Genomic DNA, 125,000 nt, shown 5'->3' with positions numbered 1-125,000 from the left:
CAATTTTATAAATAGATTAATAAATAAATAAATTATAAATAAATGAATAAATGAATAAATAGATAAGTAAATAAATGAATAGATAAATAAAATAAGAAATAAACAAGTAAATTGGTTAATAAATAAATTGATATAAATAGATATAAATAGATATATTGGCAGATAATGAGATGATAAAGACGTAGATACGTTAGTAAATGGGTAGATAAATAAATGTGTAAATAAATGAGTGAATATGTAAGAAAATAAGTAATAAACTGATTAATTGATACATAGAAAGTGAATGAATAAATAAATAGATAAATAAATAGATACATATGTATATGAATAAATTTATAAATAATTATACGAGTAGATATATGTAAATAGATAAATAAGCAACTAGATAAACGAACAAATGAAGCAATAGACAGAAAATAAATAGACAAATAAAATAGATAAATAATAAAATAAATTACTAAACAAAAAGATAACTAAACAGGTAAATAGATGAATTGATCAGTAAATAAACGAATAAACAGATGAACAAATAAATAGACAGGTTACCCATTATTGAGTAAACAAACAAGAGTGAACAAATGAACAAATAAGATAAAATGAAAAGAAAAATAATGATCATATTGGCAGAGTTTCTTTGGGCTCACGACTGTTCCAACAATTTGCTCGAATTTCTCTCACTGTTTCGTTTCAATTCATCTTCTCACAAATTCGCGTACTTCCTCTTCCTGCATTTATCCCTATCACCGATTTCTTTGGTACGATTTCTCTGCATTTCGCCCTTTTAGTTCATCACCTCTGTCGCACAAAATTTCGTTCAAGATTCATTTCGTTTCCAACAGACACTTTTTTCTTACATTTTGATACGTATTTATCTTTTAATTCGATTTCTGGTCTCTTTTCACTTCTGTTTTCTTTCATTCATCTTTTCTAGGTTCCTGTACCTCTTTCATATTTTCTCCTTCCCCAAGATGTTCTCCACTTTCCTCTTTTCCTCGTTCTCCCTCTCTTCCCTTTCCTTCAGATCTACGTCTTACTTCTCCTCTTCTTCCTCTTCCTCCAGCTTCCACGACTGCCTCTCCGTTCCTTCCGCTTTGTGTCTCCCTTTTCCCCAAGTTCGTATTTTTTTTTTCTTCAACTCTCTGATATAAGCGTCCTTTTCGTTTCTTCCTAGGTCATTCCTCTTTTAATCCACGCGGACTCCTTGGCTGTTATTCTTCGTTTCTCCTCTCTCTCTCTCTCTCTCTCTCTCTCTCTCTCTCTCTCTCTCTCTCTCTCTCTCTCTCTCTCTCTCTCTCTCTCTCTCTCTCTCTCTCTCTCTCTCTCTCTCTCTCTCCTTCTTTTCCTCTTTCTTTTCCTCTTTCTTTTCCTCTCTCTCTCTCTCTCTCTCTCTCTCTCTCTCTCTCTCTCTCTCTCTCTCTCTCTCTCTCTCTCTCTCTCTCTCTCTCTCTCTCTCTCTCTCGTTTTAATCTAGTTTACTACTCTTCTGGTTATGACAACTACATTCATCGTTTCCAAACATTCTTACTTCGTTATAACATATCTTCCTCTTTTTCCACCATTCCTTTTTTCCGTTTCATTTTGTAATATCTTCAGCACAATTTTGCTTCCTTTCCAGTATTTTACCCAACCCCTTCCTACCAAATATGACCTCTGTCAATGAGCATTTCCATCTTCGCAGATTTGATTTAGCTCAACGACAGCTCCTATACGACTGAGTTTGTCGACAACTTGGACCTTCCACTTTTCTCCCGTGTCGTCTGATATTCGTTTTATCTTGTTTCTTCTTCCTCTTCTTCTTCTTCTTCTTCCTCTTCTCTTTCTTCTTCTTCTTCTCTTTCTTTTTCTTCTTCTTAATTTCTTCTTCTTCTTCTTCTTCTTCTTCTTCTTCTTCTTCTTCTCTTTCTTCTTTTTCTTCTTCGTCATTTTTTCTTTCTTCTTCTTCTTCTTCTTCTTCTGCCTCTTCTTCTTCTTCTCTTTCTTCTTCTTATTCATCTTCTTCTTCTGCTTCTGCTTCTTCTTCCTTCTTCTTCATCTTCTCTTCTCTCCTTCTTATTCTTCTCTTTTTCTTTTCCTTCTCTTCTTCTTCTTCTTCTTTCTTTCTTCTTCTTCTTCGCTTTCTTCTTCTTTTCTTTCTTCTGCTTCTTCTTCTTCTTCTCTTGTTCTTCTTCTTCTTCTTCTTCTTCTTCTTCTTCTTCTTCTCTTTCTTCTTCTTCTTCTTCTTCTTCTTCTCTTTCTTCTTCTTCTTCTTCTTCTTCTTCTTCTTCTTCTTCTTCTTCTCTTTCTTCTTCTTCTTCTCTTTCTTCTTCTTCTTCTTCTTCTTCTTCTTCTTCTTCTTCTTCTTCTTCTTCTTCTTCTTCTTCTTCTTCTCTTTCTTTTTCTTCTTCTTCTTAATTTCTTCTTCTTCTTCTTCTTTTTTTCCATCTTCTCCTTCCTCTCCTTCTTATTCTTCTTCTTTTTCTACATCTTCTTCGTCTTCTTCTTTCTCTTCTTCTTCGTCTTCTTCTTCTTTCTCTTCTTCTTCTTCTTCTTCTTCTTCTTCTTCTTCTTTTTCTTCTTCTTCTTCTTCTTCTTCTTCTTCTTATTATTCTTATTATTATTATTCTTCTTCTTATTATTATTATTATTATTATTATTATTATTAATTATTATTATTAATATTCTTATTTATATTATTATTATTATTCTTCTTCTTCTTCTTCTTCTTCTTTCTTTTCCATCCTTCTTCTTCTTTTCTTCCTCTTTTTCTTCTCTTCTTCTTCTTCTTCTTCTCTTCTTTTTTCTTTTTCTTTTTTTCTCTTTTTTTTTTTTTTTTTTTTTGTCTTTATTCTCTTGCCATAACACACAAGACAGCTTTATTTTTCGTATAGTCATCGAACACAAGTTATTCTCCGGTCACTGATCTGCATCTCTGACGTTCCCCGAGCAGTCGTTTTCTGTTCCTGTTTCATCTCGACATTATGCGCGTCTTGATCAACTGAGCTTCCTCATTAGTCGAACCGCGTCTTTCCAAGGTTTCGTCAATAGAATTCTGTCCCTTTCCATTTACAGTGTTTCAACTTCATGATGGCGTTTTTATTTTATTTTTTCCTTCTTCGTTTTTCTTTTCTAATTTCTTCCTTTCCCGATTTCTCCTCCATCTGTTCTTCCTCAGAGGATCTTGCATTTGATGTTCCTTCTTCTCTTTTTTTTTAATCCCTTCCGTTTTCTTTTATTTTCGTCCTGCATGCTTTCCAATTCCCTCACGTCGCAGTCTTCCCAATTTTTCTTTCACTTTGTAAACTCCTCTCTCTCCTCTTCCTTCTAGTCCTTCTCCTTTTCCTCCTTCTCCTCCTTCTCCTCTTCTTTCTCCTCCTCCTCCCCTTACATCACCCTCTCTGCCCTCGTCTCGTCCATGCACTCCTACCCAGTCATGTTGCTCAACCCGTCCAACAGACCCACCCAAACAACCTCACTACAAACCACAAACACAGGATCCCCCCCCCACCTCTCACATTCCTCACCCTCAAACCACTACATCCCTCCACTACAAATCCACATCTCCTTCCCCCAACCCACCCCATCAACCCCAATCCCTTTCTGTCGATCCAAGAAAATGCCCAAGTCGCAACCGGAAACAAGAGAACAAGTGGTTGAATACATCAAAGTCGTTTCACCATAAACTCTCAATTCCAGAAAAAAAAGTCACCAAAACAACTTCTAGAGCAAACCATCCCTACCTTCCATGTCCGTCGGAGCTTGAGCTACCTCAAACTTGAGGCCCAAGCCGAAGGACAAGCGAACTTCAGCATAAACCCTACGACCTAGAATTATTAGTAGCCCAAGTCTTTTAGATCTCCCTGTCTCAAGGAAGAAGGAGGGAAGGCGGGAGGGGGGATTTGAAAGAAGGACGACAAGAATGAGGAGGAGGTGGAAGGAGGTGGAAGGAGGAGGAGGAGTGAGGAAGGTGGAGGGGAGGAGGAAGGAGGAAGAGGGGGAGGAGGAGGGAAGAGGTGGAATATCGGAGAGAATATTTTTAAAAGTTTATGATGGGTTCTGCTCTACCGCTTAGATGGTGGTGTCTCCTAGTTGCATTGACGGGACATCTCTGCACTCTGCAGTAGCGTCGTCTCCAGAAGTGCGTGGAGACAGATTTCGAATTTTGAGTTCGAGAATCAAAATTCGTAGTCTTCGGTTCGTTGGTTTACTCATGTCGCTGTACATTGGCAAAGGTGACAAGCATGAGTGAGGTTGGTTGTTATACAGAACAGGAATATATCATCGACATATAGGCTAACGGTTACTTGGGGATACTGGATTCAACTGGAAGCTTGTTCAGTTACGTTGTTGGTTGTCGTCACTGTCCCATAAAATTCTCTCTCTCTCTCTCTCTCTCTCTCTCTCTCTCTCTCTCTCTCTCTCTCTCTCTCTCTCTCTCTCTCTCTCTCTCTCTCTCTTCCTCTATTGTGTCTTTCCTTACCCAAACATTCTTGAGTTTGTCTTTACCTGATTAATTCCATGTCTTATGAACTAATGTGTTTTAAAATCTAAACTTTATTTTGATTGGCCTTGTAATTACTTTTTAACCTCGACGTGTTTTCTGTTTCCTTTTGTACGCTGTCATCATCATCCATAATTACTTGCACAGTTTCCCTTGATTTTTGTCTCTCTTGAGTTTCTCTTTCTAGTCTTGCTGGAATATTTTCTTTTACCCACCCTACGATAACGATATCAGTGACGTGTTGTGCATATAGTGAACTGGAGTGCGTGTGTGCGTGAGCATGTACGTCTGCGTGTACGTACCCATGTGCGTGTGCGTGCACAGACTTGTATATGTACATTTGCACATGCGGGTATGTTGTGTATGTGTGTGCCCGTACATCTGTGTGCTCGTGTATCTGTGCACTTGTATGCTTATGCGAACGTACGTGCGTGCGTGCGTGCGTGTGTTTGCGTGCGTGCGTGTGTGTGTGTGTGTGTGTGTGTGTGTGTTTATATGAGTGTGTTCATATATGTACGTGTGTAAACACCATATCACAATATCATGCCATCTTGATTAATTTAAATTTTCTAATCTTCTTTCGTATAATTTCCGTAGTGCCAGGCGTCTCCTTCCCTTCTCTTTCTCGTCCTAGTATTCCTTGCTATGAGAATGTTCTCTTATTTTCCGTCCTTTTCTCTCCGCTCCTACCTTTCTCGTTCTTTTATTTTTCCGCAACCCCATCCTTCCCCCTCTGCATTCACCTTTTCATTCGTACCATCCCTTCTTCTCTTTCTCATCGAAAAATTTCTAAACGAAAGAAAAGGATGAGAAAGACGATGGGAAAATGCAGAAATGAGGGATAATTTGAAAAGACAAAGAGAAAGAAGGACAAGGTAAAACCTTTTGTTCAAAACCTTTTAAACGTAGATAGATGCCCCACTTTTCGAGGCAATAACGTAACGCCATTGGTTGGAAATGTTTCTTATTTATATTTGAAATGTAAACAAAAATAAGTGATGGTCACTGATTTCATAATAATACATTTTATGAAAAATTAAGACAAGTATAGGAAATCTAGGAAAGAATTTCTTGAGAAACGAGAAAGGGACAAACGTAAAATAGCCGAACAACGCGACAAGGCAGAGGAATCAGAAAATGGCGACCCACTGTACGGCAAGTGTTCATGCGAGAGAGACGCACTTTAATTAAGGATACATTCATACCTATACATAGAAGATATAACAAGTCTACACGAATTCACTTGTACATGAGACATGCAGATAAAGCAATCATAACAAGTGTAAAAAAAGGTAACACAAACTGGAAATACACTGAAAAGCGCTACAGTGACAGTATGCATATGAATAAAATGCTGTATAAATTTGATGTCAAACTCTCGGTCTGTATCATCTTCGACTATCTCCTCTTTCAACGTGAGGAGAGCTGATAACAGCGACTGCTCTATTCCTACTGCTTTCAGCCAGTGACAAAGAAACACAAACAATATTTCACATCTTATCCCTAAAGCAATATTTAGAGGAACCCAATGACCGTTGCGAGGCATTATGGGAGTTACGAGTTTCCAATCAGGGAAACTTGGGGTAACAATTATCATTATTGTTGTTGTAGTGTAATTCATGGCGTCAGTAGATTATGAGTCTATGAATAAGGGAGAAAACCGATCACCCGTTCGAGCCACTGCTAGAAGTCCTACACCTCAAACATTTTGTTCATGATTGTGTTACCAATATTGTAAAAATGTTTGTGACTGTATGACGCAGCCTTGCAGTGCGTCATCTGTTGTGTTGGCTAATTTATGTTGATATGTTACGAGTCTTGTGTACTGGCCACAATAGTCTGTTTTAATGCACTAAGCTCTGTCTTGGTTTCTCATTTGTGTAGTGGGGAATGCCCAGGGATTCTGACTTGACTTTTTGTATATTAGAGTTCTGTCTCTGAGAAGCGAGTAGTGAGTAGTGTGTGGGTGTGTATGTTTCTTAGTGTTGCCATTGGATAGGGTTATTAGGATGGTCTGCCCCTTCAGCTGCAAAAAATCATGTTTTCATTGAGAACAAAATTCATGAAAACATTACCTCGCACTCTCAAAATTATTTCCGTTGAGTTCTTCAATATAGCGGTATATTTGAAAAAATATGCATGTACTGTATATATTTAACGTTAAACTATTGCATTCAGCTGAGGTACCCAAACTAAAGGAGTTCTATATCTTGATTTGCCTCCTGTGATATATTGAAAAGACGATGTTCTAGCCGATGGCATCACCCAAAATAAGCGATCTTACAAAAAAAAAAAACTAACGCCTACCAAACTACATCACTGTCAATCATCAAGTTTACGACTATCTATCCTTCAGCCTACTGTTGTGACCTATTCAGGCGCACCCCTGTCACACTCTTCTTTACACCAGTATTCACTGCAATGACATCTGAACACGCACTATCCACTAACAATGATATTCCCTAATCAACAAATTATAGTAATGTTGCAGTAACTACGTATTACATCACGAGCTGTAATACTAATGTATTACTAATACATCACCTTCATTCACCAATATATTCCCTTGCAATTTTACACGGACATATCATTTTGATTTCATGAGACATTAAAATTTTTATTTAAAATATGACTCGTGAGTTTATGAAAAAGATATTTTCTGAAACGCATCTGCCACTGACGTTAAATTTGTTACATTTGATATAGATGTGATAATTATCTCGTTTCCACACCTTTTCCTCCTCCGTTTCTATCGAAGCAAGTTACTGGGTAAATTGAGAAATGTTCTCATGATGGTATATTGGGAGTAAAATGACTGCAGATACCACAACGCTGAATAAAACTGTCTGGTACCAGCATAAATAAAATCTACAGACCACGTCACTAGTGAAGGTCTAATGAGGATAATTCGAAAGCCCGTTTTCTATAGGATCATCATTTTTTAAATGCAAACGTGTGGTGTTCGATAGAATTATATCTAGAAGAACCGTGCGTCATATTAAGTTTGGATTCTCATCATGAATTCAGAAAACTAGGATCAACCGTTGTGATGTCTTTTAACAATTTTTGTACAATTACAACACAAAAACGACCGTTTTCACAAACACCCATCTTTAAATCAAGAACTGAAAGTAACATTTCTTGAGATCACAACTATCAAAGGGGATTTAAGAGGTATAGAAAAGGCATGAAATAAACTGTATATGAATATTAGTCGTCTTGTTTCCTTATTCATTTTCACGGCGTCAATTGAACATTGATCGGGGTTCTAATCCTTATAGTCTGTGTCAGATCCAACCCTACATCGAGCGGGAACGACCACAGTTAGGGAAGGGGCGGGTATTGGCTCAATAAGGACGACCAAAGAATTAGAGGAAGAAGCAGATAATAATGCTGATATCAATTATGTAATTGAGTCTTGTCAGCATGAGATGGAGAAATATTACTTTGCTGAAATTTTTGGATCAATAACTCTTTTGTAACTGAAGGAATCTGGATAAATCTAGTTATTGAACATACTAATTGTGTATGGAAAACCTCTCGAAAGAAATCAGGCAGTTGGCTATCAAAGTAAATATGTATTTCAAATAAATATAAGGAACTTGTTAAAACAAAATGTATGAGACCATTATCAGATGATACTTTCAAAAACTACGGACGGTTTGAAATTAAATTCAGCGTAATAAATTAGAAAATCAAGAATATTCTACCTGAATCTCAAGAAATAAAAAAATAATAATAGACAGAGAATCCCTACATTGAAAACTACGACATTGTATGTAAGTGTAAAATTTGTAAATTAATTTTTTTCATCTTGGCTTTTACCATTTCGTATTGCACTTCCTGGCGTCAAATCAAAACCGTCTCAATTTTTTTTATCTTCCTTTTATCTTCTATTGTTGTGGTAGTACTGTGATTTTTTGCCTTGAAATTCTGAATGTACATTAAAGCATTGATTAAATCCTCACACAAAATTATCTCACCACCTCTGTGCCAGCGTCCATTCGCACCGACTGAAGAAATTACTTGTTCTTCCAGAATTGTTATCTGCCCTCAATGGTCTCTCAGAAATTGTAAGGCAATAGTGAAATTGTAATACCAAGATCGCATATCGTCTGACCAATATCACCCTACAGATGCAGAATCATAGAAAAAAGGAGTGTAAGGAGAGAAAACTACGTTAACAGAATGTCATTTAATTGATATTTAAACCGTGGGCTACAGTAACCGTGCAGCAGTGAATACCAAGTCGCCTGACGTTGGTACGAGTAAATACGCGCTGTTCCCGACAGCCTCTTGAGAGCTCAACACACATCGACGCGTCGGATGAGTTATGATGTTGAGCTCTTCGTTCGTTCCTGTGATGAATGGTTTGTTCGCCAGCTCCTTACGCAACTCCATCGTCCATCACTCAAATTCCTCAATAGATTATCAACAAGCTTTGATCTCATAACTTACCGTTCCATAAATACCCAGTATCAACGTTTCGTATTTAATACAATTTAAATGTGCAACGTCACCGAATGGAATGAGGCACTGTACAGGAATAGCTTCAGAGTATTGTCAGTTGTTCTAAAAAATTCCGTGTTCAAGTGCGACTTTTTTTTTATCAAACGTCCGAAAACAAGCGAATCAGCAAATCGTGTCCCGGAGCGACGCTTTGGTGTAGGGAAGACGAAAAGATTTTCTGGAAGGAGGCGAGTCCAGACGCCTCAGGCATAAGGGGACGCTTATTATTATTATTGCCACGATACCGCGGCTGCCTGGTTCCCCCATTGGACAGCGCCTAATCGCCATGTCGACGACAGGTTTCGTTTCGGATCGAGTACCCGCTTAGGGGAATCCTAAGTTAAGCTTGCAGGAAACCCTTGCTGGGATCCACAAGCGTCCAGACGCTATAGTGGCACCAACAGTGAATATGTAATATAAACATGTGTATATCCCGATGTGTAGTTACACTTCTACGTATACATGGATCAGCATACACGTCCACAAGTATGCCATTTGTCTCTTCCCTTCTTTCTCGCTTTCTCTCTCTCTCTCTCTCTCTCTCTCTCTCTCTCTCTCTCTCTCTCTCTCTCTCTCTCTCTCTCTCTCTCTCTCTCTTTCTGAACAGACCAATTTGAGACGGCTTTATCATGTTACAAGGATGGATGGGAGTAGATATGATATACACAAAGGATGTAAGATTCGGCGGTGCCAGGAGGGAGAACAAGGAAAAGGTGGATGGGTAGATGGGGTGAGTGAACCCATAAGAGTTTGTAGTCTAGACGTTGGACAAGTGAAAATGTACTTGAGTGACAGTTAGAGAAGAATATGTAACTATCAGTATTTCGTCGACAATATTCAGCGTTTATATCCTTAGAATGCCTCGCTAAAGAGGTCAAGTTAGATGTGGTAACTGAGAGATTTAAGAGGAAGAAGAAAAGAGAGATAGTAATAATGATAATTATAATTGTTGCCTCAAGAGTCATTGACGAGAAATCCGTAACCCCATCATCCCTATATGACCGGCAACAATCCTCAGGCCCTCACACAGAGCTCTCTGGGAAGAAACATTGGATTGTTGTTTGTATTGTACAAGTGTATGATTCTGTGTCGCCAGCTTATGGCAATATTGGGAGGGGAGCAGTCACGAATTTTCATTTATCCTCAAGTGGAAAAAAGGGAGGAAATGCAAAGTAAATGAAGATTCTGCGCCTAGAACGGAAACCGAGTATCAGCCACTCAAGGTGCCACCTCCAGATGGAGGAAAGGGTGTTGAGGGATTTTGAAGTTGAGCAGCATGGAGATGGTTCTCTCTGACGTCAGCGTCACAGGACCACCACATACAAATCCCTGTCGTTGATCATCATCAATGAAGTAGGTAGAACCAACTTCGTCAGTCACGCGGTCAGTGAATGGCATAGGCTTCCAGCCGAGACGGTTGAATGTAATAAAGTTCAAAATTTTAAAATCCACTTGAATAAACACCTTAGCACACACACACACGGAAAGGTAGCTTCTCGGCGTGCTTTGGCAGTGTAACTCATTCTAGTCATTAAATGGTATCAGACTCCGGGGACCGTGTCACTTCATTCACGTACAGACACTTATCAACCGGAGTAAATCCTATACAGTAAAGGTGGGCTGTGATCGGCTCGATATACAGCTACCCCACCCTAAGATTGGCCACATTGCTGTAGTGTAGCTCTTGCTGCTGTCACCACTGCCCGGTTTCACCTCAGAGAGAGAGACATATCCACTCTAGACCCCCTGAACTCGCTTGATAAAAATGGGTGATCATCTTGGGAAGGAAAAAGAATGTTCCAGGCACTCACATGAACAGCCCGCCGAAGGTCCACCCCGGGCCTGGCTCAAACATACTTGTGCCTCGTTTGTGAGATTGGCGGACTCGACGGGGCAGGTTGAAAGCTCAAATCGACCAAAAGTGTCATGTTTGGATGTCATGTACATAAATATAAATATTCGCCTTCCCCATGCCTCCAGGCACCACAGAACCCAACGAGGGGAGACAAATTGATTAGTATTTACTATCAGCTCAGTAGTCTCAGGAGCCAATACGCACCCAACACCTTAGCACTAGGAGACAGCCGTGGCCCATGCGGTATCGACCTGACTTGGAGGTACAAGTCAGGCAGTTCTCAGATTCAAGAGGGATCAAATAAGCGTATTGTTGAATCCAGGAAGGCACAGCGCAGCAATAGCACTGGGAGATAGTTTAGCCTCAATGACTCCCGGTCTCCAGGCCCTGCAGGGACAATATACATAGTAAACACGTAGGCTAGTAATACATGACATGGTTGGATGGTCATTGCATTATTAGAAATCCTCATCAATTCAAATATCTCATCACTAATAAATACACCGTACACCTCTCAAAGCCACTTCTTTGGCCACTTCGAATGACGGATATATTTCGCTGTGGATTTAATGCGCTTCGTAGGTTTGTGTTTTACCATTATTCTTATTCAGTGGCGTTGCTTCTGCACAGGAAGTTTCAAGCTGGCTATTGATAAAAGTGTGTTGAGACATATTAAGGTAAGATCGATCAAATGGTACCGACGAATGTCGCCGGTACTTTGTTACTATATATATAGATATAGATATACATATATATATATATATATATATATATATATATATATATATATATATAGATATACATATATATATATATATATATATATATATATATATATATTATATATATATATATATTATGGGAAAGGTGGAGGGGGAAACACGGGTCTATATCTGATAATCGAGTTTATTCCTGACTGGTTTCGCTTACAAGAGCTTCTTCAGAAGCTATTGTAAGTGAAACCGGTCAGGAATAAACTGGATAATCAGATATGGCCCCGTGTTTCACCCTCCACCTTTCCCATAATTTGTCCCAATGTCTCTATATATATATATATATATATATATATATATATATATATATATATATATATATATATATATATATATATATATATATATATATATTTTTTTTTTTTTTTTTTTTTTTTTTTTTTTTTTTTTTAATGCAGAAACCACCGGGAAATTGAAAATAAAAACAGATACCGAACGTTTTCGTCTGTTTAGACATTTTCAAAGGTACAAAAAAGCAATACGGAAATAAATAAATAATTACATAAGAAGACAAGGATACTCGGAGAGGTCCCATGTTACATTTTATCACACACAATTTTGTCAATAATAAAATTGTCCAATTTAAATAAACCCAAACACAAGTTCATGCTATTTCCAAAATTTCTTTTTATAAAACAAAATTCAATCATATTTCTTTCTATAATATTATTACAAGAAGCAATTATTTTAGAATTTCCCCAGTCAATTTGAGTTTGAGTTTATTTAAATGGGATAATTTTATCATTGACAAAATTGTGTGTGATAAAATGTAACATGGGACCTCTCCGAGTATCCTTGTCTTCTTATGTATCTATTGTTTCTTTCTGTATTGCTTTTTTGTACCTTTTAAAATGTCTAAATAGACGAAAACGTTCGGTATCTGTTTTTTTAAATTTCCCGGTGGTTTCTGCAGAAATAATTTATCACGTGTGTTTTGTGATTTCTTTGTATATATATATACATATATATATATATATATATATATATATACACACACATATTATACATATATATACATATACTGTATATATATGCATATATGTACACATATATATACACATATATATACATATACATACATATATATATATATATATATATGTGTGTGTGTGTGTGTGTGTGTGTGTGTGTGTGTGTGTGTGTGTGTGTATTCACTTGGTCTTTTGGATCACGTGTTGGACTCGTGATCGACAGCTATTTCCCTCCTGGAAGAGAGCTCAGAGCTCGTAGGTCCGATCTACGGGTAATGCTATGACCTTGCACACACACACACACCCAACTCCCCGCCCACGAGAGTCAGAGTAACGACCCGAAGCGCAGCGGTACCGAAATAATTTCGGCCCTGGGCAGGATTCGAAACATGAGCTGCGGGCCACTCTTGTGGCAGCTCAGTGCTCTACCAACTACGCCACCGAGTGTGTACTATGCCACCGAGTATTTACCTAGTTGTATTTACCTAGTTGTATTTTACGGGAAGGGGAGCTATGCTCGTGGGGTCCCGTCTTCATATCTCATTTTATCTAAACTATTTTTAAATTCATGTATTGTTTTTGCACACACCACTTTCTCATCTAACTTGTTCCAACTGTCTATTACTCTGTGAGGAAAGCTGTTCTTTTTCAAATCTCTTCTATAGCTGTCTTTTTTTTTTTTTTTTTTTTCGTGTCCTCTTGTATTTCTGTCATCCCATTTTATCAGATTCTCTCTATCAGTAATTTCTATGCCTTTCATGATTCTGTAAATAGCTATCAAATCTCCTCTCTCTCTTCTTTGCTCTAGTGTCTGTAGTTCAAGTTTTTCTAGTCTCTCTTCATATGATAGTTTTGAGAGTGTTGATGCCAATTTTGTAATTGCTCTTTGTATTCTTTCAATTTTTTTTTATACATTTTTTTGTACTTGGTGACCATATCGTTGCTGCATATTCCAATCTTGGTCTTATCAGGGTGATTAGGATTTTCTTCACCATTTCTTCATCCAGGTATGTAAATGCAATTTTGATTGTTCTTATTAAATTATAAGTTTCTCCAAAAATCTTATTTATATGTTTCTCAGGTGACATATTATTCATAACAATGACTCCCAGGTCCTTCTCATTTTCTACTTTTTTTATTCCTTCTTCTCCCAATTTATATGATCCTGTTATTCTGTTTTTGCTTTTTCCAAATTCCATTATACTACACTTTTTTGTATTGAACTCCATCTCCCACTTCCTACTCCATTCCTGTACTTTATTTAGATCTCTCTGTAGTGATTCACAATCTTCTTCAGTTTTCACTCTTTTCAGTAGTTTTGCATCATCTGCAAAGAAGCTCATATAGCTTTCAATTCCTTCATCCATATCATTAATATATATAGCAAACATTATTGGGGCCAGAACTATTCCCTGCGGAACACCGCTTATTACTTCATCCCATTTTGAGTGCTGGTCTCTTATCACTACTCTCATTTTTCTTTCTTGCAAAAAGTCTTTCATCCAATTTTGTAGTCTGCCCTGTATTCCTCCTTCAGTTTCTAATTTCTTAAGCAACTTCTTGTGTGGTACTTTGTCAAAAGCTTTTTTTAGGTCTAGAAATGCACAATCAGCCCATCCATCTCTTTCTTGTGTTATATCTATTAGCCTTGAAGAGAAACATATTAAATTGGTAACGCATGATCGTCCTTGTCTGAATCCAAATTGCCTTGGATTTAACACTATTTTACCCATCTACTTTTGATAATTCTTTCACAAATTCTTGCTATTGTACTTGTTAGAGAGACTGGTCTATAGTTGGTAGGTTCTTCTTTATTTCCTCTTTTTATATATAGGTACTATATTTGCTTTTTTCCAATCTTCTGGAACTTTTCCTTCTTTCAAGGAACTGTTTGGTATGCTATGTATTTTGTCTGCCAGTTCATTCCTGCATTCTTTCAGTATCCAGTTTGCTATTTCATCTGGTCCATGCGATTTTCTGACATCAAGATTACTCAAGTGTGTTAATATTTCATTCTTTGTTACTTCTATTTCTTCCATAGGGGGGACTTTCTCTTTCCATTCGTTCTCTTCAGGTTGTATGTTCTCCCTTGTAAACTGATTTAAAATGTTTGTTCATAATTTCCGCCATTTCCATTTCCTCAGTTTATTCAACTCCCTCTTGTCTTAATTTCTCCAAGTCTTGTTTGTTTTTCAGTTTGTTGTTTACAAATCTGTAAAATAGTTTTGGTTTATCTTTACACTTTTCTATGACATCTTTTTCATATTTTCTCTTTTCCTCTCTGCACGTTTGTACATATTCATTTCTATAACCGGTATATATTTTCCATTTTTCAGGTCTTCTGTCTTTTTTCCATCTGGTCCAGGCTTTGTCTCTTTTGTCTTTTAACTCCCTACAACTTTTGTTGTACCAGCATTTTACATATTCTTTTCCTTGTTTTTGTCTTGGGACATACTTTTCCACTCCTTTTTTGTAAATGTTTGTCAAAATATTCCATTTCTCTTCTACTGTTGTTTCTTCTTTGTATATTTCTTCCCAGTTTTCCTTTTGAAAGAATTCTCTTATTTTATCAAAGTTTGTTTTTTCATACATCATTCTTCCTTTTCTATATTGTTCATTTCTTTTCATATATTTTTCTTCATTAAGTTCCAGTTCAATCAATATGTGTTCACTTTTACTTATTGGTGTTTTATATTCAATTTTGTCCACTATTCTAGGTTCAGATGTAATTATTAGGTCTAGTCTCGATGGCTCTTCTTCATTTCTATACCTAGTGTTCTCCTGTATCCATTGTGTCATTGTATGGTCAGTAACCATCTCAAGTAGAGCGTTTCCCCATGAGCCGTCTCCACCCCTTTACTGTCATTTCTTCCCAGCAGATTTCTTTGCAATTAAAGTCGCCCATCATAACTATTCTTCCTCCCTCTTCCATTATCTTGTTTAATGCTATCTTTGTGTCCTCTAACATAGTTTTATGTTCACTCTCTTCCCATGAGGCTGTTTTCGGGGGCACCTAATTTATCACAAACTTTCTGCTCTTCTTATCTCTGTCTTCTACTTCCATCATTATCATCTCTACTGTATTCTTTCCATATGTGACACACTTCACGTTTATATCCTTCTTAGTCAGGAACATAACTCCACCCCCTTCCTTTTTCACTCTGTTTCTAATCCAATAATTATATGCATCATGTCCTACACTGTTGGGTGGTAGTGGACCTTTTAATTTTGTTTCTACAATTCCCATTATGTCTGGTTCTTTTTCCTTCAAATAATCATTCAGCTCATTCAATCCTGTAATTAATCCATCTATATTTGTGTAAGACACTCTTAGTTTTCTGCCACTTCCATTGTGTTCTCTGTTTCCCTTTTGTTTTTCTCTTGTATGTCGACTTTCTTTAGTTTCATATTCACTACTCTCCAATAGAATCTCTCTTTTTCTGACTCCGTTCTTTTCTCGTTTTTTTTCCTTAGCTTCAAGTCTTTTCTGTTTTTCTTCCTCTCTTTCCTCTTTATTCATTTCCCTTTTTATCCATACCTTTTTATATTGTTCACTTGTTGCTAGTTTCCCTGTTTTGGATAAGATATTCTCTGCCGTCGTTTGTGACTTGAATTTAATCTTAATTGGTCTGGTCTTATCTGTGCTATACTTTCCGAGTCTAAATTTCTCTTCGATTTGCTTCATAATTTCTGGTTCATCTTCCTGAACTGATTCTAGTAATTGGCTTACTTTTTCATTTTCCTCTTTGATTCTTGTGGTTCTATCTGGGTTGTGTTTTTCTTCCATTCCTAATATAATTATACATTTCTTCTTGTCTGCTAAATCTCTTACTATATTCTCCTTTTGTCTCATCACTTTAATAACCGAGTCTTCAGTATGTTCTTTCAATTGCTGTTTGACTATGTCAGTGAATGAAACTTTATTGTCTTCTTGGGTTGCTTTCCAATTCTTAGCTTTAGTTATGGCCTCTCTGTTTTCTTTACTATTCCTCTTCAATTCCTCATTCTCCACCTTTACTTCTCTTAACTGTCTTTTTAGGTCTTCTATTTCATCAGTTAAGTTTTTGTTCGCCTTCTCTAGTTTTTTCCAATTTTTCAAACCTCTCGGCGATTTTTGTCATCTTGCCAAACCTAACTTCCCAGTTGTCAGACATTTGTTGAAGTTTTTCCTCCAGTTTTGTCAGTCGGGGGAGGTTGGTATCCGCCGCCCTTTCATTAAATCCTTTGAAATTATCATCCTCACCTTCCATTGTACTGCTCTTATCTATGTTTCTGATCTTTACATTTTTATTAGACATTTCGTCGTCACTCAGTTGGTCGGGGGCCGTTTTTTGATGTTTACATTTCGTCTGTCTGCCTGGGCCAAGTCTTCTCCTTCCTCATTTCCTTCCATTTCCCTCAGCAATCCCTCCCCTTCTCCTCTTTCCCTACTTTCCCACTACCCCACGAGCAATTTCCCCCCACCCTGCAAATACAATAGGTACTTCCTTTGCTTTGGAATCCTCTATTTTTCACTTTTTCTTCAGAACGTCCTCTACGCCGTCCGTTCACTGAAGTGTGTGTGTGTGTGTGTGTGTGTATTTACCTAGTTGTATTTACCTAGTTGTATTTTACGGGAAGGGGAGCTATGCTCGTGGGGTCCCGTCTTCATATCTCATTTTATCTAAACTATTTTTAAATTCATGTATTGTTTTTGCACACACCACTTTCTCATCTAACTTGTTCCAACTGTCTATTGCTCTGTGAGGAAAGCTGTTCTTTTTAAAATCTCTTCTATAGCTGTCTTTTTTTATTTTCTTTCCGTGTCCTCTTGTATTTCTGTCATCCCATTTTATCAGATTCTCTCTATCAGTAATTTCTATGCCTTTCATGATTCTGTAAATAGCTATCAAATCTCCTCTCTCTCTTCTTTGCTCTAGTGTCTGTAGTTTAAGTTTTTGTAGTCTCTCTTCATATGATAGTTTTGAGAGTGTTGGTGCCAGTTTTGTAATTGCTCTTTGTATTCTTTCAAGTTTTTTTATACATTTTTTTGTACTTGGTGACCATATCGTTGCTGCATATTCCAATCTTGGTCTTATCAGGGGGATTAGGATTTTCCTCACCATTTCTTCATCCAGGTATGTAAATGCCACTTTGATTGTTCTTATTAAATTATAAGTTTCTCCAAAAATCTTATTTATATGTTTCTCAGGTGACATATTATTCATAACAATGACTCCCAGGTCCTTCTCATTTTCTACTTTTTTTATTCCTTCTTCTCCCAAATTATATGATCCTGTTATTCTGTTTTTGCTTTTTCCAAATTCCATTATACTACACTTTTTTGTATTGAACTCCATCTCCCACTTCCTACTCCATTCCTGTACTTTATTTAGATCTCTCTGTAGTGATTCACAATCTTCTTCAGTTTTCACTCTTTTCAGTAATTTTGCATCATCTGCAAAGAAGCTCATATAGCTTTCAATTCCTTCATCCATATCATTAATATATATAGCAAACATTATTGGGGCCAGAACTGTTCCCTGCGGGACACCGCTTATTACTTCATTCCATTTTGAGTGCTGATCTCTTATCACTACTCTCATTTTTCTTTCTTGCAAAAAGTCTTCCATCCAATTTAGCAATTTACCTTGTATTCCTCCTTCATATTCTAATTTCTTAAGCAACTTCTTATGTGGTACTTTGTCAAAAGCTTTTTTTAGGTCTAGAAATGCACAATCAGCCCATCCATCTCTTTCTTGTATTATATCTATTAGCCTTGAATAGAAACATATTAAATTGGTGACGCATGATCGTCCTTGTCTGAATCCAAATTGCCTTGGATTTAGTACGTTGTTTTTTTTCCAAGTATTTTACCCATCTACTTTTGATAATTCTTTCACATATTTTTGCTATTGTACTTGTTAGAGAGACTGGTCTATAGTTGGTAGGTTCTTCTTTATTTCCTCCTTTATATATAGGTACTATATTTGCTTTTTTCCAATCTTCTGGAACTTTTCCTTCTTTTAAGGAACTGCTTATTATGCTATGTATTTTGTCTGCCAGTTCATTCCTGCATTCTTTCAGAATCCAGTTTGCTATTTCATCTGGCCCATGCGATTTTCTGACATCAAAATTACCCAAGTGTGTCAATATTTCATTCTTTGTTACTTCTATTTCTTCCATAGGGGGGACTTTTTCCTTCCACTCAATCTCTTCAGGTTGTATATTTTCCCTTGTAAACACTGATTTAAAATGTTTGTTCATAATTTCTGCCATTTCCATTTCCTCAGTGTATTCAACTCCTCCTTGTCTTAATTTCTCTAAGTCTTGTTTGTTTTTCAGTTTATTGTTTACAAATCTGTAGAATAGTTTTGGTTGATCTTTACACTTTTCTATAACATCTTTTTCATATTTTCTTTTTTCCTCTCTGCACTTTTGTACATATTCATTTCTATAACCAGTATATATTTTCCATTTTTCAGGTCTTCTGTCTTTTTTCCATCTGGTCCAGGCTTTGTCTCTTTTGTCTTTTAACTCCCTACAACTTTTGTTGTACCAGCATTTTACATATTCTTTTTCTTGTTTTTGTCTTGGGACATACTTTTCCACTCCTTTTTTGTAAATTTTTGTCAAAATATTCCATTTCTCTTCCACTGTTGTTTCTTCTTTGTATATTTCTTCCCAGTTTTCTTGTTGGAAGAATTCTCTTATTTTATCAAAGTTTGTTTTTTCATACATCATTCTTCCTTTTCTATATTGTTCATTTCTTTTCATATATTTTTCTTCATTAAGTTCCAGTTCAATCAATATGTGGTCACTTTTACCTATTGGTGTTTTATATTCAATCTTGTCCACTATTCTAGGTTCAGATGTAATTATTAAGTCTAGCCTCGATGGTTCTTCTTCATTTCTATACCTAGTGTTCTCTTGTATCCATTGTGTCATTGAATGGTCAGTAATCATCTCAAGTAGAGCATTTCCCCATGAGTCATCACCACTCTTTACTGTCATTTCTTCCCAGCAGATTTCTTTGCAATTAAAGTCGCCCATCATAACTATTCTTCCTCCGTCTTCCATTATTTTAGTTAATGCTATCTTTGTGTCCTCTAACATACTTTTATGTTCACTCTCCTCCCATGAGGCTGTTTTCGGAGGCACATAATTGATCACAAATTTTCTGCTCTTCTTATCTCGGTCTTCCACTTCTATCATAATCATCTCTACTGTATTCTTTCCATATATGACACCTTTCACGTTTATATCCTTCTTAGTCAGGAACATAACTCCACCCCCTTGTTTTTTCTCTCTGTTTCTAATCCAATAATTGTATGTATCATGTCCTACACTGTTGGGTGGTAGTGGGCCTTTTAATTTTGTTTCTACAATTCCCATTATGTCCGGTTCTTTTTCTTTCAAATAATCATTCAGTTCATTCAATCCTGTTATCAATCCATCTATATTTGTGTAAGACACTCTTAGTTTTCTGCCACTTCCATTGTATTCTCTGTTTCCCTTATGTTTTTCTTTAGTATGTCGAACTGCTTTATTTTCATGTTCACTACTCTCCAATAGAATCTCTCTTTCTCTGACTCCGTTCTTTCCTCGTTTTTTGCCTTAGCTTCAATTCTTTTCTGCTTTTCTGCCTCTCTTTCCTCCTTATTCATTTCTCTTTTTATCCATACCTTTTTATATTGATCATTTGTTGCTAGTTTCCCTGTCTTGGATAGAATTTTCTCTGCCGTTGTTTGTGACCTGAATTTAATCTTAATTGGTCTGGTCTTATCTCTACTATATTTTCCGAGTCTGAATTTTTCCTCAATTTCCTTTATAATTTCTGGTTCATCTTCCTGGACTAATTTTAATAAACTGCTTACTCTTTCATTTTCCTCCTTGATTCTTGCGGTTCTATCTGGGTTATGTTTCTCTTCCATTCCTAATATAATTATACATTTCTTTTTGTCAGCTAATTCTCTTACTATATTCTCCTTCTGTCTCATCACTTTAATAACTGAGTCTTCATTATGTTCTTTCAATTGCTGTTTGACTATGTCAGTGAATGAAACCTTATTCCCTTCTTGAGTTATTCTCCAATTTTTAGCTTCTGTAGCTATTTTCTCTCTGTTTTCATTACTATTCTTCTACAATTTCTCATTCTCCTCCTTTACATTTCCTAACTGTCTTTTTAGGTCCTCTATTTCTTCAGTTAAGTTTCTGTTAGCCTTCTCTAGTTGTTCCAACCTTTCAATTCTCTGGAAAATGGAGTCTACGTTACCTAACTTACGCTCCAAGTCCTCGATCACCTTATCAACTCTCTCCTCTAGTCTTATCAGTCGGGGGGGGGGTTGTGTCCCCCCCACCCTCTTTAAATCCCTGGAACATATTCTCGTCACTTTCTACTGTATTGCTCCTCTCTATACTTCTAATCTTTACATTTTTATTTGCCATTTCGTCATCACTGAGCTGGTCCGGTGGTCGTTTCATGTTGACCTTACGCCCGTCTGCCTGGGCCAAGTCCTCCACATCCTCATTTCCTTCCATTTCCCCAGCAATCCCTCCCCTTCTCCTCTTTTCCTACTTACCTACTGCCCCACGAGCAATTTCCCCCACCCTGCAAATACAAAAAGGTACTTCTCTTTGCGTTGGGATCCACAATCGGCACTTTTCTTCAGAACGTTCTTCAAGCCGTCCGTTCGTTGAAAGTGTGTGTGTGTGTGTGTGTGTGTGTAGAAGTGACCGTCTGAGGTAAGATTATAGCTTACTATACTTCATTCCAATAAGAAATTACACTCGATTTCTGCCGTGCAACTCGGTACAGTTGGTAGTCCTGCAGACTCTGCTCCACACAGGCACCAGTGACACGCAATTCCTCACCTCCTTCAGAAAATATTGTATTTCTCCCCTTTGTTCATAAGATAGGAAATTTCTATCATTAGAAAGAGCAGTCATTCTACAACTATGATAAAATATCAAAACACTATAGGGTAAGAAACTAATTATGTGGAGTTGAAATAAAGGAAAAAATTATCGGTTTGTACACATCTTTAATTATATACATACATACATACATATATACCAAGGCTTTTTCCCCCTTCCAAGGGAGGTAGCCAAAAAGGGAAAGGCATAAAAACACTCCCACCCATTTCATCCCTAAATACACTCCACACCCCTCCCACCCTCCCTCTCATCTGAGCACCTCCTGGATGACGGGTCATCCCTGCACCCTGCCCACCGCCCTGGGTCAGAAGCAGTGTCGCAAGACACAGCACATCCACAGCAAGGCCGCTTCATTTAATCGGCGACCCCCCCTCTCCGTCCCCCCTTGCATATAAGGAGAGGACGGGGAGAAATACCTTCGGGCTGCGTCAAAATTTACTCACACATACTACCCCACCCCCCCGCCCATTCCTCCTCATGCAATCACAACATCATCCATATACAACCATTCTCCACTCACCTCTGTCTTCCGTCCTCTCCCTTCCTTCCTCAACAGACATTCCCCTCTTCCCCAAAGCCCCCTTCACCCCATCCATCCACCTCATCCTAGGACGTCCCCTCATGTTCACTCCCTCCACATCTGCCTTCCATACCTCTTTTACTAGTCTTTCTTCACTCATTCTTTCCATCAACCCTATCTCCCAAATCCTTTTTCACCCCTGTTCTCCTCCTCACCTCCTCATTTCTCACTCTATCTAGCCTAGTAACCCCCACCATACTTCTCAGACACCTCATCTCAAACACATTCAAACTCCTTCTCTCTTCTTCTCTTATGTTCCACGTTTCTGCCCCATACAGTGCTGTTGGCACAATCACTCCTTCATACAGTCTCCTCTTCGCATCCATTCCCAAATGTCTATTCCTCATTACACTCTTTAATCCACCAAGGCATTTACTCGCTTCTCTCAATCTACATTCTACCTCCACCTTCACTCCACCTTTTCCTGCTACACTTGCACCCAAGTATCTAAAACTATCCACTTCCTGGAAGCTGGTGGCAGAGTTTGGGAGAGTATGTGATAGAAGAAAGCTAAAGATAAATGTGGGTAAAAGTAAGGTGATGAGATGTACAAGGGGTGAAAGTGGCAGTAGACTGGAAGTGAACATTAAGGGAGAGCGACTGGAGGAAGTGGATAGTTTTAGATACTTTAATTATATAATAGATGTTTACAGCAATTATGATATCAAGTGTAGAATAAGACATGTGTTCTTGTACATAAACAACTGAACACGATGGTGCATTCAGATTTCACATAGAAAGTAATAAGAAAGTGATATATTTTTTTTTTTTTTTTTTTTTTTTTTTTATAAATATTTTGTGTCATGACGCTCATGGCGCGGAGGGGGTGATGGCAGTTGCGGACTCCTTCTCTTCTTCTCTTCCTTCCAACTTATCATTGAATTTATGAAAAAGTATCCGTTTTCTATCATTCTCACCCCGAGACTATTTTTATGTAATGTGAATTATCAATAATCTGTGGAGACAGTAGGTAGATTACACAATGTAACACATGTTTTGTTTATTTGTATTTTTTCATGTTTATATATGTATTTCGTGTCACTGAATCCAAATATCACATTAGTTTTGACGTAACATCGATATTTCTTTATTTATTCTTGATTTTATATTTTATTGTTATATACGCAACCTTTCTCTACAGTAGTTAATTGATTCAATCTACTTTAGCATTCTAAGGATAATTATACAACATCTAGTATTTTTTTCATAATATGAAGTGTATTTAAGAGCTACAATATTAGTAAGAACAAAATAAACAACACAACTTTGCACTGCAAGTGTTTTGATGACTCTTCTCATGATTAGAAGTGCTTTGACGATCGAGATTTTCTAGAATGCATGCTTTCGTCTTTTCTGACTAGTGACCATATGTAATCTCCCATCATAGCAGTATTCCATCGTCCTTGATATCTTTCTATAGTTGCGATATCCTGATGAAATCTCTCGCCATGCTCCTCACTGACATCCCCCAAGTTTTTGGGGAAGAAATCTAGGTGAGAATGCAAGATATGTATCTTCAAGGACATACGACAACCAAGTTTCCTGAAGTTCTCAATAAGCTTTGCCACTATTTGTTTATAATTAGGGTCCTTGTGATTTCCTAGGAATCCACGAACTACATCACGAAATGAACACCAAGCTTCTCTTTCAACTTTCGTCATCGCTCTTTCCAGTTTCTCCGACTTCAACATTTTGTTTACCTGGGGTCCAACAAATATACCACCCTTGAGCTTAGCCTCAGATAGCTTGGGAAACATGAGACAAATTTCTTGGAAAGTTTCGCCTCCAAAATCCAAAGCCTTCACAAACTGTTTAATTAACCCTAGCTTGATATGAAGTGGGGGTAATAAAACTTTTTTCGAATCTACTAGAGGCTGTCTGAGAACATTTAACATTTCTGGCTGCAGTTCAACTCCTGGGGACCAATGAACTTTATTATAATGATCATCATCAGCCCTGCTGTCCCATAAACAAAGAAAACAGGAATACTTTGTGTATCCCCCTTGTAAGCCAAGCAAAAAGGCTAGCATCTTGAAATCACCACAAACATCCCATTTGAATTCAGCATAATTGATTTTTTCAAGAAGCTGTTTGACATTATAATAGTTTTCTTTCTTCTGTACTGAGTGTGCAAGAGGCAAAGATGGATTTTTTATTTCCATTGTGGAGCAATACTGCTTTGAGACTTCGTGTTGAGCTATCTATGAACAGTCGCCATTCTGCAGGATCATGTTCGAGTCCAAGGGCTGTAAACAAACCAGTAACATCCTTACAATAACACATATCATCACTAAAGTCATAGTAAATTTTAAATTCTTCATGTCGTTTCCGGTACACAGATGTCCTGCAGTCTTCTCCTAGTAGATTCCATTCTTTCATCCTTGATGTAAGAAGCTCAACTCCTGACTTAGTAAGACCTAAGTCTCTGATTAAGTCATCTAGCTCACTCTGACTTGGAAAGTGAGGCTCCGAAGTCGTTCTTGGTGCGAAATCTTCGTCTCCCATTTCATGGCTGCTGCTACCTGCTGATCCTTCAGATGAAATTTCCATTGCATTTTCCATCTGGAAAGAAAGAAATAACTAAATATAGCAACTTCAACAAAGACGAATAGCATTAGTATTCCATATATCTTTAGGAAAGTGAATGTATATTAAGTACTTAATATTGAAGTTAATTAAAAGTAAAGAGAGTATGATAAAAATAAACTTGCATTTTCTGGTGGTTGTGGTACTGGTAAGCTATCATCATGTGGGACAGGTGCTCTAGATGATGGTATGTCTGGATACTGCAGAGCTTGTCTTCCTTTCACTTTCCTGTACTTCGTCACAATAATCATACAAAAGTAGCAGTCGTCGTGATGGTTCTTCGGCTCTCTCCATAGTCTAGGAATGGCAAAAGGCATTGCCCTTCCTGTACCTCTCAGCCATCCTTCTAGAGTAGATCGGCAGCTTCCACATATCACATGAGGTGCCCATGGCTTGTCCTGGTCACCCATGGGCATTCCGAAATAGAGTCTGTACGATATCCACACTTTAGCACCTCTCACGATCTTATGTAGTACTTGTTTTTTCCCAATATAATAACCACACACATAGCAAAATGTATCAGGAGAATTTTCACATCCTCTAGTAGCCATCTTAACAGGTAAATAGTTCAGTCATTGATCTGAAAGAGAAAATTAGATAAACATTTAGTAGCAGACCACATAACAATTCCAAAATATACATGGTAACATTGAAATTATATGTATTTCTATAACGGTCGACGATACAGAAAAAATAATTGCATATTTGAAATCAGCAGGCAAACTGGATTAATAAACTCTAAAAAAAATACAATAAACAAAACTTTTGAAAAAAAATGTTACGTTGTGTTATTTGAGTATACTCGGTAAGAAAAATATACAAGTAGGTACATAGAATAAAACAGCATGATTTTAGATTGTACAATTTACACTATCAAGCTTAGAGCAAAAATACTCATTAAATCACCGAGTAAAAAATTTACTTATCAGCGGGTATATACCATCCTTCCCTCCCTCCCTTGCGCCACTATCATGACAAAATATATATAAAATCCATAATTTATCTTTTAGGGCTATGTGAAATCAGAATACACCATCGTGTTCACTTGTTTATGTAGAACACATGTTTTATTCTACACTTATCAAAATTCCTATAAACATCGATTATAGTAGTGTATAAACCGATTTCTTTTCCTTGAATTCAATTCCACATTATTACTTAGTTTCTTACCCTATCGAGTTTTGAAATTTTATATAAAGTTGTAGAATGACTACTCTTTCGAATAATTGAAGCCACTTTTTTTTTTTTTTAACAAAGTGGAGAAATATAATTTTCTGAAGGTGAAGAATTTGCGTGTCGCTGGTGTCTGTGTGGAGCAGGAGTCAACAAGGCTACCAACTGTGCCGAGCTGCACAGCAGAAATCGAGTGTAATTTCTAATCAGAATGGAGTATAGTAGGATTACACCCACCACCAACAGAAATGAAACATAATGTAATCTAATTGTTAGCCCAAATTGAATGGCATATTGAAATAGAAAAAAAGGAGTATTGGAATAATGTTTTTTGAGGTACAAGTACAGCCTAATTAGGGTACTGGCAAAATTAGGACAGTGTAAAATACATTGAAAATTTCATTTATATTCAATATATTAGGAACTTATTTTAATCACTGCCAAGACGTCATATTTTCTTCATTTTTAAAATTATATGAGTTGGATTAAGCAGTAAATAACATCAAATTTTGCCAACAGCACCTACAGACAAAATTAAAATCTCAACTTGTGAAATTACTCAAATCTCTCAGTCAATAAGTGAATAGGCTCCAATAGGTCTGTGTCAAAACAATATCCAAAGCAGTCCCACCATCACGTTTCTATACCTAGGGTCAATAATTTCAATAAAAAGACCACTGTTTGTTACATCTGTCTCATTGATTGTCATCACCTTCTTCCCTATTCTCATAAATGCCTTTACATTCACCATATGCAGTTCTGCAAGGTAGGCCTAGCATTTTGCATCGATTTTTTTTGTGGCACAGCCAGATTTGCAACTGCACCTGACAATGCTAAGTAATTCAGTTAGTGCAATGTCTTGGTCGGTTTGCAGTGGGACCATCTAGTTTTCCATCCCCATATTTTTGCATCCAGAGCCACATTCTGCCAGGTTTTAACTTGCTGATACACTCAGACATATTTCACAGCTGGTGAAGTATGTGGTAGATTTGGTTTAATTGACTTCTTAGTGGTCTTCAAATATTTTTGAAATCTATGCAGCCTTAGCTGCTTTAGATCTTTGGCACAGGCCTTTGCATTGTACAGACACATGATTGCCTTTTCTTCAGTGGCAATGATACAATTTCAGGATACAAATAGGGAACCTCATACTTTACAAACTATCAACAAAAAAACAAGAAGCAAAGTGTGTGTGCATTTGCACACCTAGGCCTAACTGTAGTGGAGCTGAGAATTTTAGGCCTAGTTTCCTGCATTATAGCTTGTCCAATGTCTCTACTTCAAATTCAGTCACCATGCATTTCTTCAGGTGATGTTTCTGCAAATATACCTCAATACAGCTAGGAGATACTACGCTCCCAGTGGTAAAACAGAATTTATTTCTGGGCCTATTTTATGACAACAGACTCACCTGGACTCCTCATCTGATCAATTAATTAATCTATTGCTGCTGGTCTCTTGTAGAAGACCCCAGCCTTCAGGAAACTGGCAACAGCCTCTGAGTGGGACTAGAAGTCACTTGGAGACGAGATATTCTGTTACCTGGGGATTGTTAGTGTGAGGCATTGAAGCATAAGGTGCTCCATGTCTTTTGTGTGGTGGTTGCAACTGGTACTTTGAATCTGTATTAGTACTGTTTTAATGCTAGATGGTATCCTGAGCACAGGCATGCCAGTGTTGGAGGGTTTTCTCCATGAGGCTTATACCTCCTCAAGGAGATGCAGCCCTGAGGGACTGGTAACTAGTCACTACTCATATTTCCCACCTGAAACTACTAACATCCTACCTATATATTTGTGATCTTGAAACTACTATCCTACACAAGATGGAAAGCATATGAACAATCAATATAGAACCTATGTCAGGCACTTGTACAATGCAAACTTGACCATGGATGTCAAGCCTACACTTCCAAGACAGACATGTAACGGGGATGAGCCAGCAACACTTCCAGCAAAAAATTGGATGCAATCTTCATATGGTTCAAGTGGGAAGGAGTGAAAGTAACATGTGATCAAATGCCTGATGACACTCTTGGTACATCTATCCTACATCAGCCTTTCCCCCTAACCAGTTGGGTAATATCCACAGGATAATTCAACAAAACATGTTCATATCAATTATTTTTATTTGATTTGGTTTAACAGATCTAAATATCATACTTGTGTTCTGTTTAATCAAGCTTCTGAAACAATACTGCTTAATAAACAGACTAAAGCTGCCTCATATGATGCATACATAAATGCAAATTTACTAGAATAAATGCATATACATACACACATATAACTTTTACACAATAATAAGTGTACGTGTGAGTGTGAGAGTGTATGTGTGTGAAAAGCAAGCATTTATATTCAATCGCACTTCAAGATCGCCTACTTCTACGATCATTAACAGCTGGTAACAAACCACTTGTACTATAAATGCACAATTAAATGCATAGTTCCATGAATGGAAGATCAGAAGTCTTATGTTTGTGTATATTTCTGTTTGCACTTCAACACAATTATGGACAAATCTAAATGAAGAAACCCTCTTTCATATACATAATTAATCATCCTCTTCAATGCATTTCAGGTAGCTTTATACCTCGTTTAGCATAGATAGGAACCAATAATAGATAACAGGTAGCAGTCCTGCAAGATGGATACTGAAAAGAAATCTGAAAGGAATCCATCTTCATGCCCATCAACATATTTTACTCAATCTACAGATACAGCCTCAAGGAGTTGGTATTTGGTCACTGGACTTGGCCTTGAATATATTTTAACTCAAGATTATTTTCTCCTAACTTTTTCACAGAATTGAGCCGACAATCAGCAACTGCTCCCCTCCTCCTCCTCCACCTATTGCTCTCCTCCTGCTAGCAAGTGACAGAAATAGAGACTAATGCAACACAGACAACAATGTAAAGATGTTTCCCATGACAGGTCTATAGGAGGATCCAAGGAGAATTGCTGGCTAATGTGGAATTATAGATTCATCATCATCAATTGGGGGCTTCACTTGTTGCTTCACTTACACCAGTCCCCAGTCTCTCTGAGCAAGCTCCCATGCAGACTCCCTTCCCACTCTAGACAAGTTTGATCAACTTGCCTAAGCCATAAATTCTGTGGCCTCCCCTTTGTCTCCTACATCATGGGTTCTCTTATTTTCTTTTTATCTATTTATCACAAATTATTATTAATCTGTTTGTTTATTATTTATTATTATCTTATAATTATTCATTTTCATATGTATATGATATTTTTCCTTCATCTAACCTAGTTATGTGACAAAAGGTCTCTTGTCAGCATGCTCTTCCTTTGTAATCCTTTGAGACAACCCTGTGAGTTGGATCAACATCAGGGAACTGTACCATATGCCCATATAGCCAGAGAAGACATTCATTAATTATGCTGGTATCTGGCCAAGACTGAGTTCCACAGCAGTCTCTGGTTTGATATGAGGTCCTTCCAACAATGCCCCGATTCTCCAAAGGCACTTAATACCAAAGACAATAAGACGCCTCTTCAAGTCAGTAGTACATGTCCACGTCTCACAGCCATACAGCAAGACAGGGCACACAAGTGACATGAAGATTCGAATCTTAGTCCTTCTGCATAAATAACAATGCCATATACTCTGGTAAAGCAAGTCCATAAAACCATTGGCAATAACAATCCTTCAAAGTACTTCTTAACATGACTCATCTCTGTTATCCACTACACTACAATTATAGGTTCCCAATCAGTAAAACTCTATTTCTCCTTCCTCAAGCACCACAAATGTTCTTACAAATCATAACTAAAATCATCACTTTCCAAAATTGCTTTAAAGTATGCAAAATGAAAAAACAATATAATAATAATAATAATAATAAAAATAAATAAATCTCACATTTTTGTGTGCACATGTGTACGTACGTGTGTACACGAGAGTGTGTGTGTGTGTGTATAAAAGAGAGAGACAGCAGTGTGAATGTGCATTTGTGTGGGAGCAGTGTGCATGCATGTATGGGTCTGCAGTTGAAATACCCGGTATATACCATACATACATACATACATAGTTATGATCACTCACAATTGTTCATATATTTTATGATGTGATTTATTTCAAAAAGAATTCTTTTCATAGTTCCAACACACATCCTAGGCGAACTGAATCATTATCATATAAGCTCATCTTTCAAGATAACATGTTCTTTATTTAGGCACAAATATCAAATTATTCGACTTTAAAGTACCCAGTAATATTACGTCTTTTTAAATTTACATAATGGCTACACTATATATATATATGTATATATTTTTAAATGCTTTGTCAGACCTACACAGGCCAATTAAGGAGCTACAAAAAATACCAAGCATAAAAATTTCTTAGGTATATTAAAGCAAGATATACTACTTGCCTCCTAAACCAAATTGACTATAAAGAGAGCAAGGTAATGAACTACATCATCCATCCAAAATATTTGTTTTCCACATAGCTACCACCCATGCAAGTAATTATGTTACAGATGCATACACTTCTACATCTCATGCACACATCTCATTACATACTATTGTCCACCTCTACAGTATATTATGAAAAGGAGATGTGAGGAGAATGTGGGAGGAGGAAGGGGAGGATGTGGATGAGATCATATTTATATTTCACCTTATCCATTTAATTCCTTTCACATTGAAGGACGCATCTTCTTTCATAACTACCACCACATTATTCTAATCATTTACACTACACCCTTCCATAATGGGCCATACTTCTTTTATTCTCGGTTCTGTCCAGCTATTTCATTCATCTTTGTGGCAAAGGAGTTAAGGAGGTTAAAGAAACCTGTCCCATACTCTTTCCTAAAGGGATGGCAGTGTTGGTATCTACCTTCAGAGGGAGACCTGCTATACCTTGCACAAACAAACAAAAACACATACATGCACACAAATGCATAAACACACACAATCATACAAGATTACCATTTGCACATACACATCAATGGTCCCATACTGTACCAAAGAATGAGGACACTGTACTAGGAACAATAATGAATATACATGTCATAATGTATATTTTCTCTAAGATTTGACACTTCCACAAATACTTCTCGAATACTGTTGATTCATGACAATTGCATTTTGTGATCACGACAGTAGTAATTGATGGTTTGATGAGGAATGAATAGCCCAATCTGGATCAAAGTTGTGAATCAGTTTGACTTACAACTCTAGATTGGAAGTAAAACCAAAATATGAAATGAGCTCACTGTGTGTGTGTGTGCGCGCGTGCATGTGCGTGTGTGTTTTTACCTACCTAGTTGTATCTTACGGGAAGGGAAGCTACACTCATGGTGTCCCATCTCTGTATCTCACCATGTTTAATTTGCTCTTAAATTTGTGTACGATTTTTGTACACACTATTGTTTCATCTAGTTTGTTCCATACATCCACCACTCTGTCGGGGAAGCTGTTCATTTCCAGGTCTCTTCTATAACTGTCCTTTTTGGGCTTCCTTCCTTGTTCCCTTGTATTTCTTTTATCCCAATTTAGTAAGTCTTCTCTATCAAGGACTTCCATACTTCTCATGATTATGTACATAGTCAACAAGTTACCTCTTTCTCTCCTTTGCTCCAGAGTTGGCAATTCCAGTTTTAACAATCTCTCTTCATATGACAGTTTTGAAAGTGTTGGAGCCATCTTTGTAGTTGCTCTCTGGATTCTCTCCATTTTCCTTATATTCTTTTTGGTACTGGGTGACCAGTGTCGCTGCATATTCCAATTTTGACCTATCAGCGTGGCTAGTATTTTCTTTACCATTTCTTCATACAAGTAAGTAAAAGCCACTTTTATTGATCTTAGCAATTTTGTTTATCTGTTTGTCAGGGGACATATCATTTGTGATGATTACTCCCAGGTCTTTTTCAGATCCCACTTTTTTTACTTCCTTTGCACCAGTTTTATATTGTCCTGATATCCTTTTTTTCCTTTTTCCAAATTCCATTATGCTACATTTCTTAATGTTGAAGTCCACTTCCCACTTCTGACTCCATTCCCAAACCCTTTTCAGAACTCTCTGTAGTGAATCACAGTCCATTTCAGTACTCACCTTCTTTTAACAGTTTTGAGTCATCTGCAAAGAAGCTCATGTAATATTCACTCTTGTCCATGTCATTCACATAAACAGCAAACATTATTGAAGCCAATACTGATCCTTGTGGAACTCCACTAATCACCTCTTCCCAAGTAGAACTTTTATCTCAGCACTACTATCATTTTTCTTCCATGTAAAAAGTCCTCCATCCATTTCAGTAGTTTACCTTGTATCCATTCTATGGTTTCCAGTTTTCTTGTGTGTGTGTGTGTGTGTATTTACCTAGCTTACCTAGTTGTATTTTGCAGGAGAAGAGTTATGTTTGTCGAGACCCACAGTTGTATCTTTCCGCATCCAGTTCTTTCTTAAAGTCATGTATAGTTTTAGCACTCACTGTTTTCTCTTTCAACTTATTCCACGTATCTATCACTCTGTATGGAAAGCTGTTCTTTTTCAGATCTCTTCTGTAACTGTCCTTCTTAAGTTTCTTCTCATGTCCCCTTGTATTTCTTCTGTCCCATTTAAGTAGATCATCCCTATCAAGGATTTCCATCCCTTTCATAATTCTATAGATGGTTACCAAATTGCCTCTTTCTCTTCTTTTCTCCAGAGTTAATAAGTTTAGTTTGTCCAATCTTTGTTTGTATGTCAACTTGCTAAGTGTTGGTGCCATCTTTGTTAATGCTCTTTGAATTCTTTCTAGTTTCTTTTATGTTTTTTATTGTACTGGGTGTCCATAATGATGCTGCATACTCTAATTTTGGTCTTATCAGTGTAACTAGTATTCTCTTCACCATTTCCTCATCCATGTGTGTGTAAAAGGAAAACCAGATAAATCCATACAGGCCTTAATTATGTATTTAATGTTTAAATAAATGATAAGAAAAATGGTCCCATTTTTTCTCTTGTAATTCTGTTTTGGGGGCTAAATATGCCTCCACTTGGAATGAGTGATGACCCTCATCTTGGAGTGAGGAAGTGGGGAAAAGGGAAGGGGAGTGGGGGCAGAGAAAGGGTGATATGGTAAAGAGAAATGGATGTGGAAAGACTGGAGGGGTCAAGAAAGAGAAGGGAGGAGGGAAAAGTGGGAAGGGAGGAGAGAGTGGGGAGAGTGGAAGACAGAGTAGGAAGAGAAAGAATAAGAGAAAGAAAGAGAAAGGTGAAGAGTCCATACAGACAACATACATACACCAACATCCACATTTGCAATCATAATATCCGTTGCCCTGATTCCCCCTTGCATGAGACCTATGGTCCCAAGAGAACCAGCCACATTATGTTCATATACACATCTAACTTTATACTCTAAAATGATGGTACTGGAATATTTCTAAATGCCACTGTCAGTGATTCGCACCGTTACAATGTTAACATATTTCATACTTGATTCTTTATCGTTTTCAATGTTGACTTGTTTATGCAACTAGGATTATCCTGATGTGACTCTGGAATACTAGTTTCTGGCCCATTTGGCTTTTTTATTCCACTATGTAGAACAAGTGTGACACTTCGGTCAAGGCTTACTGCAGGATACAAAATACCACTCTGCCCAGTCAAAGACATACAGCCCTGAAATGGAGCACAAAGAAAACAAATTTAATACCTATTTTTTTAATGTACTTTATCCACTTTGCAACATCAACATAACTACTATGTAGTACCTGTTGCTGATTATTGACAAAAAATGTCAATGTATGGTCAATAAAGTTGAGCCAAATCCCTACAGTGTGACCAGTAGACACTCCTCCTTGTGTACGTCCAAAATGCTCCCCTCCGTGCATCAACCACGAACGCTGTCCATCAATATACATACTCCAGCTGGCAGAGCTCTTGCCTGGAAACATTTAGAATTAATTAAAAACATCAAGAAATAATTGTCTTGTTGAATATTCAAGGTATTGTTGTATAGGGGTGACTAAATGAAACAAAACCAAAACCAATATGTATATATGATTTAGCACTACAGAACAAGCATGTGTACACTCTGTAAGCGGAATCAAGATGGACTCCGACGCCACCAAACTCAGAATTGGCGGGAAATATATGCATGGTTAATAGGAACACTTACTTCTCACAATAATACATTAATTATACAATAATAAATAAACAATATTACAAATATGTACGTACAACACACAAGGAATACTATATGTCACCTTTACATTGTGTCAATCATGATAAACAATGTCCTCACCTAATATTAGCTCCTTGTTGACATCAAATCTTGCAACACCAAATGCAATGTCTGCATACCCATCATAGCGTTTTATGCTAAACTCCCAGTAATGTGAGCCTCTAGAAAAACCCACACTACCCAAGGCGACACGATGCTCATACGAGTCGCATGTAACTACCATTCCTTCTTTGGATAGATCTAGGTCTGTGTGGCCAGGTTCCATCCTAAACCAGGCCACTGTACAAAAAAGAAAAAGTAGAAAGAGATATATTATATTATTTAGATTTATATTCATATATATATATGAAAAGCCTTTTCTCCCCTATACAGGGATTTCTCAATTTATAACAAGGGATACATTCCTGAAATTGCACAATGTAAAAATTGCATTAAGTAAACAGTTAAGTTGGAAGTTGTTGGTGGTAAGGGAGTTGGGAGATAGGGTTGATGAAAGAGTATTAGGATGGTATGGACAAATGGAAAGAATGAGTGGAGAAAAACTAGTAAAAAGATGGGGTGGAAAGTAGATGTGCAGGGAGTGAACATGAGGGGGCGTCCTAGGATGAGATGGATGGATGGGGTGAAAGGGGCATTACAAAAGAGAGGAATGTCTGTTGAAGAAGGGTGGGAGAGGACAGAAGACAGGGGTGAATGGAGAATGGCTGTATATAGATGATGTTGTGATGCATGAGGTGGAATGGGTGGGGTAATGGGGGGTGAGGTAGTATGTGTGAGCAAAATTTGATGCAGCCCAAAGGGATTTCTCCCTGTCTTCTCCTTTTCTGCATGGGGGGACGGAGAGGGGGGGGTTGCCGATTTAATTAAGCGGCCTTGCTGTGCATGTGCTGTGTCTTGCAACACTGCCTCTGACCCAGGGCAGTGGACAAGGTGCAGGGATGACCATCATCTAGGATGTGCCAAGATAAGAGGGAGGGTGGAGGGGAGTGGAGTGGAGTGTATTTAGGGATGGAATGGGTGGGAATGGTTTTTATGCCTTTTTCTTTTTGGTTACCTCCCTTGTAAGGGGGAAAAAGCCTTGGTATATATATGTATGTAAACATGTATGTAAACAGTATGTAAACAAGTTTTACTATTGCTTACTTGATTTTTTACATTGTGTTATTCTAAACAATCTGTGTAATATGAAAAAATTACTAGGTGTTATTCCAAAATCACATATTCTAAACACGCATAAATTGAGAAATTCCTGTAAGGTGATTGACTGAGTTGAAACCCACAAATACATGAAAATAAATAAATAAATATGTAAACAAATTATATAAATAACCATTTATTCACATCTCAGCATCTGCCAGCACAGTGTTTAATTCAAATGTGAGTTTCAGTTCTTCCTCAGCAAGGTCAAATAGTCAATTGGTTTACCACTACACACTAAAGATAGCCAACCTCAAAAAAATAAATAAACAAGATAAAAGATAAGATAAAAAAAAATCAATCAACCAATCAATAAATAAATAAACTAAAAAGCAAACTCACTGAACTCACAACTCACACAACTGCTAAAACTAAACAAACATCAGAAACAACAAACATGGAAAAGAAAAAGGAAAAATAGGAAAAACACACAAATGCAATACATGGGGAAAGCTAAGACAGAGGACTATAACAGCCACTAAACATTCATGAAGTATTTGGAGCAACTCAAGGAAAAATCCCATCACTACAATTGCAGTGTATCATTAGCAACATATACCAATGGATTTTTCCCTCTTATAAGGGAGGTAGCCAAAAAACAAAGGCATAAAAACCACTCCCACCCTTTCCATCCCTATCACACTCCACTCCCCTCCACCCTCTTCCCTCCCTCTTATCTTGGCACCTCCTGGATGACAGGTCATCCCAGCATCTTGTCCACTGCCCTGGGTCAGAAGCAAAACAAAAATTTCTCCAAAACAAGTTTCAAGCCCACAACTCCAGAGAATAGGAAGATAACTAAGGTGTGGTGATGAGAAGCCTACATCAGGAGACATGTAGCTGCAGCTGAAGCTGTCATTTTTGCCCAATACTCTTGGACTGTTGAGGCAAATAACACTCACTGCTGGGAATCAGAGAGAAGTGTGTGAAAACACATAAGAAATACAGCTGCTGCTGAAAGAGGGAGACCTTGGGCCCAATCTGGAGACTCAGGGCTGCACCTACTGAAGGAGGTGACAAGGTTGATGGGTTATGAAAATGGACAGCTTTGCTGTCATCTTGCAGGATCTCATGCAAGCAATCATCATTGGCCCCAGTACATACATACATACATACATATATATATATATATATATATATATATATATATATATATATATATATATATATATATATATATATATACACACACACATACATACATCATAAGGCTTTTTTCCCCTTTAAGGGTGGTGGCCAACTCAAAACACCCACACCCATCTTACAACCATTTGAAAACCATTCACTGCTCCTCCCATCTTAACACTTCATAGATGATGAATCCCGTCAAACAACTTGGGTCACAGGCACTGCAGCAAGACATAGCATCTTCACATCTGATTCCAATTGCTAAAGCTGATTTGCCCCAACTGCTTCATTATATAGTTAACCCACCCCTGAAACTTTGGATTCCCAAAAACTAAAAAGTGTGGCCTTTAAAGCCTCCCTCCCCTCCTCTCCACCCTTGCATGTATGGACCATAGCAACCCCCATTAAGTGTTAAAAGACATATCACTCAAGAATATAATATTCAAATACACATTTTCATACTGTACCTTCTGCTGTTTGAAGACAAAGTGGTTCAGAGTATAGAGAATTACCAGTTGAATTAAAGGCACGGACTCTAGCACGGTAAAGGGAATTGAAATGGAGTCCATCAATTGTGCATACAGTCTCAGCCCCCATGTACACTTCCTGTAAAAGATGAGAAACTTATATAAAAATATCTAAAAATAAATTGGGCACATGGAAATACTAAATGAGGAAAGATTAGCACTGAAAGAGTGAGATGCTAATTGGAAGAGTGATCTTGAGAGGAACACCGAGAATGAGATGGATGGATGGGGATGATGCGGGGCTTTGATGCACATGAAACATCTGTTGAGAAAGGAAGAAAGAGTACAAAAGATAGGGGTGGATTGGAGATTGAAAGAATGAAGGGATAATGCAGCTCAAAAGGCTGTTCATATCTGCTCCACAATTACTCTGAAAAGATGAGAATAGGAGAGGGAGGGGTTGACATATGATGAAGCAGTGGGGGGCAAACCAGCTCTGGCTGCCAGGTCCTGCTGTGAAGTAATGTACTTCACTGCAATGCCACTGGCCCCAAGCAGTCTAGCTAGGAACAAGGATGACCCTTTATTCACAAGGTGTTGATACAGAAGAAGTGTTAAACAAGTTTTGTGTATGAAGTAAGTGTATCTTTTAACTCTACCACCCCTCTTACATGGGGAAGGGGGCTTTTAATTATATCTATAAATACATAAGAATGAATTTAAAATATATCATCATAGAGGTTAATAACATTCTACTTAGCTTGAGTTTAGATGTAAGAAATTCTCAGAACTATGCCTGCCACAGCAGGCAAGAACAGTATTATCACATTTATTTCCACAAGTTACATTTACCATGTCCTATCAATCAATGGAGGCAAATGCCATGTTAGCACATGGTTACACTTGCCCTCTTTTTGTTCCCTCCAGACTATCAGGCCATCCTCACAATTTCCAAGCAAATATGATTTACCTCACATAATCACATTACAAGTAGGTCTCCAGTGGCCTTACCTACTTTGGGTCAACTTTCAAAAGGTTTCCTATGAGCAAATTCATCACCCAGTTGAGGTTCAGTAATGCGATAAATTATATGTTTCATGATGGCATCATCCATTCTAAGAGCACATGGGAGTTTTTAGAATGAAGTTTTATACTAAGTAAGCATTTCAATTTAGATTTACACTTACCCTAAATGGTCCATTTGCACCATCATCTAGCTGCAAAGAGTATCCAGAAACACAAGAGGAGGGATGTGCTGCCCAAGCAACAGTTATGCTGTTGTTTTCAGCGCTACATTCATCCACAACAAAGCTGGGAGGTCCAGGAGCTGCACAAAAAATGGAATTATATCAAATTATGTTACCAATATTATACTTTCAGTACATAAGATTACCTTGCTATGCTCCTAATTATGAAATTCAATTTGGATATATAAAAATGTACTCCAATGCACAACTAATAAAAATCTTCCAATCAATCTGCTTGAAGGAAAAAAAAAATCACTTATATGAGTGATCTCACACAAAAGTGCCCTAAATTCAACATACACAACAGTACATTCACCTATCAAGAAGTTTAACAACTCCCTAGGATATATGAGAAATTTATAGAAATTTTAAACATTTAATTTTGGGTTGCCTCCATTTAAAAAATCCTCGAACATATTCTCTCTGAAAACCTGACACCTGGGTAGTGAGTCAAGTAATTTTTTTTTATTGTTGGTAAAATCTGTATCAGAAAAAATAAATAAAAATGTAAAATAGGCATAGACATCAGCACAGCACATCCAATTCAGTGGACCAACCACTTGTTTTGTGACTTCATCTCCAAGTGATCAAATAAGAGAGAAAATCTAACAACCATATGGGTTTTTACCAATTCTGTAGTGAAGGTAGAGCTGTGCCTGGTTTGTGCAATATCACCATGATTGTTCAATGTGTATACGGATGGGGTGGTATAGGAGGTTAACATGAGGATAATGGGCAAGGATTTGGAATTGGCGAGTGGAAGTGGGAGGTGAGCCAGTTGTTGTTTGTGGAATGTAATTGAGACTAGGTCAGAAGAGGGACTAAGGCAACCAATGGTGAGTTTAAGAGAGCATGTGAGAGGAGAGAGCTGAAAGAAGGCAAAAGTAAGTTGATGTGATGTACAAGGGGAGAGGGTGGTAGTGAGTTGGAGCCAAGTCTAAAAGGAGAGATCCTGGAGGAAGTGAAGTATTTACAGTCCCATTTACCAAGGAATGGAAATCAATCATAGAGCAAGGGAAGCAAGTAAATGTCTGGAAAGAATGAAAAGTGTCTTGAGAAATAGGTATCTGAGGATGAATGCAAAGAGCAGACTGTATGAAGTGGTAATTGTGCCTACAACACTGTATTGGGCAGTCTTGGAATTTAAGGGAGGCAGAAAGAAGGAGGCTAAATGTGTTTGAGATAGCATCTCATAAGTATGGTGGTTATAAGAATGGATAGATTATTTCTGAGGAGGACCTTGGGTGCAAGGGAAATGTTTATTGAGCAATGAAGGGAGAGGGCAAGAGACGGATGAGAGTGGAGAGTAGTTGCAAATTGATGAGAAATCAATACAGCCCAAAGGGATTTCTTTTTGTCTCCTCTGTAATTTCTTGACTGAATGAAGGGGGAGGGTTGCGATGAAATGACGCAGAATGGATAAACCAGCTTTGGCTGTAAAACCTGCCTGTGAGGGTGCTCTGTCTTCCTGCATTGCTTTTGAGCCTTTCTCTACTAAGAGCTAATAAATAGAAGTGACAACAAATGGTGGTAGATAAGTGTGGGAGAGGTAAATAGTGGGTGCCTTGACTAGGCCATTTCCCTTATACAGGTGAAATGACCTTCTGGTATACATATGTAATTCAAATGCAATGCCTGTTTTCTGCAAATCAGCTATTTGTGCAATTGTCATTTGTCACCATTTTATTCCTTCCCATACTACACCTACGGCCACAAAAGTGATGCAAACTGAAATGGGTAAGCCATGGAATAATTAATCGTTTAGCACAGATTAGCCATCACTTGGTGAGATGCATTTTGCTATACAAATTTCAAGACACCAAGATTGCAGTTATATGCAAAAAAAATTTACTGTCTTTGAGTATAACAAGTAACATGACAGGTCCACCTTGGTATCACCTTATTATAATTAATAAATAATAATAATAATGATAACAATAATAATAATCTATTTATATACCAAGGGCTTTTTCCCCCTTACAAAGAAGGTAGTTAAGTTAAAGGCATGCACACACTCACCCATTTCACTCCCATCCACTACTCTTTGTTTCCCTCTTATCTTAGCTCCTCATGAATAAAGGGTCATCCCTGTGTCCTGCCCACTGCCCAAGTTGTAAGCAATGCAGTAAGACACAGCAGGGCCACTTCACTTACATGACGACACCCCCCCTCCCTATCTCCTCATGTGGAAAATTGAGATGGGGAGAAATCCCTTCTGACTGCATAAAAAAATCATCCATACACAGTCATCCTCCACTCCCCCTATCCCTTGCCTTCTTCTTCCCTTGCTCAACAGACATTCCCCTCTTGCCCAAAGCCTATTTCACCCCTTCTAGAAATACATCTCATCCTTGGTCATCCCCTCAAGTTTACTCCATCCACCTCTACTTTCCACCCCTCTTTCAATCATTTTTTTCATTTATTCTTATAATAGTAACAGTAGTAATAATCAATCTATATATGAAGGGCTTTTTCTATTGTATAAGACAGGTACCCACTTCCACCCACCACCCTTGTTTCCCTCTTATCTTGGCTCCTCACGCATGAAGTGTCATCAATGTTTCCTACCCACTGCCCTGGTCAGAAGCAATGTAGTAAGACACAACACATCCATAGCAGGTCTGCTTCCCTTAAATAGCAACCCCCCCGACCTCCCTGTCCCCTCATGCAGAAAATAGGGAAGATGGGGAGAAATCCCTTTGGGTTGCAACAAAGTATCATCCATACACAGCCATCCTCCACTCGAATCTTTCCCCTGCCTCCTCCTTTCCTTACTCAAAAGACATTCCCCTCTTGCTCAAAGCCCTTTTCACCCCATTCATCCATCTCATCTTTGGTCACCCCTCAAGTGCATTTCATCCACATCTCCGTTCCACAGCTCTTTTGCTAATCTTTCTTCACTCATTCTTTCATGTGACCAAGCCATCCCAATAATCTTTAATCAGGCATATCTGCCAGCTTCCTTTCCACCCCCACTTTCCTCCTAACCTCATCTCTCACTCTATCCAACCTTGTAACCCTACCATACCTCTCAGACACCCTATCTCAAACACACTTAAACTTCTCCTTTCTGCACCTCTTAAATTCCAAGTCTCTGCTCCGTACAGTGTCGTAGGCATGATCACCCCTTCATATAATTTTTCACACATAATATCTCAGCCCCCATTCCCCACCCACTCCCTTTCATGCATCACAGCATCATCCATACACAACCATTCTCCATTCACCCCTATCTTTTGTCTTCTCCCATCCTTCATCAACAAACATTCCCCTCTTTCCCAATGCCCCTTTTACCCCATCCATCCATCTCATCCTTGGTTGCTCCCTCATGTTCACTCCTACCTCTGCCTTCCACACCTCTTTTACTAGTCTTTCTTCACTCATTCTTTCCTTGTATCCAAACCATCCCAATACTCTTTCATCAACCCTATCTCCCAACTCCCTTTCCACCACCATTCTCCTCCTCTTTTCTCACTCTATCCAGCCTTGTAACCCCTGTCATACTTCTCAGGCACCTTATCTCAAACACATTCAAACTCCTCCTCTCTTATGTTCCATGTTTCTGCCCCATACAGTGCTGTCGGCACAATCACTCCTTCATACAGTCTCCCCTTAGCATCCATTCCCAAATGTCTATTTCTCATTACACTTTTTAGTTCCCCAAGGCATTTACTTGCTTCTCTCAATCTACATTCTACCTCCACCTCCTCTTCCCTTTCCTGCCACACTCACACCCAAGTATCTAAATCTATTCACTTCCTCCAGTCTCTTCCTTAATACTCACTTCCAGTCTGCTGCCACTTTCTTCCCTTGTACATCTAATCACCTTTCATTTACCCACATTTATCTTCAACTTCTTTTGCACACCTTCCCAAACTCTGTTACTAACTTCCTCAATCCCTCTTCTGATCCTGCTATAAGCACAGTGTCATCAGCAAACAACAACTGACCTATCTCCTACTTTTCTCCATTTTCTTTATCCATCTCCAATCCCCGACCCATTACCCTTGCATTTACCTCTTGCACTACCCCATCCATGTATAAATTGAACAACCAAGGCAACAATAATAATAATAATAATGATGATATGTTTTAATGTCACAAACTCCCCCATAACAGGAGTTACAGAAGATTTTGTAGCGTGGAATTTAACTAAACATGCCCTTGGTTCCACTTCACCAGTGGCAGGGTTCAAGCCACCATCCCCTCAACCTTCACCACAAGTAATGATGCCCTAACCTGCTCCACCAGCAAGCTTTCCTAATAATAATAATAATGATGGTAATAAAAATAATAATAATGATAAAATTTTGTATGTAGAGATGGGAAATGTTCCTGGAAACATTGAGAAAACCAATTTAATTATAAAAAGCATGATACATTTTAGCAGAACCTTTCAGCAAATATTTATGGGAACATTGTGAGAAAACCACACTTTACAGAAGTATTGTATATTTCACCATGACCTTTTGAGAAAAATATAAAAAATCTGGGGGTAATAGGCAAAAACAGCGGCATTTCTGCTCCTTTCGTGTATAAAATCATGGCCAATTCTTTTCTTTTATTTCCATTTCAATACAATTTTTTTCCTACTGTGCCCATTCCCCTTCTCCTTGTCATTCTAAGAGCACCAAACAGCCCTATAAACATTCAAATCTAAATGGGTAAATTTGATAACGGCACAATAAGAAAGATACCTACACTTCTGCAAGCATTTTTGGCCCATTCAATCTTCACTAGCTAATTTAATCTTAAAAAACATGGTCAAATACCAGAAACCTTATTAAATTTAAGGATGGCGATTCAGATCTAAAATGAAAGCTGATGCACAGGGATGGTTGTACTAAACCCACACATACTTGGAAGCTTAAAAATACATTTTCTTTCTAGCCTTTCAAATGTCAGGTGATGTCTGGGCCACTTTTGATCAAATCAATCAAATGTCAGTTTCTCCAATCAATAAATTTTAGCATCTTACCAAAACTTAACATTCTATAGTATATGTTTTCTTTTCTTTGCTCTTAATATATTAAAAAGACCTGTGAGTAGTCTAGATACTGAATTTTGTTATAACTAGCAATATAATTTCTGATCACTGTCCTCAGGGAGCACATGATATTGGCATTATTATCATATATTGTGTCGATATGGATTCTAGTGTTGTACAATTACATGTGGGCAGGGTATTGGGTACTTTCACAATTGTGATGTGATGTACTGTTGTAATGTAAAAGCAAGGCAAACCTATAGAATTTTTTTATGCAATATAAAAAAGCTCATAATATTATCTCCCAAATACATACCAAAACATTATGGAGTCTACTATATATGAACAGTGATAACAAAATCAAACCTTTCAATCTCACTAATAATCAATGAATAAAAAATATAATTTACATACACATGCTATAAAAATATCTACTAACTCATGAGTTTCATCCATTTAAGCAACATAAAGGCCTATATAAATAACCTCAAAACCAACAGCAGAAATCATTAAGCTGTAAATCTATTCACTAAAGTTTATCTAAGTTTTTAAAGTTCTTTTATGAGCGTAAAATAAAATCATATGATAACCCTCCATACTATAAAGAACAAATAATAATACTGCAGTCTGATTTCTTGGGCAACTTGGCCTTATATCATTTGAGTCAAAACTTATTAATAACTATTAGAGGGCTTCTTTGCCATATAAACTTAAAAAAAAGAGTTAATTATTCATATAGAAAGAAATTTCAAAGCAGGAGAATTTTTCACCTTAAGGCTGCTTGACAAATTTCATGCAACAGTTCAGAAAAAAGGAGGGAATCTGCAAATTGGTATTACACTGAATAAAATCTGAGCTGAAAGTGACCCAAGCACATTTTTAGAAACAATTAATGTATATTTAAAAATGCTTTATTTCATTCACAAAACATTATGATTTATCTCCCAAAGAGGTCACCAATATATAGGCCATATAATTTGGTATACTTAATTTTGTGGTCAAAGCTAATACTACTGATATTTTTTAACTTGTACACTGTTACCCACAAAGCAAGATAATCAGACATAGAAAAGAATCACCTTCACTCTTTCCACTGTCATCACACACACACTAATTCATTCACCAACATTTACAAGCCCTTCTCTAAGTATGTAGTGTCCCCAAGGATACAAGCACTGATTATATCAGACAAAATACTCTTTCTGATAAATGAACAGCATCATCTGCATATATAAAGCTGTTTATCACCTAAGAGCTATAACTACATGAGTTCAGCTGGAGAAAAATAAGTAAGAATGGATGATAAACAGCTAAGTAATACAGATGACAATGTTCTGCTTGGAAAGACTGATGAGGGCTTGCAGAGGATGGTAAGTGAATGTGGTAATATTTGTTGGTATAAGAAATTGAAAAGTAATACATCATGAGTGGTGAACATAAGGTATATGTACAGTTGAATGAAAAGAAAATGGAGCAGGCAGGAAGAAATAGATATCTGAGAAAGTGGAAGACTGGAGAAATATATTGGTCATACACTCATGGAGGGGAGGCAGATTGAGGTCCTGCAAGCAGTATGCAGAAATAAAAATAATGTTAGCAGAAACAATGAAAGGAATGGTAGAAGCAACAATCGTGCCAACTGGTATGTACAGGGCTGAAGCTTAATGGTTATACATACATACATATACCAAGGCTTTTTTCCCCCTTACAAGGGGGGTAGCCAAAAAGGACAAGGCACAAAAACATTCCCACCCATTTCATCCCCGAAAACACTCCACACCCCTCCACCCTCCCTCCCATCTTAGCACCTCCTAGATGACAGGTCATCCCTGCACCCTGTCCACTGCCCTGGGTCAGAAGCAGTGTCGCAGGACACAGCACATCCACAGCAAGGCCGCTTCATTAAATCGGCGACCCCCCCTCTCCATCCCCCCATATAAAGGAGAGGACGGGGAGAAATCCCTTCGGGCTGCGTCAAAAATTTTTGCTCACACACACTACCTCACCCCCATTCCCCCGTCCAATCCACCTCATGCATCACAACATTTTCCATATACAACCATTCTCCATTCACCCCTGTCTTCTGTCCTCTCCCGTCCTTCCTCAACCGACATTCCCCTCTTCCCCAAAGCCCCCTTCACCCCATTCATCCATCTCATCCTAGGACGTCCCCTCATGTTCACTCCCTCCACATCTGCCTTCCATACCTCCTTTACTAGTCTTTCTTCACTCATTCTTTCCATGTGTCCAAACCATCCTAATACTCTTTCATCCACCCTATCTCCCAGCTCCCTTTCCACCCCTGTTCTCCTCCTCCCTTCCTCATTTCTCACTCTATCTAGCCTAGTAACCCCCATCATACTTCTCAGACACTTCATCTCAAACACATTCAAGTTCCTTCTCTCTTCCTCTCTCATGTTCCATGTTTCTGCTCCATACAGTGCTGTTGGCACAATCACTCCTTCATACAGTCTCCTCTTAGCATCCATTCCCAGATTCCTATTCCTCATTACACTTTTTAAACCACCAAGGCATTTACTCGCTTCTCTCAATCTACAACAGGATTAATGAATGGATTATGGCATTGGGAGAAAGACCAGAGCCAACAAACCTGAGCTGGTTAGGTAATGTTGTGAGAATGGTTGCATGTCCTCAAATAACTGGTGAACCATTGATACCAGGAGTGAGAGCAAAGAATAAACCAAAGAAAATACTATTAGATGGGGGTGAATGAAGCCAAAGATCTCACAGTCAGGATATCAAAGAAGTGAATACATGCAGGGGCGTCATGAGACATGTGCACAAGGGATGAAGTAATAATAATGATATGGAGGAAGTGACCAGCATATGTCACCTGGCTTAAAGAAGTAAAATGGATGCCTTTCACATCATTGAAAGAAATGAAGATGTCCTTTTCCAATGCCAAGCCATCTTGCTTTGTAGGTAACAGTATACAAATTAAGAGAGAATTTAAGAAACGGTCTTTTTAAAATCTAATTCAAGAACAATTGTGATCAACAAAATATCATATACCTGCTAATAAGATAAATATATATATATATAGATGCATATACATACACACATACAGAATACTTAAAGAAATGTCAATTTATAAAACTAATGATTCAGTACCATTACAAGCTCACCAAATTTTAATGATTTATATGGACCATAAAAATATGTCTTAACCAAAAGCCAGCTAATGAGGTAACATAATTTTAGAATTCACAAATAATCTATGCCAGTGACTATATTCTATATCATGCTACCAGAAAAGAATAAAACATAAAAACAAAAATAAACAAAAGCTCAAGTTTAATCCCAACAATCTCAATTACACTGACCTAAATACAAATGATCACGATGTTTTTGAATTTGAAACAATATGAAGTCAATTACTCATAAAATAAAAGTATATCCCTAATTATTCAATCTATGAAGTTTATACATTAGAAAAAAATTAAACAAATATTATAGATCCCTGCTAATATCTACCAGTTCAATTATCAAATGAAATAGTTAATCTACATTTTCTCACTAAAACTTCCCAGTAAAATATCTTGTTGAAAAAAAAGTCAGGCATCAATTTACATTTTAAAGTCAAGTCAAAAGTAAAAAAAAAAAAAAAAAAAAGCAATAAAAATATAAATACATATCTATAATAATGAATAGAAATATCCATATTTCAGCCTTCTTCTGGACTTCACCTCTGCATTTCCCATTTTATAGTTTAGTGATGGCCTTTTTTATACCCAATATACCATAACTACTGCTACTGGCTATACTGAATAGAGTACAAGCTAGTTTGATATAAAGAATTCAATATTATTAATGGTAAAAGAGCTGAACCTTGAAATATAAATGAGAAATGGCGAGATAAAATCTTGAAGAAGATTCTATCTATTTCCCACACAGCTAGCACTATATGCACCCTGCTAAGGGCCAGACAAAGTACTCTTAACCTCACCTCAGTTTTCCTTTGGTGGTAAGAAGTACAGTAGAACAAAAAAGAAGAAAATGTAAACAAGACAGTAGTTAACATGGTTGATGTAGTAAAATTATACAATGAATAAAGTACTTGTTACTTTCAAACAGGAAACCTAATAGCAGAATTATTCAAGCAGAATAAATATATGCACTAAACATCAATACAAAATGTATGTGTGTATATCTGTGTGTGTGTGTTTATACATATGTGTAAATATATATGTGTGATTCACCATGGTCTTGGATCACATGTTGAACTTGTGATTGACAGCCATTACCCTCCAGATGAGAGCTTCAGCTCATACAAAGCCCAATCTATTAGTAATGTTGTGACCTTACACACACACACACAACTCTTTGCAAACTAAAGCTAGAGAGCCATGTGTGTGTGTGTGATTCATCATCATCTTGGATCACATGTTGGGCTCATGATCGACAGCTATTTCCCTCCTGGAAGAGAGCTCTGAGCTCGTATATGACCAATCTATGGGTAATGCTGTGACCTTACACGCACACACACCCCCAACTCCCCCGCCCATGAGAGTTGGAGTAATGACTCGCAGCACAGTGATGTTGAAATTATTTCTGCCCTGGGTGGGATTCAAACCTGGTCCCCCATAGTGGCAGCCAGGAACTCTAACCACTGCACCACGAGTGTGTGTGTTTGCATACATTTGTGTATGTGCATGTGTACATTGTGTTGTGTGTGAGATACACCATGGTCTTGAATCACATGTTGGACTCGCAACTGACAGATATTGCCCTCCCAACAGTGAGAGCTCAGGGCTCATACATGGCTCTATCTATAGGTAATGCTGTGACACACACATCCCCAATCTCTGGCTACCAGAGCTGGAGTGCTGGTTTGTAGTGCTGTGATGCTTTTTCAGCCTTAGGTGGAGACTCAAACTCTGACTTCTGAATTACAAGCTGAGCACAGTATCATAACATCAGCAAGTTATGTGGGTGTGTGTTTCCCTAATTGTAGTATATTGGATAAGAGCTTGGCTCGTGGGATCATATCTATGCTTCCACTGGTTATGTTTAGCATTAAACTCACTTAAGTAATCTGACTGAATGATTTCTACTTCTATGTTAATTCATGGATCAATACATCAATAATGAAAACTGCTTAAATCCTTCAAGCACCTTGTCTTTTTCAGTGTCTGTCTCCATGATTATATTTACTGGTATAAATCACTTTCAAATTATAATTTTTTCTTTTCTGCTCCTCTCCTTTTGATATAATATTCTTAGTTTCTGGTCAATCATTCTCCACTTCTGCCTTTATCTCGCTCTTGTCCTAGTCATTCTTCACCCATCCTTTCCTTATGTCCAAACCAGCCCAGTGTTCTTTGATTTGATTAACCATATCTACTTTCATAAATCATACATCCTTCATAAACACACACTTCATCTCAAACACAATGAAGCAGTTTCTGCCTCTCTCAAATTCCAAGGTTCTGCTGCATTGTGTTCTGAGCACAACCACTTTGTAGTCTTCACCTTGTATTCATGCCCAGATAACTATTTCTCACAACATTTCATTCACCCCAGAAATATACTTGCTTCCCTTATTCTATAATTAACCTCAACCCCCACTCCTCCATTGCCTGCAACATCTATTGATGTGGCTTTTTCCCCCTTATAAGGGAGGTAGCCAGCCAAAGCAAGCATCCATCATCCATTTGTTTCCCTTTCATTTAAGTTCTCTGTGGATGAAGGGAAATCCCTGTCCCCTGTCCACTGCCTGGGTCTGAGGCAATACAGCAAGACATGCTTCATGTGACCCTAAATAATTAAAGGTGTTCAATCCCTCCGGCATTCTTTTAAACTCGCCTCCAATGACTGCGATCCTCTACTTTTGTACATCTTATCACCTCACTTCTGCCTAAATTTACTTTCTGCTTTCTCTTCTCACATACTCTCCCAAACTGTTACTATGTCAGTCCTCCTCCAGCCCAACAAGCACAACATCATCTGCAAACAAAGGCTGGCTCACCTCCCACTTTCTCCTAGTGTCACCAGCTCCAAATCCCAGCCCCTCACATTTGCTTCTTGTATCACCCTGTCCATGTACACACTGAACAACCATGGTAACACTGCACAACCCTGGCAAAGCCCCACCTTCAAATCAAACCATTCACTCTATTCACTATCCTAACACAAACTATTACTCATATATAATCTTACAACTGACCTCAACAGCCTTCTCCCATTCTATACATCTGCATCGCATACCATGCCTTCTTGTCAACTCACATACCTTCTCCAAATCCATAAAAGCTCAAAAAGACATCTTTACCTTTTTGCCAAAAATATCCCACATATCTGCTTTACTATAGAAATTTTTATTTATGCACCCTCTTCTTTTTCTAAACATACACTGCTTGTCTGCAATTACTGCCTCTGCTCCCCTCCTAATCCTCTAAACATTCTCTTACATGCTTTTCTCTTTACATATTCTTCACCTCTCCACTCTACAGCGGAATTATACATGCACTCCTTAAGTCCACTGACACATCCTTCAGGTGCACATTAAATCTCACTAGCCAATTCACTATACCTGTTTTTCCCTTCAAGTACTTCACATAACACCCTAGGTACCTTACCAGCTTTTTTAACTTTCAATGTTGTGTGTATCTCATATTTTCCTATAGCTCTCCCATTTTTTCTCCCGTAAGTCATATTCTTGACATATACCATATACATACACACACACACATATATACTTATATATATACATATATCCATACATACACACACTCTTATAGAAATGAACACATCTATACTTTATATGGTGACACTTCTGTAAGACGAAATGGAAAAGAAAGAGCACTTGAAAAAAACTGTAAGATATTTATCTGCAAATATCCAAACTGGGAACACATTTCTAATGGTCCTCCAATCCTATGGTGACTTTAAAAACTCTAAAAGATAAAACAAATTATATTACATTATAATTATTACCTTGAGTTTCATTAACTTGAAACCCATAGCCCCACAGTGGCTGGTACAAGTCCTTAAACCTTTCCCCAAAGATCTCTTTCCTAAGAAATTTTGGACAGTTGTCCACTTTGTATTAGTGTTGGATGGTTTCTATACCACCAGCTTATAGTAGTAGGAGAACAGATGCTGGTTGTTAGCTCTCTTTTTGTGAAAAAGGTGGAGGAAATACGGTTGAAGTTGACATAGAGATCTTGGGCCAGGTCTGGAGACTGAGTGTAATCTACACCTCTAGATAGAAGTGAGAACTTTGACAGGTTTTGAAGATGAATGGTAGAGAGATGATTCTCTAACATTCATTTTGCAGGATCACCATTAGCAGGTACTTGTCATTGGTCCAATTACAACATTAATCATGTGAAAAGAAAAACTGAACAAGAACAATGGCAAATAAATTTTGGTTCCCTCTGTAAAGTAAAATATCATAGGGAAAAAAATTGGCAACCAGTACACAAAACAATCTAAAATCCAGGTGGTGCCAAGCCAAGAGTAAATAAATTACTTTACCTTCACTGCTGTTTGCCGGGCCAGTATTATTTGGCCCTGTTGCATGTAAATAATTTGAATTGAACTGTTATATCAAACTGAAGACTAAATCTAAATAGTAGTTTAAAAAAAAAATAACACTAAACTAGGGTACCCTGAAATCCTAAATATCTCGGATAGCACTCCTACTTCTTGCATGAGTGACATGAATTCAAATGACTGCCAGTAGTGAGACTTTAGTGAAAGTCAAGGCAACAATCATTATTATCATGAAGTTAAAAGAAACAAATATTACATCTACAAATAATTTCTGTAATTATTTTGTTTTGTTTATAAGAATGGCTGAAAAATAAGGTCCAGTAAAACATCCTCACAATAGCTGATTACAATTACTGACCACACAGATAGCACTGAGTTAAAAAAAAAATAATAAATAAATAAATAGATAAAGCAATTTGCAATACTTTTGCTAAGACACTTACGTTTTAACTGGATAAAGGTAAGTTGCTGAATAGCTAGCAAGAGTGTTTTGTCATCAAGTGTCAAATCAAATGCTGGCATAACTCGTGGTTCTGGTACCATGGTTTGCTGCCACTCCTGGCTGGTGTTTGTCACACGATCCTCCAACACACTGTGAGCCTGTCAATAACAAGGAAATAAGTAAATAAATGAATTTTCATATAAAGACTAATTACACATACATATGACAAAACAACTTTTCCTCCTTATAAGAGGGTGGCCAGGTCAAAGTATTCACCCACCCTTCACCCTTTCACAAACTTGTTTGTTGTTTCTCTCATCTTAGCACCTCATGGATGATGGGCCTTCCCTGTTTCCCACCACACTGCTCTAATCAAAGCCACTGCAGTTCTTGTTGTTGTTGTTGTTGTCGTTCCCTAGACTGTCTGTCCGAGCAGTCCCGTCTCCCCAAGGAATGCCACAGCCAAAACTGGGTTTTCCCACAAATCCTTTATAGAATGTATGTTGTGTTGTTTGCGTGCATGATTGTGTATAATGCAGTCTTCCATTATGTGTTGCCGGAGCATCTACATTGTGGGACCACCCCCCAACCCCAAGAGTTGGGGGCCAAACGGCGGCAACCAGCCCTGGCCACCGGCTCTATGCAGGTGGCACCGATTCCCAAGAGCCACTGCAGTAAAACACAGTGCTTCTACAGCAAGGACCAACAGCTGGAGTTGGATTACATTCACAATTTCACTATATGATGATATCCCCCTCATCTACAGAATTTTATGGAAGAGACAAAATGAACATCCCTTCTGGATGATTCATTTCCTCATCCATTAACATCCACTCTCCATATACTATCATTAGCAGTCTCTCTTCCTTGCCCACAAACCAATTTCTGGGTTGTGACTTAAATGCACATTATCCTAAACAACATAAAATAAAATATTAGATATAACTGGCAGCACAAAAATAATCCCAATATAACACCTAAACTCACAAACCAATATCCATCTCATAAAGCAGCACATAAGAATGACAGGCACACAAATTTCTGTAAGAGTCCTTGAACCCTCACATCAGTCTATATAAACACAGCCCAATGAATGTAATAAAAAACAACCCCAGCAGTATTCTATTAAAACATCTACAATAACATACCCCCATTACCCCTTCCAAAACATCTCAAAATTCTCCATCAACACTCCTACCCCATCTTACATCTGCTCTTTTCCTTGTTGCCATCTACCTTACACTTTGCTTCTCTTCTCTCTTTTTTTTTTTACAACCAATCTTCACAAGCTTGCTCCTTCTCTTCCATCACTGCCTTTACATTTTCATCCCACCATCTGCTGCCTCTCCTCTTCCCTCCCATCCTCCTCATCACACATACCTTCTTTGTGCATTTTCTTCTTTCCCTGACACACTATCCCTCACCACCTTCCACATTTCTCCCAGCATTTTCCCTCATGCCTTGACTTTTCCAAGAGGGCAAATACAGAATGGAGAATCCCTAATCCCCCTCACTCCATGCCATCTAGTTGTCTATTACAATGCACAAGAATGCAGTGGCAGAATTCTTTCCCCAACCACAAGGGGACCTGGAAGAGGTAGTCATACATACATATACCAAGGCTTTTTCCCCCTTCCAAGGGAGGTAGCCAAAAAGGGAAAGGCATAAAAACACTCCCACCCATTTCATCCCTAAATACCCTCCACACCCCTCCCACCCTTCCTCTCATCTGAGCACCTCCTGGATGACGGGTCATCCCTGCACCCTGCCCACCGCCCTGGGTCAGAAGCAGTGTCGCAAGACACAGCACATCCACAGCAAGGCCGCTTCATTCAATCGGCGACCCCCCCTCTCCATCCCCCTTTGCATATAAGGCGAGGACGGGGAGAAATCCCTTCGGGCTGCGTCAAAATTTACTCACACATACTACCCCACCCCCACCCCCCTGCCCATTTCTCCTCATGCAGTCACAACATCATCCATATACAACCATTCTCCACTCACCTCTGTCTTCCGTCCTCTCCCTTCCTTCCTCAACAGACATTCCCCTCTTCCCCAAAGCCCCCTTCACCCCATCCATCCACCTCATCCTAGGACGTCCCCTCATGTTCACTCCCTCCACATAGCAGTGGTAAAGGACGGGTTAAAGGAATAGTATATAAGAGGCCAGCAGAAGTACAAAAGTATCATTCCTTTACAAACAGGCTTTAAACTCTAACTTAAACAAATATGCGGCTTAGGTACATAGATGCAGTATAGAAAAGAAATTGAAATACACAAAAATAAATAAATAAATAAATAAAATACATACATACAAATATAAAGGGCTTTTCCCTCTTACAGGGAAGTAGCCAAAGTTGAAAGACATAAATAAAAAATAAATATATAAATAAATCAATCAATGAATATAAAGGAGATGGCAGATAAGGCTGATGAAGAGTATTGGAATGGTTTGGACACATGAAAAGAATGAATGAAGAAAGATTAGTAAAAATTGGTGTGGAAGGTAGAGGTGGATAGAGTGAACTTGAGGGATGTACACCTAAGTCTCTTGATCCAACACTCGCCAACCACCACTTGGGCAGATGTTTGGCCCCAGAATAATAAACCCAGTTCAGGCACTGGCCCAGGACATAAATCACCACCAATTACCAAGATGGGTTTATGTCCTGGGCCCAAACATCCATACAAGTGGCAGTTGATGAGTGTTGGATTAAGACACCTACATATATGGGGTGAGAGGGGCTTTCTAAGAAGGGAGTGTCTGTTGAACAAGGAAGGAGAAGGCAGGAGATAGGGGTGAGTGGAGAATGTCTGTGTATAGATGATACTGTGATGCAAGGAAAGGGGGGGGAGTAGGGAGTGGTTGTATGTGAATGATATTTTGACACAGCCCAAGGGGATTTCTTCATCTTCTCTATTTTCTGCATGAGGAGATAGAGAGGAGAGGGGGGTGTCACCAATTAAGGGAAGCGGCCTTGCTGTGGATGTACTTTGTCTTGCTGCATTGCTTCTGACCCAGGGCAAAGGGCAGGAGACAGGGATAACCCTTCATCCAAGAGAAGCTAAGATGAGGGGGAAGAAAGGGTGGTGGATGAGAGTGGAATGGGTGGGAGTAGGTCCATGCCTTTTGACTTTGTTACCTCCTTTAAATGGGGGAAAAAAGCCCTTGGTATATACACCCACTCCTCGTTTAACGACCTACTCGGTTAACGACAACTCGGAGTAACGACGGGCTTTATGACAGACCAATATTCGTTTAACGTAAATCTCCCGAAGTTACGACGTCGTGTACGATAATTAAGTTGGCTGAGGCAAATTTGTATGATGTTATAAATGAACTTGTACGGTGGATATTAGCTGTGAGGTAAATTGTTCTGAAGCTTAGGTCTACATTACCATCCTGCAAGCTGGAAAAACTACCTGGGGTACAATATATACCGGTAGTGGTAAATTTTTAGTTTCGACCAAGGGCGTAATATAGCAATAGAAAATTAATTATTAATTTTGTAAATTATAATGTATCAATGTAATATGCAATTTTGTGAGCGGAAATAAAAAAAAAGGTGCTAAAACAAATTTCGTAAGTAACGAAGTCATGTCGGATGAATGGTACACCATGTTTATGATAGATGCCGATGTCGAGGAAATGAAAGGATGATAAATTCGCCTAACCTAAACTAAACTAACCTAACCTGTGTTTGATAAATCATTACCTGCAAATTAAATGTCATCCAGCTCGTCCTCGTTGTCGTCGTCGTGAGAGACGTTGGCAGACCACAAGGTGGCATCCCGATCCTATGCTACCGACTTCGTTCATTAGCATATTTTCTTGAAGCATGGTATTTTTTACTTTCATTTCCGCCCACAAAATTGCATATTACGTTGATACATTTTAATTTACAAAATTAATAATTAATTTTCTATTGCTATATTGCGCTCATGGTCGAAACTAAATAAATACCCCGGTATTCAATATGGAATGTCAGCATACGCGGATTTGGTCATATACGGTAATTTCAGGAACATAACCACCGTAAATAAACAGTAAATAAAGCTTTAATGTACTGTATAAAAGAGGGAAATACACGAAAATAAAGATACATGTATTGCTGGACATTGTACATACAGTACATGTACGTATATGTATACACTTTCGCTTAACGACCAATTCGGTTAATGACGGCGCGCTGGTCCCAATTGTCGTCGTTAAACGAGGAGTGGTTGTACATAGAATAAAACAAAATAAAGAAACATATATCTCAGTCTTTACCAAGATCTGCAATTGCTTATGTATAATCAAAACAATAAAATAGAGAAAACAGGGTAATTACTTTCTAATGATAATAGTACCTATGAAAAATGAAAATTCACATGAACAATACAATACAATAAAAGTAGTTTACCTCCATAAATGAAGCAGGGTCTGACTCCTTAAGAGCTTCAATACAGAACTGGATGGTAGCAGTTGTTGCCTGAAGAGTGTGTGTGTATTCGTTCACCTGGTCACGCAAAACTCGTAACTGTAAGAGAAAAACATAAAACTGGGTATGAGCTGAGCATAATAAAAAAATAACAGGGGAACACAGTTCAGTATCCAAGGACAATACATATGTATACTTAATGTCCCTTTCCACCTTATAAGAAAGGGGGAAAGGGGGGGGGGCAGGCAAGGCATGCGCCCACACTTTGCCTACTCAACATCTATTTGTTGCTCCCTTTTTTCTTATTTCTGTGAATAAAGAGCCATCTATGTCCCCCACACAGTGCCAAGGTCAGAAACAATGCAGCAAGGCACAGCACCTCCACAGCTTCATCTCTTTATTTCTCACTCTATCCATTCTTGTAACACCCGTCATACTTCTTAAATACTCCATCTCATACACATTTAAACTCCTTTCTACCTCCCTTAAATTACAAGTCTCTGCCCGATACAGTGTTATGGGCACATTCATCCCTTCATAGGCTTCCTTTGTGTTTATTTCCAGACACTTATTTCTCATAACACTCCCCCCCCCAAGATTTTTACTTGCTTACCTTACTTTATTATTTACCTCCACACTTCCTTTGTTCTCTGCAACATGTGACTCTAAATGCCTAAGATTCTTCAGTTCCTCCAGTCTCCCTCCTATTAGAGTTACCTCTGGCAAACTGCCACCCTGTTCCCTTATACATCTCATCACCTTATTTTTGCCTACATTTACTGTCAGATTTCTACTTTCACATATCCTCCCAAACTCTGCCACTCGCTACTTTTAACTCTCTTCTGAGTTTGCCACAAGTACAATGTCATTTACAAACAATGACTGCCTCACCTGAGTGTGTGAGAGAGAGAGAGAGAGAATTATATGCCTTATTAAAAAAATAAATAAGGACCACATTACTTTGTCCACCGTGCTATCAAATCAACAAACCTTGGCATCTCGTTGATGGCGAACCCAGTTTATTAGGTCAGACCGTCTTTGCTGAAGCACCTCTACTAGAGAGTCCACCTGTGCAGTAATGGAAGCCTCCAGCTCACAGCAATTACCCTGAAGATGCATACACCAAAAAACACCAAATAATAAAAATATTTACAATATTACTTCAATTCTTTCAAGCAGAATGGATGGTGTCTCTGATCATTATCAACCATTATACCAGTATAAATGTATACAAACAGTAAAACATAAGTAATGAGAAACAGTCTGCAGCCTTTCTGTATCACTCAATAATTGTATTCAACACAGTAGCTGAAGATTGGATTGTCTATATCATAGTTATGATCTTTGAAATGACTCAAAATGCTGATTTATTCAAGAGTATGGGATAACTAAGCTAATATTTCCTAACCTCAGCAACTGTCTTGTACTGAAATACAGGGTGTGCCTTAAAAACCTTCCATGAAAATGGAAACCCAACTCTGTAGTTTCAATAGCAAGAAGATCAAGTTTCCAGGACACTTGCTCTCCTTACCCAGTGTCATTGGATGGCCTCCACAATCACCTAATTTTACCCTCTATAATTATTTTCTCTGGTATTACCTGAAGGCTAAGGTCTAAAAACATCAACCAACAACTGAACTGAATGATGCAATAAAAAAAATATACTACTGAAAATACCAGCAAACGGAAAACTTATAAAAAACTGAGTTTGGTACAACAGTGTATTGCACATAGAAGCCCCTATTCGGAGGACATAATTTTGTTTTCAAAATTACTTCAATGTTAATATATATATATATCATTAATAGTAATTAACTTTGTTTTTGTCACCTGTAAAATGTGAGAGGTTTTTCTGCCACCCTATATATAACTGAAGGATAGCAGCAACATTACAAAAGGCCCCAGGTAGCTAAATAGTAGTGTTCCTAATTTATATTCAAGTGACATGATTTCAAAACCCTACATAAAAATAAAACTGGGTGCTGGTAGCAAGGATCTGTGTGTAATGACTATGTCTATTTGCTCACCATCAGGTTAGTATGATGCCTTATTCAGATAATACAAACACAAGGTCAGTCTAAGTCTAATACCTTCCTACCACATGCACACTTTATCCATACACCAAAAATCACCTATATCCACCTAAGCATGTGTGGCAGATGAGATCATGAGAACACATCTCCAACACTAAGGTTTCCCATATGAATCCCCAAAATAGGGGCCATCCAAAGTACAGACAGGTTGCAATTAACACCACTATTACATACAAATATCAATTATCAACTGGTAATCAAATGTAAAAATAAGTAGTTCATAACTAACAACATTAAGAATATCCAACAGTATATCAATAAATGTCAAAAACTCACATGTACATCATCTCCAAGCGTTTTGAGGGTGTGAATGAAGTCTGTGGCTGCTCGTGCTTTTTCTGATAACTGTTGTAATGATTGTGACAATTCAGTCTGTGAACAAAGAAAAAGAAAAATATCCATTCAAACTAAATATTCATATATTTGAAGAAAAAAAAATAATAATAATAAAATAATATATATATATATATATATATATATATATAATATATATATATATATACACACACACACACACATTATTCTCCTGTATACAGAATATACCAAGTACAATATAATCTTTATGGTATCTATGTATTAAAATGCATCTTCCTCCTTATAAGGAAGGTAGCCAGCCAATGCATGAACCCCCCTCCCCACCACCACCACCATTTTCTCTCTCATCTTAGCTACTTTTAGATGAAAGACCATCCCTGCTCCCCCACCCACTCCCCAGATCATAAACAATGCAGCAAGACATAGAACATCCACAGCAGGGCCTGACAGCCAAAGCTGGTCTACCCCCACTGCTTCATTTACATGGTGACCCTTCCTCTCATTCCCTTGATGGTAACTATACTCTTAACGTAAAGTGATCAAATTTTTCACATAATGACCAACAATTTTTTAAATACAAGGGGTCCATGTAGAACACATATCCACTAACCAATCCCTTCAATTACTACCATTTTTCCTTGAACTAATATAACAAAAATAATTTTGGACACTAGAAATGGTATAGACTGAGCTAACAATCATGTATCACAACAATTATTTCCATAGGGCTGCCAGGTAAAGTGAATTTTCCTCCAAATTTCTATAGACACACACACTTACACTCAGCACTACAGGTATTAGTATACTATCTACATACATACATACATACATATACCAAGGCTTTTTCCCCCTTCCAAGGGAGGTAGCCAAAAAAGGAAAGGCATAAAAACACTCCCACCCATTTCATCCCTAAATACACTCCACACCCCTCCCACCCTTCCTCTCATCTGAGCACCTCCTGGATGACGGGTCATCCCTGCACCCTGCCCACCGCCCTGGGTCAGAAGCAGTGACGCAAGACACAGTACATCCACAGCAAGGCCGCTTCATTTAATCGGCGACCCCCCCCTCTCCGTCCCCCTTTGCATATAAGGCGAGGACGGGGAGAAATCCCTTCGGGCTGCGTCAAAATTTACTCACACATACTACCCCACCCCCCACCCCATTCCTCCTCATGCAGTCACAACATCATCCATATACAACCATTCTCCACTCACCTCTGTCTTCCGTCCTCTCCCTTCCTTGCTCAACAGACATTCCCCTCTTCCCCAAAGCCCCCTTCACCCCATCCATCCACCTCATCCTAGGACGTCCCCTCATGTTCACTCCCTCCACATCTGCCTTCCATACCTCTTTTACTCATTCTTTCCATGTGTCCAAACCATCCTAATATTCTTTCATCAACCCTATCTCCCAAATCCATTTTCACCCCTGTTCTCCTCCTCACCTCCTCATTTCTCACTCTATCTAGCCTAGTAACCCCCACCATACTTCTCAGACACCTCATCTCAAACACATTCAAACTCCTTCTCTCTTCTTCTCTTATGCTCCACGTTTCTGCCCCATACAGTGCTGTTGGCACAATCACTCCTTCATACAGTCTCCTCTGAGCATCCATTCCCAAATGTCTATTTCTCATTACACTCTTTAAACCACCAAGGCATTTACTCGCTTCTCTCAATCTACATTCTACCTCCACCTTCACTCCACCTTTTCCTGCTACACTTGCACCCAAGTATCTAAAACTATCCACTTCCTCCAGTCGCTCTCCCTTAATGTTCACTTCCAGTCTACTGCCACTTTCACCCCTTGTACATCTCATCACCTTACTTTTACCCACATTTATCTTTAGCTTTCTTCTATCACATACTCTCCCAAACTCTGCCACCAGCTTCCTCAATCCCTCCTCTGACCCTGCCACAAGCGCAGTGTCGTCCGCAAACAACAGCTGGCTCACCTCCCACTTTTCTCCATTTTCTTTAACCATCTCCAATCCCTGACTCACTACCCTAGCATTCACCTCTCGCACCACCCCATCCATGTATAAGTTGAACAGCCAGGGCGACATAACACATCCTTGACGAAGTCCCACCTTTACTTCAAACCACTCACTCTCTCCATTTCTAATCCTAACACATGCTCTACTACTCACATAAAAACTCTTGACAGCTCCCAAAAGCTTTCCTCCTATCCCATAAATCTGCATAACCTCCCACAGTGCCTTTCTGTCTACCCTATCATAAGCCTTTTCCAGATCCATAAAAGCCCAAAAAACATCCTTCCCCTTTCCTATAGCTTTCTCACATATCTGTCTTACCACAAAGATCTGATCTACACAACCTCTACCCGTCCTAAATCCACACTGTTCCTCACCAATTACTCCTTCTGTTCCTCTCCTAATCCTCTCAATTAAGATTCTCCCATAAGCCTTCCCTACTACACTCAACAGGCTAATCCCTCTGAAATTACTACATTCACACTTGTCCCCTTTTCCCTTGTAAAGAGGAACTATACAGGCACTACTCCAGTCCTCCGGTACTCTACCCTCTCTCCAGCAAACATTAATTAACCTCACCAACCAGTCCACCATCACTGAACCTCCCTTTTTCAGACATTCTGCATGACATCCATCCAGACCAGGTGCCTTACCTGCTTTCATCATCTTTACAACTGCCTTCACCTCATCCTTCCTTATTTCTCTTCCATTTTCCTCACTCATCACTCTCATTTTCTTCGTATTTCCCACTGCAGCTATCTTTCCTTCCCTATCCTCCTTCACATTCAGCAACTCCCTAAAATATTCTGCCCATCTTCCCCTCACTGCCATCTCTTCCATTTTCAACTCTCCATCTGTACCTTTTACCTTTTCTTCCCTACTTGATTCGCCTCCTCTTCCTCTCTTAATTTCTTTCCAAAACATCTTTTTATTACTTTCAAAATTTTCTGTCATACTCCTACCCCATTTCACATCTGCTCTCCTCTTTGCCTCCTTTACCTTTTGCTTTACTTCTCTTTTCTTTTCTTTGTACGTCTCATATGACTCCCCGTCCTCTTTTGTAACCAATCTGTGAATGCTCGCTTCTTCTCTTCTACAACCTTCTTTGTTTCCTCATCCCACCATTCACTACCTTTTCTTCTATTTCCCCCTGTCCTTCTTGTTCCACACACCATCCTTGCACACTTTAAGACTCCCTCCTTGAACCATCCCCATTCCTCCTCCACGCCCATCTCTGCTCTATCCTTTACTCCCTCCCACTCCTCCTTCAGCTTCTTTTCGTACTCCTTCTCCTTTTCCTTTTTATTCAAGGAGTTCACTCTAAGAACCTCCCTACCTTTTGTCCCTTTCCTCCTTCTCCATCTATCCTCCACTCTCAGCTTACCTTCCACCAAAAAATGATCTGATATTCCCCCACCCTCTCCCCTTAGCACATGTACATCCTTAACTCTTCCTATCATAATCCTATTTACCACTACATAATCCATTAGCGCTCTATCTACCACCCTTCCCTCCACCACCCTCTCCCATGTGTACTTATGCTTGACTTTCTTCCGAAACACTGTATTTGCTATCATCAACTCTCTTTCTAGACACATTTCCACCATCAACTCTCCACTACGATTCTTTCCTGGAACTCCACACTTCCCAACCACTCCATCGATTGGACCATTTCCCACTAGCATTAAGGTCTCCCAGTACTATTACATTGACATTTCTTCCTAAACCCTCTATGCACTCATTTAAATCTATCTACTACCTCAATAATTTGTGCCTCAATAACTTAAATTTCTAACTCATAGAGGCTAATGAGGGAAAAGGCAATTCATAAAAATGTTCAATAACTTGCAAAAAACACACAATAAGGAGCATGAAGTTATACACTAGAAGCCATATGAATACGAACTGATAAACACTACCATTAATTTATGAAAGCACAAGATAAAGTCAGTCACAGACATAGATACCACATGCTGCTAGTGTATTTTTTTTTTGTTACATTCAGTTGACTGCACTTGTGTGATTTAATTACATGAACAGAGTTCAGGGCTCTTGCAAATAACTGTATACCCATAATTTCTAGGCAATGTTCTATGGGGAGGATTTTAGTTTCTGTGTGTTGATGTTCTATTGAGGATGTTTTGGGGCACCCTATCATCATTCTCAATGCTTTAGTTTGTATCATTTTGTCAGTATGTTTATATTCCTGATTGTTGGGAATCATACAGTGGGAGTGTAGTGAAGTGTGATTCTGAAGAACAGTGTTGTAGACTGTGATTAGTTTCCTTCTTCAAATCCATGTATTCATGTGTGTGATAAAAAAAAGGGAAATTTGCACAGGAGCGAACCAACTGATGGAGGGGGGGGGGTCCCCCCCTTCCATGGTAGTGAGCTTTTGCATCTTTTAGCTTCAAATAGTGCAATCTGGTGCATATTGTTCAGGGGCAGTACTCTTTCTTTCTACCCTTTCTGCAGTCTTAAAAAAGGGATGGATTCCATAGATATTATTCTGACCAGCCAGCAAGAAAGTATCCTTAACCCAGACAGCGTCAGCCCAATGCATAGCTCGGATAAGTGCAGGCATCGGCCAATTTTCGATTTTTCATTTTTTGCTCATATTTTTCTTAACCTCTTCCATATGATGATGCACTGGTGTCATGAAGCACAAGTGGGTATACAAGAATGCCAGCATCAGCATCTTGATTATATTTATTTTGTAGTTGTAGCTGAGTGACCCCTGAATTCTGTGAACTGGCTTGATCATATTTTCTATGTTTATTATTATTCAGAGTGAAAGAGAGTGAGTCATACAGCAGTAACTTTATATTTCATAATGCGAGTAGTGCGATGCATCATCAATTCATCATACATTAGGCATCCGATGCTGCGCGCGAGAATTTGACTCATATTGAAGACGTTATGATAACATAAAATGAAGGTATAGCATGAATAAGGTACTCATAGTTGAATATATCTTGCAACAGGGAGATACAGGTTTACAGTAAGCAAGTTGATAGGGTAAGGTGGTAAATTTAGCATATTCTTTTCCTCTCATTCATGTTCTACATGCATATTATGAAAGATATAAGCCACACCCATAATCATTATGCATATATATACCATCTTACTGGATTTATATACTTTGTGAATGTCATGTAACAAAAAAAAATTAATAATAATAGATAAATAAATAAATAAATAAAAATAAATCAATAATAGTTGATGAGAAAAAGTGTTAAAACTGCCGAAATTTTACCCAAAATGTGAAAACAATGTGTCACCAGTTCTCCCCCAGCACTACAGTGTTACAATGTTACAAAAGAGTGTGAAGGAGAGCTCTAAGTCAACCCAAGTCAGCAAAAACATGTAGTGCACAGCAAGATATTTTTAACATCAAAATTCCACATAACTGGATTCCCAAAGGCTCCATCCACAGCATACAATTGTCATGTTTTGTGGTGATGTATGGAAACCACACAGCTCACCCAAGCCAATTTGTTTGAAAGCAGCAGCCATGGCAACTATCATGGCACTAAATTAACGTCATTGATGCTCAAGCTAACTGAATGTTGAGGCATTAAATTAACACCGCTGATGCTGTATGAATTGAACATGCAAAATTTCACAGAAACATGGAAATTTTACATGCCTATAAAAAGCATCCAGACATGATGCTTCTAGTAAGGTGGGCTTGCAACCCATCCCAATCAAATCCACCAAGGCCTCTACAGAGGCACCCAGGGTAGTGCAAATGAACCACAAATATGTCAAGTCAGGCTTAATGTGAATTTCTAGCAAGCTCTTCATGGTGTGAGTGTCTAGAAAATTCTTTCCCTCTAACAGGATGCTCAATTACCCTTTCATGGGCACAGTTCAGGACCCTTAGAATATAGTGGCTCTCTCTGAGGTGAGGAGAATGGGCAGCATAGAGGATTAGTAGTGAGTATCACACCTACTCTTGGTTGGGCCATAACAACCGGACCTACCCCAGGGAGGTGGCAACTGACATATCTAGCTAACCACAATCTACTGTTATAGAAGTAACTCTTTATGAATGTACGGTGGTGATATTTAGGCACACCATGAGCCTCATTTCTTACTGCAGTATATCCTCCCATTGAGCCACATGAACATAAAGTGAATAAGTTCTAAGTCAAACTTTGCTCTAGCCAACCAGTGCCCACCAAAGGACACATTTGTTGTCTTGGGTGATTTCAATGCAGTCACAGGTACCAACAGAGCTGGATACAAAGGATGTGCTCATTCCCATGGCTTTGGAACCAGAAATACAAACAGAATAGGGTAACTGTAAGGAAAGATGAGCTATTTGAGAAAGTGGTGTTGTGCAAGACAAATGCAGGTCTCCTGTAGCTGTGGTGATGGTGTACATGATGACAGGTCTATGTAAGTTGGTTCCTAATGGCACCTGTGAATGTGGACAATCTAAACAGCATCAGCACTAATACTATAATAAGCATTGCATCGTACTTGATGCAGTTTTTATATAGTAACTTGGTACTTCTCTGGTGATTGTTGATATACATGAATAGTACCTAGAGAGATTTGTGGCAGTTGGAGATACCAGGTAAATGACTGTGATGGTGGAGGTAAATAATAAAGCTATAAATAATGGAGATACAAACAACAATGAAAGAAATGACAGCTGTTAAGGCACCTGGGTTTAGATGATGATTGTCATGTGGAGTGTCTGATGAAGGAAGTACTTAAAGAGGAACAACTGGTGAGATCATTTAATATTTGCCTATGGGAAGGAAGTGCACCAATGGACGGGAGGAACACCTGATATATCATCCATCTAAACTTTCAAACTTTATACTCAACTCATAGTGTTGCTGGCCCCATCAGGGTACCTCAGTACAAACACAGTACTGTGGCATCACTCAGCCCAAGGATTCCCATCTTTTGGATCTGCAGGGACACTGTACACTACAAACATGGGTTCATGACCCATGACAGGGTAGGATGGGCACTGACTTCTAACGGATTCATCTGCCCTTTGGACAGTCTTATTTTTTACCAATCAAGATTTCAAACATACCTTCGTAAGTTGCAGGAAACTGGTAGGGATAACCAGTTTAGCCACTGAAAACCTGACCAGGTGACAGGTAGTACTGGGTCATGTAAGACAAGTAGGACAATAATGCTTCACCTAACTCATATATTAGGTGTTCATTTATTTCTTGGTGCTCCTTCACCCTTACACATAGCCATAACTTCTTTTCTTTCACCCCCTGATTTATACCGTCACTTGTTCCATCTCCCATTTCCCCTTACCTTTCACCTTTGTTTCACTCATAAACAGTATGTCTAGCCTCCCTCTTTCTTTTTATATAGTGTTATATCCATACTTATACTATTGATTCTCAGGATTAAGTACCCTTTGGTAGCTGGCCAGACCACCAAAGTGTTATCCTTTTAACTCATCATTCATGCCTTTCTGGTAATGAATTAGTTTTTGGGAAACAAGGTTACTAGCTCTCAATAGTGCCTATGCCCCCTAGTATGTCTCTTAACCCATTGACTGTGGGTGACATCATACAATGTCCAAGTGTACCACCACCGGTATCATCATATAATGCAACAGCAAAGAAAAAATCATGTACGTTTATGAGAAGTTCAAAAGCACATGTAAACTGCGAGTAAAACCATAAGGTACTGGTGGTAAAGCAGAATTATCCCGCAATGTGCTGTTATGAAAATAAAATCCAGTGAAATACTATTTTGCAAAATGAAAAAAGTATTGTGCATTGCATAACACTATACCTCACTGGTAGATGAAACTGGAGTTCAAATTCAGCATTTGTAATTATTTCGAACTGTTCTTTTCATTTTCTGCACTTCATGTATATTGATTCAATGCTAAATAAAATTATTATTATTTTTCTTTTCTCTCAGTACATACATCCTGGTGATTTATCAGAGCACTATTAGTACATGTAATACATGTAACAGACAACATTATCACAATGTGATAGGTACTTGGACAAGATCAGAGGAGTCAAAAAAAGTTCCTCAAATTCTAAAATTTGCCTATCCAGTGAAAGTCTATGTGGTCTTCAAATCTACATTACTGAAAAGTTGAGGTATGTATTTTGTGTTGGTGATTCATTTTTATTATAGGTCAAATGGTTTGAGTAATGAGTTTTTACTTTGTTTACATTTTGTTGAAAACCTCTACAGTATTAGGGTTAAGACATGCAAGGAATATGCGAGTGGAATCCTTACCCTAACCCCTGGCCTTCCTATGGTTTTAAAGCAAAGTGTAGAGTCATAGCAGAGGATAGATTTAAGGATGATAATGGAAAGAGGGAATAGTAGGAGTTAAAAATGACTAAGCATTCCTCTAGAGTGAAAATAGATATCAAATTATAAAAGAATGCTTTGTAATTCTGGTCCATTAGGGTGTCATAATAATCCCTGAAGTATTAACTGCACAAAAAGGTCATACAGTAACCCAGCTGTGAAACACGAACACTTCACCACAAGGAACTCAACAGTTAAGGCGTTAATATGCTTCCTGGGCCCCTCCCTTCCCTTTGAGTAGTACTTGATGTTGACAGCAGCACAACTTGGCTAACAAGTTCTACTACTACTATTATTAATATATGGGAGCAATTCAACCTACCAGTACCTACATTTAGTATCATAAGTCCTAATACAGCACTCTAATTTCAGTAAGAGGATCATAGTAACATTACTTGCACTAGCTGTGGTAGCAGCAATCTATTGATAGTTACAGGGTGCTGTTGTTGTCTTCATATTATAGTCATACATTTGTAACTCCCAAACCTATAGTAGCTTACATTTATTTACATATTAGAACCAACAACAGATTCTTGCAAGTGGTGGTCTTTCAAGACAAATATCAGCGAGAATTGTCTCAAAGCTATGTACCCTGAGAACCCAGAAAATCAGATGCATCCCCATGGGATGCTGTAATGACTATCATTTATTTTATATTATTTGTCTATTTGTTTTGTTATCATTTGTCCGTTTATTTATTATTATTTGCTGTATTCTCATTTATTATTAGTTATATGTCAATTTATTATTATTTAACATTTACCTGTTTGTTTATTATTTAACTATACCTATGCATTTATTAAGTATTTTATTTATTATTTACATTATTATAGTTTTTATTTATTCATTTATTTATTTATCATTATTATGATTTTTTCGCATCTGACCTAGATATGGACCAAAAGGTCTCCTGTCAGCATGCTCCGCCTTTGTAATCCTTTGACTGACACTTATATTGGGTCCAGGATCTCTCTCCATCAATTTTTGATGGTATTTCTGTATTTCCTCTACATTTTCACATACGGAGAGCTGACAACAATGACTGCTCCCCTCGTCCTACTCCTATTATAACTTGGTGACAGAGATCTCCTACACACCACTGATTTCCAGTCAGACGGTATTTCTGTATTTCCTCAACATTTTCACATATGGAGAGCTGACAACAATGACTGCTCCCCTCCTCCTATTATAAGTTGGTGACAGAGATCTCCTACACACCACTGATTTCCAGTCAATGAGATTACAAAAACAATTATTAATATCATTACTTACATACTTATACTGTATGGAGTAATGATGGCAAGCTTTATGCATTTGATATGTTAGGGTCTTGGGTGACATTCCTATAGATCACTCATGTAGCATTCTTTTGTCATTGGAATTTAATCTACACCTAAAGAATTGATCACTTTTAACTTCTGCTATCCCTCCTTTCTATTATCCTCCATCTCTCTTTTATTACCTCTATAACTTCACCTCATTGGTATATTGTCCCCAAGGAAAGAAGTACTGGTCATTTGTAACAAAATGTTAATACATATTTATGACCTTCCCTTCACGAGAGGTGAATAGGGATTTCAAAGCAATTACATAGGAAATTTGTGAATACAATAAATGAACAATGACACAAAACCAAAAATTTTCATTTAAAATTCACATTACATTTACTTAAGATCCAGTCCCTAGCAACATCTTTCATGATCTATTTTTGTGACATGCTATCAAGACACTGCTTATTTTTTCCTTTGATAAGTTAGCTGTTCAATGGATCCTTTTTAATGTTTTGCTATTCAAACTTTAACTACTAGGCAATAACAATATCTGTTGCTTCAAATTTCACAGACTATGAACCTACAACCCCACAGTAGCTAGCAATGGTTCCCAGGCACCTCCAATAGATCTCACTAAGAAAAAACACAGAACTAACATATGTATTGCATTAATGACCTGTTACTATGTCACCAGCTTACAGTAGTAATTCAGCCACCAGTTGCTAGCCCTCCTCAAGTGAAAACATGGAAGCATTACTGTTAAAGTTATATATGTATGTCTGTTTATTCAGGCCCAGGCCAGAGACTAAGTGTCATGTACCACCAAATGGAGGTAAGAGTGCTGACAAGTTCTGACGAAGGGTGGCAGTGAGATAATTCTCTCTGACATCCATCTCACAAGACTACTACTTGCAGATACCCATCACTGGTCTCACTAAATATTAATGGCAATCATATCATTACTTGTGGCTTCTGAGTCCCCATTACAGGAAGCCTGCAGCAGCAACCAGAAAGCAAGTGACGACCATTGGCTGGACCCTGAACTCTCATAACCACGATCCAAACTCTAACGACAAAACAAGAATGTCAGCACACAGGGGTTGACTACCATAGAAAACTGACACAATCTCCTAAAATAAACATTAAAACCACTCTGAGAACAGTGACATGAAATGCAAGCACTTTCAGTTGCCACCTGTAATGTCAATACACCTATCCAGATCTATTTGCACAATCCAAATTACTGATTTTCATAAACAAAGAACCTGTACTATGATCCTAAAGTTCATTCATTAATCATCAAATCACTTTACATTTTCTTTGTGTAGAAATTTCTTCATCGACCATCAAATTACTTTATATTTTCTTTATTCAATATTTTATATAATTACCTTCTCTCCACTTGTCCTCCCCTTGAAAATGCCTTATGCACTTGACCAGCTTCTTGTGTCACACCAAGGCCAGGATGCATCAGTAACTAATCACAATGAGATAGATGTAACAGGATGTACTTGTTAAACTCCAGGGCATTGAATACGAGCTCTCGAAATCCTACCTTTCAATATCCTGATGGCATTGTAAGGAACTTTAGCATACAACAAAATTTTCTTCATACATATTATACAATTACATTTTTTTTTTTATCAAAGAGCAACTTAATTTTTATTTCAGTGACTTAGATCACAGAATCAATCTTTTGCCCTGGTTCTCTGTTGCAAGAAACCCACAGCCCCCTAGAAACCTGCCACAACCACTGGTTTAGTCCAAAAAACACTCAATGACAAGATTCTGTGTTGTCTAAAGTGACTGTGTGTTCGATAGTGTAGTATCAGGTGCTCCATGTCTTGTGTGGTGGCTGCATCTATTACCAAGTCAATTTTGTATTTCCCTCCTTATATGGAGGAAAAAATCTTTTGGTATAAGCATCTATGCACCAGTACTGTTTTAATGAAGCAATTACTAGGGTTCTACTTCTCCCAGATCCTCTTATGCCTTGACTTTTTTAATAAAAATACAGTGTGAGGGATCCCTGGTCCCCTTACTCTGTCCTATGGGAACATGTAATCACTCTTCTACCCCAAGAATGTGGAAGGCAGAGGTGGATGGAGGAAACCTGAGAGGAAGACTGAGAATAAGGGGGACATATGAGGTGAAAGGGGCATTGAATACACAAGGAATATCTGCTGTGCAGAGAAGAGAGAGGGCTTGAGGCGAGTGGAGTGGTTATAAGTTGACAATGAAAAGATGTAGCCTAAGGCTATTTCTTCTTGTCTGCATTGTATTTTCTTGAGTGGACAAGGAGGAGAGAATCTATACCAATATATGGCCTTGAAGATCATGTTATCATAGTTAATATTAGAAAGAATGATAATCACAAACAGCAATGATGAGATGAAGACAAAAATCTCCACTAGTAAGGAGTTTAAAACAGCAAACTACTTCCAATATCTAGATAATGAGGAAGGGTCAAAACTTTAATTCCCCTCGAGCTGTACAGACAACACAAGCACCACCGCTCTCCTCATTTCTCACTCTATCCAACCTTGTAACCCCTACCATACTTCTCAGATATTTCATCTCAAACACATTTAAACTTATCCGCTCTGCCTATCTTAAATTCCACGGCTCTGCCCAATACAGTGTCTTCAGCACAATCACACTTTATACAATCTCCTCTTTGCATCCATTCCCAGATGCCTATTTTTCATGACCCTCTTTAGTCCCCCAAGGCATTTACTTACTTCTCTCAATCTACAATTTACCTCCACCCCCACTCCTCCCTTTCCTGCCACATGTGACCCCACACACTTAAAACTATGCACTTCCTCTAGCCTCACTCCTTTAAAACTTACTTCCAACTCACTACCATCTTTTCCCCTTGTACATCTCATCACCTTACTTTTACCCACATTTACCTTTAACTTTCTCTAATCATATACATCCAAACTCCGTAACTAACTGCCATAAACCCCTCTCTAACCCTGTCCGCAAATAATAACTGGCTCACCACCTCTCTCCATTTTCTTTAACCATCGCCAGTCTCCTGCCCTTTTGTATTTACCTCCCATACCACTCCATCCATGTACATATTGAACAGCTATGGCAACATGACACACCTCTGACACAGCCCCACCTTTCCCTCAAACCACTCATTACCTCCATTTCCAATTCTAACAAAGGCTAACATAGACTTGGTTACATCCCTCATATGGGGAGAAAAGCCCTTGATATGTAGATTGATAGAATTAAAAAATAAATGAATGAATAAAATAAAATATAATCCTGAAATGTGCTGGTCCTTATACAATGTACCTACAAAGTTTTATGAATGGTAGTTACACTACGGTCTAGATCAGTGGTTCCCAATTTTTTTTCTCTTATTTACCCCTAAAACCAATTCAACCATCCAGATTTTCCCCTTCATGTGTACAAGAGTAAGAGTAGTCAAAATACACTGTGACTATAATATGGATGCAAGCATACCATTCTGTGTGGCTACACCACCCATCTACAAGTATAATCTCTCTCTTTAAGGCATGAGAAAATCCACCTGAGATTTTTTTTCATTGATATGAGGCAGTGAATTATTTCCCCCTAGTAACTTCAAATTTCCCCCAAGAGGGAAATTTCCCCAGATTGGGAAATGCTGGTCTAGATATAAGTTAACATTATCTATACAACCCTTCTTTGTGAACTAATTTATGGTAACCTAACACAATAGACAATTATATTCAATGGAAGCTGCATTATGTTTAGTGGTGAACAGTCTACTTGTGTCGATGGAGGATAGGAAATGTAGCGTGTTGATTTTATTAGATTTGAGTGCTGCTTTTGACACGGTAGAACATGACTTATTACTAAGAGATTGCAGAAATATTGGCATAGTAGGTGATGCCCTGGATTACATAGAGAGTTACCTTACTGGAAGAACATATTGTGTTCAAATTGGGGAGGTGTGCTCAGAGAAGAAAATCTAATGAGAGGTGTTCCACAAGGTAGCGTACTAGGACCAATTTTGTTCTGTATTTACATTGCCAAACTCTCATATTTACTACAATGACATGATGTTAAATGAGTGACTGGATGTTTTCTAAACATTTAAAATTAAATGAGGACAAAACTGAATGCTTGATTGTGGGAAAGAACAATGATTTGAGGAAACTGAATGTCTCTACGCTACATATAAATAACAAGCGGGTCGATGTGAATTACAACATAAAAGACCTTGGAGTGATTCTTGATTGCAATCTTAAATTCAAAGAGCAGATACAAAATGTAGTGAAAATATGGAACTACCACTAAGAAATATTGCCTTTCTCAGGAAATATTTAGATAGCAAACTGTTAAGATGTTGGTGCATAATCATGTTATAAGTATGCTTGACTACTGCAACTCCCTGTATTATGGCATACTGAACTATCTTCTAAGAAAGCTACAACTGACTATGAACAGGGCCGCGCTGCTTATAAAAAGGTCTAACATCCAGAGAAAGAATTACACCTGCACTCATTGATTTACATTGGCTACCTATCAAGGCACGCATTTCATACTAACAAACCGGAATACATTAGAAGTTTACTACATGATGCTCGATCAAATACTACCATGTCACTAAGACACGATACAAAGACTCATAGACTTATGAACCTAGGGTGAACCTGGAACTAGGTTTTAGAGCATTTGAGAAATGTGCTCCCCGACTCCACAATAGTCTACCACAACATGTGAAGAACAGTACAAACTTAGAAACCTTCAAGAAGATGATGAAAACCCATCTGTTCATTCTATCCTACGACATGACAAACAAGAGCATGCAGGATGAATTTCAATGCTAGCAATTCATAAACAATGGTGGCCTTGCAGAGAGCTGCTTCTAAAGCGGTTGAGCGAGGCCTGAAAATATCACTACAGATACAATCAAATTGCCATAATTTCTTGAATGAAATCTACAGCTTTTTGTCGCACTTGGTTAGGTAAACTTATTTGAAATCAGGATAATAGCAATTAATAATTACCACCTCAAGTTTTACTGACTGGAAACCTGCAGCCCACATAGCAGCTGACAACTGTCCTCAGGCCCTCTCACTGACCCCACTGAGAAGAAACTATGGAACAGTCTGTGCTACATTACCATGGTACATTCTATCTTATCCATTTACAGTTTTAAGAGGAGAACAGTTGCCACCTGTTAATTCCCCTTATGAAAATGTGGAGGAAATACAGTTGAGGTTCATAGAGAGAAATCTTAGACCAAGATCAGAGATCAAGTATCAGCCCCTCGGAGCTGCATTTCCAAACAAGAGTGAGTGTTGACAAGTTTTGAAGATGATTCTTTCTCATGCCCATCTTGTAGGACCACCACTCATCAATGACCACTTAAATTAAGAAAGAATAGGTACTACCTCTGCCAAATATTGGCTGGGATTTTCAAAATGCCATACCAAAAACAATAATGATTGAACATGATGTACTATTGGTATAACTCGAGAGTAGCTGTCCTGGCCATACACCCATCAGGAAATTCCCACCCCTCACAGTGCTAAATGTGGCAGAATAAATTACCAATAATCTACTTTATTACATGTTCAATTTACCTTAGTTTGAATATAGAAGGCATTATTATCAATCAATTTTGTCATGATTGGTATGTGCAGGGTAGGTGAACTAATCAGAACCTTTACTCTTATGTGTACATATCTTTAAGTCAAAACTATCTTATTTCTATTTTAGTAAATTGTGTTGTTGATTCAGGTGTGACTTAGTATGACAATGGGATCAGTCCCAATTTACTCTCCCATCCCTTCTATGTTAAACACAATAGAATGAATTACCAGCAATCCCTTGTAACTGAGGGGATTTCAACATTTTTCTCTAAACAAAATATTCAATAATGTACTTTGACACATTTAGTGCCACAAGGGATGGGAATTTCTGGATAAGGACCTAGGCCAGGACTACTAATCTGTTTACATAGCGAAAGCAATATCATCTTATGCAGTGATGTCATCATAATTTACTTAATCTATTATCTAGTTTCATAGTCATTCATACAACACAATGACCATCCCACTTATGATCACCCTGGCAAACATTGACTGATTTATTAATTGTTGCTTCAAGCTTCACAATGTTGGAAACCCAACAGTGGGCAGCAACAGTCCTCGGGCTATCTCACCGATCTAGCTGGGAAGAAAATTTGGACTTTCGCCTGTGCAGTACTAGCGTGGGACTGTTTCTATGTCACCAGTTAAAAGTGGTAAGTAAAGGTGGAACAGCTGCTGCTTGTCAGCTCTCCATGTGTGAAAAAGTATAAGAAATATAGCTGAAGTTGACAGAGCAAGATCTTGGGCTCAGTCCAGATAGCGAGTATCAGCCCCTCAGTGATACACCTTCTAATGGAGGTGAGGTGGACAGGTTTTGAAAATGGGCAGCTTTGCTGTCCATCTTTCAGGACCACCATATGCAGGCACCTATTATTGGTCTCATCCCAGCAAACATCACATAGTAAAACCACAAGATGAATTTGTATTTTCCCACATGCAAAGTATATAAGCCAAATTTGTGAAACTACATGTTTATCAATGTTACATGTCCCTAAGACTATTCTATTACTGTTAGTTTTTTTCTGATATTCTGGCAAGCACGAGTTTCTCGCCTTCCATTCTGGCAGCCTTCATATAAAATATTTCATATTTTGCAATAAATATTCATGCCTTTGTTGTCAGTTTTCTATTTAAACTTATTCTATTTCAGGAAATAATATTTTATGAACAGGTAAAAGTACCCTTGTATGCAGGACAATTGAATTAATACGACAAATATATCATATTCATGTGTAGTTTTAACTTTTAATGCTACTAGATTTCACGAATATTCATAGGCATAACTTACCTTGTGTACTTTTGTAAGGGCATTTAAGGCCTGCACATCATGGCTATGATGCCGACCATTGTGCAAACAAAGCAAGCACACTGGTACAGAACATGATGTACAGAACATTGACAACTGCTCATGCATATGCTGAGGGCAGCGTCCCTCCTGTTCTCTCCTTCTGGCCCTTAGCAATGCCCTTCCTTCACTGACACCCACAAGCCAGTGAGCTGCAAGAGGTCCCCGAGGTGGATGGCAAGATTCTCTACACGGACCACAGTAGAAAACTAAACACTGATCACAAAATACTTTTGCTGGGCGAGGAGATCCCTCTCCTTCACATAGTTGACATGGCTCAGAGAGTTGGTGTTTATCCAGGTGTTTGTCTACTACTGCAGCCATGACCCGAAACCGAGGAAGACTTTCGACACCAGAACCATCCAGGGGGGTTTCCCGTTTGCAGCTGGGGCAATCTATTACAAATGTTGGAGGGGGCACATGATCTGTATTGTTAACAGCTTCCACAGCGCCAACCAAACTAGTTGGTCTGGAACTGCATGAAACCCCAGAATCAGCATCACTCACGAGAGACAATTTGTCCGAATTTTCATGATGGTCTTCACCGTTTCTATAAACCGATCCACAACTTTCCTCTGCATGGTTATTGGTACCACTAATTGGCCTCTGTAATGATGCCGCACACGAGAAGCAAAGAGAATGTTTACATACTAAAAGCACAGGTATTTGGTAGAACGACCCACACTGAGGACACAACAGCTCCTCCTCCATCTCAGTCACTGATTCGCGCTTCAATGTTTACATCGGGGCAGGACGCCAGGACGACTATCAGAAGGATGCCTTGAGTATAATTTCATAGTCATACCACAAACGAGAAACTATCTATCATACCAAGTTTGAATAAAATAATCATATTCTCATTATATTTTTAAATAGTGAACGAAATATGAAAAGTAATGCAGTTTGAATTACCGGAAACAATTTTCGTTGAACTTCCTGTTTGGGACGACTACAACAGTTCACATTTCGCCAGACAGTTGACGGTTTTGCAATTACTCTTGAACTGTTGCTGATTTAATTCATAACGGTACTTCGTGGACGTGTCTCTCAGGGTGTTATCGCTTCATGCCATCTTACATTATTAGCACATGCGAAATTTGAGTGGTTCAATATTTGCATGTAAGGTTAGTACTCAGGATATTACACATCATTTTAGCCTCAGACGACATTAATTTCATAAACACAATTCAGTGTTTTCACACCATAATATGAAAATTTTCGTTGATGTTCTAGTACAATTATTTGATTCCTCATTTCATAAATTGCGTAATGGTTGTAGATGAAACTCATGTGAAATACACAAGGATTCTACAATCGAATTTGGTGTAATCATAATATAATCAAAGACCAGGCTCCTAGGGGTTCATTTTCCCCTTGGGCTTGGCACTGACTAGTGACAAAAGGGGCCTTCATTGTTCTGGACCAATGTGTAGGCTCATTCCTGGAAAATCCTACCTCAAGCAAACTTTCCTGTTGAGTCAGAAACACCGTTTCGAAGAGATGATGTGCTGAGTATGTTACTGAATGTAGTTTATTGAATATAGCTGATACTATAGACCTAGGGAATGACTGCGGCTTTAGGAAGTATTTGACTTAGTGAATGTCATGTGGAACGACAAAAGGTGGAGTAACTGGAGTGATTGGAGATGTGTACGTGTCTTTGGAAATAGATTGCCTCGGTTGATTGCAAGAGTGAATGTGTAGTCCCATAATACCCTATGAGGTTGGAGAGGCGTATGGTCGTGTTGATTGAGAGGATTAATTGGAAAATAAAGGAAGTGGCGAAGGAAAAGCAGAGTGGGTTTAGAAGAAAAGGCTGCGCAGATCAAATATTTGTAACAAACTAGCCGTGTGAAAAATAAGAATATATTCTGGGTTTTCATGGACTTGGGGAAAGCATATAGCAAGGCTGAGAGAGAGGCGTTGTGGAGCGTGTTGAGAAAGTAAACGGTTATTGATTTTCAAGGGGTTGAAGGGCATGGGTCTATTCCCATTCTCCCTACCTAAACCAAAGAGAACAAATAATTATGATGTAGTTGAGGGAACTTTAACCTGAAATGTATCTCAACTGTTCGAAATCCCGGACACATCCAAATCAAAGTCTGCCCAATTGCATGTCGCCGGCCTTAAGCCAAAACGAAATAAAACCTATAAAATGAGAAAGGAAATGACAACTCACTCACCTAACGAGATAAATTATCATGGACTAAGTTTGGGTTAGATATGTTAAATGTTGCTGCTTTTGACTCGGGACAAAGATTTTCTTGTAAAATGTATTGTCTGCGAGTCATATACACGCGCGCGTGAAATATCCTGTAGATAGAAGCAAAGAAATTATCATCGTAGGATACGAAATTACCTTGTGTGATTGCACTGTTAGGAAAAATAAGTGTCCCGGATTAATAATATAAAGTGTAGAATGTGAAAAAATAATAAATCGGTAGATTTTTCTTGTCATGCGTTCAGCCGTTACCCTCAACGCGAGTGTGGCAGCCCCCATCTCCTTCTCACGTTCATCACTCCCGCTTTTAAACTGAGCAAAAATTGCAGGAAACGGGGTCAAACGCTGAAACATAAACAATGGCGATATCAGGCGGTGGAATCTCGATGCTCGACTCTGGGACTGATGACGAAAGTATCGTAAATGAAATCGAAAATGTGGGTCAGCCACCAAAAACGAGAATGGCAAAGATGAATGATTTATTGAGAATACTTTTAGATGGATTGAAAAAAAAAATCACGATCAAGGGCTTGGTATTCCAATTTATGAGATATACGAAAGGGACACCCGAAAGAGGGAGTTTTATAGTATAGAGTGTAAATGACAAGATAAAGAACTAAAAAAAATAAGACCGAAGTAATAAATATGAATATAACAATCGTGAGAACCGCTAAAAGACTTCGCAGTGATCTATCTCCTACCTAAGACAAGAACGTGGAATGAGGTTGAATATGAAGAGATGCTACTGAACTCGGCTGTGCACCTGCAGAAAATGGTTGACAAATAAAACTACTCGTATATTTCTGGTGGAAGACTTTGATATAGGAGAGGTGAATTTAGGAGAAGTTAGACACAAGGGAAAATTAAAAATCATGGGGGTAATACACAATTGAATATTCCAGTCAACAATGCTATGAATCAATGGGCAAAAGAAACGGATATTGTGCTGAAGATCCGCCAGCGAGGTTTAATTTATTCTTTAAAATAATAATCCGATGTTGATGAATATCTAAATTGCATGCGGCTGATAGACAAAAGCAATTATGTAGTTCTCGAATACATTATGACAGCATGATTTCACTCGATGGGTTATCTCCGGGTCTAATTTTTCATTTCAGGACACCGTTGATCCTAGGTATTTGAATTCGTCGACACGCCCTCCCCCCCCCCTCCCACCTGCATCCTCACTTCTTCCAGCATCGATCGCAAGGGCTTAAGTACTCGGCCTCCTTCCTACTTATCTTTAATCCCCAGTCCCCCTAGTGCTCTCCAATTTTTCTTCAGCCTCTCTCACTACTTGTGCCGTATACAACATACTTCAAAGGAGCTGGTGTTTTGCTCCTTCGGGTAACAAATTTATAACGACGTCAAACGTGTATTCAAAGAGGAACCCTCACGTAAGCCGACTCAAACCGAAAATCCTCTCATGCCTACGCTAGTTCTCACCAGGAGTTTTTACCCGTTCAAGCATAATTATATTCTTTAGTCCTCATATATTCCTCTTGTACTCTCCTTTTCCTCGTGCATCTCCAAAACATTCTATCACAGGCTTTTGCCAAACCAATAGAGACTATGTGCAGACTTCTGTCCCACTAATTTCCGTTATCTGCCTTAGAGCAAATGCAGCATCTGCTGTTTCTCTGCCTGTTATCATTCTGGAGTGTTCATCTATGGGTGTGTTTCCTCTCATACTCTGTTCAATAATTCACTTATAATTCTTCACTGTGTGCAACATTTACTCTTCTATGATTGCCACATTAACGGGCGTCACCTTTCTCGTTGTACAAAGGCGGAGCATGCCGACAAGAGACCTTATGGTCCATATCTAGGTTGGATGCGAAATAAATTATAATAATAATAAATTGATAAATAAAAAACTGTAATAATGTAAATAACAAATGAAATACATAAATGAATGCATAGGTATATTATAACGGCCCCAACCCTCCAATCGTTAGCCACATTCTTTTGTTTTTATATACTGTATATATTACATTAATTCCACAGTATATAATTCCCTTCTTCGTTTACATTATTTCATAGTCTTTGATGTTATGTCATCTGGGCCAGCCGCCTTCACCATTTTTCATTTGCTTTACTGACATTTTAACTTCTCTACTTGTCTTTCATTCTCGAAGACTACTCAAGGATTTTCCTCTTTCAGTAGACATTCAAAATAATGTTTCTATCTATCCTGGATCTTATTGTTTACATTCAACTTACGCCTTCTTTATTCTTAACCTGGTTGATTTAAGAGAAATCCCTAAATAATTCTAAAAGAAAAAAAAAATCCTCGTAATTTTAGTCGTCACCATTGCCTCTGTCCTCGCCACCACACTCTCATATATCTAATGCCCTGTTCACACTAGCGGTTTAAACCACGCGGAAACCGCGGCGGTACCGCATAGTCAAGGAAAACAGCGCGGTTGCGTGTGAACGCCTCCATTGACTTGTAATGTAATTGAACCGCAGATGAAGCCTACTACTTCGTAACCTCTTCGTCATTTCCATGACTTTCATATTAAAATTTCAATTACTTTCATTACCTCCTACTCCTTTATAAACTCCTACTCCACCACTCTGGACTCCACATTCCTCACTCTCCCCTTATTCTTAAATTCCCAGTCTATCACGACCATTTTGTCACTCACCTCCAGAAATTTTCCATCATAAAATCACTATATCAATAAATTTCGTTTTCTCAACGAAAATACATAGAATATCATTTGATATGCAGGAGGAAAACTGCGCGCTGCAAATTTGATCCAACAGTCGGAGGAAAAATACTCCAGTGTGATAAAGCTTCAACAACTTCCACCAGGTGTTGTCGTCTGCATACGAGAACGTCGGTTTGACTTTCCCTTCTTGCGCTCCTATATGTCACCAACTGCTTTTCGTCGTTTTGGAAAAGAATATCGCAGATCACCACGTTCAATGACAAAGCAAAATCGACCACATTTTTCTTTTTCTTTAGTCCACTCTCCTACTTCTCAGCCTCTGCATACCCTTCCGATCACTTCCATATAAATCAGTGGTTCTCTCTCTCTCTCTCTCTCTCTCTCTCTCTCTCTCTCTCTCTCTCTCTCTCTCCTCCGGCGCTTGGCCTTCAAGCCAAAAATTCCATAAATCAATCTCTCTCTTTTTTTTCTATGCCCCACCTAATCATCTTTAAAATACTGATGTCCTCCCATGTGGTGATACACAATTCTTATCATCTGAAAAATAAACCCCCTTCAGCTGAAAAAAAGCATAAAAGCTTGGTTTAAAACCACTTCTAAAGAACAAGGCATCAGTGAAAAAAATAAAGAAATAAAAAAAGAAAAAACAGACTTCCTCAGTTGCCCCCCTCAAAAACCGAATTGCCCACCTGTGGGCCGTACGCCCCACGTTGAGAAGCACTGTTGGAAATGCAAGTTCACTGAGATCTCCACCCAAAATCACCTCTCTTCGCCTTGTAACCGTTACCAACTGTGCCAGATGACCTCTTTCTTCTTTTCCTCATAGTCCACATGGAGGAGTATTTGGACATACGATGTTTGCTACCCCATTGAGTTTCAACTGAACTCTCATCCCTATGAATCCTTCTTACAATAATCATATAATGATAATAATAATAACAATTTTATTTGGCACTGAATCGATATACATGAAGTGCAGATAATGAACACATAGTTCGAAATAATTACAAATGCCGAGGATAACAAAAAAGCATGTAAGCTTATTTCCATGCTTGTTTGTGTCCATGTTGTTGTTCAATCCTTACGATAGAACATCTTCCTCTCCATTTCTTCTTTATCCAGCTGTTTCGTTATAGAACATTTCACAAAAGAGGAAACTTGAATAAAAGTATTAGAGGCCCTACATATGAGAAGGGCATTGTGGTCAAACGGAATCTCCAACTGGGTACTCATTGCATTTATGAACTGATTGTGTGTTCATTAGAAAATGGAAAAGTGCCCAAAGAATTGAAAAAGGGGAACTGTGGTTCTAATTTACAAAGAAGGCAATGGGGAGGACCTCCTAAACTATAGATTAGTGTACCATCGTGGTAGTCAAAATGTGAAAAAATGAAAGGAGGGAATTATTGGTGATTAACCATTTTGATTCCAGAAAAGAAAGGTCCAGTATGTATTTTTTTCAAGACTGATTGTATTGCAAGAGAGATGGTTGGATGGACTATGTATATTATGACAGGGAGACATTTTTCGAAAAGGCTCCTCACAAAATATTAATGTGAAAGTTGGTGTGTGTATATATACATATATATATATATATATATTATATATACATATATATATTATATATATATATGAGGACATAAAGGGAACCTTATGAAATGAATGAATGGTTTCTTCATAGAGAAAAGTTGTAAAGGATGAAACGACAAATTACAGAGAGTGACTAGTGGGGTCCCACAGGGTTCGTTCCCGGCACCTATAATGTTCTTGGCATACGTTAACACGATAGAACAAGCAATTAGACTAGCCTCAGCCTATTCCCACACGACGCCAAAATCATGAAATGTTAAAAAAATGCAAATTGCTATAGGAAGAACTGGACAAAGGTTATGGTCAAAGCCAAGAAGGAAAAAAAGTTGATGGGAACAGATTCATTTTGGAAAGATGTGAAAGTAAGAGACCGCTACAGACCTATACAATGAGGAATTAAACAATTACAAAGACAGGAAGAAAAGGGCGTTGGAGTCTTGGTTACGAATGATCTGTCACGAGAGAAAAAAATTATGAACAGGATAACAAAAAGATATATAAGTTATTGATATGTAAGAATGACAATTCAGTAAAAAAAAAAAAGAAAAAACAAAAAAAAAAAAATCTTATCCATTCCAGATACGCAGCTTTGGCGTAGTTCCTACGCAAAAGGAAATGGGTAATAAAAACAGAAGGCAAACCGGTGTGGCAACCAATATTGTCTTCATCCTACCCAAGAAATCGTACGAGATAATTTGAAATTGCCCACACTGAAAAAAATATGATTCTACAGAGCTATGAAAGGTATGGGCAGTGACTGACAAATATCTAACAGTATGAGGTAAAAGAATATCAGTATAAAGTGGCCACAACAAGAAACGATATAGAATTGAATGTCTGAAGGGGATAGAAAGAAAAATCCGTATTAATTAAACGCATTGATTTGCGAGATAAATTTGAATACAGGGCAGGCAAATGGTATAGATCAATCCTAAGCAAAATTTGATAACTGAAGACAGACGGGACCTCACGAGCACAGCTCCTGTCCTATAAATTACTGTTAGATATTTTCAATTGCGTACCAAAGAAAATGTCGCCATTATCATGTCAAACGTTCTTCGCTATTAAAACAGGGACGACGACGACGCCATACACCTGCGGCCTTCCGGGCCATCAAGTGCGGCCTTCTGCGGCCTTTGATATACATATTGTTTTTTTTTAAAGACCTTGAATATTTTTTAAGTCAGAAATCATTATACACATGAAACTTATAATATACACCACACACATAGACGAAAGATTTTTAATCTTCATTTCATAATTACATTTTATGCATTTTTTTGCTTAGTATTTTTTTGTCTCATTAAATATCTATATTTTTTGTCTCAGTAAATATCTATAAGCATTTTTTGCATTTCTAAATTGCTTTGAATTTAAATTCACAAAAATTGTATAATCAACAATAACAAAAAGTCAAGTGTAACTTTTGCACACACTTCGAAATTTAAAAAATGGGTTAAAAATAATTTTAAAATTTTATACATATGTATATTCTTAAAATTAAAAAAAAAATTAAACTGAATTTTTAGGGCGAGGGTAGAAAACTTACACCGTCCCCTAAAAAGGGATAAAATAATTGAAAAAAAAAAAATCAGTGCGGCCTCTATATGGGACGATGAATTGTAAGGTGGCCTTCATGCACAAAAAGGTTCCCCACGCCTGCCATACACCAAATGCGCGGTGTCTGTTACATAATATCGACATCGCTTCGACATTTCTTGTTCGGTGCTTCATTAGAAATAACATCTATTATCACTCCAAGAATATATCTACATTATTCGCATAGATACGGCAATGGTTTATTAGAAGAAAGCTTCTCGTATGTAATAAATGTGTAAAAACTATACAGGATTTGAATCGGACCGATCATGTAAGTGCCCAGTCTGTTGACAGCTCCGGCTCATAAAAAAGTAGTTCTAGGACACTGATCTTGATAGAAAACGGTGTAGGTCCCAAGAATCATTACCATGCTTATCTGCATTTCCCAGTCAACATCGCGGCTTGTCTACTTGTGATGAGAGTATGCTGATGTAGGGAGATCAAAGTGGACAGCGTACAATCGAGGAACACCCATATGCAACCAAACCAAAGGAAAATCCCTACGCTAACTTAACCTAACCCTATCTAGTCATTCTTTCTTTCTGTTATTAATCTACTGTGCCTTTTTTTTCTGAAGATAACGTTACTCCGGAAGGGTTGTCATGTAGATGAATTGAATTACATGCCAACAGCCACACTGGAAAAATATGTATGCATTCGATAACGAAGGATTAATCGGTATGAACCCCATCCCTACCGCGGGGGAACCAGAAGTATGGATAGAATAGCATAGTGCCGACCAGAATGTAGGGGGAAAGTCCCCAAACAGCTCCCGAACAAGAAAGGTGTTCCTGACGGCCTTGATACAGTCAGCGTGGCCTTTGGTAGACTCAGTAGCATAAACGGGGGGAGTTGCTCAAGTTGGGAGGAGGAGGGGGTAGGGTGGGGTGGCGATTACCGTAACCAGCGTCTTTAGTCAAGTGTTTGTTGCTGCGTGGCGGATTAATATCATTCCTGCATACTGGAGATGTGGTTTCGTCATCTCAGTGATGTGGGTGTGAGGGTGTGTGCATGTTGTGTTTCTTCGCGTTTGTGTTTGGTTACTTGGGTTTATTTGCGTGTGTTTGTGTGAGGGTGTGTATGTAGGTGTTTGTGTGAGTATACGAGTATATGTGTGTTGGTGAGTATATGTTTGGGTGTAATTCACCATGGTCTTGGATCATGTGTTTGACTCGTCATCGACAGCTATTACCTTCCCGAATGAGAGCTCTATGCTCGATTTATTGGTAATGCTGTGACCTCTCTCTCTCTCTCTCTCTCTCTCTCTCTCTCTCTCTCTCTCTCTCTCTCTCTCTCTCTCTCTCTCACACACACACACACACACACACACACACACACACACACACACACACACACACACAACTTGCCCACGAGAGTATGAGTGTCGGCTGTCAGTGCAGCGCTGAAATCATTTCAGTCTTGGCCGGGAATCGAATTCGGACCGCTGGATTTGCGGTCACGAATGGTACTACTGCACCGTCGAGCCTATGCGTGTGTGTGAGCTTGTGAGAGGGAGTGCCTGTGTGTGTTTGTGAGTGCCTCTATGTGTGTGTTTGTGAGTGCCTCTATGTGTGTTTGTGAGTGCCTCTATGTGTGTGTTTGTGAGTGCCTGTGTGTGCGTTTATGAGTGTTTTTGTGTATGTATGTGTGCATGTTTTTGTGAGTACCTGCGTGTGTGTGTGTGCATGTGTGAATGTGTGTGTGAGCTTACCTACTTATATCTACATAAATGTAATAATACAGAACAGGAGCTCCACTCGTGGATTTTTGTCTCCTTTTCTCTAATTGCAATACCTAGTTTTGAATAGTTTTTGGTCGTTGGGTTATATTACCTAAACTATTCCAGGGGTTGATTTATCTACATGTAAAACAGTTTTTATTTCCATCCTATAGACATGTTTTTGTTTCAGTTTGTTTCCGTGATCTCGTGACTCCTTCCCTAAACCAAGAGATCTCTACTTTATTTACTCTAATGGCGTGAGTACCAATATCAAGTCACATCTTTCTTTTCTTTCTTTCAATGATGACAAACCCAATGCTTTTAATTTCTCTTCGTACATTTTACCTGCAATGCTAGTCACCAATGTGGATCCTGGTTTCTGTATTTTCTTATATTCAATCGACTTGATGCCTTTGGCGAGGCCCGGGGAACCCCCATTGTCAAACATCTAGCGATGGCCTGCGCGTGGTGATCTGTCTCACTGTTAGTTTGTATGTTATCTATTTATGGAATGGCTTGGGATTTGGGGAAAAGACAACGAATCTGTAAATTTTTGTTTCACTTTGCAACGTGGCTCGTGCGACAATGCCGCCAGAGATATATTTAAAAATACGTATAAAGAGAGAAAGGTAGTGAGCCCCTCTGAGATTGATGGGGGTGATGTGGCAGAAGCGCAGTCTCACCGAGTCGCGCTGAAAGGCTCAAGTTAAAATCGACAGATTACAGGATTGCACCACTTCCAATAAGTTCACTCTTTCTTTTAATTCGCTAGAACAAATAGCACGCTGTTCCTCCTGACATTTTTCCATCTGTTGACTACTTGGACGCTTTCAAAAAGGGAACTCCAAAATAGATTGAACGTACAATTGCCTTCACTACTACAGTACCTGGTGTTTTGTAGTTTGGTGTAAAGAGCATGTGAATATACACGATAAGCCTACAATATACGTGAGTCTATTATGTTATAGTATAACTACCCGTATTGTATTTATAAGATATAAAGCAATGCGATGTAGGTAACATACATCAGCTACTGTACCGCTCTCAAGTGAGGCCAATTCCACCAGCCTCTGATTTTGACCTGGGTGGCTTTTTCCTGCTCTTTCCAGAGTAATAGCTTGCGGGTTTCTCATCTGTATTCTGCTTTCAAATATCTACTTCACCCTTTTGTGTGAAAGACATATATCCTCCATCGCAGTCCCTGTTCTGTAAATGTCTAATTTGTTTTCATCAGTTTCATTTTGCAGCTCGTAATGTTTTCAAGCCAAGAGTGCGTGTGAACATGTGTGGCTTATGAGTTGCATGTTTGTTTATGTAAGATACACAAACGACTATCTTGTAAATCATGAGAAAATGGAAGTGAAGGGAAGTCCATTATCTTTTGTAGCAAGGTGACATCCCTTTAACCGGTGGGCACAACAAAAAACTGTAAAGGGCGACCGTGTATTCAAACTAAAGCCAGATGATTTTATTCAACCTAAAGGAATCCGAGCTGACTGATTTCGTTTGTGATGTAAGGCGTAATGTGATGTAAGACGTAATGTGATGTGAGACGTAATATGATGTAAGATGTAATGTGATGTAAGACGTAATGTGATGCAAAACGTAATGTGATGTAAGGCGTAATGTGATGTAAGACGTAATGTGATGTAAGGCGTAATGTGATGTAAGACGTAATGTGATGTAAGGCGTAATGTGATGTAAGACGTAATGTGATGTAAGTCGTAATGTGATGTAAGACGTAATGTGATGTAAGGCGTAATGTGATGTAAGACGTAACAGAATCTGTAAAGGACGACAACGTGTCGTTAAAGTTTGATAGATATCTGGGAACAACTTGGACAATTGTACTGGATGCATTTTATATAATCCCCCAAAACTCGTCTACTAAATAACGTCACGTGACGTTTGCTTGAACAAATTACTGGATGACGACATTTGCAAATACTACTCAAAATATAAAACAACCAACACCCGCGAGCGAGTCAGTCAAATTAGTCGCGAAACCGGCAGAGCAGATCTGCTGTGCAATGAATTCGCAACATCAGCACGAAGAGATGAACAGTTATTGCAAGATTGTTTCCTTTGTACTTGTGTTATGTGAACGACAAAGATCATAGTTCTTTCTTAACGCAATCACACATAGCCTTTAGAATCTACTTTGAAGCTTAGGGCCTTCAGCCGGGTAAAGCATTCTACATATTTGGTCTTCGCTGATGACAGACGTTTTTGTTCATCTCAAGGTGACCTTTGATCGAGCCCCTCAGCGAGATGGTATTACTTTTTTTTTTTTTTTTTTTTTTCTCTTTTAGCGTCAGGTGTAACTCGGGGGGTTGAATATGAGTAATCGATAATTAGATTATACCAAGGTTTGATTCAAGAGCGATATCATACAAAATGAAGTCCCCATGATCGATATGAGATGTGAATAGCGAATTCAACCATTTAATTTAATTTTCATTGTTTGCTAGCTTTTCAATATATATATATATATATATATATATATATATATATATATATATATATACATATAATATATATATATATATATATATATATAGTGTGTGTGTATTATATATATATACACATATATATATATGTATATACATGTATATATATAATATATATATATATATGTGTGTGTGTGTGTGTGTGTGTGTGTGTGTGTGTGTGTGTGTGTGTGTGTGTGTGATTCACCATGGTCTTGGATCACGCGTTGGACTCGTGACCGACTTCTATTTCCTTCCCGGAAGAGAGCTCAGAGCTCATATATGACCGACCTATGGGTAATGTTGTGACCTTACACGCACACACACACCCAACTCCCCGCCCACGATAGTTGGAGTAACGACCCGCACCGCAGCGATACTGAAATTATTTCAGCCCTGGACGGGATTCGAACCCGGACCGCCTTGTCTATGTGTGTGTGTGTGTGTGCGTGTGTGTGTTTTTCTTTACTTGTCTTCTTTAACCTTCATCCAAGCCACAGTCATTTCAATAGCGATGCAGCGGTTCTAGTAACTTGCTGCCGCCAGCGAGCTATACGGTGGGCATTGTCTGCCTTTGTCGCGCCACGGCTGGTCCCAGGAAACAACGCTTCCATAGGACCTCAAGGCATTGACGAAGAGTGGAAAAAGAAAACGGTGGAGGACTGCGGGTGGCGGCGGGGGAGTGGGTGGGGGGTCACAGTTGAATGCATTGGTTGTAGAAGTCATAGTTCAACGCCCTAAACGCGAGAGCAACGTGATATCTCAGCAGCCAGACTTTAAACTGTCTTGCAATGCCATTAGTAAATTTCGCAATACGAAAATAATTCTCAGTCTTGCATGGAAGGTTCTGAGACGTCTGTTGATGTCAGATGGTCTAGCGCGAGATTTCTAACGTGGTACTTTGCTACGATAATGCTTATCTTCCTAGAAGGGGGAAACTGGTTTTGCGTTGATGGAGACAAATGCAGACGATGTGTAGATCGAGCTCAGAGTCCGTTAACCTCTTTGCTATAGGAGTACTATTATGTATCTTAGAAAATAAAAATTCTAAGTTTATCCACGATAAATCAAGTTACTTCATCCCCCCCCCCCAACCTCCCTGGGAAACAAGGAGTTCTGGAGATTGAAACAACACACAGGGAAAAAAGGGAACAAGTTGGAGGGTGTAGGGTGTAATTATCATAAATTATATTCCATCAATCGTTCCTTGTATTACTTAACTGTTAATCTCTGTCCATATACGCGCGCGCGCACACACAAACGCACGCACGCACACATGCACGCACGCACACACACACACACACACACATGCACGCATGCACACACACACGCACGCACGCACACATGCACGCACACACAAACGCACGCACGCACACATGCACGCACGCACACACGCACACACGCAGGCATACGCACACACTTACATAGACACACATGGAAAGAAAATAAAAAGAAACATAGCTACAGAAGAGATCTGAAGAAAAACAGTTTTCCACATAGAGTGGTAGACGCTTGGAACAAACTGGACAAGGAAATAGTGTGTGCGAAAAACATTTATGAGGTTAAAAGCAAACTAGACACTGCGAGGTACAAAGGCGGGACCCACGAGCGTAGCTCCCCTTCCCGCAAAATACAATTAGGTAAATACACACATGCATAGACACACGCACACACATAGGCACACGCACACACATGCATCGACACACACACACACACGCATCGACACACACACACACACACACACACACACATACAAACACACACACACATACACACACTTTAGAATACGCCACGACACTATGGACACCTCGTTAAAAAAAAACCATAAAGAACAACGACAAAGATGGCACCAACATACTCCAATTGACATACGAACAAAGATTGGATAAACTAACTCTACCAACCCTGAACAAAGAAGAGAAAGAGGTGATTTGCAAAGCATCCACATAATTATGAAAGGGATGGAAATTCTTGATAGAGATGACTTACTAAAGTGTGACAGAAGAAAAAAAGAAGAGGACACGAAAAGAAACTTAAGGAGGACAGTTACAGAAGAGATCTGAAAAAGAATAGCTTCCTACACAGAGTGATATATATCTGGAACAAAGTGAATGAGGAAACAGTGAGTGCTAAAACTAGACATGACTTTAAGAGCAAGCTGGATGCGGAAATATACAAAAGCGGGTCACTACGAGCATAGCTCTTCCCGTAAAATACAATTAGGTAAATACACACACACGCACACATACACACACACATACATACACACACACAGGCACATACACACACACGCACAAACACACACACACACACATAGACACGCGCGCACACATACACGCACGCACACACAGGATTACAAAGGATTACAAAGGCAAAGCATGCCGACAGGAGACCTTTTGATCCATATCTAGGTCGGATGCAAAAAAAAAAAAAAAAAAAAAAAAAAAAATCATATTAATAATAAATTAAAACTATAACAATGTAAATAACAATTAAAATACATAAATAAATGCATTGGTATAGTTGAATAACAAACAAACAGGTAAATAGTAAATGATAATAAATTGACATATAACTAATAATAAATGAAAATCAGACAGACAAATTATAACAAAACAAAAACAAATAATATAACATAAATTATAATAATTACAGCATCTTACTTAGGTATTTATCTAAATGATTCTTAAAGCTTCGAACTGAACTACATTGCACTACCTGTGCAGGAAGTTTATTCCATTCATTAACTACACGGTTGGCAAAGTTGTTTCTACCTACTTCCAAATTGAATCTATTTCCGGACAGTTTGAGACCATTGTTTCTTGTCTGATTCTCATTCAATGTGAAAATTTGGTCACTTTTTGATGTTGTCAATTCCCTTTAAAATCTTAAAGACCTGTATCAAGTCACCTCTGAGTCTACGCTTTTTTAGGGAAAACAGATTTATGTGCTTAAGTCGATTTTCGTATGATTTATTTTTGATATTTGGAATCAGTTTTGTGGCTCGCCGTTGTACCTTTTCCAGTCTGTCAATGTCTTTAATGAGATTCGGTGACCATACGGAAACAGCATATTCCAAATGTGGACGAACTAACGATTTATATAGCTTGTTAATGAGTGATGGACTTTTGAAATCAAAAGATCGCGCAATCAATCCCAGAATCTTATTTGCTTTCTCAGAGGCTGAAATACACTGCTTGGATGATTTGAGGTCGTTACTGATAATTACGCCGAGATCTTTTTCACTATCCACTTTTGTTAACGAATTTCCAAATAACTTGTAATCGTACTTACTGTTATTTTTACCTATGTGCATTACCTTGCATTTACTTGTGTTAAATTTCATTAGCCACTTTTCAGACCATTGCTGTAATTGATCTAAATCTTCTTGAATATCTAATTGGTTTGAGTGATCATTTGCCACTCCGCACAGTTTTGTATCATCAGCAAATTTGGAAACAGTAGATTTTAGTCCATTGTCTATATCATTTATATATACTATGAATAGAAGTGGCCCAAGAACGGAACCCTGAGGAACTCCACTTGCAACATTTTTCCATCCAGAAGTTTTTCCATTTAAAACAACTCTCTGTTTTCGACCTTTCAACCAATTACTAGTCCAACCTAATAGGCTACCACTTATTCCATGCAAAGCTAATTTAGTAAGTAGTCTTTCGTGTGGGACGGTATCAAAAGCTTTTGCAAAGTCTAGATATATTAAATCTATATTGTTTCTTTTGTCATAATTCGAGATAACTGTGTTGTAGAATTCGAGTAAGTTAGTCACGCAAGAACGTTTCCGTCTGAAACCATGCTGGCTATCATTTATCAAACGGTTACTTTCTAAATGATATTCGATATCATCTCTGATGATAGTTTCCATTATTTTTCCTACGATCGAAGTCAAACTTATAGGCCTATAGTTATTTGGTTTCTTTTTGTCACCTTTTTTGAATATGGGAGTAACGTTAGCTAGCTTCCATTCTCTTGGGACATCTCCGGATATGATGGATTTCTTGAAAATAATTTCTAATGGAACAACAATCTCATTTTTCATTTCCTTTAAGATTCTTGGATGCCAACCGTCAGGCCCTGGTGTTTTGTTAACTTTGAGTTTGTCTATACACCTTTTAATTTTTTCTTTTGTTATATTTACCGTAGTGAGTAAGTTTACCCCAGACTTTTCACAGGTTTCAGTTTGGAATTCACTTTGAGGTGTTTCGTTTACGAATACCGAGCTAAAATAATTGTTTAAGAGATTACACATTCCTTCATTTGAATATTCAAGTTGACCGTCAGCAGATACTACACGCACACACATACAAAGACACACACACACATATAGGCACACACACACATAGGCACACACACACATAGGCACACACACATACATAGACACACAGGCACACACACACACACACACACACACACACACACACACACACACACACACACACACACACACACACCGCACCGCCACCCAAGCTACTGCCACTCAAAGGCAGCACTGTACCCGTTGTTGCTGCCGTGGAACATAATCTTATTTAGAAAAGGACCGAAGTGGCGAGAGAGGCAGCGAGCCAAATTACTCGCTACAGCAAAGGCAAGGAGGGAGGGAGGGAATGGGATATGGCGTTGGGACGCCACAACAACCCGTCCCGTAGGCTGTCGACTCCCAGACTGAAAGTGATGATCGTATCCCGATTAAGTATTTTATTTCAGTGACGTAATGTAATGCATTAAGTCTTGTTGCGGCTACGAGTCGACTTTTTATTCATATAGACGGCGATTGCTTTGTCGAAGGGGTCTTAGAGAAATCACGCGTTGATTCAGAAGCTGAGGCATATTCTAAAGTCCGTTTTATGGGCCAAAGACGTATTTGCTCACTGTAGACTTGAGCACGATGTCTTGGTGAAACATAACTTGTAGTAAGATGAGATGTTGTTCTTCTAGCAGACCAGGTTGTTCCTCAGGTAGGAAGATACTAGTAAATGTGGGTTTGGTGTCCGCTGAATAGTTTTATTTAAATTGGGAGCAGACTCAGGACAAAATGGCCTCGGTCGAAATACGACTTGCGTCATTGTGCTAATGAGGTTAAATCATTCGTGAGAACGCAGATTCGTCATAGAAACAGAGCCCTCACACGGGGTGGGGTGGGGGGGCAGGTGGGTGCATACGCCCTTAGGGGGGGCACATATAGGGGGAAGGCATTTCTAGTCCGGACATGCCACCCACAAGGCTGGCAAAACAATTATAATAAAAAAGACCAAATGAACCCTGAATATATTACCGTAATGTACGAATTTTGCGTTAAAATCAACAGAATATGAAACATTTCTTCCCTTATCCTTACTACAACAAGGACATTGAATAACATTTTTAAAATCTGCTTAATTATTTCGCAAGCCAATAGCTGTAATAGGCAGTAAGGAATGGGGATGGGAAGTGGTGATGGGGGGAGAGGGAGGGGGGTCACTGAGAACTGCCCCGGGGCGGCCTTTAGGCACGTAAGGGCTCAGCTTAAAATACAAGGACAGAACAATACTTTCTCTTTATATATTCCAAACAACGAGCAAAAGGCAAATAAATAAATAGTAGATAAGTAAGAAATTAATAAATAAATAAGAAAGAGAAATAGATAAATAGATGAGTACATGCGTAAACAAACTAATAGATAAATGAATGAATAAAATGATAGAGAAATAGACAAATAATTAAAAAAAAAAAAAAACAAGGACGGAACAATACTTTCTCTTTATAAATTTCAAAGAGCGAGCAAAAGGCAAATAAATAAATAACAGATAGATAAGTAATAAATTAATAAACAAATAGTGAAACAAACTAATAGATAAATGAATGAATGAAATGACAGAGAAATAGATGAATTAATTATTGAACAAATAAGCAAAAACAAGGAATAAATACCCATAGAGGGCTGCCACAAAAAAAAAAAAAATTAAGCGTACATCAACTAGAAGCCAAGTACTTGCGAAGTACAGCAAAGTGTTGGATAGTCCCTTTTCGAGAGGGTTACAGTCATGGACGGGCGGAAAAAAATCAGGGAGTGAAAGAGTTCCAGAACCTCCCAGTGGAGAGGATGATAGAGTGTACTGATTCACTCTTGGCAAAAAAAAAAAAAAAAAAAAAAAAAAAACGCTGAAAAATTGTGACTCTTCAAAAAATCTAACGCTGCATGGTTTCCCAAAAGGAAAAGGCACGCAACTACTGAAGTCTGAAGAACAATGACCATGAAGATAACAATAAAAACAAGAGGATTGGGAATTGCAAAATTGTGGCGGACAGAGATAGGCTGAAGATTGTCTGTAAGACGAGAACCCGAAGTTATAAATAGAAGGAAGAGAACGCCAAACAACCAGGACCTGAGCAGGGCCCAAAGTTAGGCCTAATCCCGCTAAGTTCTCATTATGCTTTATTAGTACATGAATAGTCAGTAGGCAAGCCCAACTTTTGTAAAAATTATAATAAAAAAAATCAGTGGTCGTGGGCGACACATTCCGAGACAGGACCGTAAATTATTATTATTATTTTTTTTTGGTGGGTGATCTGCGTTTGATGCAGCCAGTCACACTGGGTTGTGGACAACATCCCTCCTCACGCGCGCACGCACGCACACACACGCACACACGCGACTCGGTGGCGTAGTTGGTAGAGCGCTGAACTGCCACCATGGTGGCCCGCAGTTCATGGTTCGAATCCTGCCCAGGGTCGAAATTATTTCGGTACCGCTGTGCTTCGGGTCGTTACTCTGACTCTCGTGGGCGGGGAGTTGGGTGTGTGTGTGAATGGTCATAGCATTACCCATAGATCGGTCATACGAGCTCTGAGCTCTCTTCCGGGAGGGAAATAGCTGTCGATCACGAGTCCAGCACGTGATCCAAAAGACCAAGGTGAATACACACACACACACACACGCACGCACGCACACACACACACCTAACCATCAGTACGGGGCCCGAGAAACCATGACTAGAGTCACTGTATTGTCTTCACAGACACAGTGCCTAAGTATATTGCATGTGGCTGAAAGATGATGTTGATCTGACTTTGCGTATGCGATTCACCATGGTCTTGGATCACGTGTTGGACTCGTGATCGACAGCTATTACCCTACCGGAAGAGAGCTCTTAGATATGACCGATCTATGGGTAATGCTGTGACGAACGAGCAAAGGGCAAATAAATAATAATAGATAGATAAGTAATATATTAATAAATAAGAAATAGTGAAATAGATGAATAGACAAATACATGCGTAAACAAACTAATAGATAAATAAATGAATGAAATGATAGAGAAATAGATAAATTATTGAACAAATAAACAAAAACAAGGAATAAATACCCACAGAGGGATGCCAAACACACCCACCCAACCGCCCCGCCCACGAGAGTTGGAGTATCGACTCACAGCACAGCGATACTGAAATCATTGCAGCCCTGGGCGGGATTCGAACCCGGACCGCCGTAGTAGCGGCCGAGAACGCTATCACTGTACCATGGAATCGTGTATGTGTGTATGTGTGTTTTGTCTGTTTTAGGCATCAGGTGAGCCTGACAGGGCTCAAACATACGTAAGATTACGTATGAAGCCTTACTACTTGCAGCGCCCAATTTTGTGCCCGACCCGGGTAAGCGAACTTAGGTCACTCGCTCGTGAAGTGAGAGAGGGACACAACTCCCGAGCCATTCAGTGTTCCAAAGTAATTTGATTTATGCGCAAACACGCATGATCGCACACCTGCACGTCTCTCTCTCTCTCTCTCTCTCTCTCTCTCTCTCTCTCCCTCCCTCCCTCTCTCCCTCTCTCCTTTCTCTCTCTCTCTCTATGTTTATATATATATATATATATATATATATATATATATATATATATTCCTCTTTAGCTCTCCCTCTTTGCCCACCACCCTCTCTTTCTCTCTCTCTCTCTCTCTCTCTCTCTCTCTCTCTCTCTCCCTCACTTTGTGTGTATGTGTATGTGTGTGTGTGTGTTTACCTAACTGTACTATACATGAAATGAGCAACTTTCGTGGGTTCTGATTCTCACCCTCCAATTAACATACCCGGCATAAAATTTATGTATGGTTCTTAATTATGTTAATTTTATTTACCTAGTTGTAGTATATAAGAAAAATGTGTGTGTGTGTGCGTGCGTGTATGTGAGTGTGTGTGTGTGTGTGTGTGAGTGTATGTGTTTTTGGGTGTGTGGTTCACAGTCTTGGATCACGTGCTGAACTCGTGATCGACAGCTTTTATCCTTCCAGACAAATGTTTAGAACTCTTATACACTGACATCTGGATAATGCTATGACCTAACTTACATAATAAACCCATATCTTTGCACAAGGGGCACAGTAACAGCTTATAGTATAGTGATGCCTTCACACCCGGAAAGTGGGAGGCTGATCTTGCACTGAAAGTCTGGTAACCTTCGGTATTAACAACTGTAGGTCTTGAATAACGTGCTGGACTTGTGAGTGACATAACACTTCCGGATAAGAGTTCAGAGACCCTATTATTCGACATATTGGTAGCATTGTGACCTTACCCCCTATACATAAATTCACATACACACACATACACAGCACACCTTATCTCCTTACCAAAGGGAGACAGTAACGGTTTCTAGTGTTACGAAGCTTCCATGTTCTGAGCAGGGAGCTGTCTCGAACCCACTGCGTGAAAAGATGAGACGCTAATCACTACTCCAGCAAGCTGTATAAGGATTACAAAGGATTACAAAGGCGGAGCATGCCGACAGGAGACCTTTTGATCCATATCTAGGTCGGATGCGAAAAAAAAAATCATATTAATAATAAAACAATAAATAAAAACTATGATAATGTAAATAACAAATAAAATACATAAATAAATGCATAGGTATAGTTAAATAATAAACAAACAGGTAAATAGTAAATAATAATAAATTGACATATAACTAATAATAAATGAAAATCAAACAGACAAATGATAACAAAACAAAAACAAATAATATAAGATAAATTATAATCATTACAGCATCTTACTTAGGTATTTATCTAAATGATTCTTAAAGCTTTGAACTGAACTACATTGCACTACCTGTGCAGGAAGTTTATTCCATTCATTAACTACACGGTTGGCAAAGTTGTTTCTACCTACTTCCAAATTGAATCTATTTCCGGACAGTTTGAGACCATTGTTTCTTGTCTGATTCTCATTCAATGTAAAAATTTGGTCACTTTTGATGTCAATTCCCTTTAGAATTTTAAAGACCTGTATCAAGTCACCTCTGAGTCTACGCTTTTTTAGGGAAAACAGATTCATATGTTTTAGTCGATTTTCGTATGATTTATTTTTGATATTTGGAATCAGTTTTGTGGCTCGCCGTTGTACTCTTTCCAATCTGTCAATGTCTTTAATGAGATTCGGTGACCATACGGAAACAGCATATTCCAAATGTGGACGAACTAACGATTTATATGATAATAATAATAATACATGATAACATGATCATAATCATCTGGAATATACTCTTCTGTACGGCGGCGCCTGACTAGACTCCTCAGGTTCCTCAATAATCGGGGGGAAATCGGCAGAACAGAAAAGGACTTGGCCGGCCGACCGGCCGGCCGAGGACTCTAGGAAATGACAGAGTCCGGCCGGTCAAATGCCACGCAGAAAAGATTCGAAGCCGGCCGACCGAGAGTCCACGAATACAGAGGCCGGTCAGCCAGACGCCAAAGAGTAGAGGTTTCAGGCCGGCCGGTCGAGGACCCACGAACATCAAAAGAGGCCGGCCGGCCAGATACCTCATATTGATTCGGGGCCAGCCGGCCGAAGACCCAAGAATGAGAGGAGAGGCCGGGCGGTCGAGGACCCAAGAATGAGAAGAGAGGCCGGTCGGTCGAGATCCCAACAATGAGAGGAGAGGCCGGCCAGCCAGATACCACACAGAGGAGATTCGATGCCGGCCGGCCGAATACCACACGGGAGAGAGTTTAGGTCGGCCGGCCAGATACCACATGGGGTATATTTAGAGGCCACCCGGCCAGATACCACATGGGGTATATCTAGAGGCCACCCGGCCAGATACTACAAGGGAAAGAATTGAGGCCGGCTGGCTGAGGATCAACAAGTCTTAAGACATGTCTTAAGATCTAAGACTCTTTATGAATACAATCTCAGAAAATAAACTAATCATCTGCATTCCGACGCTGGTCACGAAGAGCCTTGATGGAATTAGGTCGCTTGTCCGCGGTCGGTAAATACATCATAAAAGACGACAAGAGAAATTGCTATTTTCTCAATTATCCGGTAATCGATAGACTTTCTTTAGGCAAGAAGGTGGTCAAGTTCTATGTGATTGTACCGGTTTTGATCATATCTAAACGTATCCCTCTAGAAGAAAATCCAAGGGGAATCGAATGAACAGATTTTGAATCGAACTCAGCATTTATATTGAACTTTTATATTCAGTGTATTTGCAATTGGCAGTTGAAGACAACAGTACGCGTTTCATGTTCTTGATAAAGCACATGTAAAACGTCATACTAATAAATCCTCTGTCCTCGAGTGATGTTTCTTTTGCTGTTTAATGTATATGTATACCAATAGCCTAGTAAACAGAGTAGAGATTGTCTGAGTCAAAGCATGCATTAGCTCTTCGCGGGGATAAAACACAGTCCCCTCCCTCTGTCCCAGTTAGTCTCCCCCCCCCCAGACCAAACGGGGAGGCGACCCAACGTCGGCCGAAACTAACAGGGCTAACCCTACCAAAGGTTTCTCACTTCCCACCTCTCACTTTTTATTCTCCGCCACAGGGGCATAAGAAAATAAGACGCGGTGTCTTATGAGTGGCATAACAGATACTAAAGAAAGAATAACAGATTTAAGGGATAATGCAAGTTGAAATTTGATTCCGTATTCTTCAGTGACTAGAGATTTGTTTCCTCAACGTAGAAAAACGCTGCGTAGCTATGATCCGTAAGGGCGGCAGTTAATTCCCCTAAGTATTGACTGTCTCTACTTATCCAGCCAATACCCTAACACGGGGAATTATATTTGGGCTAACATAAATAAGAACATTAATACGATAGGGTAAGATAAAGCTAAAGTAGGTTTGGTTAGATCAGAACAAGATAGTCTTGGGTAAATTTTCATGATGAACTGAATGGCCGAGTTTCAACTTTGAGTTTCAAACTGGTTTTGAGGTACGAGCATCATGCAAAACAACAGCAAATAGGGCATTCTAGGAGGCTAGAATCACAAATATTGTCTACATATTTACATTATTCTAATTTGATGTTCGAAATAATGAAAAATAAAATTTGACTGTAATTCCGGATATTAAGAAAATGTTCATTTGACCCCGCAAAACCAATTTCTGAAATTTCTGAAAGATAACAGTTTCTTGTCTTAAAGATACGTAAACTTGATTTGGTTCCCCCAAATATTCCAACATACGAATGTTTGAGGTCGCAGACACGTATACAGTTAGGGAATATCTATGTAAATATCTGCCTATTTATATCTACCTAAATACCTGCCTATCTATATCTATCTACACTAAATTTGGGGAGTATTTTTTCTTGAATGCATTTCTGTTACATAATATACCAATAGCATAGAGTTTGGAAATATTTGTCTTTCTATGTATCTATTTATCTAGTCATCTACCTAACTATAATATAATCAGTTTTGGGACCATATTTCCTTGAACACTTGAACACATTTATTTTACAAAATATATTAATAATACACAGTTTGGAAATATATATCTAAATATCTATATATCTATACATCTATTTATCTACCTATATATCCATCTATCCATCAATCTTTCTATATATAGTCAATTTGCGGATCATGTTTACATGCATTTTCCGTTACATAATTTGTCAATCACATAAGTTGAGAAATATCTATCTACATATCTGTCTGTCTATCTCTCTATCTTGATATTTATATATCTATCTATCTATCTATCCATCTATTTATCCATAGTAAATTTGGGGAGCGTCTTTTCCCGAATGCATTTTCCGTTACACAACATATTCCCAGCGATGACCGCCTTACGCAGCTGCATGGCTGAGTAGCTATGAAATCGAGCGAGTAGAAATCTACGAAAGTAAACCGAATCCGTCTTGTTTTCACAAAGTGAATTAACAGACCTAAAAAAAAAAAAAGACACAATAAAATGTAGCTTCTCTTGTGATTAGGGCAAAGTTTTATTCCCTATATCCAGAACATTATTTAACATTGCGTAGTACCTTGGAACACTTCTGAAATAGAACAAAAATTATTTAAGAGGTAATAATTTCCTTTGTAATCTCGTTGGTTACGTAATTGCTTTAAGGACGTCAGTCATAGAAACTTGACCAAACTAAACATATGACGTACTTGAACATGATAACAACCATACTATTAATAAAGAAAAGTCGAAAACGTATGAAAAATTTGTCGGAGTTTCGATCGCATTGTCAACCGTTTCATTCAACACGCCCGACAGCAAGCGAGGGAATATCCATAAAGACTTACGAAAACATACATACGACAAAAAACTACTCTCTTGTTTGTTTTCATTTTCTATAAATACCAGCGTGGGTTCGTTTTCTACGTCGAATATAGAGATCGGGAGCTTCTGTTACTGAGAGAGAAGACTTGGATGGGGAAGATTCACTTCACAAGTGTTTTCATTCGTCCGTTATGCTTCGCTTGGCTGGTACTTGAGGAGAGCGCCCCCGCCACTCCGGTCAACAGAAAATTAATTTGAAAGTAAAGATTTCCCGTTCCTTCGTTTTTTCAAATCTTTTGTCTCCCTTGCCTGTCTATCCGTTCCACTGTCAGTCTTTCCTTGTGTCTGTAATGATGAGGCCAAATGAAAATATGATTAGTGTTCCAACTAAAACCCAAAAATACATCCCAGTCATTTAATTTACGCACACACATATACACACACAAACATGCACGCTAACGCGCGCACACACACACACAATATATATATATATATATATATATATATATATGTGTGTGTGTGTGTGTGTGTGTACATATACATATAAACAACACACTCCCTCATATACATATGGCTTAATGATTCCCAGGTTTGTTACCGCGATTCCAGAATTATTAGATTTCAATTGTATTCCAAACGGTTACTTACCCCTAGAGCATATGGGTGTTGTGTGTGTGTGTGTGTGTGTGTGTGGCGCATTTACCTAATTTTACCTAATAGTTAATACAGGAAAGGTCCTGCATATGTTGGGTCCTGTCTTTATCTCTCTCTCTCTCTCTCTCTCTCTCCATCATGACTGGTTTTGAATTCGCTTACGGTTTTAGCTTGAGTTATATTATCTTCTAAGTTACTCCTGGAGATAATATATCTCTATGGAAAAATATGTTTCTCGACGTCTTTTTATTTTATTTTTTTTTCCATGACTTCACGCCTATCCCAGAGCAAAAGGTTCTCTGTCATTCTGATCTACTTCCCTTCATGACTTGAACAATTCTATCAGATCACCACTTTCTTTAGTTTCTTTCAACGAATTATTTATTTTAGTTCAGTGCTATTTATTTCTTTTAGTACGTTTTATCTGCAAGACTGAGAATCAACTTACTTGTGTATTTGCGTGTGTGCGTGTGTGTGTGATCACAGAAAGAATTTTAGTGTGGACAATGTGAGCTATGTCTCATCTGGGAGGGTAATAGATGTCGATCACATGTCCAGCACGTAATCCAAGTACCATGGTGAAACACTAACCCACCAAATTTATGCGTGTATATATTATGTATTATATATATATATATATATATATATATATATATATATATATATATATATATGACGGAAGCGGAGTAGCAAACACAGGAGTCTTGGTCTTGAGTTTATTCCTGACTAGTTTCGCAGTTGTTTTTTTTTCTTAAGCATAGCTGCAAAACTAGTCAGGAATAAACTCAAGACTAAGACTCCTGTGTTTCCTACTCCGCTAACGACAAACTGTCAGAATTACTCAACAATATATATATATTATATATATAAAAATGGAAATGGTCAAAACTAAAATTTTTGAACGAAAGTGCGTGACCCGAACAAAAGGTAACAGGGGGTCATGGACCGGGGTGAGTGTTTTAACAGTGATCTGGCGCGGGGACGGTCTGGAAGAAAACGATTTATACGGTTACTATACACAACAACATGGGTGTATACATAAAAAAAAAAATTCTCTCTAAACCTTCGAACCTCCTACTCCGGAAATGAGTCATAAAACGGAATTACGGAATTCTGACAAAAGAATCTTGACGAAATATTAATGAGAAAATATTTACGAAATATTGCCAAGAGAATCTTTCCCAAATGTTAACAAGAGAATCTTTACGAAATATTACCAAAAGAATCTTTACGAAATATTGCTAAGAGAATCTTTACGAAATATTGCCAAGAGAATCTATATACATAAAAACGGAATTACGGAATTCTGACAAAAGAATCTTTACGAAATACTAATGAGAAAATATTTACGAAATATTGCCAAGAGAATCTTTACCAAATGTTAACAAGAGAATCTTTACGAAATATTACCAAGAAAATCTTTACAAAATATTGCTAAGAGAATCTTTACGAAATATTGCCAAGAGAATCTATCTAATTAAATAAAAATGGAAATGGTCAAAACTAAAATTTCTGAACGAAAGTGCGTGACCCGAACAAAAGGTAACAGGGGGTCATGGACCGGGGTGAGTGTTTTAACAGTGATCTGGCGCGGGGACGGTCTGGAAGAAAACGATTTATACGGTTACTATACACAACAACATGGGTATATATCAATATACATAAAAATTATTTCTCTCTAAACCTTCCAACCTCCTACTCCGGAAATGAGTCATCACCGGAGACACTAACTCCCGGGTACACATCTGACTCAGACTCAGAGAATCTTTACGAAATCACGCTAAGAGAATATTTACGAAATATTGCCAAGAGAATCTATATACATAAAAACGGAATTACGGAATTCTGATAAAAGAATCTTTACGAAATATTAATGAGAAAATATTTACGAAATATTGCCAAGAGAATCTTTACCAAATGTTGCTAAGAGAATCTTTACGAAATATTGCCAAGAGAATCTACACTTCACTAACATAAAAAAATATTTCTCTCTAAACCTTCCAACCTCCTACGGAAGGCCCAACCCGGAAATGAGTCATCACCGGAAACACTAATATTACCATGGAAAAAGAAAGTGGTGCTAACAAGAAAAAGAGAATCTTTACGGAATTCTGACAAAAGAATCTTTACGAAATATTAATGAGAAAATATTTACGAAATACTGCCAAGAGAATCTTTACCAAATGTTAACAAGAAAATCTTTACGAAATATTACCAAGGGAATCTTTACGAAATATTGCTAAGAGAATCTTTACGAAATATTACCAAGAGAATCTATATACATAAAAAAATAAAGTTTTTCAGTTTTGAAAATTTCCTGGCGTTTTTATGACCACCTTCCGAAATTTTATTGCCTTTATGATTGACCTAACGAGAAAGAGAGACGAGGGGAGAATTTGACGACAACGTCAGTAGACTTTGACGACTCCTTTTGGAGACTGAAGACTCCCTCGGGAGATTTTGAAGACTCTTTCGTAAATCCCGTGGAATTTCCATTTATTCAAAGCTTAACGTGTGACGTCATGTCGCGTTGCTTTCTGAGCTCCTAACAGAACTTCACGAAAATAAGGAGATAAATAAATAAATACACAAATAAATAAACAGTATTCAAACGTCTATAAATGTTTATTGTGACATGACATAAACGATTCAAAAATCTTTTTTGCCTTAATAATTGACCTAACGAAAAAGAGAAGGAGAGAGAGAGAGAAAGAGCGAGAGAATTTGACGACACCGTCGGGAGACTTTGACGACTCCTTTTGGAGACTGAAGGCTCCTTTAGGAGATTTTGAAGACTCCTTCGTAATACTTAAAAGTTGAATAACCGTGGAATTTCCGCGGGTCCTATGTGACATAACATAAACGATTAAAAAAATGTATTGCCTTTATGATTGACCTAACGAGAAAGAAAGAGAGAAAGAGAGAGAGAGACACACGACGGGAGAATTTGACGTCGGGAGACTTTGACGACTACTTCTGGAGACTAGAGACTCCTTCGGGAGATTTTGAAGACTCCTTTGTAATATGTTACAAAATAGCAAAAATTATATGTACTCTATTGAAGAGCGAGCGACGCGAGCTTCGCCATAGGCTAAGCACACCTGGCGAAGCCAGGTCCGGGTGCTTGTATATATACATATATGTATATATATAAGTGCTGTTATTTTATGAGCACCCAAATATAAAATCTATCGAGATGGCGTTCGAATGGAGAAATTTTGGACTGTTTGGGACTGTTCATCGGCAGATGACAGCACCCAACTATGGGGGGCTTAGCCTCTACAAAAATCCAATTAGCCCCCAATTTGATTTTCACTCCTGAAAACTTACAAAGAATAAGCTAAGTTTATGGTGAATTTGTGGTATATGATGTATATGCATAAAGTATAAAAATATAGCTATCATTACAGACATATCAAATATTATCAATGATTATTATATATATATATATATATATATATATATATATATATATGTGTGTGAATTGGCAGCCCCCCTGACGCATTATTACCCCCCCCCCCAAAAAAAAAAAAAAATCAACAAACAAAATCCTGGTTACAGCCCTGGTCCCAGTATTTGTAGTCACGTGACATAGGCCGTAGCCTCAAGCTACCATCCTAAGCTTTCATTTAGGTCAAGTATCTTCATAGAAAATGTAATGGGAGACGGGATTACAAACATGTCTCTGTGTTCGACCTTGACGTGATCCCATTTTCTGTGAGAAAGATTTAAGAGCGTTGGCTACAGATGTCCACAATGTCAATGCCACGCGTGGCTCCAGTTCATCATCAGTGATAAATATGAGACCAACATTTGCTTTCTTTTTCTCACAACTATTCCCACCGTGAGAAGACATAAAAGGGAAGTAAACCTCACTAGGTGGATGGATATTTATCTGCGTTAGAGTACATATATATATATATATATATATATATATATATATATATATATATATATATATATATATATATATATATATATATATATACACACACACACACAGAATTTGTCCACCTGATCCAGATCTCAGATCTGATTTACCAGGAGTGAAGAAGGATATGTTTGTCAAAAACTGGGCTCCACAGTCACCTTCGGTGGCGCCAGCGACAGAGACCTCACAACTTCATTCATTCACCTCACCGGAACACTGTCGTCGTAAGCTCGTAAGATCGTAAGCTCTGGTTGCTAGTGCTGGATTAGTTTGCGACAAAAATGAATAAACAAACAGGTAAGTAGATAAATATGTAAATAAGTAAACAAAAATTAAATAAACAAATTAATATAATGAATAGCTATAGAAATTAATATATATATATGTATATATATATGTATATATATATATATATATATATATATATATATATATATATAACAAAAAATACAACTGTCGCAATACAGGCGAAAGGGTTTGTATTGAGACGATAAGTTAAGCCACATGAGGAAGACGTATACTTGTGCTCATGAATCCAGGGACGTCTGCGTGGAGTGCACACGTAGTCCCACAGAGTTGACAGTGTGTGTGTGTGAAACCCGTGCAGTTCCCCACTTTCCTCCCTTTGGGCTAGGCTGGTAGCAGAGAGAAAACGGATGTGCCGATTCGTAAACACACATTTTGTAAACAAAAGGTGTTTGACCCCTTCGCTACCCGGAGGAGGCAACGGAGATGAATGAAGCGGGTTGGTGGGAAAGAGGACGAGAAGGAAGAAGTTAATAATGGGGAAAGGGGAAACGTCGAAGGAGGCTGTAGGTCCCTTCCCCCGAATTATTTTATTTGTTTATTTGGGGCACATGAAGAATTGTCACCCCCAGAACGCCCACATGAAGAATTGTCACCCCATGAGATCCCACCTGAAGAACTGTCACCCCATACACCGAATATCAACAGTGGAATAAAGATTAGGTTAGGTTACGTTAGGCTAGGTTTGGTTAGGTTACATTAGGTTAGGTTGAATGAAGGTTATGATTACTGTCATCAACTTATACAAACGAAGAATCGTAAACCCAGGATGGCCCAAATGAAGAATTGTCACCGTAGGATAGCCAACATGAAGAATTGTCACCCTGTCGAAGTCTGGTGTGACGATTCTTCATGTGATCCATTTATTTATTTTTCTACGTAACATTCTCGGGAAAACTTGGGAACGTTGATATCAAACGTCTTGTTTTGCTGCGGAGAAGGCTGGGGTCATGGGAACGGGGGATGTCTGCTCGCGAAGTTAATGTGCGGTTTTGGTTCCTCGTGCAGTGAAATGACACGAAGTCAGCTGTGTATAATGCCACTCTAGGCCCTGTTCACACTAGTGATTTGAACTGCGCGGAAACCTTGAAAACCTATGTGGTTGTGTGTAGATTGTATTTATTTAGTAGTCAATTAGATCTGCATTGAACTTCGAATAATTTGTTACCTTTGCTGAATGAAAATAATAGGTGCCATTAATTTAAATCTGATTAGAAAGCAGTAGTGGGTTGTAGTCAACAAGGAAGGATCTCTACCGCAAGGATGCCATTTTGTGGGAATTTCCCACAAATTTGGGTGAGAAATTTGATCACATGGGATGTTTTGTGAGCAAATTATATGTTGCAATGAACTTATTCGTGTATGAGTCCTTCTTTTTGTGGGGAAAAATGTGGAAATCCAGATTTCCTTGTGGGAATTTTGTGGTAAAAATCCTCATTCATTTGTGGGAACTGGTGTAGATCACAGTGGCAACATTCTGTGGAGTCCTAGAAATAGGGTTGGAACCCCTAGAATTGTTTCAGAAAAATGTATCCAAGAAAAACTAACTTATATAATAATGCGATGTCTTAACGAATGGCCTTCGGATCAACCGGCCTCACGTAACACGTAACATCCTTTATAGACATACATGTGCCGTATGTCTGCATTAATGTACATGTTTATGTATGTCTGTATATGTTGTATGAAGTATGGAATCTACATTTAGATAAATATGGCTATAATTAAAAAAAATTACTATTGGAATTCAATAGAGAAAAGGAAGATATGAGATGCATTTATCAAAAGAAACCAGTTTCATACGACAAAGAAACCAGTTCCATACGACAAAGAGACCAGTCTCATCTGATAAAGAAACCAGTTTCATACGACAAAGAAACCAGTTCCATACGACAAAGAGACCAGTTTCTTACGACAGAGATTAGTTTCATATGCCAAAAGAAAAGTTTCATACGACAAAGAAACCAGTTCCATACGAGAGAGACTAGTTCCATATGCCAAAAGAAAAATGTCATACAACAAAGAAACTAGTTTCATACGACAAACAGACCAGTGTCATACGACAAAGAAAACATTTCTTAGTGAAAATCAGTGGAAATGTATCCGCAAGGTACGATAGAATACAAACTAAACTTTCAATATTGTTTTTGACAACTTCCCGACCAAGAAAAATACGTAAATGGAACACACTGATATCAGAAATAATAATAATAGAAGCCCGGTCCACAAAATTATTCAGGGGGGAATACGATGACTATTGGGCCCCTGAGCTGGGCGCGTTCCTCGGTGCGTTCCGCTTTAGTTTGGCCGCGGTTAGCGCTCCCAAAGAGCGGTTAGCGCTCCCTTAAGAGACAGGTTCATACAGAAATAAAAGTACGGTAGGCCACCTATATTGCTTTAATAGTTTGGGAGCGCTAACCGCGGCAAAACTGAAGTGGAACTACCGAGGAACGCACCCAGCTCTGCTATTGACTAAAAGAAAAAGAACCATTTGATAACATCAGACATGATCAAAGACACAATTGTGAAAACATACGAAATCGCTCAGATACAACAACTCCAAATACACCAAAATATAGTATATACAAATACATGCATATCAGCACATACACACTACCCAAAGGAGCAGATGTATACACACATGAACAGAGGGAGATGCAAATCTGGTACGAGGTGAAATGCACATGTCAGTTCCAAATAAACTAGATCTTGTTTGAACTGAATTTTAGGAAAGAGACTGAATGTTGTGAGAATGACTCAGTTCTACAGAAGCCGACTTGGAAAATGTAACCAGACACTTGTGTGTGTGTGTGCGCGCGCGCGCATGTACTTTCGTCTGAATGTACGTGCGTGTGGCGTATATAAACGTTCGCACATGTGTAGCACGTAATAACATGAATTTTTGGAGAAGAGGTTATTGCATCCTGTTTCTATTTCCATTAGGTAAAACCCCAACCAGCGGTTGCTTTAAACGTTCTGCTGCGTAGGATATTTCTTTAGAATAAAATCTCACAACAACGGTCAGGATAGAAATACAAGTCATTAACAACAGAAACTGAGCCGACTGCTCGAGATGACCTCACTGCTCACCAAGCGACTCTCTCCTTGACCACACCTGTGATATCAGCGCAGACCTTTGCTAATTTGTTTCTTTATTTTTTCTTTTCTATTTTATTTTTTTGTGGGGTTGTATCTTCTCTGAATTCATTTTCTTTCTGTATCTTGGGATTTTGTCTTCGGATTCCTTATTGAAATGTTTAGTCAGCCACTTTCAATTGCAGTTTAAGATAACCTGTTCTGTAAGGAAAACTGTACTTTGGACATTTCCTTGATTTGGCTCTCTGCTGTTTCACTCTCCGTCCTCTTGTTTTCCCTATAGTTTTCTTTGAATAATTTTATTTGTTTATCAACCGTTTTCTTTAGACAGACAGGCCTGTAAATTCCCCTCTATATATATATTTTTTTTTCTTTCTTTTCGTGTTACTTTGTTATTTATATTTACTTCATTCTTTCCGTTTGTAGTCTCTGACTCCTGTTGTAATGTTGCGCTGGACTATTTTCGACCTTAGAGGCCAAACTACCACTGCATATTGAAGCTTGAATCTTTACATCTGCATATATTTCCCTACTTTTTTTAACCTAATATGCTGTATATGCTTCCGTCGAGCTCCTTGTCAGTCTCGATCGTGATGGCATGGAATTAAAGTGAAAAATTAATGTGGTTGAAAAGATTAGTACCTAATTGTAATAAGACAAAAGTTATACTCGACCCCGATTCTGTGCTTCCGTTAGTCAAACTTCACTTTAATTTCGCTTCCAAATAAATATATTTGTGTGTGTGTGTGTGTGTGTGTGTGTGTGTGTGTGTGTGTGTGTCTGTGTGTGTGTGCGCGCGGGTTCTCACATATCCCGTATATGCGTCTAGACATCATGATCATAAATTGTTTTTTATTGCACCAGTATCCACTCATACATTGTCAACATGTTGCAAAGATCCATGGAAGTCTTCTCGGTGTCTTAGCAAGAAAGAGGAAGAGGACGAGGAGGAGGAGGAGGGCGAGGTGAAGATGGAGACACTGTGGTAGCAGAGCTGCGTCGCGAGAAGTACCATAGAAACAGTTTTTTGTCTTCTTAGGTTACCGCTGGGGTAGAACCATGTCGCACGGAGACCTTTTGTTTTGGGGGAAGGGGAGCAAAACTCAGATTGGGTGTAAGACGTCGACCATGTAACGTTGTGCAGGACGTGACAACGATAGTACTGATTAACGCCTTGTTCCATGTTTGTTTCTAGTCAAAGCAAGGCGTGTTTGTTGAGGTTTCAAGCACAAGCGAAGCACTGTGTTCCCATCAGCTTAGAAGACGATTTATTTGAATTAGAATGTTAAATTAGATTACGAAATTCTGTCCTTGGACTAAGGCATGCATATGTATGAAAAAATAAAGAAATTTGCATTAAACGATTATTCACCATCAAGAAGAAGAAGAAGAAATCTCTGCTAAATTATAGAGAAGCCGAACAAGCGAGCGCGCGCAGCCTACATGACAGTTGTTTGTTTGTTGTTGGAAGCGCAGCGCTCCGCTGAGGTCGAGCCGGCTCGAGCGTGATGGGAACTGGATTTTTCGCAAGTTGTTCTTTCCGGCTTCTTTGCAATAACTAGGGGGGGTTTGAATGGTGTTCCTGGTTATAGCAATGGTTCTGCTTATTCTGGGAGATAAGTAGATAGACAGAGATAGTTTGTGGAAAAAGTTTTGGTGAGAGTAACTCAGACATGAAATCATGCCCGCGATAGACCTATCACATGTTTCAAATTTCAAACAGCTTCCGTAGTGGTTGATATTTTACTTTCAACCTGGTTATTTTCCTCAGCGAAGGAATTTTACAAGGTTTGGTGAAAAATTGTGATAGTGACTGTACTAAGGTTGAATTGACATAAAATAATGATCAATACATGAGAAAAAATAGACAATATTTTTTGTCGCGAGAGCAGTGGGTGGAGCGGCAGAATAACGGCTGCAGAAGCACGCCAGCAATCATGCCTCTCGGTGGTGACCCCGAGGATATTCACGCGCGCACGCTCACACACGCACGCACGCACACATACACACACAGCTCTCTTCCCGTGTAATACAACGAGGTAAATACACACACACACAAAGAACAAACTAGATGTTGCGAGATACAAAGACGGGACAACACGAGCATAGCTCCCTTTCCCGTAGAATACAACTAGGTAAATACACACACACGCACATACACACGACACGGTGTGTACGATCAAGGTTTTCCCAAAGGTCGAGTCATAGAGTCTTTGAGCTCTCATCTGAGAGGGTAATTACTGTCGATTGCGAGTCCCACACGTGATCCAAGAACGTGGTGAATCACACATGTACACACACACACACGCACACACACACACACACACGGTGTGTAAGGTGACAGTTTTCTCAAAGATCGAGTCATAGAATCTTTGTGCTCTCATCTGAGACGATAATTGCTGTCGATTGCGAGTCCCACACGAGATCCAAGACCGTAGTGAATCACATATGTACACACACACACACACAGGCGAAATAATTTCAGTATCGCTGCGCTGCGGGTTGTTACTCCAACTCGTGGGCAGTGAGTTGGGTGTGTGTGTGTGCGTGTAAGATTATAGCATTACCCATAGTTCGGTCATATATTCGTATATGAACTCTGAGCTCTATTCCGGGAGGGAAATAGCTGTCGATCACGAGTCCAACACATGGTCCAAGACCATGTTGAATCACACACGTTCACAAGGATCAAGAGAGCACAGAGAACAGCGATCTATTTGGTTCTCAGCGTTACAGACACACACGCACATACACATACACACGCACACCACAAACGCACACACATACACCACAAACGCACACACACACACACACACACACACACACACACACACACACACACACACACACACACACACACGGGACAGAGGAAAAACAAGAGGACATGCAATGAAACTCAAAAAGGATAACTACAGAAGAGACCTGAAAAAGAACAGCTTCCCACATAGAGTGATAGATGTATGGAACAAATTGGATGAAGAAATAGTGTGTGCAAACATAATGCAACAATCTTAGGAACAAACTTGATCTTGCGAGATACAAAAACGGGTTACACGAGCATAGCTCCCCTTCCAGTATAATACAGCTAGGTAAATACACACACACATTGTGTAAAGGGGTCAAAGGCACTTGAGCTGCCATAAGTGAAAGAAAGAAGAGAACGAGGTGATATGGTAGTAGTAGTAGTAGTACTTTATTTGGCATTGAATCAATATACATTTTTCATGAAAGTAGCAGTTGCCGACAAGACTGACAAGTTAAACACCATATGAGGACGGAGCCTTTATTTGTACGACGTTTCGCTTATTACAGCTTTTTCAAGTACCTCATATGCTGTTTAACTCGTCAATCAATATACATGAAGTGCAGATAAGGAAAAGAACACATAGTTCGGAATAACAATTACAAATGCCGAGGATAATGTTCAGTCACCAAAGGGGGTAGATAAAGCTCAAAAGTAGATATCTTGGTTTGAAAGGGATATGACAAGGTCATGGGAACACATTGAGGAAGACAACATGTCTGGAGGATGTCAAGAAACGTTTGTTTGTTTTTTCGTAGACATGCATCAACTTTTCATACAGATTCGAAGCAGAGCTAGAGCTAAAATCGTAAGCAAATTGTTGGGTATTCGAGTTGGAGAAAAAAAAGACAGGAACCTACGAGCGTAGTGGTTTTTTGTGATATATATATATAATATATATATATATACATATATATGTGTGTGTGTGTGCGTGTATATATATATATATATATATATATATATATATATATATATATATATACATATATATAAACAAACTACCGGCGTGAGCGTTATCATACATGACCCTTAAGAGCGCAAGATTAACATGGTTTGGTAGGTAGCATGAGACATAATCTTTCTCATTGCACTCGAAAGGATAAGATATAGAGATACACTTCCCTTTCTGAAGCCTCGACTCTCTGCAGTGTTCCCAAGACTGTAAAGGGAAAAACGAAAGAAAGTTTTATTTTCAGACTTGAAACCTGTAAGTGTAACAAAACTAGAAGAGTGCTAGCTAGACAACCTAAAATCCCACACCTACTGTAGCTCCACTGTGGCAGTGTATGTACTACTATGGATGTATCTGTGTCACTCCTTAAATACATACACATATACATGCGTGCACTAAGGAGTTAAAAGGTTGTGATACGAAGACGCTTTGCATGGTTAAGTTAACATAACTGGTGATTTCTCCAGGATACACACGGCTATGAATACTTTCCTATATGCATACACACAACCTTATGCATATATAAATACATTTATTGACATACTCATACACTGATGCACATACTAAAACACGCACATGCTCTCTTGTTCGCATACACACGTACAGACATCTAAACACGTTTGCCCAAGCACACAGACACACCCATATACAGACACATACACACACATTCGCTCGCGTGCGCGCACACACGTATATACACAAATAAACCGACACACACACACATGCACGCACACATACATTCGGGTGCACATGCACATACACACGAAAAAACACAAATACACACATACTGAACTCTCACGAGTCGAGCACGTGGTCCCAAATCAAGATGACTCCCACAGGAATCGAGGCAGAGCCCATTTGCTACTTATATCGACTCCAAGGGCGCGTTTGATTGAGAGCCACTCGTGAGGTGCTCCAAGATTTCGAGGAGAAGCCAGTCGAGTAATACTCGACTTATTTCTGTCCCGTTCTCAGAAACCATAAACGCAGCGAAGTAAGGGTGGGAGTACGACCGGCCTCTCCGTGCGTATATTCAAATAGGGAAGAGAGTGTGGGATTCTAACAAAGGGTTTTCAGTATCTGAATGGACTGTGATGAGGGCTTGGATCCGAGCAGATGTCGAATCGCGATCAACAATGTCTACCACAGACTGAACTTTGCTTGAGATAGTTTGCATAGCATATGGGTCTGCTAGCACTAATCCGAATCGCTGGGTGTGGAATGAAATCTCTAAGACTTGATAGGGTTCTGAAAGAGGTCCAGATTATTGAAAACGCAAGCACATACACACATACACGCACACACACACACACACACACACACACACACGCACAGACCTAGGTACTATTTGTTCCTCTCCTATATAATACAATTAGGTAAATACAGACACGCACGCAGGCATACACGTACGCGAGCACACACACACACACACACACACACACACACACATACATATATATATATATATATATATATATGTATATAACACACACGTATGCATTCATAGTAGAAGGTCAAACACACAAAAAAGTACTCATTCAACATAGGATCACGAACAGCACACCAAATGTAATAATATGATAGATATATATCGAAAGTGACCTTGGATGCAACGCTAAGGCTCGGACCAGCAGATAGCAACGAGCACTGGGACGACAGCGATGCACGTCACACGTTCAAGCACAGTGGCGTTCGCCCAACGCCAGGAAATACGGGCGTGACAGTATGTACATATGTATATATATATGTATATATATTTATATATATATATATATATATATATATATATATATATATATATATATATATATATATACTTCATTGAAAGTGATGGCTAATTGTGCATATATTGTATTTTCCATATGTCATACTATGGATTTATGTTCCTTTGAAAGGATATTTATGACTTCACTAAAGGTACTCATGTTTGCTATATCGCGATTCAAGGTTCAAGACCCTTCAGTAGCTTTTAGGGATATTCTATCCACTCAGGATAAGAAATATTCCGATATATACGAGATGAAGTGCTTAGAATAAGATAGGTGTTACAAGAATATTTAGAATGAAACATGTGGAGAGACAGAGAACAGGACTAGAAATAGCTGTCGGGTAAGGTAGATCAGAGTTCAGTCTGGTTTTGGGTCTACGGAAAGAATGAGTGAGGAAGGACTATAAAAAAAATGCGAAAAAGTAGAAACAGATGGAATAAACCTTAAGAAAACCAAGAGTGTGATGGGTGGATGGGGTGAAAGTGTCCTTGGACGCAGGAGGGACGTCTGTGGATAAGGTGAACGAAAGTGCGAGGGACAGGAGTGAGTGGAAAGAGATTGTGAATGAATGAAAGGATGGACGACGCGCGGATTCACTATGCAACGAAGCTGTGGGGGTAATCCGCCTATGACTCTCGGATTCCTCTTCTGTGCAAGCGCTGTGCCTGACTGCATAGCCTTCGACTCGAGTAGTGTGACAGGGGGTAGGGATGACCCTGCTTCCATAGGGTGCTGAACTAGAAGGGGCGTCAAATGGGATTTTATCTGTAGGAAGTGGGTTTGTACTTAGACTTCCACCACCCCTTATAAAGGAGAAATATATATATATATATATATATATATATATATATATATATATAAATATATATATGTGTGTGTGTGTGTGTGTGTGTGTGTGTGTGTGTCTATTATATATGTATATGTACTGTATATATATGTATATATATATACATATATATACATGTATGTATATATGTGTATATATATATATATATGTATATATGTAGAGACATTGGGACAAATTATGGGAAAGGTGGAGGGGGAAACACGGGTCTTTATCTGATTATCGAGTTTATTCCTGACCGGTTTCGCTTACAATAGCTTACAATAGCTTACAATAGCTCCTCTGAAGAAGCTATTGTAAGCGAAACCGGTCAGGAATAAACTCGATAATCAGATAAAGACCCGTGTTTCCCCCTCCACCTTTCCCATAATATATGTATATATACATATATATGTATATATACGTATATATATATGTATATATATACATATATATATATATGTATATATACATATATGTATATATATACATATATATATATGTATACAAATGTATGTATGTGTATGTGCGCGCGCATATTTATATACATACATTGTATTTTTTTCATTATATTTACCCTAATATATCATCTTGTAAAGACTTTCTTCAAAGGATTAATTCATGGTATCCGATATTTCTTTCTGCTCATGAAAGGCATGTAATAAGATATATTCGTTTGCATATAAATCATGATCATGGATCTAACGATGGTAGCTAATGCTGAAGTCGCTCTTCACTTCACCACTGAGACCATCACAGATAAGAGTCGAGTCGGGGAAGTGTCCCTTTATGCCAATCCCAGTCTGGTCAGGTCACACCAGCAGCGTGTCCTCTCTTATTTACTTCATTTTTATTTTATTTGTTATAATTATAGTTATTATTTTATCGTTTGTTCATGGTCTGCGTCTGAGTTATGCCTACGTAGTCCACTCTTGATTAGCGACATGATTCCTGCGGAGATAACTGTTTCTTTTTGTTTTGCTACTGTGGTCTTAACGGGGATTCTAACTAGAGACCTTTCGATTCCCGTCCTGTGTGTGTGTGTGTGTGTGTTTGTGTGTGCCTGCGCGTGTGTATATATATATATATATATATATATATATATATATATATATATATATCTATTATATATTTATATATATATATATATATATATATATATATATATATATAATGTTTGTGTGTGTGTGTGTGTGTGTGTGTGTGTGTGTGTGTGTGTGTGTGTGTGTGTGTGTGTGTGCCTGCGTGTGTGCGGTGTGTTTTTGCGTGACCTTTAATTATAAGGGCATGTGTTGGCCAAACATTCATGATAGCTGTTGCCAGATTTTGATTTTGCTTCATTTATTTACTCTCGACATCCATTTAGTCACGGTTTGTTATGATCCTTCTGTACGCCTAACGGTTTTTAACGGAATAAATGAAGAGGAAATTCTTTCGAGACGGCACAGGGTGACGTCACACTGGGCGTCGTACGTTACCCGGAAAATGCCCTTCTGAGCTGGAAGACCTCTCAAAGGTCAAATGGTGTAGTGTCCCGTTCGTTGCAGACTTTTGTCTCTTGTCTTTAATGTTTGAGGGGGGGACACGGTCTCCGGGCTCCTGAATGCCCTTGAATCGGCTGACCTAAGTCACCATGCGGACACCGAATGGTAGACCAAAATTTTGGGGGAGAACCTTTGCGGGACTTATGGCCGGTGAGCACAAAACCAAAGCCTCGCGAGACACCTGCGCACATGGGGAACCTTAAACATGGCGTGGGCACGCACCAGCTGATGTCAAGTTACTATTATTTCCCAAGTACTGATGCTCTTCCAGCCCCAGCGGAGCCTTTCTCATGTTGACGATAGCCCACTGTCACTGGTGACACGCGTCCACTTCCTCTTAAATGCTTGTCAAAGCGCGTGGCAAGGAAACAGTTGGGAATTCCTTCTCCTTGGATATCGCTTTCCATTCTTGCTCTTAAGGCAATAGAGAAAGCGTATCCCTCAGCTGCGAGCAGCGCCCACCCTCGCTGCCTGCCAGGCTGTCACACGGCTGGTATTGTGTGGGAAATTGCCTACATCTCAATTGCCCCATTCAGCGTTTCTCTTCGCATTGTCAACAAAACTGTCAAGCGAGAGTAATAATTTGCCGTGTCATGCCGTCCCGCATCTTCACCGAGGGAATCCTTTGGGTTGGCTCTGTCCCTGATGGCTTTCTTGTTCCGACTCTGTAATTGAGTTTCAAGTGACCTAATCAAGGCGTGCCTATCATATATGGTCAGCGTGCAGTGAGATGCCAAGGGACTGCGTACACACGCACGCATACAAATTCTCACTCGATAGCAATAGCCATAACAACCAAAATCATGAACATAGCGCTTGTACGCCCTGAATATTCACAGATCAAAATGAACTTCTGTTTTTGTTTGAACATAAGATACGAGACGTTGGGAGAATTTTTGTACAATTCATCTCTTGAATGCAGTTACTTTATGTGCGTGCACGCATGCATATGCGGGTTTGTGTTGTATATGTATATTCATATCTACGCGCGCGCGCACATACACAAAACACACACACGCGCGCACACACACACACACACACACACACACACACACACACACACACACACACACACACACACACACACACACACACACACACACACACAGCTGCAGTGTGGTCTCCACACAAATTGAAGGACATATAAAAAGTCGAGAGGATACAAAGGGAGGCAACAGAATTGGTCCACAGCCTTGCAGATAAGCCGTGCAAGGACACACTAACTTTGGACCTACCATCATTGAAGGAAAGAAGAGAAAGAGGAGACATGGATAAAATTGAACAGAGAAGACTTCTTTTTGGGACGAAGGGTCATCACGAGGGCAGAGGAACAAATTGAAAAAGACCTCAAGTCTGGAAGATGTCAGCTCCTGGAATACCTCCTGAAATACCTCCTGGAATAGCCTGGAATAACCTGGTATAGCCAGGCTAAAACTGAAAGAATTTCATCAAGGCATGATACAGTACGTTCAGAAAGAGACGAGAACTTAGAAGCATAGCTCCATTCTTGTATACTACAATTAGGTAAATGGAATTAGGTAAACAAAGGCGCGTACCATACACATACATGCATACACACACACACACACACACACACACACACACACACACACACACACACATGTACATACAGTATGCACGCACGCACGCTTGCACACATATACGCGCGTACATACACACACGCATACATGCACGTTTACACGCACGCACATTTGCACACATGTACGGGCGTGTACACACACATACACACACGCGCACACATACACACACACGCGCGCGCGCACATTCACACACGCACACACACACACACACACACACACACACATACCCACAGAAAAACATGGGAGGAGTGAGAGATGAGGACTGTCGGTTTTTGCAAAACATCTAGACAGCATATATTCCTGGACCCAAGATTGGAAAATGGAAGAATAAGAAGTGAGAATTATCTCAAGAAAATATCACTGCATCAGTCGACGGGAAAAGAATAATAAATAGAAAACGGAAAAGAGTAAAATGATTTTGGAGTGTTGATTAAGGGTAACCTGTCACCTGAAGAACGCGTAAGTGGTATTGAACTACATGGAATACGAAATAGTAGTATGATTCCCTCACCAAACGAAAGAAACGAACAAAACTGAGAGAGTACAAAGAGGAGGGACCAAAATGATTCCCAGTTTTTGCAGATAAGACCTACGAGGAGAGGTTAGAAACACTCTCCCTGTCATCAGCGTTTCAGGGACCAAGGGGGAAGAGGCGAATTGATTGTGGGGAAAGAGGTGGACAATACGGACGGGGAAGATGTCTTGATTTGGGATACGATGGGGTAAAGATGTCATGGGAACAAATAGAAGAAGATCACGTGTTTGAAGGATGTGAAGAACTGTAGTTTTCCATACAGATACCTAAACACTTAGAATAGTCTAGATCTGTGGTTCTTAATATCTTTCATCCTATGACCCCACAAAACTCTTCAAGGTATTACCGTAACCTCTATAATCAATTCTGGAACTATGAACCTTGTGAAAATATAAGATATGTGGTTGATATGCTTACTGTAGCAGGCCACCACACTTGTGACCAGTGTTGCACTCACCAAACTGGTAAAAGCCCAAATGCCTAATCCAAACATATCAAAATATATTATTCTCCCGGATCCTTTGTGACCCCCTAAGAAACATCAAGGGGGTCACGGGCCCCCAAAGGGGTCACGACCCCCCAAAGGGGTCACGACCCCCCAAAGCGGTCATGCCTCCCCCCCAGGTTAAGAACCGCTGACCTAGATGATGATGTGACCCAAGCTTGACCCATACATGAATTCATAAGTGGGTAATACAGTTGAAGAAGAGATAAGACACTACGGTCGTAGCTCCTTTTATACATACTACACTTTGGTAAATAAACATAAAGGCATGCATGTACGTGCGCATGTACACACACGAGCGCGCGCACACACACACATACACACACACACACACACACACACACACACACACACACACACACACACACACGAGCTTTGTTACATTGACTTTAGCGCCAGGCACCATCGCAAGGAAATCTTTTGTGGCAGTATTGTGTACATACTAAAGCATAAAACACGTGACATGCCGATGCAGTGGTTAGCACTTCGGGGTTCCACATTTGAGGTCCCTAGTTCGAGGCTCACTCTTGGCTTAAAAAAGAAAATTCACTGATATTACAACCCACTACTCTACCCCATGAGCAAGGTATGTGTGATTCACCATTGTCTTGGATCACGTGTTGGACTCGTGATCGACAGCTATTTCCCTCCCGGAAGAGAGCTCAGAGCTCATGTATGACCGATCTATGGGTAATGCTGTGACCTTACTTGCACACACACACACACAACTCTCCGCCCACGCGAGTTAGAGTAACAACCCGCACCGCAGCAATACTGAAATTATTTCAGTCCTGGGCGGGATTCGAACCCGGACCACCGTAGAGGCAGCCGGGAACTTCTAACTCCGCCACGAGTTGTGTGTGTGTGTGTGTGTATTTACACAGTTGTATCTTACGGGAAGGGGAGCTACGATCGTAGTGTCCCGTCTTTGTATCTCGCAGTGTCTAATTAGCTCATAAATTCAATGTAGGGTTTTTACACACACTATTGTTTCGTCCAATTTTTTCCATATATCCACCAGTCTGTATGGAAAGCTGTTCTTTTTCAAGTCTCTTCTATAACTGTCCTTTTTGAGCTTCCTTTCATGTCCCTTTGTATTTCTCTTATCCCAATTTAGTAAGTCTTCTCTATCAAGGACTTTCATGTGTGTGTGTGTGTGTGTGTGTGTGTGTGTGTAAGGATACATCAGTACCCACAGGTAAATCAAAATGAGTTCTGAGCTCTCATCCAGAAGGGAATAGCTATCGATCACGAGTCCAGCACACGATCCAAAACCATGGCGAATCACACACGCGGGGGAATTGCGTTGTAAACAGAATGAACAGTGCTTTCAGTCACAGTAGAGAGTATTTCAAATTAGATCAGAGATGTTTAGAAAGGGTATAGACACGTGATGAGAATTGACATAGACCTTCTAAGGCAATGGTCCCCAACATTTTCTGGCTTGAGGTAACCTTACCAAGCCTTTCAGAAGTCCCCGGCACCCTTATCAGAAAATCTAAATTCTGGTTTGTCAGTATTTTGTTGATTGAACATCAGAGTAACAAAATTTTGTCCCTGGATGATACGAAAATACTCATCTTTACACTGATGCTGCTTTAATGAACAAAAATGGATGACAGAGAGAATCGGTAATACGATAATTATTTTTGCCCTCAATCTTGGCGGCACACCCTCAGCTGATCTCACGGCACTCTTTGGTGCCGCGGCACACCGATTGGGAACCACTGCTCTAAGGTATTACCTCTGGGCACGGAGAGGGACAAGGCCAAGAGGGAGACCCAGGGAAAGAGAGGAGAGACAATGGAGACGATAGAAGATGAAGAAGAGATGTACAGAGATCGAAACCCAATGGAGAAACCTTGCGAGGAGACATCATAAGTGACAGGTCAACTGCCCTACCCGGAGTATGGTGAGAAGTGGGGGGGAAGTTTGGAAAGGAAGTGAGTATGTTGGGAAAGGTGAAGAAGACACCGATCAAGTACCGAAAATACATTAAGAGAATGAAATAGGACACCATAGTTTAGTGTGTGAAGTAGATATAGATGGAGGGAGAGAAAGAAAAAAGTATGAATGAGGATAGTGTGTAAAAATTGATAAGAAATATATATCGTTCATACTCATAGGACTGCAATAGACTTTGGCGCCTCCCTGAGAGATCAACTAAGGATGCCGCCAAAATTCAGGACAAAAATAATTTTCTTATTACCGACTCTCTCTGTCATCCATTTTTGTTCATTAAAGCAGCATCAATGTAAAGATGCGTATTTTCATATTATCCAGGGACAAAATTTTGTTACACTGATGTTCAATCAACAAAATATTGACAAACTAGAATTTAGATTTTCTAATAAGGGTGCCAGGGACTTCTGAAAGGCTTGGCAAGGATGCCTCAAGCCAGAAAAGGTTGGGATCTATTGCTTTAGCAATTCATTACTGTACTTTAAGATGAACTGTTATATGCGATTGATTCGTCAATATTTCTCAGATTTTCCTATCGTGTTTATGAATGATTCTTGTCTACATTCTAATGAATATTTTCTCTTTCCGAATGGAGTCTGTTCTCTGGTTTCCTTTCAGAAGTAATCTTATCTCCTTCCTGGGAGTTTATGAACTAAATTAGCAAATTGGTTGCCGGGCGACTCTGCGCCCAGCCGACCGTCCCACCAGTTCGCAGACCTCTGTATACGAAATCTTCCCAAACCGAATAAATTTGTCTGTGGTCAGCCAGAATAAAGTGGTTAAATGTGCGCAAAATTATAAAATACTCCAACAGAGATCAATTTTACTTTTTGATTTTTCTCCTAAATTTTTCTTTCCTTTCGTTGGTTAGCTCATTATTATTATTATTATTATTATTATTATTATCATTATCATTATTATTATTATTGTCATTATTATATTATTATTATTATTGTCATTATTATTATTATTATCATTATTGTTATTATTATTATTATCATTGTATTATTTTTATTATATCATTATTATTATTGTCATTATTATTATTATTTCTATTATTATCATAATTTTATTTGATTATTCAATTTTTGTGTCGCATTATTACTATTTTTATCTCTGTATTAGGTAGCGTGGTTCAGTGGTAGAAAACTGGCTTTGTAATCCAAAGTTCCGGATTTGCCACCGGCGTGCCCAACTGTATGTGAATGAGTACCGACATCTGTTGAGAAGTCGGAGCGCGGAGTGAAGGAACTAGTCACCAACGAATCACAGAGCCTAATATGAGGTCCTTGTCTACGAGACATGGCTTCGTTGTCTAAGTTGGGAACGGTTTATTTTCTTCTTATTTCTTACTTTCTTTTTACCCACATAGTCTTACTGTTCCTTCTTAATATGTACACTTTGTACATATATTTTTATAACTAATTTCTTTGTGGACACTAGCGTCCTGATTTCGTGCAATCTGTTTTTAGTGTACCTGGCCATTGATAAGTTACCTCCACATTAGATAATCTTATTTAAGTAATCTGTAACTAAAGAATACCACCAGTTTTCCATTCGTATCAAAATACAAAAAGTATAAAAGCAAATGTGTAAATAGCAAACTAAAGCGAAGGAAAGGAGAAAGACTTCCTGAACACGCGTATGCACAACACATTTGTGTCAGAGCATCCGCTCGCGCCAGCATGCGCCATCCGCTTCGTTAACTACGCGGCCCCACATGCCCTGCCCTTTCCTTTCGTCTCTCCTGCTGCGGTGTGGCCGACGCACTGCTGACATTGAAGACTTCCCCGTTGTCCTGTAGATTGTTATGCTTGAGTTGCAGTTGACGATGAAGATGTAATTTCCCGTAGAATTGGTAGGAACGCTTTTGTTTTCAGTTCTTTGTGTAAATATATCTTCATCTAGATCTTTTTCTGTTTTGCAGAATATATTGGCTGCTTCGAGAGTATTGCGGATGCTGCTTGTGGGGAAAGATAAAAAAAGAAAGAAGTGACACCTGAGTGGCAACATGTAGCGTCCTTTGCGCCAGGAACTTTGCGCTCTGTAAGTTACCAGTCTCCTGTTTTACTAGATAAGGCAAATCCATTTACTTAGTTCCTCACTAGTTGCAGAACTCAAAGATAAAATATAAAACTTCCAATATAGATGTGTACGCTAATGATATCTTAGAATATGAACATTATTAAGAATGAACATAAATTCATTACTTGGCAACTAAGACACCCGCCCGGGTGCAACAGTCTAATCCTGCCTGATACCATTTATTATTGCACTTCCCTTTCGCCAATGTTGTCATTGCAACATACCTTTACATGTTTCTTTTGTTATATGAATTTTTCCCCGTTTAGGGGCAAATCATAATAGTAATATTGGCTATAGGCTTGTGTGATTATGTGCAAGCAGCTGTTATTTTCCTGTTATTTGTGTACATGTCACTCCAACATCTTGTTTTATAGATTTATATTTCTACGGAGTGTATTTTGTTTTACCCCATGATATTTCGCGTGTTATCGTTTTTAAAATATTAATCACTTTGTACCTGTTTATTGTCGTCTACTCACATTCTTTCATTTGGAAATTTTGTTTATTCGTTTATTTATATATCCATTTATAATTTATTTGGTGGCTGCTGAAGAGGCAGCCTATGGTGTTCATATTTCCTCTACCTGTTGGTTGTCGTATAATTATAGTGTGTGTGTGTGTGTGTGTGTGTGTGTGTGTGTGTGTACTTAATTCTACTAATTGAATCATTAATTAGTACAAAACGGACCAACAAGTGGTACCTTATGCGTGGTAGTCTTGTGAAGTAGACGCCAGACTCCTCCTGCCGCACATCTTCTCAACCCATCAACATTCTCACTTCCATCTGGAGATGCAGCCTCGATGGGCTGACATTCGGTTGATACCTCATATCGGAGACATGAAGATCTGCAACTGCAGTGTGAGGATCCTCATAAAAATATATATATATAATAATAATAATAAGAGTTTGTTGGGAGTACTAGGAACACCTGCTAGAATGTCGCGGGTCTGAACAAGGAAAGAAAGGAAGAAAAGCTCGCTGAGCTACAAGTTACCACTTGTTCTTCCAAAGAGGCAAAGAAAAAGAAAAACAATGAGTTTGATACTCTTTTTATTTGAGAGATTATTGGTCACGTAGTGAAACCCATCAATGATATATAACAATGATACGATGATACAATAATAATATAACAATGATACGATAAATCGGATTATGATAAGTCATGTAAAAGATACACTTTAGAGATAATTCAAATTTATGCATCAAATTCACACAGTTCAAACGAAGAAACAGAACCCTTTTGTATGGTGATGTAAGTTAGGTAATAGGTCAAGAAACAAACACACGTACTTAGAAAAGGACATAGAAAATTAATCTTCCATTCAGAAGTTTCGAGTAGGCGAGAGAAACGAAAATTAGAATTTTATTTTGCGGAGAACTACAATTTGAAAACGTGAAGGTTACGTGCGTCCTTGGAGAAAAAATAATAATAAGATAAAATAGAATTCATGGAGATGTGAGCATTAGTAATGTTACTGTTATATATACATATATATATATATATATATATATATATATATATATATATATATATATATATATATACATAAGAAACTGGTACCTGTGTACACAGGATAAAGACAAACATATAAATGTTCTACAAATCATTTTCAGCGATGTTAAAAGAGTTATCACACTGAGCTATTTTTCCTCCCAATCCTACCTCCAACCTCCATTTAACCAACTAGAACGACTTCGCTTACAAAAATCTAGACTTCTCTATGAAAAAAAAAAAATATGTCTAACATTTGTATAAGTTTACAATCTCTTATTTCATCATTCAATTTTGCTATATACGACGGAAAGATAATTTGATATTAGGAGATTTGAAAATTCAAATATTGTAACCGAAGTCGTTTTCACTCAAACGAACTTTCAACTGTCGCCGCTGCTGAAGCCGCGTGGAAGCCCAATGTGAAAACCACTACCCGAGTGTGATTCTATTCTTCGTGGGAAAATCCTCACAGTCCCAATACCCACCAGGTGATGGTCAGTAGATCGTCCGATTCCTTTCAGGTTGACTTACCTCTTTAGATGGTCTCCAAGGTTACAGCAATGTATTCCAGGCTTTGTCGAAGGAATTGGGTTATGGGTGGCTTTATAGCAGTGATTCTTAATCATTTTACTACCACACCCCTCTAGGAATTGCTGTTTCCCTCCACGACCCACTTGCAGGGAGAGGAGGTCAATACATAGGAAAGCTGGTATCCCTGGGAAGCTTTTGAAAATATGAGTTAGTAACGACGATACCTCTGCATTATCTCGTAAACTTAACTTTACATTACTGACCCATTTCTTGTCAAGAAAATAACGCATAATTGGAAAAAATTCTACTTTTCCCCTGAGGTCCACCCCCCCTGAAAATCACTTATGACTTCCTAGGGGGCGCGACCCCCCAAATTAAGAATCTTTGCTTTAAAGTTTCTTGATCCAGGCATGGAAAAAAATGTTCTCTCGATAGCAGACTACAAGCGCCACACTATAAGTTACAAGTAAAGAAATAAAGTTTACTCCAAAAGGTATAGAATAAGGAAAAGCATCTGGGGAATATGGAATATGACCAATAAAGAGACAAGATATACCTTCATAATTATCGACCAGTTAGTTTGCTATCAAACACGTGCTGTTTCCAAAATCTTTACACACAGACTAGACAAAGTTTTAGATGGAAACCAGTCAAGAGAACAAGTAAGATTAAGAAGCAAATATATGGACCATCGGTGCACAGTAAATAAAGAATAATCGAGGAAGCGACAAGACGCAATACACCTTGTACATAGCTTGTTTATGTCGTGGTCTGCTTCGATTTTTTTTTTTTTTCTATCTTCATGACCTTCTCTGACTCTCTTAGGGTTTCTTTCCTCTCCTCATCTGTCCCCATTTCTTTATTCAGACTTTTTTTTTTTTTTGTGTGTGTGTGTGTGTGTGTGTGTGTGTGTGTGTGTGTGTGTGTGTGTGTGTGTGTATGTGTGTGTGATCCTTATGACCTTTTCTGACTCAGGGTTTCTTTCATCTCCTCATCTGTCCACGCTTCTTGATTCAAAATTACTTTCCCCTATCTCTGTTTCATTGCATTTACTGAAATTAAGCTCATTTTTCATTTTACTAATACTAATTTCATCCTACATTTTATGGTCACAGTCATATATAAGTCCTTAGGTCTTCTGCAGAGAAAACGATATCATCTTGGCGTATGCGTGTTACAAACGCGAATTACATTTGTGTGTCTG

At 38.7% G+C, this 125,000-nt stretch overlaps 1 protein-coding gene across 2 annotated transcripts; it reads right to left on the bottom strand.

The window, feature by feature from the left end:
- Positions 1-27,950: 27,950 nt before the first annotated feature.
- LOC143029835 (E3 ubiquitin-protein ligase TRIM9-like) lies at positions 27,951-75,151 on the bottom strand. 2 transcript variants are annotated; one of them, XM_076192919.1, is made up of 10 exons: positions 74,338-75,151; positions 57,817-57,912; positions 56,438-56,554; positions 55,430-55,546; positions 51,025-51,181; positions 38,017-38,156; positions 36,830-36,968; positions 34,098-34,316; positions 33,565-33,737; positions 27,951-33,472 (listed from the first exon to the last, which is right to left on the bottom strand). In XM_076192919.1, the coding sequence occupies exons 1-10, from the start codon at positions 75,103-75,105 to the stop codon at positions 33,281-33,283; spliced, it is 2,118 nt and encodes a 705-aa protein (XP_076049034.1). In that variant the 5' UTR covers positions 75,106-75,151; the 3' UTR covers positions 27,951-33,280. The 2 variants fall into 2 exon arrangements, with proteins under 2 accessions (XP_076049034.1, XP_076049035.1); XM_076192920.1 differs by lacking the exon at positions 56,438-56,554.
- Positions 75,152-125,000: the final 49,849 nt, after the last annotated feature.

This window comes from Oratosquilla oratoria, chromosome 11 (genome assembly GCF_046742065.1).
Source record: "Oratosquilla oratoria isolate Oo_2021 chromosome 11, ASM4674206v1, whole genome shotgun sequence".
Classification (NCBI taxonomy): domain Eukaryota; kingdom Metazoa; phylum Arthropoda; class Malacostraca; order Stomatopoda; family Squillidae; genus Oratosquilla; species Oratosquilla oratoria.
Note: the sequence above shows the minus strand (reverse complement) of the source record. Positions and strands in the feature narration are given on the sequence as shown.

Excerpts from the sequence above, each read along its gene's own strand:
- LOC143029835 (XM_076192919.1), bottom strand. The coding sequence starts at position 75,105 with ATGGAGGAGGAGCTGTTGTGTCCTCAGTGTGGGTCGTTCTACCAAATA. Across the intron at positions 56,555-57,816 it reads CGCTTGGAGATGATGTACAT|GGTAATTGCTGTGAGCTGGA; the intron begins GTGAGTTTTTGA and ends ATGCATCTTCAG. Across the intron at positions 55,547-56,437 it reads GCCATCAACGAGATGCCAAG|TTACGAGTTTTGCGTGACCA; the intron begins GTTTGTTGATTT and ends TTTCTCTTACAG.